The 113932-nt window shown below is 37.3% G+C and overlaps 22 protein-coding genes across 22 annotated transcripts; 11 read left to right on the top strand and 11 right to left on the bottom strand.

Annotated features, from left to right (window-relative positions):
- Positions 1-46208: 46208 nt before the first annotated feature.
- EAF02_011957 (uncharacterized protein) lies at positions 46209-47163 on the top strand (the record flags this gene model as incomplete). Its single annotated transcript, XM_038908005.1, has 2 exons — positions 46209-46957; positions 47010-47163. 2 exons carry the CDS (start codon positions 46209-46211, stop codon positions 47161-47163), a joined length of 903 nt encoding a protein of 300 aa, XP_038752180.1.
- Positions 47164-47508: 345 nt separating this feature from the next.
- On the bottom strand, positions 47509-49819 carry EAF02_011956 (uncharacterized protein; the record flags this gene model as incomplete). The annotated part of the gene is made up of 2 exons (XM_038908004.1): positions 47509-47936; positions 47986-49819. The coding sequence occupies 2 exons, from the start codon at positions 49817-49819 to the stop codon at positions 47509-47511; spliced, it is 2262 nt and encodes a 753-aa protein (XP_038752179.1).
- Positions 49820-50933: 1114 nt separating this feature from the next.
- On the bottom strand, positions 50934-52851 carry EAF02_011955 (uncharacterized protein; the record flags this gene model as incomplete). Its single annotated transcript, XM_038908003.1, has 4 exons — positions 50934-51080; positions 51142-51215; positions 51279-52438; positions 52490-52851. 4 exons carry the CDS (start codon positions 52849-52851, stop codon positions 50934-50936), a joined length of 1743 nt encoding a protein of 580 aa, XP_038752178.1.
- Positions 52852-56254: 3403 nt separating this feature from the next.
- Positions 56255-56779, bottom strand: EAF02_011954 (uncharacterized protein; the record flags this gene model as incomplete). Its single annotated transcript, XM_038908002.1, has 1 exon — positions 56255-56779. The coding sequence occupies one exon, from the start codon at positions 56777-56779 to the stop codon at positions 56255-56257; it is 525 nt and encodes a 174-aa protein (XP_038752177.1).
- Positions 56780-57415: 636 nt separating this feature from the next.
- On the top strand, positions 57416-60631 carry EAF02_011953 (uncharacterized protein; the record flags this gene model as incomplete). The annotated part of the gene is made up of 4 exons (XM_038908001.1): positions 57416-57545; positions 57671-57795; positions 57884-58059; positions 58189-60631. The coding sequence occupies 4 exons, from the start codon at positions 57416-57418 to the stop codon at positions 60629-60631; spliced, it is 2874 nt and encodes a 957-aa protein (XP_038752176.1).
- Positions 60632-62409: 1778 nt separating this feature from the next.
- Positions 62410-63587, top strand: EAF02_011952 (uncharacterized protein; the record flags this gene model as incomplete). Its single annotated transcript, XM_038908000.1, has 2 exons — positions 62410-62870; positions 62933-63587. The coding sequence occupies 2 exons, from the start codon at positions 62410-62412 to the stop codon at positions 63585-63587; spliced, it is 1116 nt and encodes a 371-aa protein (XP_038752175.1).
- Positions 63588-64663: 1076 nt separating this feature from the next.
- Positions 64664-65356, top strand: EAF02_011951 (uncharacterized protein; the record flags this gene model as incomplete). The annotated part of the gene is made up of 1 exon (XM_038907999.1): positions 64664-65356. The coding sequence occupies one exon, from the start codon at positions 64664-64666 to the stop codon at positions 65354-65356; it is 693 nt and encodes a 230-aa protein (XP_038752174.1).
- Positions 65357-66558: 1202 nt separating this feature from the next.
- On the bottom strand, positions 66559-67173 carry EAF02_011950 (uncharacterized protein; the record flags this gene model as incomplete). Its single annotated transcript, XM_038907998.1, has 1 exon — positions 66559-67173. One exon carries the CDS (start codon positions 67171-67173, stop codon positions 66559-66561), a length of 615 nt encoding a protein of 204 aa, XP_038752173.1.
- A 1814-nt stretch (positions 67174-68987) lies between these two features.
- EAF02_011949 (uncharacterized protein) lies at positions 68988-70113 on the bottom strand (the record flags this gene model as incomplete). Its single annotated transcript, XM_038907997.1, is given in 6 exon segments — positions 68988-69386; positions 69441-69589; positions 69651-69783; positions 69823-69989; positions 70006-70031; positions 70067-70113. The coding sequence occupies 6 exon segments, from the start codon at positions 70111-70113 to the stop codon at positions 68988-68990; spliced, it is 921 nt and encodes a 306-aa protein (XP_038752172.1).
- A 54-nt stretch (positions 70114-70167) lies between these two features.
- EAF02_011948 (uncharacterized protein) lies at positions 70168-70801 on the bottom strand (the record flags this gene model as incomplete). Its single annotated transcript, XM_038907996.1, has 3 exons — positions 70168-70212; positions 70262-70396; positions 70448-70801. The coding sequence occupies 3 exons, from the start codon at positions 70799-70801 to the stop codon at positions 70168-70170; spliced, it is 534 nt and encodes a 177-aa protein (XP_038752171.1).
- Positions 70802-72308: 1507 nt separating this feature from the next.
- EAF02_011947 (uncharacterized protein) lies at positions 72309-74116 on the bottom strand (the record flags this gene model as incomplete). The annotated part of the gene is made up of 3 exons (XM_038907995.1): positions 72309-72425; positions 72480-73515; positions 73569-74116. 3 exons carry the CDS (start codon positions 74114-74116, stop codon positions 72309-72311), a joined length of 1701 nt encoding a protein of 566 aa, XP_038752170.1.
- Positions 74117-74371: 255 nt separating this feature from the next.
- On the top strand, positions 74372-75664 carry EAF02_011946 (uncharacterized protein; the record flags this gene model as incomplete). The annotated part of the gene is made up of 1 exon (XM_038907994.1): positions 74372-75664. One exon carries the CDS (start codon positions 74372-74374, stop codon positions 75662-75664), a length of 1293 nt encoding a protein of 430 aa, XP_038752169.1.
- A 263-nt stretch (positions 75665-75927) lies between these two features.
- On the bottom strand, positions 75928-77245 carry EAF02_011945 (uncharacterized protein; the record flags this gene model as incomplete). The annotated part of the gene is made up of 4 exons (XM_038907993.1): positions 75928-76029; positions 76187-76324; positions 76454-77121; positions 77182-77245. 4 exons carry the CDS (start codon positions 77243-77245, stop codon positions 75928-75930), a joined length of 972 nt encoding a protein of 323 aa, XP_038752168.1.
- Positions 77246-77886: 641 nt separating this feature from the next.
- Positions 77887-79994, bottom strand: EAF02_011944 (uncharacterized protein; the record flags this gene model as incomplete). The annotated part of the gene is made up of 4 exons (XM_038907992.1): positions 77887-78536; positions 78588-78853; positions 78905-79201; positions 79393-79994. The coding sequence occupies 4 exons, from the start codon at positions 79992-79994 to the stop codon at positions 77887-77889; spliced, it is 1815 nt and encodes a 604-aa protein (XP_038752167.1).
- A 2406-nt stretch (positions 79995-82400) lies between these two features.
- On the top strand, positions 82401-84302 carry EAF02_011943 (uncharacterized protein; the record flags this gene model as incomplete). The annotated part of the gene is made up of 3 exons (XM_038907991.1): positions 82401-82428; positions 82598-83368; positions 83434-84302. The coding sequence occupies 3 exons, from the start codon at positions 82401-82403 to the stop codon at positions 84300-84302; spliced, it is 1668 nt and encodes a 555-aa protein (XP_038752166.1).
- Positions 84303-85225: 923 nt separating this feature from the next.
- EAF02_011942 (uncharacterized protein) lies at positions 85226-86392 on the top strand (the record flags this gene model as incomplete). The annotated part of the gene is made up of 2 exons (XM_038907990.1): positions 85226-85970; positions 86043-86392. The coding sequence occupies 2 exons, from the start codon at positions 85226-85228 to the stop codon at positions 86390-86392; spliced, it is 1095 nt and encodes a 364-aa protein (XP_038752165.1).
- Positions 86393-87455: 1063 nt separating this feature from the next.
- EAF02_011941 (uncharacterized protein) lies at positions 87456-89829 on the top strand (the record flags this gene model as incomplete). Its single annotated transcript, XM_038907989.1, has 5 exons — positions 87456-88359; positions 88410-89490; positions 89549-89627; positions 89716-89757; positions 89818-89829. The coding sequence occupies 5 exons, from the start codon at positions 87456-87458 to the stop codon at positions 89827-89829; spliced, it is 2118 nt and encodes a 705-aa protein (XP_038752164.1).
- Positions 89830-89954: 125 nt separating this feature from the next.
- On the bottom strand, positions 89955-91934 carry EAF02_011940 (uncharacterized protein). The gene is made up of 7 exons (XM_038907988.1): positions 91635-91934; positions 91472-91580; positions 91027-91092; positions 90813-90907; positions 90574-90670; positions 90251-90479; positions 89955-90116 (listed from the first exon to the last, which is right to left on the bottom strand). The coding sequence occupies exons 1-7, from the start codon at positions 91644-91646 to the stop codon at positions 90011-90013; spliced, it is 714 nt and encodes a 237-aa protein (XP_038752163.1). The 5' UTR covers positions 91647-91934; the 3' UTR covers positions 89955-90010.
- A 330-nt stretch (positions 91935-92264) lies between these two features.
- On the top strand, positions 92265-92824 carry EAF02_011939 (uncharacterized protein; the record flags this gene model as incomplete). Its single annotated transcript, XM_038907987.1, has 3 exons — positions 92265-92341; positions 92391-92568; positions 92735-92824. 3 exons carry the CDS (start codon positions 92265-92267, stop codon positions 92822-92824), a joined length of 345 nt encoding a protein of 114 aa, XP_038752162.1.
- A 754-nt stretch (positions 92825-93578) lies between these two features.
- On the bottom strand, positions 93579-95862 carry EAF02_011938 (uncharacterized protein). Its single transcript, XM_038907986.1, has 6 exons — positions 95527-95862; positions 95376-95464; positions 94969-95323; positions 94691-94919; positions 94483-94642; positions 93579-94435 (listed from the first exon to the last, which is right to left on the bottom strand). Exons 1-6 carry the CDS (start codon positions 95589-95591, stop codon positions 93825-93827), a joined length of 1509 nt encoding a protein of 502 aa, XP_038752161.1. The 5' UTR covers positions 95592-95862; the 3' UTR covers positions 93579-93824.
- Positions 95863-97271: 1409 nt separating this feature from the next.
- EAF02_011937 (uncharacterized protein) lies at positions 97272-98100 on the top strand (the record flags this gene model as incomplete). The annotated part of the gene is made up of 3 exons (XM_038907985.1): positions 97272-97294; positions 97357-97631; positions 97688-98100. The coding sequence occupies 3 exons, from the start codon at positions 97272-97274 to the stop codon at positions 98098-98100; spliced, it is 711 nt and encodes a 236-aa protein (XP_038752160.1).
- Positions 98101-101685: 3585 nt separating this feature from the next.
- EAF02_011936 (uncharacterized protein) lies at positions 101686-105200 on the top strand. Its single transcript, XM_038907984.1, has 3 exons — positions 101686-103122; positions 103202-103492; positions 103545-105200. The coding sequence occupies exons 1-3, from the start codon at positions 103015-103017 to the stop codon at positions 104082-104084; spliced, it is 939 nt and encodes a 312-aa protein (XP_038752159.1). The 5' UTR covers positions 101686-103014; the 3' UTR covers positions 104085-105200.
- Positions 105201-113932: the final 8732 nt, after the last annotated feature.

Here is a 113932-nt window from a genome sequence, read left to right as displayed (position 1 = left end):
AATATAACTAAGTCTGATTAAAGTCTGTATTAGGAGTAGAGCCGATATCCTTAACTTGACAAACGAAAATCGATAGAATACCTCTGGAGCACTAGCGTATAGAGTTTTCACAACTTAATAATATATACAATCTATGGGTATACTGGATTGGATATTTATAAATAGTAAAGGGAGTAATAGAAAGTATATAAAGGCTAGGATAGTGTTTATTAGGACTGGCGGGAGTATATATAGAGTAGGAGAAGGGATGTTTTTAGTATCTTATCTTTAAGTGTATAGGAGCGGTATGGCAGTAAAGAAGCTTTGGTATAGAAAGAATGCTTTTAGCAAGTTACACTCGACAATGCTTGATCGGTATTACAATGGTAAAGGATCTCAGGCAAAAACCAATCCTATAATATACATATACAATACACTTCTAGTACTCTACTTTCGATTACAAACTATATATTAGAAAAATGGATTTTATAAGCAGAGCTTTGGTTAATGGATTGGAAATATTATAGAAAAGCTGTTTGGCTAGGGGTTTGAAATAACAAGTCTATAAAATATAGTCGGTCTTGTTATATAGAAGAGATCCAGTAAGATAATACGAAAACGGTTATTAGTCATAAGGTATAACATATAATAATAGCAACAGCAATACTAGCTATATAGCTTGAGAGGATGGATGCGTGTATCGGTCTATAATCAGATATTATAGAGCAGAGGGTATAATGAAAATATTAGATAGACTTAAGAAGCAAACAGGAATGGAGGCGTAAAGGAATGGTTTTGGTCCTGACTAGAACTTCTAAAGATAATTATATAATAAATGGTTTAACATAATCAGAAGATTTTATAGAAACCTAGTACTAATGGCTTTATTACAAGTGAGCCGGGAAAGCATCTGTAGGTGTAGCGAACCTACTTTGTATTATAATATATTCTAGAAAGTAGTTATAATATAATTCATTTCTGCTCGGCACCGCGGCGCCAGCCGCCAGACAGCCGCAGCCCGATCCATACGGATCGGCTGGGCAAATGTACAAAAAAAGACAGGAGCATATATCGCAATATTGTAAATAGTATACGAACAAGATTTGGAGATCCTATACGTACAGGAACTCTCCATATACCCTGAAACTCGGATCTAGAATTATCTGGGGTATAATCTCTTTATATCAACAGATAGTTAGAACAATCTGAATAACTCCGAAAAAGAAAGAAAGAGATCAAGAACAATAATGTATATGTACAAAAGCAAACTACTATATATTCAACAAAAACGCATTCAATTATACCGGGATTTTTTTTGAATAAAAGTAAACAATATGCAGATTATTAATATATATTGATAGCTGGGCATTAGGGAGATAGTAAATCTAGTAATCTCTATGATGTTTTTCGATTGTATAATAATAAACAGCAACTTCAATACCAAGCATAATCTATTCGAACCTAGCATAGCCTCAGCCAACCAAGGAGCTCTCCTTACAGAATGGTTTATTTCGAATAAAATGGATTTTTATTGGGATCCTAGGAGTCCCTATTTATAAAGCAGGTTACACGATTGATCTGACCTTTTCTAATATCCTATTTGCTAACACTATTGTTAATACTAATCTGAAAGCGCTCCGATTACGAAATATAAGTAATTATAATTCCGAATCTTATTTTACCTATTGCTAAGCTTTTTGGTTGTATAATCAGTGAGAAGGCCTTTTAGTCTTTCAGGGGATTATAAAGAATAAAGTTCCTTACTTTCTAAGCTCAGTGAATATACCTATCAAGCAAATCAATAAATTAGTAGGAATACTAAATTCTTTATTTGAATCAGCGATTCGCTTAGCAGAAAAAGAAAAAAGCACTTTCGGACACTCTACCCCCTAATAAACGAGCAAATACAAAATAGTATATTAAAACTATAAAACAACTAAAACTGAAAATATCAATCAGGCAGAATAACAATAACAGGAATTGATGATTATAATCAGAAAAGCAAAACGCTAATACTAGTATGAAATCATTGACAGAGTTAATTATAACAAAGATCTATATAAAATGATAGATTAACACAAACTCGCTATCAATCTTAAAGTATTGCCCTGATTATTGATGATATAACGATTGAAGATATCACGAAAAAAGTCTGGGTTTTATAAAAGGAGATTCTTGAATACTTTAATAATAATAACAATCTTATAACAAACCCATTTCAGTTAGACTGTATACCCAACAAATTCTTATGGAGTACAGAAGTATTCCTTGAAGAAGTGGAAAAGAGTATTATAGGAATCTCGAGCATTTCATTAAGATCTAATCAGATTACTGTTTATTTTCTGAAGATTTATTAGAACTTTATTGGATTAATAATTACTAGGATCTTTAATAGATATTTGTAATTTAGCTATTTCCTAAATAAATAGAAATAGGTAAAGGTAATAATAATTCCTAAGATTAAAAAGAAAGACAAATCGTTAGTAATAATCCTAACAATCAATAGTTCTACTTTATATATCTTGAAGGATCTGAAATATATAATTATTCAATATATCTTATAAATCACAATAATAATAGGTATATTCAGCCCTTAGTATAATAAAGTACTTCTCAAGCGAATAGTAATAGATCTAGTTACTTTATTTATATATGATATCGAAAAGGCCTTTATTTATAAATAAGAAGTTATAATGATTATATTGAATATATAAGACACATTCGATATACTCTTGCTAAATAGGCTATTAGAATATATATGCCAGTAAGGGTAGCCCTACTTATTCCTGTAACTAATCAAGCCTTTCTGAGTAATTATTTAATAAGAGTTCAGCTAAAAATACAATTACAGAATATAGTTATATTAAGTATAGCACCTTGTAGAGCTCCTTACTTTTATTTATACTATATATTCTATATCTTACTGAACTTTTGAATTAAGATATTAAGCTATATTTTGGGTATACTAACAATATCTATATCTACTATGTATTCAAAATATTTACAAGAATGTTAATCTCTTCAAATATAATCTCTACCAGATTTTCCAATGGAGTGAACAAAACCGCATAATATTTGTATCGGAAAAGCTAGAGATAATACACCTCTCCCAAAAGAGAAAGGCATACACCCTGTATTTGGAGATGAATAATGAGATAACGATTTGCCCAATCAACGAGACAGGCAACAAAACTGTTCAACCAGCCCTACACTGACTAAAAGTCTGATTTGATTGAAAGCTCTCCTTTAAAAAACATATAGCAAAACAAAAAGCAAAAGTCTATAAGATTGTGAGATATATCAAAGAGCTTGTATAGATACAATATAGCTCATTAGCTGCGGTATTATATAAGGCAGTAATTACCTGTATCCTTTCTATTGCCCTTTATAAATCCAAGGTATGATATATAAACCGAACAAAGTTAAATCAAATAGAAGAAGCTGCTCATAGTATAATAGTAAGTATAAGGCTAAGCAATTACATTATTAAGGTTAATCAAGTGATCATCCTAATAGCAAAAGGAGTTCTATCTACTTAGCATACAACTCTGACTATTACAATCCTGAGAGACTCTGGATTATTATTCAGTGAGCTAGCATTCGAATAAATATAAATAAGATTTGCACTTCGATTTTGCAAGATAAATGAAAATCATTTATTAGTAATTTGTTTAATGTAAATATCTCAATACAAAATAAACAATATTAATCTCTGTAGATTAATCGAATTGATCCTGAAAATATTGAGATCAATACTCTCCCTACTATATTTCTTTACAGGGAGCTATAAAAACCTTATAGAAAGTATAAAGAAAGAAATAGCTGTATTTGAATTCATATAATAATAAAACTGTCTGCCTAATAGCCATATCACAGTTTTCTCGAATAGTATTGAACAATATCATTAAGGGCAAAAGATAATCGGCTATAGCTATGCGATCTATCAGGAACAATTTCCAATAGTATTCGGTTATAAAACAATCAATCCATTCTTATATATCTTCGATACTAAGGTAATAGGCATTCTAAAAGGTTTAGAGCGTACTATCTGATTAAAGCCAGCTGGATAGATCACTATGTATATCAATAGTACCTCAGTCATCTAGTATATCAGGAATAATATCTTCAATTTATTCCAATAAGTGTTTCTGTATTGTTATAAGATTATAAAGAATAAGTAAATAGCAATCCGATAATCGCCTAGATATATTGGAATCCTTGAAAACGAAAAGGCCAATCAACTCACCGATCTGAGTACTTACAATAATTGTATTGAGAATAACAACTTATCGCTCCCCATTATCAATAGAATAAGCTTAACAGCCAGAACCCTTAGACAAAAGGCAGAACAGAAATGGTGGAAGCGAAATGAGGTTACCTTTGCTAGCCAATATCGTTGCTAGCATTTCAGCTATCAAATTAAGAAATTTAAGGAACTTGCCTTTCCCTGCTCTATTCTTTAGCAACTAGTAATATTCAGAATCGAATACAGGGATTTCGTATCCTATCACCAACGCTTTTAGCACAACAATATTACCTCAGAATGCTCCTATGAATACAGCAAAGAGTTTGAATACCTAATACTCTACCAATACTCTCGCATCCAATTCAACAATTAGCCAAACAAATCCGGCTTAATCCTGCAAAATACAAAAAGTGCAATCGATTATCTCTCTCTTTTTCTAAAAACTCCAACAGACTTTGCAACCTTTTTAATAATCACCAATCACTTCAAGCAATTACATTTAGTTTCTCCGGAGATTCTCTGATCTCCTATTTTCATATTGCCAACCAGGGCTGCACCCTTTCTGAAGCCGCTTTCCTCTTTCCACCACTGTATACAAACTATACCAAACAAAAACTAATAATATAGAGCCTTCTGGCCAGCCATAAATCTGAGCTACTCAGTATGAAGTGGATTGAATAGCACCGATATTATAAACAGAAGACAAGCAACAGGAGCATGCACAATGCTCCTGACTGCTTCTCCCCCAGCCTGCATCACAGCCATAGAAAAACGGAACGCGTGGCTATACCGGCACTCCCGCTAGTATAGTCCATCCCTAGTACCCCCTGGGAGATTGTGGCGAGCCCCTGCAGCTTGCCCCCTGGATGTAAATTAAAATAAATAAATAAATAAATAAATAATATCACAGAACAGACAGACAGAATAGAGTTCTAATAACTTTGCCCTAATCTGGTAAGGTATACTGATTCGAGTAATAGGTTTAGATTAAGAATTAAGATATAACTCAAAAAACTATAATACAGAATCTTCCAAGTTGAAGATATACAGGATTTTGATAAGCGAGCTAGCCCGATCGGGCCTAGCTTACTTGCGCTCCGACGCGAGCGCCCAATTCGGTCCCCTCCGAGGGACCAATATGTCACGTGATCTCACACCGTGACAGTAGTATAAGTATAATAAATCAAATAGATATCAATACTCTCCAAATAATATTAGAAATAAAACCCAAAAAATATAAACAAATATTCTAAAAATTAGAACTCTTATAAACAATTCTCTATTACATACTAACAATCCACTCAATACATAACAACTTCAAAAGCTATCACCGATAATTTAAATATAAGAAATAACAATCTACTATTTATACAAAACATTCAAATCCCCTAAGCATATTATACATTACTACAAAATCCTTGTAACCTATAAAACCTGACCCCCAGATTGTCACGGCGCCAACTATATGATCTATAGTTGCCTTCGTGCCTCAGGCACAGCATACTAGCGTGCCCTACTTCCTATAAGTAGGGCTCACTTTTCCATAGCTCTTCTACCCTTATAGTATAATATAAGTCTTTATCTGTATCTTGATAGTTTATATTATTTTCAAATAAATTATCATAGCTTTATTTCTTATTTTATTTCCAAAGCCCTACTAATGTTTTATTTCGATTATACTAATTATATTTATGTTGATTTATTATATATTCTGCTACTAATATTTTGAACTTCAAAAAGTACTGAAGATGAGTAAATAAGTATTTGTACTAGAAGTGTTTGTATCTGATTTATTTCCGCAATTCCTTTTTTTGAATTATATTTTCAATTCTATTGAAGCCGATATCTCTTTCTTTACAGATCTATTCAATAATCCAAACACTACACACTTTGCTACTACTCAAGCTGTATTTAAATCGATCGAATCGATTACAGGCTCATTACAAGCCCAAACTATTATTGCTCAGGCTCAAGTCATTAATGCTTAATCAAAGATTGTTGAATTGAAAAATATAATTGAGATATTAAAGATTGCTATTTATAATAATTCGTAAGCTTTACTTTATCGCAAGTATCTCACTACCCCCGAAAAGTTTAGTAATAATAAATAAGATATCACAAAGCATTAAGATTAGTATACGACTTTTTGTAATATAATTAATCACTACTTGACCACGGATTACAAAAATAAATCAGAGTTTCAGAAAATCATATTTCTTGTTAATCTATTTTCTGGCCCCTACTTATATAAACAATTAGATATACTTTAATATAATCACAGATAATACACATAATTCCAATCTTTAGCCCTTTAAATAGTATATTGTAACAGATATCTAATATAAATTAAACAAGTAATATCAGATTCTAGATCTCTTATATAAAGCTTTTATAGATTATAATAAATATAAAATAAAGAAAATCCCATTTAGTAACTTTATTATCGAATTCAAGCAGCTCGTTATAAATACAAAAAGACTATCAAATAACAAGTTACTAATCTTAAACTCAAAGTCTTATAAGAACTAATCGATATTTCAATTAATTACTTTAATAAACCTCTGTATTGATATCGATATATAGGTAATCTAATAGCAAGGTATTTATAATAACTTAAAGAAAAAGATTTATCTTAACAATCAATACAAGAATTAAGGCATTAACTTTAGTAATTAGAAAAAACCAATAAAAAAAAGCCTGTTATTACTGTTGTAATATCTATATTTAATCCCTTTGGAGATTCTATGTAACTGAATACTGCTCGCCTAAGGCCAGAAGTAACCTTATTATGTTATAATAGAGAATAATATCTAGATCTTAGCCTCTATCTTTATTACAAAAAGCTTAATTATATTAAATTCATTATAAGAAAAGCAATACAATAATACAAAATATAATATTAACTCAGAAACTATACAATATCCCGATCATCCTCTTGCTATAAACCAATATACTCCAAATATCCACCGTTTTCCCATTATTGATTATTATCACAATCCTGGACTCTATACAATGTTTATAGCTTTATTTACTAGAATATATTCCTATCTACTAATCGTTTCCTGACTGCTGTGGTACCATTTCAATACATCTCTCCAGTCCCTATTAGTAGTAAAAATCTAGGCGGATTTGTTAAAGACTTTGTATATTTGAATGATAATAGAAATTCAATTCCTTAACTAAATATATTAAAAGATTAATCTTGATTTATAATTGCAAATCAAGATTCATTATAAAAAGTTTGCCTTTATGGATTAAGAGATTGATTATATTTAGGGATCCTTTGTATTTAGAATAATGAATAACAAATCTCTTAAATCTCAATGGAAATTTTCCTTATATTTAATATATTATTCTATTTATTAGCTTAATAGATAATAGAGTTGTGGGATATGGGTTTATAGATAGAATCCTTATATTCAAGCTTAGTATTTTTTATATATTCCCTTTCTATTATCTGCAATCTGTTATTTGTAGATGGAAGGACTTTTGATATTCTATTTTAGTATATATTATTAAATCTATGGATTAACAATTATAAAGAAATTAGCTTATTTTATATTATTAATCTTTTGATACGGACTTATAATCCTTGGTTTTTTATGGTTTTAGTGCTATAACCCTATCATTAATTAGACAACAATAACTCTTAAGTTTATGTTTATATACTACTCAGATATTGCTGCTTAGTTAATTCTATTATAACTATTATCCCCGATTATAATAATATGCTAATCCAATAGATATAGTACTCAATCCAATAACTATATATATCCATTAGAAAGTCTATTTTGAAATCTACTTTAAAGAAATCTATCTCAATTCTATATCATACCTTTACTAAAGAAAATTATTAACAAAAGTCTTTAGACTCCCTTCTTCTTATTTCAAGACCAGTTAATACTTTTGGAATATAATCCTCCGACTCTAGTTATAAGAAAAATACTGATAGAAATCTTTATAATATAAATCCTGCTGATTCAATACTACCCAACTCAAATCACCACTACACTTACTGAATCAATGGAAAAAACAGAGACCTATACTAAGATAATATCAAACCAGCCGATCCTGAAACTAGCCCCAATATAGATTATCGCAGGCTCTAGGATATACAAAAGACCGTTACGAAATCAAAACATTTTACCTCTATTAAACCCCCTTTTGCTATAAAAGCCCTTTAAGGAATTGATTAACACTTTACAAAATATTTAATAGAAAATAAACAATATAAAGTTCCTTACAGTTAATAGTTTTATTCAATTCTATAAAGATTAGAAAACTTATATTACAAAAGTAATCTAGAATAAATTAGATAAAGCTTGTGAATTATACTATATAATAACAAACGATTTTATTCAATTATATTGCAATATTATGAAAAGCAATATCAAGAAGTTTATAGAAAAGACTAATCGATTTATACTATCTATAATAGAGATTCAGAGCAAACTATTATTTTAGCTTTGTAATCTATTTACTGGGTTCTTATTTTTTCTTATTAATAAACTTTTATTATAATACTTTTGGAATTACAAGATCAAAATTATACTAGGTAAAGAGTCCTTATACAATAAAGATTGCTTAATATTCTTAGTCAAACTTCAAGTTATTTACAAATAGCTCAATAATAACCTAAATAAAAGATTCATTCACAAATCTTATTCCCGATCAACTACCCCACTTCTTCTAACTACAAAGCCTAGGGAAAGCATTCGAATTTGCTAGGACTATTGTGGATTGAACAATATTATTATTAAGAATTGTTATCTGTTGTTATTAATCAAAGAAATCCTTGATACCTTATATTATACTAAAGTTTATATTAAATTGGATATTATTGTTATATTCAATAAACTACGGATTACAGAAAATTACAAATAGAAAACCGCTTTTACAATTCATTTCAGTTTATTCAAATCCTTGGTAATGCTTTTCGGTTTTTGCAATACTTCTGTTTTATTTTAGAACTATATTAATCATATTCTTTTGATTTCCTGAATAAGAATTGTACAATATATCTAAACAATATCTTAATCTACTTTAAAAATATTATAGATTATTGAAAGCAAGTTTACAAAGTTATATAGAAATTTATTAATATTAAATTACAAATTGATATTGATAAATACAAATTCGAAATAAGGAGAATAAAGTATTTTGGCCTAATCATTATTCTTGATAATATCGAGATGGATTTCGATAAAATTAAAATTATTCTCGAATAGAAATCGTTAATTTGTCACGGATCGCACCCAATCGCAGCTGCGATCGCTCACGTGCGCGCTTGCGCACGTGCACGATCACGTGTACATAGCTAGTATATAGGAGCGCTCTACGAGCGCTTTGCTCCCGATTCTGTAGTTGTAGATTCTAAGGATAAATTGTACCCTGCTCTCGCAGTTCTTCTAAGGCAAAGTGTCACATTATCTACAACTCACTATACGATCGCACGGCCATCTGGTGGCCGATCAAATAATACCTTATAACCATAATACCTTCTTGGGTATATCGAGGACGTTCGATATTACTTATAGGAAGAGGGCTGATTCCGAGTAAATCTACTCGACGGAAGACAACAAACCCCCAACATACAGAGTTACAAGTACCGCTATCATGTCCGACCCATTTACCTCAAAGGGACTCCATCGCTCTCCCCCTCTCGCCGGCCGAGCGCCCCCAGCCGACGACAGTCAATCTCAACGGAGCGACGGTTACAGTCCTTACGGTTCTAATGTAAATACTGATAGACGTGGAAAGGGTAAACAGCCTGGAAACGACTCCTCGATCGAGGCATTAACTCTCGAGGGTAGCATGCCGACGCACACTCTCCCGTCACAGGAAGAACAAGTGCCGACCCTTAAAGACTTTGAGGACTTGCGGAACGAAATCGCAAGACTCAAAGACGAATTGTTACAGCGTAGTCTTAGTACCGCTCACCCATCTCAACCTCCAAGACACCGACAGCAACATCACGCAGATTCCCTTGCGAATCGCGGAGTCCGGACTCCTGATGTTCCAGTCGATTCTATTGAGAGGGATCTCCTACTACCGGGAAAAGGAAGAACAAGAAAAACCCCCGCTCGCGAAGTCAGTCTTCGCGACGATCCCTTCCGAGTACCGATAGCAGACCCTCTCAAACCCGGTCGCCCTGCCGAGCGACCCACAAATTCACCGAACACCCCACTCTCGTTCACCTACCACTGCAGTAGAGCGTCCGTACATTCCGAAGCCCACCAATCTTTCATCCAAACTCAAAGATGGTGTGGAGCCGAAAGCAAGCCTCTGGCAGCTATTGGTCACCGAGCGACTCGAACTTTACGAAAATTCGCTCATCTCGGAAGCGCAACGGCGATCTTATGTAGTAGATCAGACGGAAGGAGAGGCACAAGAACACGTGTTCTCGCTGTACACTCAAGTCCCCCGCTTGACAGGACAGCAATTGATCGATCAGCTCGCAGCCATTTACAAGAACCCGGCCGAAGCCGATCACGCACGAACTGAGTACGAACACTGGGTTATGCCTAATAACACCCAACGAGGAAACTTCCTAGTATGGTATCGCAGGTTTAGACTATTAGCTACACAGGCGGAAATCACCGATCCGACAACTCTCCTCCGCGATCTGGAAAGAAAAATATCCGATTTCCTCCGACGAGCTATTGGCCTCCACATCAACGAATGCTACACTGTTGAGGACCTGGCTACCAAGCTTACTGAGATCGACGAACTCGAAGTTACGCTTCGAGAACGCAATCGTCACAGAACGACTAAAGAGACACCTCTTAGAAAGCCATCTAGTAACACCGATTCGTCGACTACCCCTAGAAGCACTCTCCGCTCATCGGGTAATTCGAACCCATCTACTCAGTTTCACACCCAATATCCTCCTCGCACTCCTACTGGCTATACAGGAACCTTCAAGCCAAACAACACTCCATCTCCAGGAAACAATTTCAATCGTAGTACTACCGCCCCTGCATCGGGAGTGAATCGCAGTTTCACGCCACGCACAGGTAATGTAAGCGCTATGGCCGAGATCCAAGAGATTGGAGAAGACGAAGAGTTCTACGATGTAGAAGAGAATGCCGAGGAGGATGTAAACCAAGAAGTGCAAGCGGAAGCTGTCGAGTCCGCTCGCACTGCCGAAGACCAACGTTTAAATCAACACGCTTAGGTAGAAGTTCCCTCCTAAGCGCGATCCGGGACATGAGATTCCTCGATTGACAAAACTAATGGGAGGTGATTCCATGAACCTACCATGCACACTTTCGAAGAACGGATATTCATACAATACTCAATCTCTCATAGATTCCGGAGCGAATGGCTTCGCTTTTATCGACAAGACACTCCTTTCATTATTATTCCCTATGTTCAAACCCCGCTTCATACTACTCGAACCACCGATTGAAGTCAAAAGCTACAATGGTGTACGAGGTGAAGCTATCACTCATTTCACATTTCTTAATTTCACGATTGATGCTCGACAACAGTCTTATTTGCCATTTCTCATCACCGATTTGGGTTCACATAGTGTAATCCTAGGTCGCAAATGGTTGGCAGAGACCCGAGTTAAAGTCGATTGTTTTAACCGACGCCTCGAATGGCCTCCCGAGCATCCTCCTACTGTTTCCTTATCAAAAAATATACTTTTAACCAGAGACAGTCTTCAACAACCCAGAATCAGTCACTTGAGACAGAAAGATGCTGACGATCGGAACGCCCGATTGGAAGAGATGTACCACCGACTTGACAATGGACAACCGACCATAGCACCGATTGTACCTGAGATACTTATTACCCCTCCCCAAGAGACTAATACAGTAATCTCAGATGCGATCGAAGCTCAGGTTCCAGTCAATCTGAAGAAGAAACCTACTCTCGGTCAAATCTCTATTCAGTCTGTTTACGAATCCCTCCCGCTTCGTATCTCCGACACGTTCGACATCTATGCACTCAAGCCGACTCAATTTCAACTCACCTGCAAGAGAAGCAAGGATCATGAGATCTTTACAGTCACATGTACAGAGATTGACGATGTCATCTCGATTCACAAATCTAGTCAAGACAACAACCATCGAATCTCAACCGCAGTTGCTGCCTTAAACAGTTCTAAACCAGAAACTATCGCTGCTCTCAATCGCGTCATCGCAGACGTCGAGACGGAGCCTCCGATCCCCGAAGCTTACCAGCAATATCACCGAGCGTTCTCCAAGCGCGAGTCCGACATCCTACCTCTCTCCCGGTCGTACGATCACAAGATCATACTTGAAGGAGAAGGTGAAAAAGCTCTCAAATACAGTCCCCTGTATAAGATGTCGCTCGAACAGCTTGAGGTCGTTAAAGAATACATCACAGAGAACCTTGCCAAAGGATTTATAGAACCCAGCCAAGCACCGTTCGCAGCGCCGATTCTCTTCGTGAGAAAGCCGAATGGAAGCTTAAGGTTCTGTATAGACTTCCGACTACTCAATTCTTTAACACGCAAAGACAGGTACCCTCTACCTCTCATTGACGAGACACTCGCACGACTCGCTGGTGCGAAGGTGTATACCAAATTAGACATTCGACAAGCGTTCCATCGCATCCGCATGGATCCAGCTTCCGAAGAATACACTACCTTCCGCACTCGATATGGTTCCTACAAATGCAAAGTTTTACCTTTTGGACTGACAAACGGCCCTGCGACTTATCAACGATATATGAACGATGTCCTATTTGACTATTTAGATGACTTCTGTACTGCTTACCTCGATGATATTCTTATATATTCTGAAAACGAAGATGAACACGAGGAACACGTCAAGCGCGTCCTCGAACGACTTGAGTCCGCTGGCCTCCAGGCAGACCTCAAGAAGTGTGAATTCAACGTCAAACGTACAAAGTATTTAGGTTTTATCATCTCTACAGACGGCGTACAAGTCGATCCAGAAAAGATTGAAGTGGTCGCTACTTGGACTTACCCCACTACCGTAAAAGGTGTCCAATCGTTCTTAGGTTTTTGTAACTTTTACCGCCGATTCATCAAGGATTACGGTATAATAGCAAAACCTCTTCATGAACTCACAAAAGCGAACGTCAAATTCCACTTCGACGAAATCTGTCAAATTGCATTTGATATACTCAAAGATAGACTCATCTCCGCTCCTCTCCTGCAGCATTACGACTATACACTACCCTGTATGCTGGAAACCGATGCATCCGATGGTGTAGTCGCTAGCGTGCTATCTCAGAAGCACGGCGACGAATGGTTACCAATTGCCTACTTTTCGAAAACGATGGTCGCCGCCGAGCTGAACTACGAAGTTCATGATAAAGAAATGCTCGCGATCATCAAATCCCTAGGCCACTGGAAAACCGAACTTGCCGGATCCTCGTACTAGATCAAAGTGTACACCGATTATAAAGCGCTCGAGTACTTTATATCTACCAAACAGCTAAACGCTCGACAAGCGCGTTGGGCAGAACTACTCGCTGATTATAACTTCATCATCATGTACCATGCTGGAAAGAACAATCCACTCGCAGATGCGCTTATACACTGCACTGATGAGTTGGATCAATAAAACAGTATTAAGAAGAAGAATTGTTTTTAGCAGTTTATAAAAGATGATCAAGTGGACACAAAGATTATGCACGAATCTCTGTGGCAAGACCTGGATGTAGTCGCAAATATCGATATACACACAATCATACCGCTTTTCGATATTGTAAATTGCATCATTGAAGCAAATAGATCCCATCCGAGTTTAGAAGCTTTGTGCGTTCAGATTACCAAATCGTACAAACATCTTATGCTCGAGAAAGGACTTTTACTTTATAACGATCGATTTTATGTACTGGATACCGAAAATCTGCAAACCTATTTGATTCGCGAAGTTCACGATTCAGTTTCCACTGTATACCCTGGTGTCAAAAAGACCTACGTTCTTTTGGCTAATCAATACTATTAGAAGAATATGAACAATACAATCGACCAATATATATGGAATTGCTACAAATGCAAATGCAGCTCTGTACTAAGAGATCGCACTCTCGGTCTCCTCCACCCACTCCCGATCTCTACGCGAGTATGGCAATACGTTATTATGGATTACTGTAGTTTCAATAAGGATAAATATGGTTACGACAATGTATTCGTTATTATTGACCGATTGACCAAACAAGCTATTTCGATATTCTGTCATAAATCAATCGATTCGAGAGATTAGGTCTGCTTGTACCTATATTATGTATATAGATACTACGGTGCTCCGGAGACTATAATCTTTAATCGTGGTTCTCAATTCATATCCAAATTCTGGTAAGAATTCAATAATATCTTAGGAACGCAAGTCAAATTATCTATCGCTCATTACCCGCAAACTGACGGTCAAACTGAGATTTATAATCAATATCTCCAACAACGCTTGTGATCCTTTATAAGCTATTATCAAGATGATTGGTCTGAATTCCTACCAATGATGGACTACGCTCAATTCACGCTTCCCTATGAATCACTAAGTGGTCAAACCCCGTATGAGACCTTGTATGGCTACCTACCCCGCAATCCCTGGGATTGGAAACTCGACTCCACTGCGCTTGTCGACGATTTGAATATAACCGATGCTAGAGAGTATGCCAAACGCAATAAATTAGTACTCGATCGAGCAAAAGAAAATATCTTGCGTGCGCAAGAAAAGATGTCTCGATCGGCCAACTCGCATCGCTGCTCAGTCGACTTCGATGTGGGAGACTATGTATGGCTCAGTATGAGGGACTTTCCGATACAACGACCATCCAAAAAACTGGATTACCCTATTCAAGGTAGATTCAAGATCATTGGTCGGGCCGGAGATTCCTTCCGATTGGACTTACTGCCTACTATGAAAGTCTATCCCGTGTTTCCACCTAGCAAGCTCCGCAAAGCGGTAGACGACCCACTTCCCGGACAAATCCTCGAACCACTGCTCCCAATAAATATCACCGGTGATACCGAATGGGAAGTGGAGCGTATTCTAGCTGTAAAGAAAGTACGCCGACAGCTTAAGTACAGAGTATCGTGGCTGAACGCCGATGACGATCTCACCTGGTACCCCGCCTCTGACTTAAAAACTGCCCCGCACCACCTCCGTGACTTCCACCTACGAAATCCCACTCTGCCAGGACCCCCTACGCACCTACCGGAGTGGATTCGTCTCTACGAGAGTGGAAAGGATGATTACGATTTCACAGACAACAATCAATGTATGAATGAAAAAGACAGAAAGAACTTCTTTAATTCATTATTGTGACAAAGAAAATCCTAATCGCACGAGAGGCTGAAAGCGACCGGACAAAGATGAAATGTCAACAAAGAAAGTCTTTTCCCCTGCCCGGCAGACTTAAACCAAGCCAGAAAGAAAGCCTCTACGGGCATCAACGGTTACGGTCGGGCGAGGTACGACAGCAAAGACTGGATGGTTTAAACCGAAATACCAGCCGAGTCCCCAGCCAACAGCGACGACAAGCACACACAGGACAACCACAAGCCGAAAGACAAGACGACCCTTAGTCGCAGCACGCGCGACAACAAGACCGAGCTGGCGCTCAGTCGCACCCAACCGCTCGCGAGCTGCCGAAAGCTCTGCTTCCATCTGAGTTACGACGAGCTGGTGCTGCTGCTCCAATTCGTCTCCCCGCGCTGCAACCTCCGCCACGCGACGCTCCGCGGCTTCTCGAGCAAGGGTAAGAGGAAGCATTTCTTTCGAAACGCGACTCTTTAGCTCCTCCCGCATGTCAAGCTATCTCAAGAGTTAACTTTGCTAAAAGCTGGCAAAGTTGTAACTTACCTCTGCCATGTTGCCGTACTCAGCAACAGCCGATCGGTATTGGAGAAACATCTTGCGCGTATCCCCGTCAGGCAAGCGCTCACACTTATGCTTGCCAGCCAGACAAAGCAGACAGCGAGATTGACCAGACGATTGTCCAGGAAGTCGATAGCAGACGCCATCTCCCTTGCCGGAAACACAACTGCGTACGCAGCCAGCACAAACCCAGCCGTCCTCCCGAACGCATTGTTCCCGCTGTGGTACCGTCTTTTTTGGTGACCTCTTGCTTGGAGATCCCCACTCGTCGACGTCAACGAAGCCAACGCTTCTGCGACGGGGCGTATCGAATTTGCGACCAGGTTGACTTTGACGCAAGGCCTCCAGGATGTCTTCCTCAACTATCTCGCCATCATTTTCGAGATCACGAAAATGACGTACCGCTGCGGTCAACTTGTCAGCGAACTTCTTTTCGTAATCGTCAACACGATCGATCAAGGGATCGTATTCTTCCTCCGAATTCTGCCTCGGAAGACGATGGAACGGATACATCCAATGAGCATATCGAAGATCGACCCCACCCTCAGGCACGTTGCCTTCGGCATCTGTAATCGCACTTGTTAGACAAGCCGACCGCAAGCCGGAGACACCAAAAGAAAGTCTCACTTACGTGCATCTTCGTCGTCCAACCCATCTTCCTCATCATCCTCCTCCTCGCCGACAGGATCACTGCCACTCCCGCTGCGGCTCGACTCCTCCTCTTCCTCAACAGGACGCTTGCCTCGCGCAACAGAAGAGGCAGACGCTCTCTTCGCCGCAAGCTGTAAAGAAGCATATCAGCAAAGCAAACGCAAAAGAAAAATAAACAACTCACCGCCGCACGCGCGTCCTCCCGCTGCTTCAGCTGCGCTGGCGACAACTTGCTCTTGCTGCTGCGTTTTCTTGATGGTGTGGAAGGCATATTGATTATTGATCGAGGGATACGAAGAAGGTGAGTGACCGGAAAAGATTTGGAAGAGAGAGGGAAATTCGGGCGATCTATATGCTTCGAAGGTTTCGCGCTGTTGCTAGGCTACAGGACGGTTTCCTCCGTTTCCCATGCGCCTTCCCGTCGCGAAAAAAGCAAAATTTGCGCACACGCCCGTTTACCACGCCATGCTACAACGTAAACAACGACGCCTCATTGGGATCGCCGATGCGTCTACGGATTAGGTAATTGTGAAGCTTGAGGGCAAGCTTTTTCGAAAGGGGGGGTAGTGTCACGGATCGCACCCAATCGCAGCTGCGATCGCTCACGTGCGCGCTTGCGCACGTGCACGATCACGTGTACATAGCTAGTATATAGGAGCGCTCTACGAGCGCTTTGCTCCCGATTCTGTAGTTGTAGATTCTAAGGATAAATTGTACCCTGCTCTCGCAGTTCTTCTAAGGCAAAGTGTCACATAATTAAGCTAAAAGATTTTCAATGCTTTTTAGAATTCATTAACTTTTATTAATACTTTATTTACAACTTTTCTAAAATTATAGAATCTTTAAATTGTTTATTGAAAAAAAAGAATATATAAAATTGAATTATTAATCAAAAAAATATCTTTAAAAACCTAAAGTATACTTTTGTTTCCACTTTAGTCCTTATAATATTTGATTATTATTGTTATACAATTATTGAGATAGATACTTTTGATTAAGCTGTGAGCGAAGTATTCTCTCAATATAACAATAAGGGCCAACTATACCTAATTGTATACTTCTCCTCAAAACACAATACTATCAAATACAATTACAAGATTTATAATAAGGAACTACTAACTATTATCAAGTTCTTAGAAGAATGGAAACCTGAATTATATAAAACTCAAAAGCTATTCAAGATTATTATTAATTATAAGAATCTAGAATATTTTATATCAATAAAGATATTAAATTAAAGATAAGTTAGATAAACTGAATTCCTAGCTGATTTCAATTTTTGTATTATATACAGACCGGGTCTTAAAGCAGTTTATCTCAATATATTAAATAGGAAAACAGAAGATCGCTTTGTATACATCAACCCTAATAACAATCGAATCAAGAATCGCTTATAAATAGTTTTTCCGAAAAGAGTATTCAATATTACTGTATTCAAGAATTTCATTTGATAAACAAATAACAATATCGACCTCATTGTGGCGTTTATAGATATGATTATTCTTGATATTAAGAAGCCGATTGATAATCTTATTGATAAAGTATATAAATCATCCGAATTGGTTATTATTATATATAAAACACTTCAGAACCTAACTATTCACTATTAGCCACTATCAATCTGAAAAGATCTTTGAATCGCTTTTCAAAACTATAAATTAATTAATAATAAAATTTTCTATTACAATTATCTCTTTATTTCCCTCTCCGCTGAGCTTCACACCCAGATCATATATCGAATACACTCCACTGGTCCGGTAGGACATTCTGGTCGAATTAAAACTATTGATCTTGTCTCCTATATATACTAGTGACCTAATATATCGAGGGAAATCGAAACTTATATATAAGCCTATCAACTCTGCTTCTGAACCAAAGCCTCCCGTCTTGTTGCATCTGGATTCCTAGAACCCTTATCAATATCATTCTGCTTTTAATCCGATATCTCTATTGACTATATTACACTATTACCAATCAGCAAATATTATAGCAAAAAGCATTAACATATCATTATAGTTATTTATTGTCTAATGAAAATATATCATTTCATCCCGGTTATAGGACTATCCGCAAAGAAGCTTGTTAATCGGTTTATCGAAAAAGTCTACTGTTTATATAGTGCATCTAATAATATAATATTCGATAAAGATTCACAATTTATATTAGAATTCTGAAAGCATTTATCTGAATGTTTATTGATTACTTTGAAATGATTCTTCTTATTCTATTTCAAGTTTGATGAATAAATAAAAAGAATCAATATTATAATAGAATAATATCTTCAGACTTTTATAAATTTTTATTAAAATAATTAATATAATTAGCTTCCATTTGTAGAATTTGTATTTAATAATATTATCTCAAAGACTATTAGCATATCCCCATTCTTTGCTAATTACAGTTTTCATCTACGCTTCGACGTTGAGCCCTTTTCATTTATTCCCCTAAACCTATTATATTAATATAAATACGAATTCCTAAAGGCCAACGAGATTATAAATCGATTTGATATTATCCTAACAAAATTGAAAGTCTTAGCTATTCAATCTATTCAGAAATATAAAGATTATATTAATAAGACTTATATCGATATCCCTTTATACAAAGAAGATAATAAAGTATAGGTTAGTATTAAGAATATAAAAACCAATTGCTTGATAAAAAAAGATAATGATAAATAGAATAGTTTTTATAAGATTCTAAAAGTTTATAAATAAGCCTGTTTACTCCAGCTCCCTATTAGTTTTAAGATCTTTTTAATATTCTATAATTCATTACTTTAATCACTCCATCATTCATTTGAATTAGCTGGTCAAAAAGCAATCAATAAAATCGAATCTCATTAAAATCAAGACTATATTTTAAAAAGAGATAACAAAACGAATAAGGAAACCAGTAATAGGAATTCGATAAACTACTTGATTATTATAACGAGAATGGATTTTATTATTAAGTTAAATGGAAATATCATCTAGTATCTTGGTAATCTGTTGAAGATCTTTGCGGCCAAAAAGATACAATTATTGCTTTTTATTTAGCAAATCCAGATAAACCAGAACCATCTGCTTGAATAGATTTCAAAAGATCTACTACTCCTGATTCTCTGCTAGTATTTATATCAAGCATATCTTCGAATCAAGGCCAAAGCAGATCTAAAAAGCTTTGGTAATTAATTATTATTTTCAAGAAAGTTTATTTTAATTTAATAATAGAAATTAGAGTATTTTAATATTATTTTGTTTTCTAAAAGATCAATTGATATTATAATTATGGACTGATTGTTTTAAACGGGGGGTACTGTCATAGTGCCAATTATATGATTTGTAATTGCCTTTGTGTCTCAAGTATAGTATACTAATACACCCTACTTTCTATAAGTAGGGCTTCACTCTTCCATAGCTCTTCTACCCTTATGATACAATATAAGTCTTTACCCGTACCTTGACACAGATATCAAGCCTAAATACCTATCCTACAATCAAACAGGTCAAAAATGACTATTGAAATAGCTAATATATACACCAATCAAATTCACTAAATTTATTACTATAGCAAACTTTTATAGAAATATATACCCTAAAATACTATTAAAAAAAAAAAAAAAAAAAAGAGATTGATTGATCTAGACGAATATAAATAGAGAATAAAAGAGAATAGATCTAGAAAAACTATATAAAAGAAAATTGAAATATACAGCATACCATATTTATTTATTTATTTATTTATAGTGATTAACGTCTAATATCTAACCTCCCGAAGGGTATTCTAGACGTACTAAGGAACGGGCCTATGAGCCGCTGGCGTTCCAGCCGCTTATAGTAGTATAATATTAGCTAATCAGAGGCTTATTGTCTCTGGTGTTTCCTTATTCAGTATTGCTTGTAGCAATCCTACAGCTGTTCTGTCTAAGGGTTTGTGGTCCTGTTTTAAAGGGCCTTGTTTTGTATACTATTCGAATATCAGTAAATGATCAGGTCGATCGCTATCGATTGGGAGAATGTTTGGAATGCTTATAGCTGGTCGGTACGGGTTTTAGGTTGATTGGAGTGGAGAGTTCATCCTTAGGGTATTGGAGCAGGTTGGAATTCGTGTAGTTTTGTGTAGTTTGAGTATATTCTAATATAGAATCTGGATCTAATGAAAAGGTTAGTAAAGCTATATTGTATTTATAGAATACAGTTGATATATACTATCGTGTTCTATTTGGATCGAAGTCGATTTGGTGTAAGCGGTTAATTGCTGTGTATTTGATTATTAATTGAACATTGAAAGAAGTGTAGTAGGCTTTTCTCAATCCTATATATACAAATATTTATACTATTTTTGTAATTGAATTTAATATGATAGACTATAAAATCATTATATTTGGTTTATATCGTTATAAGTTTGTATAGTATTCTGTAAGGAAGCTTGAGGTTTTTCGGCTTTGAGATATTATATATTAGTTTTTATATGTTGTATATTTCGAAAATCAAATCTCTTTTTTTTTTCTATTATTTGCTTTCAGAATGTCAACATTTGGTATATAGAATAGAGTAGGAATTACTAATTGTGGGGAGGCAGGATGGGTCAGGGTTAAGTAGCCCAGTTGTGTCCTGATTAATAAAACGATTGACTATCTCATTGCCCTTAATTTTAGTATACCCAAGGAATTACTTGATTATAATATTGTAGTGTTGTATTGTTTGATGGTATTTGTGATATACCTATTGAGAGGAAGCAATAATACTTTTTTGTATTCCTTAGATTATTGAGGTACTATCAATATAATTATATTTGTTCCTAATAAGGGTAATCAATAATATTCAGAAGGTATTTTAGTTCCCACTATATATTGATTGCTTTAATATCAAAAACATATGATTATTTATATATACAGCTATAGCTGCTATCGATCTATTACTTGTTATAATAGATTACAAAGCTATACTCTATACAGTAATTATATTTATTATATTGTTCAGATCTATCTGAAAATATAGAATAGTCTTTTTGGGGGATTAAATCCTACTATTCCTTAAATGCTTTTGTGATATTCTCTTTGTCTATATCATTTGTTGGATTGATATGATATTCGGAAAAGAAATGAGGTTGTAAGAATCTGGGGCACTTGGTGATAAGAATCGCTTATTCTATTCTTTATAGTAATTGATTGATTGATTTCATTTACGTCCATCTTCAGTCTAAGACTATATAGGACGGCTAGACCTCTAGAGGCTTTAGCGAATAACTTTTTATTCTATAAAAATGGATATATACAATTTAGGGAAATAAAAACAAATACTAAAGAATAGTGCTTGCTTATTATATATATTATATATAATAAGAAAATTATGAAAATTAAGAAATTATAAGAAAATCAAAACCCTCTCTTATTTCTCTAATTACTTCTTTTTTATTTTCTTCTCCTCTCTCCTCTTTTATTATTATTCCTTCCTTTATCTCGTTTTGTATAAGAACCCTAACCAAATACCATACTCTTATAGCGATTTTGATGATATTGATGAATTTAATGGTTAATTCAATACCTACTTTTGTATAGAGTAGAAATTGTATAATAATCTTAAATAGTGATATATTCTTGAATATTTCTTTTCTCTTTACTTTATATATAAAACAACTAATAAAAAGATATTGTGGAGCCTCAATATTACCATATATACATTTGTTATCAAAAAATTTAAATCAATATAAATAAGATTTGATATATCCATAACCTAATTTGAATTGAAAATATGTACTAGTAGTATTTCGCTTAGTTTCACTTGATAGCTTGATTTTCAATCCTATCTTCTATAAAAATAGTTTTAAATAGATCAAAAAGAATTGATTTGATCTGAATTTATATTAATTGAAAATAAAAAGTTATTGATTTGAATCGTATTTTTTGATTATTATATCTAAAAGTTCAAAACTTGTTTTGTTTGAGATAGAATATATTGTGGTTGTTTTCTTTACTAGTTTATCTATTAGCTCATTTCCTTTTACTAAAGTATGTCCTGAAATCTAATTTAGAGATACTTCAGTTCCTTTTGTTTTGATGATTTCTACTACTTTGATTGCTCGAATCTGATAGGTTTGTCCAAGGTGGTCTGATAGTGTTTTTAAGCAATATAAACTAGTTTGGTTATCCAAATATATCTTGAATTTGTTGTCAATATAGGCAATTGTACTAGTATATTCAATAACTCTAATAATCCTATAAAGCTTTTTATTATATACTAATTGATTACTATCAATATTCAATTATTATTGATATAAAATTCAATTATTTGATTATATTGCAATTATACTTATACCTATATTTATTCCTTTTTTAATAAAAGAGATATTAGTATAAATATAGATAATATTCTTATCTTTGTAATTAAAAACAATATTATAAAGAATAGTAATATTTTCTTTTAATGAATTGCTAATATTAATTCTGAAGAGAATTTCCTTTTTCTATAGAGGGAAGTTGAAATGAATAATCTTTTTAAATAAAATAGGATTGAGATCCTGATTTATTAATTCTCTAATTCTATCAAATTGGATTGATTTATATTATTTTCTTTAAGAAATAGGGATTATTTCCAAATCGGTTTGATATTGAGCTAATATTTCTTTTTCGATATTGATTGAATAATTTAATAAGAGTTTAGTTAGATGAAATATATATTACCTAATATTTGAATTTAATCGAATTTTTGGGGACTTTAAGCCTGCTTTTATTTCTATTGAAAGAATTGGGACTGTTTTGAAGATTTCTAATATCTTTCAAAAAACTAGATTTTGAAGCGATTATATTATATTCTTGAAATAAATTTAACCTTTTTATTAAATCATTGATTTGTAATCAGTTATATTGGTTATATATGCTATATATAATTATCTAAGAGCTTTAGAATTAAGGCTCTTTTTGATATTAGCTAATTGAGTTATTCAATAAAAGGCACTTTTTGCTTGTATGATTTGAATATTAATATATTAATCGAATTTGAGATTCGGATCAAATTATATTTTTAGCCATCTAATGAGAAATTGGGGTATAATTATTTCCGAATTGGGTAGTATAATTAAATATTTTTTTATTAATTTGAATAATAAAAAGTACATTAACTCTGTTTTTGCCAAATCGAATTAAATTGTATTTCTAGAATTAAGTTTATAGATTTGTTTTGTAATTCTTTTTAAGATTTTGATATTCTTTTTTTATGTAGATGAATGTATAATTAAAGTAATATCGATTGATTAATTGATTGATTGATTTCATTTACGTCCATCTTCAGTCTAAGACTATATAGGACGGCTAGGCCTCTAGAGGCTCTAGCGGATAACTTTTTATTCTACAAAAATAGATATATACGATTTAGGGAAGTAAAAACAAATGCTAGGGAATAGTGCCTGCTCATTATACACATTGTATATAATAAGAAAATTGTGAAAATTAAGAAATTGTAAGGAAATCAAAGTCCTCTCTTATTTCTCTAATTATTTCTTCTTTATTCTCTTCTCCTCTTTTCTCTTTTACTACTATTCCTTTTTTTATCTCGTTTTGTATAAAAGCCCTGGCCAGGTGCTATGCTCTTATAGCGATTTTGGTGATATTGATGAATTTAATGGTTAATTTAATACCTATTTTTGTATAGAATAGGAATTGTATAATGATTTTAGATAGTAGTATATTCTTAAATATTTCTTTTCTCTCTGCTTTGTATATAGAATAATTAATAAGGAGGTATTGTAGAGCCTTAATATTACTATATATATATTTGTTATCAGAAAGTTTGAATTGATATAAATAAGATTTGATATATCCATAACCTAATTTGAATTGAAAATATGTGCTAACAATGTTTCGCTTGGTTTTGTTTGGTAGTTTGATTTTTGATTCTATTTTCCATAAAAATAGTTTTGAATAGATCAAAGGGAATTGATTTGATTTGAGTTTGTATTAATTGAGAATAGAAAGCTATTGATCTGAATTGTATTCTTTAATCATTATATCTAAAAATCCAAAACTTGTTTTATTTGAGATAGAATATATTATAATTGTTTTTTTTGTTAGTTTATCTGCTAGCTCATTTTCTTTTATTAAAGTATATCCTAAAACCTAATTTAGAGATACTTCAGCTCCTTTTGCTTTGATGATTTTTGCTATTTTGATTGCTCGAATCTGATAGGCCTATCCAGAATGGTTTGATAATATTTTTAAGCGATATAGATTAACTTAGTTATCCGAATATATCTTGAATTTGTTGTTAATACAAACAATTGTGCTAGTATATTCAATAGTTTTAATAACCCTGTAAAGCTCTCTATTATATATTAGTTGATTGCTATTAATATTCAATTGTTGTTGATATGAAATTCGATTGTTTGGTTGTATTACAATTATACCTACATCTATACCTATTCCTTTTTCAGTAGAAAAGGTATCAATATAAATATAGGTAATATTCTTATCTCTATGATTAAAAACGATATTGTGAAGAATAGTAGTATTTTTTTTTAATGAATTACTAATATTAACTTTAAAGGGAATTTCCTTTTTCCATGAAGAGAAATTGAAATGAATAATCTTTTCAAGTGAAATAGAATTAAGATCCTGATTTATTGATTCTCTAATTCTATCAAGTTGAATTGATTTATATCGTTTTCTTTGAGGAATAAGGATTACTTTTAAATCGATTTGATATTGAGCTAATATTTCTTTTTCGATATTGATTGAATAGTTTAGCGAGAGTTTAGTTAGACAAAACACGTATTATCTAATATTTGAATCTAATTAAATTTTTAGAAGCTTTAGGCCTGCTTCTATTTCTATTAAAAGGATTGGGGCTGTTTTGAAGATTCCTAATATTTTTCAAAAAGCTAGGTTTTGAAGCAATTACATTATATTCTTGAAATAAGTTTGACCTTTTTATTAAATCATTGATTTGTAATTAGTTATACTGGTTACACATACTATATATAATTATTTAAGAGCTTTAGGATTAAGACCCTTTTTGGTATTAGTTAATCGAGTTATTTGATAGAAGGCACCTTTTGCTTATATAATTTGAATATTAATATGTTGATTGAATTTGAGGTTTGGGTTGAATTATATTCCCAGTTATCTAATAAGAGATTGGGATACAATTATTTCCGAATTGGATAGCATAATTAGATATTTTTTTATCAATTTGGATAATAAAAAATGCATTAACTCTATTTTTGCTAAATCGAATTGGATTACATTTCTAGAACTGAGTTCATAAATTTATTTTATAACTCTTTTTAAGGTTTTGATATTTTTTTTTCATATAGATAAATATGTGATTAAAGCAATATCATTTATATAAAAAAGAAACTTAATTGAATTGAATAAAAAGAGCTCTTTGATATATATAAGGAAAAGAATTAGAGAAATTGGGCTGCCTTATGATATTTTGGTTGAAATTGGCTTAAAAGATTCGATTTGATTATTAAAAGATAATTTCAATTATCTTTGTTAAAGAAATGAGATTATTCAGGCTATCAGATTTGTAAACAGTTTTAGCTTCTTATAAATATCTAATAGTCGATTTCTCGAAATATAATCGAATACTCTCTTTATATCTATAAATAATATTGAGATCTTTTTATTAGCTTACTTGTTTCTTTCAATTTCTGTAATTAATAAAAGTACAGTATCGATTACTGATTTCTTTTAGCATCCTCCTATTTAATTCTTATAAAGGAAATGGGTTGTTTCTGCTAAATATCCTAATCGTTGAGCTAGAATCCTTTCGCTTATTTTATCCAGGCAATTTAAGAATACAATTACTCTATATGCTTTTGGAAGGGAATAATCTGGTTTGGAAGCTTTCTTCAGAATAGTTCCTATAGCTTGTTTCCAATATTTCAAATAATATCCTAAATTAATAAGTTTATTAAAAAGAATAAAAAAGGTTTGTGGGATTACTTTGTAAGCCTTTATAATAATCTCTTGAGTGATTCTATTTGGGCTAGGGGTTTTTCCTTGAATTTTGATTGAACAGGTATTGCTTAATTCGATTTGAGTAAGATTAGACTATTCCTATTGCTTGGATTGTTTATACCCTTCCCATTATGGTTTTGGAATAATAAGAGGGGGTGGGAACAGAGTTGATCTGAAAAGCAGAGCATTTTCCTTCGAAAGAGCTTTTTATTGCAATATTCAATATCCTTTGATTTTGAAAGTCTTTAGTATAGATTATTGCTTTGAAAATTGTTTTTGTATTCTCCTTTTCTAGAAACTTATTTTAATAATCTTTCTTTGTTGTTTTAATAGCTTGAAAGTACTTGTTTCTAGCAATTCGATATTCTTTCTTAAAACTATAATTCTTCAAATCTGATTCAATTCTTTACTTTGCTTTTTTTAGCTTTTTTCGGAAATCTTTCAATTCAGATATCCACCATAGTTTGGCTTTTTTGATTGAAATAATTTTAGATATACATTTTTCTATTACTTTTTGAATGATTCTAATAAGTTTGCTTACTGCTTGATTTAGAATTAGATAATAATTATCTTTGTTTTTCAAAAGGTTTAAAGAATCCTTTTTGATTAAAAGGATTAATTTTAAATTTGATAGAATAGGGGAATATAAGGATTCTGATTTGAGTATTGATTCGAACTTTTCTTAATTCGCTAGTTTAGTATTATATCTAATTATCGATTTAATATTAGAAATACTTAGATCTTCTTTTCCTTTTAATTCGAATAGTATTCCTATATAATCAGATTCTATATCTGAAAGTATTTGCCAATTATAAATTTGAGGAGAGATTCCCTCTAATACTAATGTTAAATCAAGAATACTTGGATTAAGAAGATTAGTTCGATAGAAAGTACTGATTCCGGGCTTGTTTAAAAAAATGAGATTCTAATCTTCAAACCATTCAGCTAATTAATCAGTATTTCTACTTTTCTTCAAAAAAGAATCCCACCATGAGTGATGGGCATTGAAGTCGCCTAAAAGAATGGTTTCTTGTATAATAGATATATTATATAAATACTTTTCGATTGTAAAACCTTTTTTTTTAACTTAATCAGCTTTATTATATATATTGATAATTTGAAAGGTTTTGTTTTTATTTTGATAATTGAAAATCTGTATATCAAAATCTATTGGAGAATCGGAAACTAGATTGATTGTAGCTTGAAGAGTTTTTGATGTATATAATAATATACATAGCCGGTAATTAGGATTGAGTCTTGATAATATTTGTATGAAATTGGAATGTATAATAAATCTTGAATTTGAGTAATCAATTCCGTTTTTAATAATCCAAGGTTCTTGAATCATAATAAAATCGATATTAAGTTCTATTACAAGCTATAAAACATTCTCTGTAACTTATAAACTCCAATTGAGATTTATTTAAAGAATTCGAATATTAATATGATTCATTAATAAATAGTATTCGATTTTTATTGAATAACCTGATAGATTTCGCATATTTTCGAATTTGCTACATGATTCCCTTAGCAATTCGAGCATTTTACTTTTAAGTATTAATAAAACTTTCCTCTAATATTATATACCATATATAAATATACTAATATAATATACTTGTCTCCATATAATCCATAGAAAGGGTTCCTTCTACAATAGGCATTCTGATACCCAAATCCTTGACATTTCTGATATTATATAGTTGGTTTTGATTTGTAGAATTGTTCTATTCTTATACTACTTTCAGTAATATATAATTGCTTTTGAATAATTAATTCTGCTTCTGATTTTATAGTAAAAACAATAATAATAGTATTTTCTTATTAATAGGCTCTTTTGGAGGTGGGTATAAATTAAAAGGGGGTTTTTATAGGCTTGAAATCTGAATTAAAGGTTTTGATTTTATTAAATATAAAATCCATTTCTTTTATATCTAAGAATTCTTTAATTAGGATTTTATAAATAATGACTTTGTACTATTCTTGATCCTTTTGGATTCTTTCGAATTTGATAATATTACTCCAAATCGCTTTCTTTTTCAATAAGAATTGTAATATAAAGAGATTATTTATTGTAATAATAATATTATTATTAAAGAATATAGTTACTATTATAATAATTAGCTTTTTGATTCTAATCTTTTGAAAAACTTTATTTATTTTGTTTTGGATAATTAAAAGGGAAAAGGAGATAGGGTTTGGAAAATCTGATTTGATTAAGATAATTTGTTTTTGGATGAGGTTAGATTTCTTTTCTATATTAATAGATGTAATGTTTTTCTCTTTAAAAACTAAATTCCATTTTCCTTTTTTTGAAATATCAGTATATGTTGGTTTCAATGTAATGGTAGTAGTAGTAATAGACAGAAAAGGTTTAGTTAATGCTTTCGCTTGTAATTCGATTTTGTGTGTAACGGTTTCTAAATAAATAATTTGAAAGATAATGATATTCGAAGTTGTAGTAAGCTTCCCCTTTTCAGTATATTTTCTAAAGATCTCTAGGAGATTTAAAAGCTTGGATTGTTTTTCGTGTGATTGAAAGAGAGAGGAAGCTAGCACTATAAGGTCTCTAGCTTTCAAAATAGTTTTTTTTAAATGTATTTGGGTTATTTTAGATTCTAAATTATTTGTTCTAATTGTTAAGGGGTATTATAAAGCCCTGTTTTTTATTCTGATTGAATATATAAATAGTATTGGTTATATCTTGAATAATAAAGGGGTTACTAAATAGATTGAATTCTTCAAATCTTTTTCAGAACTGATTAGCTAATTGATTAATAGGATAAAGCTAAAGATTTCGAATTAAAGGTTTTTAAAAGGTGGGGGAGGGCTTGAAGATATTAGGGTATCTAGGATAACAATAGGATAAGTGTTTGGTATAATGGAGATTTCAAAAGGAGTCTTTATTATAGCTATATCTCTAAATGTTAATAGATTATTAAGAGAGTTTATATTAAGGATCTAGTTCTTATTCTAATAATTCGGAATAAGAAAATTTTATACGAATTTTTGTATATATTTTATATTCAAAGTGCTAATAATAATAGCACAATAATTATTGATCAGAATCACTAAGGGGCAATTGCAATCAATTTGGTTTAATAACTATAATCTAAATCGATCGCGAACGGGTTGTATTTCGAAGAAAAAGTTTTCTTTGAAATTTGTTGTGTAATCTTAAAGTAATATCATTTATATAAAAAAGAAATTTAATCGAATTGGGTAAAAAGAGCTTTTTGATATATATAAAGAAAAGAATTGGAGAAATCGGGCTGCCTTGTGGTATTCCAATCGAAATTGGTTTGAAAGATTTGATTTGATTATTAAAAGATAATTTCAATTGTTTTTATTAAAGAAATAAGGCTATCCAAACTATCAGATTTATAGGTAGTTTTAGTTTCTTATAAATATCTAATAATCGATTTCTCGAAATATAATCGAATACTCCCTTTATATTTATAAATAATATTGAGGTCTTTTTATTAGCTTACTTATTTCTTTTAATTTTTGTAGTTAGTAAAAATACAGCATTGATTGTTAATTTCTTTTGATGTTTTCCTATTTGATTTTTATAAAAAAGATAAATTGTTTTTGCTAAATATCCTAATTATTAAGCTAAAATCCTTTTGCTTATTTTATCTAGGCAATTTAAGAATACAATTACTCTATATATTTTTGGAAAGGAATAATCTGGTTTGAAGCTTTCTTTAAAATAGCTTCTATAACTTATTTCCAACATTTCGAATAATATTCTAAATTAATAAGTTTACTAAAAAGAATAAAAAAAATTTATGGGATTGCTTTATAAATCTTTATAATAATCTTTTAAATGATTTTATCTGGATTAAGGATTTTTTCTTGGATTTTGACTAAATAAATATTACTTAATTCGATTTAAGTAAGATTAAGCTATTCCTATTGCTTGGATTGTTTATACCTTTCTTATTATGATTTTGGGATAATAGGAGAGGATAGAAATAGAATTGATCTGAAAGTAGAGTATTTTTCTTCAAAAAAGCTTTCTATTATAATATCCGGTATCCTTTGATTTTGAAAATCTTTAGTATAGGCTATTACTTTGAAAATTGTTTTTGTATCCTCCTTTTTTAAAAACTTATTTTAATGATTTTTCTTTACTATTTTAATAATTTGAAAATACTTATTTTTAGTGATTTGATATCCTTTCTTAGAGCTATAATTCTTTAAATCTGATTCAATTCTTTACTTTATTTCTTTTAGCTTTTTTTGGAAATCTTTTAATTTAAATATTCATTATAATTTGGCTCTTTTGATTAAAACAATTTTAGATATATATTTTTCTATTGTTTTTTAAATGATTTTAGTAAATTCGCTTACTGCTTGATTTAGAGTTAGATAGTGATTGTTTTTGTTTTTCAAAAGATTTAAGGAATTCTTTTTAATTGAAAGAATTAATTCTAAATTCGATAAAATAAAGAAATATAAGGATTTCGATTTAAATATTGATTTAAACTTTTTCTAATTTGTTAGTTTAATATTATATCTAGTTATCGATCTAATATTAAAAGTATTTAAATCTTTTTTTCTTTTTAATTCGAATAATATTCCTGTATAATCAAATTCTGTATTTGAAAGTATTTGTTAATTATGAATTTGAGGAGAGATTCTTTTTGATACTAGTATTAGATCAAGAATACTTGGATTAAGAAGATTAGTTTGATAGAAAGTGCTGATTCCGGGCTTGTTTAAAAAAATGAGATTCTAATCTTTAAATTATTCAGCTAATTGATTAGCGTTTTCGCTTTTTTTCGAAAAAGGATTTCATTATGGGTAATGGGTATTGAAGTTGTCTAAAAGAATGGTTTTTTGTGTGATAGATATATTATATAAGTATTTTTCGATTATAAAACCTTTCTTTTTAGTTTGATTAGTTTTATTGTATATATTAATAATTTAAAAGGTTTTGTTTTTATTTTGATAATTGAAAATCTATATATTAAAATCTATTGGAGAATCGGAAGCTAGATTGATTGTAGCTTGAAGAGTTTTTGATATGTATAGTAATATATGTGGTTGGTAATTAGGATTGAGTTTTAATAATATTTGTATGAAATTGAAGTGTATAATAGATTTTGAATTTAAATAATCGATTTTGTTTTTAATAATTTAAGGTTTTTGAATTATAATGAGGTTGATATTAAGTTTTATTATAAGCTGTAGAATATTCTCTATAGTTTGTGAATTTTGATTGAGATTTATTTGAAGGATTCGAATATTAGTATAATTCATTAATGAATAATATTCGATTTTTGTTGAATAACTTGATAGGTTTTGTATGTTTTCGAATTTGTTGTATAATTCCCTTGGCAATTCGAGCATTTTACTTTTAAGTGTTGATAGAACTTTTCTTTGATATTATATATTATATATAAGTATATTGATGTAATGTGTTTGTCTTTATATAATCTATAGGAAGGGTTTCTTTTATAATAAATATCCTGATGTCCAAATCCTTAACATTTCTGATATTGTGTAGTTAATTTTGATTTATAGAATTGTTCTATTCTTATATTATTTTTAGTAATATATAATTGCTTTCAAATAGCTAATTCTACTTTTGATTTTATAGTAAAAGCAATAATAATAGTATCCTCTCATTAATAGACTCTTTTAAAAATGGGTGTAAGCCAAAGAGGATTCCTATAAGCTTGAAGTCTGAATTAAAGATTTTGATTTTGTTGAGTATAAAATCCATTCCTTTTGTGCCTGAGAATTCTTTAATTAGGATTTTATAAATAATAACTTTATGCCATTTTTAATCCTTTTAGATTCTTTCGAATTTGATAATATTATTCCAAATCGCTTTCTTTTCCAATAAGAATTGTAATATAAAGGGATTATTTGTTATAATAATAATATTATTATTGAAGAATATAATTACTGCTATAATAACTAGCCCTTTGATTCCAATCTTTTGAAAAACTTTATTTATTTTATTTCGAATAATTAAAAAGAAAAAGGAGATAGGGTTTAGAAAATCTGGCTTAATTAAGATAATTTGTTTTTGAATAAAATTAAATTTCTTTTTTATATTAATAGATATAATATTTTTCCCTTTAGGAACTAAATTCCATTCTTCTTTTTTGAAATATCAGCATATATTGATTTCAATATAATAATAGTAGTAGTAATAAACAAAAGAAGTTTAGCTAATACTTTCGCTTGTGATTCGATTTTGTGTGTAACGGTTTCTAAATGGGTGATTTGAGAGATAATAATATTCAAAGCTGTAATAAGCTTTCCCTTTTCAATATATTCTCTAAAGATCTCTAAAAAATCTAAAAGCTTGAATTGTTCTTTGTATAATTAGAAGAAAAAGGAAGCTAGTATTATAAAGTCTCTAGCTTTCAAAATAGCTTCCTTGGGTATATTTGGATTGTTTTGGATTCTAGATTGTTTGTTCTAATTGCTAAAAGATATTATAGAGCCCCATTTCTTATTCTGATTGAATATATAAATAATATTGATTATATCTTGAGTAATAAAGGGATCACTAAATAAATTGAATTCTTTAAATCTTTTTTCAGAACTAACTGACTGATTGGTTGATAAATAGGGCTAGAGATTTCGAATTGAGGGTTTTTAGAAGGCAAAGAAGGGCTTGAAGATATTGGGGTATTTAGAACAATAATAGGATAAGTATTTGATATAATGAAAACTTCAAAAGGAGTCTCCATTATAACTATATCCCTAAATATTAATAGATTGTTAAGAGAACTTATATTAAGGATCTAGTTCTTATTCTGGTAATTCAAAGTGAGAAAATTTTACACGAATTTTCGTGTATATTTCGTGTTTGGAGCGCCAACGACAATAGTATAACAACTATTGGTCAGAATTATTGGGGGGCAATTGCAATCAATTTGATTTAATAACTATAATCTAAATCGATCGCGAATAGGTTATATTTCGAAGAAAAAGTTTCCTTCGAAATTTGTTGTGTGTATTCTTTATAGTTTTGTATTGAGATTTTTCAGAATATCTATACCTTATCCTTTCTTTCTGATGTATAGCTTCAATTGATTTATAAGTAGATATTATATATTTACTATCTAAAGCCAAAACATGAATTTTAGTTTGATTTGCTTTAATATAACAATTCTAACTGGAAGACTAGTTTTTACAAGAAATATGATTATCGGGGTTGTTTTGTAAACAGGTAAAGCTCTTTGTACTGTATTGTGAATCGTCTTATTGATTAGATTAATATATTTCTTGATCCTAGTATTGATTGGAATATAATCTGCATTTAGGTATTATTTGTATAGCCTATCAAACCATACTTTGGAACTGAAAAGAGCAATAGGGAATATATAGGTAATAATTGCTTTTCGCAGGTAGACTATAGATAGTCTGTGGGCTGTATAAGCTATTGATTGAATGTGGGATACAACATACATAGCTTTCGCAATATACATTTTGATATACTATAGGAATATTAAATGCCGATCAAAAAGACACTAAGCTAGTGTAAGGTTGGTTGTGCTCTGTTGATAAGCTCTAAAGGGATCGGCGTGATAACTAGATCCCGATTTATTCTTATAGCTGGGTTTGCAATTTCATGTTTCCTCAATATATGAAATAGCTCAAACTTTTCCGGAGCGAAAAAGACTTTATTCTGATCTCCCTATTGTAGGATGCGTCGAACAGTTCGGCAGAGCATACGTGTATTTATGGATAGGTCCTTAGATATGTGATATATAGCTATATCGTTAGTATATTCGACAGAAATGAATTATATTATAACTACTTTCTAGAATATATTATAATACAAAGTAGGTTCGCTATACCTACAGACACTTTCCCGACTCACTTATGATAAAGCCACTAATACTAGGCTTCTGTAGAATCTTCTGACTATATTAAACTATTTATTATATAATTATCTTCAAAAGTTCTAGTTAGAATTAAAACCATTTCTTTATGCCTTTATTCCTGTTTGTTCCTTAAGCCTATCTAATATCTTCATTATATTTTCTACCCTATAGTATCCGATTATAGATTAATATATGTATTTGTTCTTTTGAGTTATATAAATAATATTACTATCGCTATTATTATATACTATACCTCGCGACTAGTAACTATTTTGTATTACCTTATCAGATCTCTTTTATATAATAAGGCTGATTATATCTCGCAGACTTGCTATTTTAGATTTCTAGTTAGGCAGTCCTTTTATAATATTTCCAATCCATTAATCAAAGTTCTATTTGTAAAATCCACTTTCCTAATGTATAGTTTGTAATCGAAAGTAAAGCATTAAAAGCGTATTGTATATATATATTGTAGGATTAGCCTTTGCCTGAGATCCTTTGCTGCTGTAATACCGATCGAGTATTATCAAGTATAACTTGCTAAAAACATTCTTCCTATATTGGAGCTCCTCTGCCACCATACTGTTTCCATGTATTCAGAGATAAGATACTAAAAACATTCTTTTTCCTATTCTATATATACTCCTGCTAATCCTAATAAATATTATTTTAGCCTTTATATACTTTCTATTACTCCTTTTATCATTTATAAATATCCAATTCAGTATATCTACAGATTGTACATATTATTGGATTATAAAAACTCTGCACGCTAACACTCTAAAGATATTCTATTGATTTTTGTTTATCAAGTTAAGAATATCGGCCCTACTCTTAATACAGATTTCAGTTAGATTTAGCTATATTATAGAAACTTTATTATTTATTATTTCAAAGGCTAATTCTGTTTTGCAAATATTTTATTATAATATACTTTGGTGTCACGGGATCACCTCTGGGAGTATTCAGAAGCTTTACCGCTGAGCTAAACGCCCAAAAGACTAGGAGGTAGAACTGGAAGTTCTACCTTACTCTCACATATATAGCAGGACAGGACAGGACAGGACAGAAAGGGCTTAGTGTCACCCCGTGACATTTGGTTCTGCTTTTTATATAAATTTGTAAAGGCATAATTTCACATTAATTCCACTTTCATCTCCCTTTTACTATTAAATGGTTTTTATCTCCGTTTTACTGATAATCCTCTGTTCCAAATATCTTTACAATCACCCTCTAATAATTAACTATACATATCTTTATTCTCAATACAACCTCCAATTAGTATACAACCATCACCCGGCTCCAGCTAACTCTACTTAGCTCTCCGATCGCACGATCGAAGGTTTGTAGGATACACCACGTACAGGTGAGAGTCATCGTATCCCTACAGCATACCATATTACAATAGAATATATACAAAAAACTACTCTTATAGGATAAAGCAGCTTTCAAACAAATATTATATAGAAGATTGAAAAGCATATACAGAAATGCTCAAAGGATCAAAAACAAAAACACAAGTATACTAATTATTACTTGAAAGGCTATTAAGGGTATTAAGATCCCATCCTTAGAAAAAGGGGATTATATAAATTAGAAGATTATCCTACAGTTGATTGATTGATTGATTGATTTAATTAACGTCCTTTTCTCAGTCCAAGACTATTTAGGACGGCTAGGCTTTAAGAACCTAACAACTGCTAGTGGATATCTATAATAGATATATTCAATTTAGAGGAGTAAAAACGAATACTGAGATACTATACCTGATCTCTATTCGGAGTACAAATAGAGATTAAATAGTCTTCATCCTCTAAGATATTTCCTTCCTTACTCTTTCCTTACTCCTAATCCAATTAAAGCATTCCAATATCCAATTTCTCTTTTTAAAATCCTAAATCCAATTTGCTATCCCTCCCTTTCTATAAAAGACAAGAGTTATCCCCTTCCGAGTTGCCTCTAATATAATAAAGAGTCCTCTTACTAATAAAGTAGCAAAAGAAGGTACCACTTTTCTCTATCTTTATCTCTTTTAAACTAGCTCCTTGTATATCTTCATAAGCTTGATATCCTCCAGTTCTTATTAGATGTATATAATCGAAACTATTGAAAATAGTGAGGCAGGGCTGAATCCTAAGCCCTATTGCCCACACACAAATCAATTCGGAAAATTCGAAAATTCAAAAATTAAAAGAAAAACATTGTATTATATCGATACCCAGAGCATGGTATTAATGTGAAGGTGATGGCATTCTCTGTATTGTATCATCATAGTATTCGAGTAACTGAAAGCCAAAGGGTATAAAAAAGGATTGTAGTATGAATAAAGCAACAACAAGTTTTATATCAAAAAGATTCTTCTAAAAAAAGAGATCTACTACATATCATATTTCTGTATTGAAATAATAATCGATAATAGATATTAAATCTAACCGGAACTTCCATAACCTTCGTATCCGCATCTAAAACTAATATTCAACTCTTTGTAGATATTGTTATCGTAAAATCGTAATATAATCCTTCACTATATCTCTAAATCTCTCTCCTTCCAATTCTTCCAATTCCATTTGCAACTCAATCTTAGCTCTGCAGACTCTCAAGAGAGAGCTGGAGGTTTGTAGGATGCACTGCGTACAGGTGTTGAGTCTTCGCATCCCATTATCCTACAGTTAGTCCAACCATAATGCCCTCTGGGAGGCTCGCCTATACGGCCCGGTTGAAAATTACTACTAATAATAATAATAATACTATATATGTGAGAGCAAGGTAGAACTTCTAGTTCTATCTTTTAGTCTTTTATGCTTTTGTAGTATAACAATAAAGCTTCTGAATGCTCTCAGAAGTAATCTCGTGATATTAGGTAGAATTATCTTTGATTATAAGTGGAGCTGTGTGGGGGGCCCACTTATAGCTTACAAGTGTCACGGTGTGGATACACGTGACCGATAAGCGATAAGCTAGGCCCTGTTAGGCTAGCTTATAAGTGAAAATTCTGTATATCTTCACGTTGGAAGATTCTGTATTGTAGCTCTTCGAGCTATGTCTTAGTTTATACCTTGTATCTACTATTCTTAACACCATTGAATATAGATTCCTGATCCTACCTGCCTGTTCCATGATATTACGTAGCTCCTACTAATATCATTACAATAGTAATACCAGCTTTGCACTCGTTCAATTATCTGGAGGATATCTTTGAGCTCAATATAGCTATAATAGAGGATCCTTAAGTTTGATATTAGTATCTTCAATTAGTAGTTGTGTATACTGCCGGATTGGAAAAAGCTAATCTATTCTTCGAATACGAGGTTTGAGAAGTATTTATTGAGAGATATATTGAGGCCTCCCTATACAAACAAATTGCTATATAGAATATCCGCTTACTCAATCGCTTTGTCGAATCTATACCTATTCTTATTACACCCTCTAAAACAATACCTACTAAACCTGTCCTCAAATTATCTAATATTACTATATCCGTTCTATCTGCTATTATTTGTTTGAGTGAATGTATTCCCAACCCTAAAGAATTTGATGGTTTCCAATTCGATCTGTAAAGATTCGTCTAACAGATATATGCAAAGATAAGCTCGAATTCCGATTGTTTTCTTATTGCCTTTACTCGCCTAACTTATATCATTAAAAGACTTACTGGAAAAACTTATAAACTAATTCTTCCCAAGATTATCCGCAATATCCCGTAATTCACTGATTATAGCCTGCTTTGGAATATTTAGAGAACATTTTGGGAATTTCGATTGTAAACAGAATGCTCAGAATTAATTATACCTATTAAATAAAAACATTTCGATTTCAGTACCTACTTTGTCGAATTTTAGAGATTAGCTTTGAAAGATAAAATGCTTAATGATATTCTGATCCTATTACTATTCCAAGAAATCTCTTAAGAATTATAAGATATACTGCTTTACAATCTATCCCTATTCTATAATTTCCAGAAATATTCTGTTTATCTATAATAATTTAATAATCGGTTTTGTTAATATTAATAACAAATCTTTTAGAATTGTTCTATCACTTCTATCTTTATTGAGAGAAAGACTTTTGCTTTATTATCCGAATCTATTGTAATCCTGTAATCCAACTTTTTTATATAAATAAGATCACTTTTCCATCTGTTTAGGGAGGAAATCCTATGGATTTCAGCTTCCAATGTTATATTACTAGTAATAATTTATTCCGAAAGGAATGAGAAGAATATTACTACTGTAGCTCTGCTAATTACTTGATTCGAGATTGCCTATATTCTGATACCCACCCTATTCAGTTCAGAATTGAGACTTCCAGTTTATCTAGATATAATCCTGTTTTAAGAAGCCTATTAAAAGGCAGAATATCTGTTCAATCCCTGCTTTACTCTTTGCTACAATTACTGTTCCGCTCTCCAGCCAGCTTGTTCGAATCGGGAAACGGGATTTGTTTGATTTAAATTGTTATTAGAACAACCCTTTATATAAACTCTATTTGTCTGCTATTATCACTCAAGGATTATTCTTGGAAAATGAATTGAATAATTGTATGAATCTAATAATTCTATCTATTATCCTATTTCTGAAAAGAGAGATTCTTTTAATCTATATTATAATGGATAATGATTGTGAAGGGATTGTTTTCGCTAATCGAAGTTGAATATTATCCTAAAAGATCTCTGAATACAAACTATTTGTTGCTTTCGAAGTCATTGGATTTGATAGCAAAATTCTATTTGGAAATCAGATTATATTCTATATCTATATTAGACTTAGGATTAATGATTATATCGAAAAAAGAGTTATTCTATATATGATTAAACTAGTTTATTACTCTATAGTATTGGGTATAGCCTGATTTAAGAAGTACAACCCCTATATCGACTTTGCAACAAACTCCTTTCAATTCAATAGTCTGTATTGCTACGAATTCTATAACACTCTGTTCCGCTTGTCCCGAATAAAAGCTCTTCCCAATGTTTCCCTGAAAGCCCAACCTGTATATCTGCCTGATCGCTCTGAAAGCCTCAAGGATCGAGATATAGCTGCAATCTCCCTGAGGATCTATTCTGTATATACCTGCTGGAAGTATAAAATATTCCAGATCTCTGTTGAATAAATTGATAACATTCTGAAAAAGAAGAAAGAGTTCGATCTGAATGATTTTCTGTTCGAATTCTGAAATTGGAAAGATGTATTTTTCTTATAGAATATTGACAAGCTGTTACCGCATTGACTATATGATTATGAAATCTGATTCCAAAAGGAATCTGTATTGCCCTTTGGAGCCTTATATACTATATCCCAAACCAAACTCGAAGCTCTAAAAGAATAGCTGGAGGAAAACCTGAAGAAAGGGTTTATTTGTTCTAATTCCTTTTCTGTCATATCCCTTATACTATTTATTAAGAAAGCTAATAGAGATCTTTATTTCTATATCGATTATAAAGCCTTGAATAACCTATTTGTAAAGAATCGATATCTATTATTACTAACTAAAAAATCCCTAAACAACTTGAAAGGAATAAAGTATTTTAATAAAATCGATATTATCTTTACCTTTAATAATATCAAAATTAAAGAAGGATAAAAGTATCTGATTGCATTCTGTATCTGATTCGATTTATTCGAATCCCTAGTTATACTATTTGAGCTAATAGAGGCATCTATTACATTCCAAAGATTCATCAATAATTCTCTATATGAATATCTGAATATATTCTATATTATATATCTAAATAATATATTGATATATAGTTATATTTAAAAGGAATATATTCGCTATATTTAAAAAGTCCTATAAGTATTAAGAGAAGCCAGTCTGTTTGCAAAATTCGAAAAATGCAAATTCCTGAAATCTGAAATCACTTTTCTTAGTCTAATTATAGAAAAGAATAATATCCGAATGAATTCAGAAAAGATATAAATTATTATAAATTGGAAACTACCTGAAACCATAATCGATATACAAATATTTATTAAATTCGCAAACTTTTATTATTGATTTATTAAGGACTTTTCGAAAATAATTAGTCTAATAATAAAGCTAATCAAAAAGAATATCCTGTTTCTATAGAATAATATCTATTAAGACACTTTTAATCAATTAAAGAAAATGTTTATTGAAATCCCTATTCTAACCTCCTTTGATTAGGAAAAAGAAGTAATTCTAGAAACCGATACATCGGATTATATTTCCGCGGGAATTCTTTTTCAATACAATAAAAAGGGGATTCTGAAATCTATTACATTTTTTTCAAAAAAGCACTCTATTGCTAAATATAATTACAAAATCTATAATAAAGAACTCCTGACTATTATTTACTACTTTGAAGAATGGTATCCCAAATTTAAAGGCGCATCATCTCCGATCCAGGTAATTATAGATTATAAGAATCTGGAATACTTTATAATAATAAAACTACTAAATTATTATTAAGCTTACTAATTCAAATTCCTATCCCAATTTAACTTTCAAATCATTTATTACTTTGAAAAGCTAAATGCTAAATCTGATACTCTAACCAGAAGATTAGAGAATCTTCTTAAAGAAAGGGATGAATACCTTCTATATTAAAATCGAATTATTCTAAAAAAAGAAAATTTAAATTTTGATTTATTTTCTAATATCGATATACCAAAAAAAGCTAAGATTATTAAAAAAGTATAATTCGTTATTATCATGCAAAATCAGAGAAACTCTGATATTGTCAATTCTTTTGATTTTATTATACCCGAATCTGAATTTCTGCTCGCTATATTAAAACCCGATTTTATAATATCTTTAAAGGATCGAGAAATACTTTTAGATCTGTTTGCTGACCTGTTATCTTTATTCCAAGAAGACTATCAAGCCAATCCTGTTTCTAAATCCATTCTGAAATCCCTATAAAAAGAATTCCCGAAATATTCGAGAATTACTTTTACTAAATGCTTTGAAAACAATAGCTTGCTATATTATTAAGAGAAGCTGTATATTCCCAATTATAATCCTCTGAAATCTCATTTGCTCTGCCTATATCACGAGTCCCCTGTTACTGGTTATTTGTATTGTATTCGAACTTTTGAATTGTTATTCTGAGATTATTACTGGTCTAGCTATTATGATTATGTTATGTAGTGGGTTTGTAATTATTATAGTTATTATTATATTGCCTTCAATTGTAAAGATCAGGAAGGAGTTTTTCGCCTGTTTCTGATTTTGTAAAGAGTTTGGTAAGATATCTTTATAGATTTCATTATATATCTGTCTGAAAGTACTAATTTCGATGTTATTATAATGATAATCGATTGTCTAACCAAGATGAAGCATTTTCTGTCCTGTTACGGTATCTATAACTTTGAAGAAATCGTTTATTTATTCCAAAAGAATATCTGAAAGCTTTATGGCTTGCTTTTAATGATTATTTCCGATTATAGAATTCAATTTGTATTTGAATTCTAAAAGTATATTTATAAGTATTTGGGAGTATTCGTTAGATTCTTTATTATTTATTATTCTGAAACTGATGAATAAACTAAAAGAATTAATACAATGCTGGAGTAATATTTCAGATTGTATATAATTTATCTATAAGACGATTAGACAAAGTGGCTTTCATTTGCTAAGTTCTTTATTAATAATATCTGATTCGAGAATACCCGAATAACCCTGTTTTTCTCCAATTACAGTTTTTATCCCTGTTTAGGCTTTGAGTCTGCTCTATCCGAAAGCAATTGTTTTGCTATAAGAAATGCCAAGGAATTTGTTTTCAAAATGGAGACAATCTCCTCATACCTGAAAACAGAATTGATTATTAGTCAAATCTGATATTCGAAGAATATTGACTTCTGCTATTCCTTTATTTATTAATATATTCCTAGTGATTTAGTCTAACTAAATATTAGAAATGTTAAAACTCTATATCTATAGAAAAAGCTTAATTAGAAGAATCTTAGTTTATTCAAGATTCTAAGCCTGATAGACCTTTATACTTATAAACTGGAATTCCTTGCTTTTATAAGGATTCATCAAGCGATCATTACCTGTGTACTCCCTGTCGCCCTCTTCGGCTCCGAAAGTATGGTTCGATGGGCTATACAAACAACGCCCAAATGCAGGCCATATTCCAATCGGCACCGGGATCAAGAAACACGTCGATCTAGTCAGCAAAACGATTTATAATGCAGTATAGGGAGCTTTACCTGTTTACAAAACAATCCCGATAACTATATTCCTTATAAAAGCTAGTCTCCCAGCTAGAATTGTTGTATTAGAGTAAGCCAGATTGAGATTCGTATTTCAGCTTCAGATAATGAATATATAATATCTATTTGTAAATCAATTAAAACTGTGCATTAGGAAAAGAGGATAAGGTATAAATATTCTAAAAGATCCCAATACAAAACTATAAAGAATAGGATAGGTAATCCCTATTACTAAACGCCCCAGACTCTTACAATCTTACTTCTTTCCTGAATACTATACCGATCCAATAAATGATATGAACAAAAAGGATGCTGTGAAAGTATTCAAGGAATAATGAGATCTAATCCCTCAAGAAAACTATTCTGTGTTTTCAGATGGGTTTGAACAATACGACGAACACGATCACCACATAGGGTACGGCTTTGCAATCTATTGCGGCAAGCAACAAATCAATACTGGCTACAGCTGTATATATAAACAATTGTATATTTTTGATATTAAAACAATCAGCATATAGCGGGGACTAGAATGTCTCCTGAATATCATTGATTGTTCTTATTAGGGACAAATATGGTTATATATTGATAATATCTTAATAATCTAGGGAATGCAAGGAAGTACTACTATCTTTTCTCAATAAGCATACTACAAGTGTTATCAAGCGATACAATATTATGATATTATAATTAAATAGTCCCCTAAGCATACTAAAATTAAGGACAACAAGGCAGCCGATCATTTTACTGATTAGGGTATGGCTGGGCTGCTTGACCTTAGCCTATCCTGTTTCCCTATAGTCAGCAGCTCTTGCTTTGTTCTATATATTAAATATCGATATTCTAAAAGTAAATAGTAAAAAGAAAAAAGGAGCCTGATTTTCGAAATATATAATATATAGAAATCGGTATATAATATTTCGAAATCGGAAAGCTTCAAATTCTTTTGCAAAGTATTATACAGACTTATAGCGATATGAATTGAATACAATGACTTTGCAGTTTATTATATCAGATTCAATTACAAAAATAGCACAAACATTTATATATATAGGATTGAAAAAAGCCCATTGCATTTCTTTCAATATTCAATCAATAATCAGACGTATAATAACTGACTACTTACACTAAATCAATTTTGATCCGAATAGAATGCAATAGTATATATCAATTGCATCCTGTAAATACAATATAGCTTTACTGATCTTCTTACTAAATCCAGATTCTATACTAGAATATACTCAAACTATACGAAATTATACAAATTCCAATCTATTCCAATACCCCGAAAATAAGCTTTTCATTCCAATCAATCTAAAACCTATACTGAATAGCCATAAACACTCCAAGCACTCTCCCGATCGATAACAATTGACCTAATCATCCACTAACACCCGGATAATATATAAAACAAAGCCTTTTAAAATAGGATTACAAATCTTTAGACAGAATAGTTATAGAATCGCTATAAACAATATTAAATAAAGGAATACTAAAGACAACAAGTTTCTAATTAGCTAACATTACACTACTATAAACAGCTAGAACGCTAGCGGCCTATAGGCCCGCTCCTTAGTACATCTAGAATACCCCTTGGGAGATCAGATAATAGACATTAATCACTATAAATAAATAATAAATATAAGGATTCATCTTGTTTTTCATATCAATCTACTATACCCCACATATAATAATCCTGTCCCTAAATAATATAACCTATTATCACTATTTATAAAAATCAATAGCTTAGAGTATTTCGAAGCCACCGAGATTCTGAATTCCCATTGGAAAAAAAGAGATTGTGAAGAATTGTGTGAACAAGGGAATTCACTTCAAAAGAATGACTTCAATATAATGGCTACTGTATCAAAGGTATTTAGGCGAATGCGAAGGAGACTAGCTCTTTCAGTAGTGCCTATATAAGGCCTACTACTTCCCCTCATTAGCTAGCTCTTTAGACAGAATACAATACAGACATTTAGGGGCCTACTAATGATAGTGGGAACCACGTCTCCCGTATTCCTGATCTCATTATTGAACCAACAAGAATCTTGCCTGAAGTATATCGTTCGTTAGATTAGCTATAATAAGCCAATCGAAAAACCTGCTAGCTATTTGAAAGATATATAGAAACTGATCTGTAACTTCTATTATAGATATCCTAATAAGCCTAGACCTACCTGACCTGAATTACCTATTTATGAAATTGTAAATTGTAACATACCGCCTTATTAAAGCTCGACCTAAAGAAGAGGAGTAATGTTACAATATAGATACATATAACCGATAAGCAATAAGCTAGATTCTATTAGACTAGCTTATAAATGAAAATTCTGTATATCTTTATATTGAAAGATTCTATATCATAGCTCTTCAAGCTATATCTTAGTCTACACCCTGTACCTACTATTCTTAGCATTATCGAATATAGATTCCTGATCCTGCCTGCCTGCCCCGTGACAACAAGTCTTCATTGGTTTGGGGGCTAGCATATATAGATCCTGTTTGCCTGAATGCCTGAGGCATTAGTTCTGAAACCTTCTAGTTAGGTAATGGTATGGAGATTATATCTTAAGGAGGGGGGTAATGTTATGAAGTGATATTAGTCCTTTCTGTTCTGTTCTGTTCTGTTCTGTTATATATGTGAAAGCAGGTAGAACTTCTAGTTTTATCTTTTAGTCTTTTATGTTTTTGTAGTATAGTAGTAAAGCTTCTGAATGCTTCCAGAGGTAGTCTCATGATACCTACGATAATTATAAAATCAAGATTTATTTAAAGAATTTCTTTCAATTGATTTAAATTTTATATATTTTAATATTCAATATAAAATTTAAATTTGTTTTAAAATTCATTTTCAATTTTTTTTTAAAATAATAAAAATAATTAGAAAATCTAATAATCTATATTAAAATCAATTCTTATTACTTTTTAAATTTTTTTGATTTCTTTATAAGAATATTAATATCAAAAAATCTATTAAAATATCTTCTAATTCTATAAATAGACTTTAATATATTCTTTTTTGAAAATTTATATATTAAATTTATATATTTATTTTATTTTATTATTCAATCAGTTTTTATTTTAATAATTTGAAATTCTAAAGAATCAAAATAAATAATATTATTCAATTCTATAACTAAATTCTAACTTATTTTAATGATTTTTGAATTTTAAATTGACTTTTATTTTGATTAAAAAAACGTGCATATAGTAGGGGGCGTGCACGTAGCAGGGATATCGGTTAGAGCTAGACGAGAATTTACCATACGAGCCTACCAATGAATGAGAGTTGGCTTACAAAGGGTGCGGGGTACGATGAGCCACAATAATATCAGGCTGCTATCTTTATTAGACTCACTACAAACAGAGGCTGAAAATGCGTGCGTCAGCATATTATATATCCATCATTTCAATTTCCCTTGTTTCTCAAGATTAATCTTACATCATTTTATCTACATCTGTTCGCATAGTCATATTTCCAACACCAACTTTCAATTTCATCACGCAGCACTCTCAACACCCACCACAATCAGAATGGTTTTCATCCCTGGTGATAACAAAGTTCAAATCCCCGAACTAGCCGATACAGAGGGCCCTCCCGCCTACACCCCCTACGACACCCCCTACGACACCCCCTACGACACCCCCTACGACACCCCCGCGCCGTCCACAATTTCAGGCTCCAGCTACCCACCAGATTTCTCCTCCCTCCCTCCCACTCCCTCCTCCCCTAATCCCTCAACATCCATACCAAACATCCCCATTTCCAACGCCGTATCCTCATCTCGCTCAGTATCCCTATCTGGCCCTCTTAAAATCCTCGAGTCAGTATCTGGTTCCTCATCCGTGACATTGTATCACCATGTGACGGTTTGCGGCCCCGTAAAAGCGAGTGCTAAAATTGTTCTCTACGATTATGTCACGGTATCCGACGATGTGAGATCGAGTTCGTCTGTTTCGTTAGATGGAGGAGCAGGGAAAGGGGGGGTTGTAATTATGGGGACTGTGAAGAGTAGTTCGAGCATAGAGATGAGAGGAAATGTGTATGTGCAGGGAGATGTGAAGAGTAGCTCTAAGGTGTTACTAGAGGGAATAGGAGGATTGGTGAGGGTTGGAGGAAAGGTGGATACGAGTGGACAGGTTACTATCAGGGGAGCGGTAGAGGTAGGAAATGTGGAGAGTAGTGGCAAGATTATCGTTGAGTCGTTAGAGAAGCAGAGGATTGTTTTGGGAGATTTACAATCGAGAGGTGGAATGGAGATTGAGGGGGATGTGGAAATTCGGTGAGTCATTTCCCTGAGTATATCATAACGTATAGACTGACTTTGATTCTAGCAACGAGCTGAAAGCTAGCGGTAATGTGAAGATTAACGGAAAGCTGCATGTTCATGGAAATTTTACGGTCCATGGCAATGTCAAAGTTCAGGCTGGTTCGGAACTCATTGTAAATGGCAGGAGAACTATACATGGGAAGATGGAGAATGCTTAAAGCCGAAGTACTTTTTCTCCAACTTAACGCCACACTTTTGCCAACGGGTCTTCTAAAAGGCAAAGAAATGCACCTCCTGGTTTTAGCGTCCAGTAATGCAAGCGAATTCCTCTAGCTGTTAGGATTTAACAAAGCCCGGACTAGCAAGTCAATCACTTTCCTAGTCTAGGAATAAAATCATAGTCAAAGAAGTCATCATTCCCCCCAAAACCTATTGTACATTGAAATTCCCGCATATGGTATCTAATTTAGGCGCCTTGATAAATTCCAACCCAGACATTTCGTGTTTAATACCACAACTCCTAGCACATCGAATATTAGCGAAAATAGTGGTAAATTCTACCCCTAAGTCCGAGTTCCGTTGGTCCCATTCTTATGGGTTAAATCAGAGATCCAGCCTTTGAAGTCATCTAGTTCTCCCTTGAACCATGCCCACCAATTTTTCTCATCATCTGTCTTACTACTCTCGTCTTCTACTACCGGCCTATCCACATTTGGATCTTCCAAGTCTTCTGGTGCATCTACACCCACCATTTGTGGAGGAACTACATTGGGATCTGCTGCAGAGCTAGCTTCAATTGGTGATATAGATAGTGTTGCGTTTGTTTGAGGCTCCAGCTTTGAAGGACTTGGCTCGGGATCAGCAGGTTCGGGGGGAGATGTACCAGACGAGTGAAGCCCAACAGGCTTGAGTGGAAGACGTAATGTGCCGTTGTTGGGGTTAGGTGTAAGTCCCAGAGAGTCACAGATTATATTATACACTTCGATATTTTCTGAGTCATGTTAGTTAACTTTAGCTGAGAAAGACTGCTGTGAACTTACGAAAGGGCTCAACGCGACTATTCGGCTCATGTTGGAAAGCAGGGCCTCTAGCGATGAAAATAGCTCTCATGAGCGGATGCTCATGATCGTAGCCATGCAGTCCTCGCGGGTGATAGGCAATTCCTTTTGCTTTTCCTTCAACTACATCAAATTCGTCCTTCATGACAATCGCCCAACCAGTCTTTGGAACAATCCATAAAGGTGCAATTCGCTCATTTTTGGAGAAATGATAACGTTCGGGCATATTAACATCTCGTAGATAAACCTCAAAATTGGGATTGATAGCGGCTTCTGCAGCTAAAGTATCGTAAAGATCTTGAAGGTGTGAGAGATCTTTTGGCCGAAGTCCATATAAAGGCCAGCCATCGGTGTGTTCGATTAGACTGGTGTCAATGATATCTTCTAGTTGAATAAGACGGTTTGTGTCTGTAGTAGCCATTCCATGATCTGAAACAATGACAACGTTAACAATATTTGTTAAATTTCTTGCCTCAAGTCCTTGGAACAATTGATCAAGCATAGTGTCAACCTCTGTTATAGTTACCCGAATTTCAGTACTATTTGGCCCGTAAAGATGACCATGCTGATCAACGTTGGGCACGTATGCTGCAATTAGTTGAGGTCTCATATCAGCCAAAGCTGCTTGACTATCTTCTCGGCCAGGCTTATCCAGAAGCTCAAGTACTCGGCTGACCTTGTTGGGAAGCGGTTCTTGTCCGTTGTATTTATCCAAGTATGCAGGCTCCACGTCCATGATATGTGCTTCACTTCCTGGCCACATGTGAATGGCAGTTCTGATTCCTTGGTTTTCAGCAGTGACCCATAGAGGCTCACCGCCCCACCATTTCTTGTGCATCGCTTCAGATTTGGTATAGTAGAATTCTTCTTGTAATTTCTCGTCCCAAAATGTATTTCCCACAACGCCGTGTGATTCTGGGTAGAGACCAGTAACCAATGTATAATGGTTTGGAAAGGTGACAGAAGGGAAGCTAGGATTCATATAGACAGGCGAAATTCCCTCTTCGACGAAAGTATTCAATCTAGGTGTGATACCCCGTTTCAAGAAGTCGGCTCGAAATCCGTCCAAGCTTATCAAGATAGTCGTTGGCGCGAATAAAGCTGTGCCATTGCTCAGGAAAATCTGATGTTCTTTCGTGAAACGTGCTTTCTTCGACAGCTTCCATGCCACTAACAATAGAGCCGTAAACCCCAATGCTATCAGAAGATATATAGCACACCAAGCCCATCTCGAGTTTTTCCGTTGCGTCGCCTGGTCCCGCACATTTAGCAAGCCACGTCTGTCGGCATCGTCGCTCTCGTCAGTTTCGCTGCTTGACCCTGTCGCACTGCCTTCTTTCATGCGCCCTCCTTCCATCTCGAACATCAACTCTCCATCTTCACCATAACTTGCATCTTCCATCAATTTCTCCCTCTTCTTCTGCCGTCTATTTCTCCTTTGGCGTCGTTTTTCTTCCACTTCGGTTTCATCGTCTTGATTTGAGGAACCTTCATTGCGAGCTCCAGGTAAGAGAACATGGCTCTTACTCCATAGACCTCTAAGTCCCGAGCTTATTCCTTCCAATGCGCTTCCTCTTCTCCCGCGCTTCAAATTTCTTTCTAAAAGCTCGTCCCTTTCTTCTTCCTCTTCTAATATACCTCGATCATATTTCCTAATATCTGCGGACGTACGCGCCCCCTGAATTATCTTGTCATCATCACTGTCTTCGTCTTGATCACTGTTTTCTGGATGAATAGACGGAGCGTCCTCGTCATAATTCGAAGGAGATAATAGGGAAGCGTTTCCAGCGGCAGATTTCCGAACATTGGATGACATCGTGCCTAGAATTTGCTACTCATTTAGAACTATGATTGCATGCCATTCATTTCATCATTCGTTGAGAACACACCGCAAAAGGCTATAGAGGACGGAAACAGTTCAGTGTTTTTAGGAGTTTGAGAGATTCGAATTGACAAGGAGAGCCTGGCGATAGCCATTGTTCAACTGAGGCCTGAGAATTAAGGCACATTGGTGACATCTTCTCTCTCGGATTTCTGTCTTGCACTGCCTTGAGTTACCTTGATTATTACGTGAAAGTTTTCTACCTCAACGCTTATGGAAATGAGTAATTGAGATGATTTCAGTCAACTGTGGAGTGTGGGATGTGGGGGAGATAGTGTGAGTATCCTGGTGCTTGGAAACGGTGAGGGAGGGGCAGTTGGAAGAAGTAGTATATCCTCCAAGTCTGGTGGAACTGCAAGATATCTATCATCAGATTCCTCAAATATTGGGGTTTACAATATTTGCTCTAAGTGGGGGTTTCTACACACAATACGCTCTACTCAGGTTGCTCAACATTATCTTCATTCCCGTCATTTCCTCTTTGTATTCCCATCCTTTTCATGTTGTCCTATCATTTTTGAATTATTTCCAAGTTTCTTCTGAGACCAAGTGGTAGAATTCATACTTTCTATTGACAAAAGCGTCATGACAAGCTGTGTCATTTCTGCGCGAATTCATGGGCAAATTGAGGGGGTTCAACCATGATGAGGGATTTTATGTCCAATTTGCATAGCAAAAATCGCGCAAGCTTTGCTTACGGATCGCCGCTGTAGGTGACTGTTGTTTTTTTTCACAGTGGGAGAAGGAGAGTATATCTTCCTTCTCAATCCAGCCTTTCCATCTGAATGCACACGTTGTTCAAATCTCCATCAGAAAGTTCTCCCTCGATAAGATTTTCTCATACTTTACACCTTGAAACCCAGCCTACAACTGACATGGAGCCAGTCTCCTGTATGGTATTCGGAATTGGTGTATACGTTACTATGATTGTTTTGCAACTAATGCAAGAGAAGAACAATTAATTATTGGTTAAGATATCGATGTACATTCACCGTTCCTGCTGTCTCAACAAATTTCAATACTGATATGCTTGTAGACCCAGGAGCTTTCACTGAGTTACTGCCGAAGTTCCAAGAGCCCGATCCCCTCCCAGCTCGGCTTTCTTTTCGAAAGGACTTTGCTTGGTCTTTCCATCATCTGAACTATCTTCAACTCCTTCCATAATTTCTTCCGGGTCTCTACCCATCATATGATGCTGGGATTACCAGTGTTAGCCTTCGTGGCTGGAATGTTAGTGTGGGATGTATGTAACCTACCTCGACATTGATCACAGGTCCTTTGAACCATTTATGTGCTGATACGAACCACCAGATCATTACTATACTCATCGCTGAATCTATCATTAGCCGCCGAAGATGGATTTAAGAGAGTCTCAAAATCTAAGAGTACTTACGTCCGAAATAAACAACCACGGTCCAGTTCATCAAAGAGGCAGTGAGATCGTTTCCTTTATACGCTGGAAAGCAGAGGATTGGCATCATAACAAGGATAAAAGAAGAGGCGGCCATTCCAATCGGCTTGCTGAATTTGCCAAGATGCCATGGTCCACGTCGGAATCTATCGCCAACGAAGAATACGCGAATAAAGATAGGGATGGTAAAGGCAACATAGGCTGCGATGGCACCAACGGAAAAGATGGCGCCAATGGCTACGCTTCCGCCAAAGATCAACAACAGGAGAAGGCAACCTATGACAGTATTGAACCATACGGCATTGACTGGAGTGTATGTAGACTTATTAATTCTCTTGATCCACCAAGAACATGGGAAACAATCGTCTCGGGCATAGGCGAAAGTTACTCGAGAAGCGGCCACCATACATCCTTGACCCATAAAAAATCCGCACATAATAGTGAGGGCAAGGATAGCGAGCGCGATCTTCTGTGGCATCACTTGAACGAGATACGATGCCCATGGTTGTCCAAGCGGGGAGTCAATGACCTCGGTGATATCGATGACAGTGTAAGCAACCACAAGTTGCAAAGCCCACCCCATAAGACCTCCAATTCCACTGGTCAGAACGATGGCGCGTGGGGCTGCGATACTGGCATTACTGCACTCCTCCGAGAGATGGAACGGGGCATCATATCCAGACATCGTCCAAATAATGGCGATAAACGACATGAGTACTGCGACTCCATCTGGCCAATCGGTACCATTCTGGATAGACCAGACCTCCTTCGAAGGAAAGAATTTTGGCGTTGTGGCAGTTCCGGTGACCGAAGCTGGAATCATAATGATTACCACCAACAAAGCTATCATATTCAACGTCGATCCAAAGGAATTGAACTTCGCAATCCATAATGTTGGCATACTTGATATAACTCCATGGATGATCATGATCAAGACGGTCAATAAGAACGTCTGGTAATTTGTTGGCTCGTACTCGGGGTGAGTGATTGATGCGGCAGCTAGAATCATGGCAGCGAGCGCATAGTCCACACTGGGTGCTCCTGTGATCTGGACCATCCAATTCGACCATCCAGTTATCCAAGCTGCGAATGGACCCCATCCTGGAGGAGCGAGTACTGCTGCAGCATAATACAATCCACCACTTGAAAATATTTAGCGCTTGCATTTTTGAACAATATCGAAGAACACTCACCTAGTTGGCATACTCGAACACAACTCTGCCATTCCCATAGCAACACATTGGATGAAGAACCAACTTACCAACCACCCCCAAACCATTCCTCCAGTACCTGCATAGCCCATTCCATAATACAAGGTACTCGCGAAACTGGGCAACAATCCAAGCACAGCAAAAGAAACACAAAAAGTTGTCCACAAGGAGAATTCTCGCTTGAACTCTTGTTTATAACCCAGAGCCGTCAGTGCAGCTTCATCCGCACTCAAGCCTTCAAGATTTGGGCTATCCCCAGCCGGCAACGCCGTCGTGACAGAAGGACGACGTATCAAGTCATTGTGAGCCGATGTATTGCTCTTCGACTGTGTCAAAGTAGCCATCTTCGATATGAGGATGATTGTTGTAGGTTTGGAGAAGATATCGCGGACGTGGCATATCTATGTAGTACACGGAGGTTTATCAAATACCCGCAAGGCATGACAGAATTCCATTTGAAGCACGTTTGCTCACAGGGCGGAAGGGGTTGTACATCAGCTATCAGATCTTATACTTGATCAGGAAGGTTTAGCCTGAACCCCTGCTATCAAGAGGTGGCTTCGGGAATCGGGTGAACTTCTCTTGGTGGCTTCGTTTTCAATTTCTTTATCTTGATATAAATTTCACTTTATCGTTTTTATGGTTTCCTTCTACTTTGGTAGTTAGTTTCTTCGTCATTTACATCTATGTATACACAAGTCCATCGTTGGGTATTTCTTAGGACCTTCTTGAATTTATCTGAAATGATCATCAACACAGAACAACAAAACATAAGTCATATGAAGAAACATCATGTATTGTGACAATACCAGGCCAATGGTAAAACTGCCCGCATCTACTAGATATGAAAAGATACACCAGAAATTGCTTATCTTTTATCTTGCACCAATTAATATTCCTTGTCATCCTTATCGCGCACCATGAAGTATGCAGCATCGAGGTTTAGTTCCGGCAAGATGCTTGGAAGAGCTCTTGTCCTATCTTTAATGCGTAATCAAACATGAATATCTTTTCCCATGCGTTTTTATACACCCTTGCCAAGATATGGTGATATTTACTCATTACAAGTTATTATATCACTTCTAACCATAGTGTTTCTGCATCACCTGTTGAAGAACCTCCATATCTGTCACACAGAGTATATAAATAAACTTCACTCCCGAGCCAGGCCTAGTTTCAATATCATGGCCAAAGCTAACTCCACTTCCCACGAAAATGTGGGGAAAGATAACCACCCTCACTTTACGTAACCCTTCACTATCAAACATCGATATCGAGCCGTTCAATTAACCAACGTTTATCCTCCTGGAGCCCTCGTCCTTTCAGATACACTTATGCCAAAATGAAACAGAACGTCAGCTTTGGACCCTGCACACGAAGATGACGAAAGCGTAATCTGTGGAGATCCGTTGGTATTCGTAACGGCCTGGCCGATATTAATCCCTGCATTCTTTCCAACTGATATCGATACTTTGATGACTTGATAATGTACGGCATGAGACGGCTAGTTGAGTAAGAATATAGAGAGCGAAGCTGAGGATGGTGTTGCAAATCTATGTTCTAATTGTATCTGATATGGAACAGATATATATATCTCGTCTCCAACAAGAAAACCGTTTGCTAAGAGTTCAAGACCACGCTCACTCCCAGTACTCCAATTTGCAACCACATATTTCCCTTCTTTCCTCAACCAACTACGAAATTTTGGAACACCTTCATGCTCCCCCATCGATCCCCTCACCTCCTTCCCATCATCTTTTTTAACTGTCGCGAAGCAACAAATCCTACCTCGTCTACTTTCCCAAGCGCAAGCCACAAGTCTCAACTTCAACGTGACATTCCCCAACACTAGAACTAGATTGATGTCGTAAATGTGTTGGACTTGTTGATACACATCCCATGTTGCAATTTGTTTGTATATCGCACCCAAATATGTGACCTTGCTCCTCTTTCCTCGTATAATTGGTGAGTACGATGGGGTTAGTTGCGAAGCTTGGGCTCCATACCCAAGAATATTTGTGATACTATGTCGAATTTGCATTGTCGGCGTTATATTGAAATAAATCGTAGCTGAGAGCGAGAGATGGTTTGAGCTCTTAAGTTCTTGCAGCAATTCATAAATATCTGGCATGGAAAGGTAAGTCGATTGTTGGATCTCTTCTCGTCTTCCCCGCTTGTCGAGACTGAACAGACTAGATGGATACACATAATAGATACACGGAAGATAGATACCAAATAAACTTGATCCTCCTTGAATCAAATCACCAGTAGGAACCTGGTATATTCACCTGAAAAGTTTGAATGTGCTCCTTTGATTGGCTAGCTTTCGGCAGAAAGGATTTGTTGCACATCTTAATTCTTATCATGTTTAGATTTGCCTTGCTCTCTCGTAATGAAATTAAAAATGAAACTGAACCTGAAAACCAGATATGCAACAAAAGTCTTTTTGCATGCTTTTATCACGTGTTGCTAGGTAAAGGTTTGGGATGTTGAATGAGAGGGTGGGAAACAAGATTAGGTTGACTCAAGTGGAAACATGCAAGAAAAATGAGCAAGGAGAATGAAAGGTCCCTGATCTTCCCTCAGCGCAATCACCTCTACTAGTGGCGACTACAATCATCTCCGTAGACAATGCACCAGCTAACAAAAAGTATACACCAGAAGGGAGACCAAGGCCAGAAGAACACTCCAAGCAGCTCAAGAATAGCAACATATTGCATAGGTGCATATGTGCATAGAAAGTATGGCCAAAAACTAATTTGACAGTTGTCCCAATGAGACTATGGAGACGAGTCTAATATTTGGGTTCCTGATCGCGGAGCCCAATAATAAATTGTTGATACTCAGAGAACCCAAAAGCTTTCCAGCATATCGAGGTTTCTCTACGAACACCTGTTATATAGGAATATATCGTCCATGCATTGAGAAAGTCATATGCCCCAAAACAAATCCTCGATCATCCTCGATCTCCACAAAAATATTCACTTCACTTCCGCTCCATAAAAATCACAAAAGTTTGTAAGAGCGCGACGCTCTTTAACCCCAATGAGCCATTATCGCATATGTTATACTTTCTATAATTCATATACCCGACAATGTCACTGTCCGATCGTAGCAGTCGCAATGCTAAGTAGAAAGGCGGACAACATTCTCGAGAATGCTGAATTCTACCGCTGCGCCATCGAGGCGTGTGATGCATAGGTTCGAGGAGGTTTTGAGGTTATATAGTAAGGCGAAGCGAGAGAGCAGAATATTATAGCTACTTATATCCAGTGTGATAGAAAACATCCACGAGATATTTGTCGCTGGCGAGCCAACCCTGAAAACGACCTCCCGCTCCTGGATACGGCGAGACCAATAATACAGCAACTCTTACTTCAATACAGTTATGCATGATTGATATAACTGATCGCATCAAGCATGTGGGTTTCAAACAGTGCTCTTAGCAGATGGTATCACAAACTTGCCTACCTTTCTGGAAGTATCACTCTGGATATGAGCCTTGCATGATCCTCGTGAAAATTGCAAATACATTGCTTGACCTTGAAGAAGTTGGAGGAGATTGACCATCTAGAATAGAAATCAGGCGTGGTATTATCGATGGGCTAATGCACCTGATCTCGAAGGAAGCGAATTACTCCATTCAAACCATACATTCGTCCAATTCACGGGTAACCTCAAGGTATACGATATCCGACTCGGAAAAACTGGTGTGCTATTTCCATATCAAACGCGGAGCATGACTGTTCATCCATCAGATGCCGGAATATGGCCTGCTGTAGCAACCTTCAATATTTCTTCCTCTAGTCCCTCAACCAGTAATACCCCAACGCCCGATTCTTCCAATCTTCTCCTCCCTTCGTTTTCGCCCACAAATTTCTCTGGCTCTTTCACACCGACCACTACCTTACGAATGCCTTTTCCACCTTCACCCAACTTCAGGATTCTGTCTAGACAACTCACATTCCCGCTCAATCTCTTTGCACATGGTTCCATTGTAGTATATAATATCGTGTTTTCCGGCAAAACTTCCGCAAGTCGTTCTTCAGGTATATTGTGAGCTTGAGAGAGCTTTATGAAGCAGCATTGTTCTGCGTGTGTATTGCCAGGACACTCCAATGTGTAGCCTGTTGCGATAATAGTATTTGTTGAAGCATTGAGAAGTACTGCGCCAACACAGAAATTGGTAGGTTTGGGTGGAGACAGCCGGGCAAGGTCGAGGGCTTGACGGAGGTAAATAAGATGATCTGCAGTTTTCCTTTCTGTTTCCATTATCAACTAATATTTTCAAATGTTATAGTTTTTTGGACTGAGTGGGATATCCATAAAGTCTCGACGTCTGTTCTTTAATTCTGCCATTCTAGCTCGACACCGCTTTCTTAGGCATCTCAATTATCAATTATTACTACGAGTATCTACCTAGGTAGGTAGCCTCGTTACTTAGAAAAGAACGACGTTGAACCCTGAAACCCCCCAAGGTCTCAAGCGCCTAGATGAGTTTGTGTTAAAACCACTGTGATCGTTGGGCCATCGATGATTACGTCAAGAAAGCGAATAATAGGGCCAGAAGCCAATAGGATTTCTTTGGTACATTTTGTCTACATCCCCAATGATCCCTTGACGACTTGCCGTAGTCATTCATTCATTAATTTAGATGCAATTCAAATCAATTCAAAATGTCCAGAAAATCATAAAGTTTTCACCCCAAACACTCATTGTGTGCTCGTGCTCGAACATCTGTTTCCATCGCGACAAGCCTAACTTTTTGGATAAACCCCCCGGAAGAGAGTGGAATCTCAGCAATCGGGCAAACAAGAGGAAGTGGCCACGCATACAAATCTACATCGCCTTATCTAATCGACTTACACAAGATTTCAAAATCACTGGATTCATGGACTTGGAGGCACAATGTCTGACGCAGAATTGCCGAGTATCAAAGTGACAGATGAACAGTTGAAGGGCAGCAAGGAGCAACAACATATTGTTGGATCACCAACGACCGAAGGAGGGAGACCACACTCTGCAACTTCATCCGAAGGTATGTCGGCCATTTCACATGTTGTGAGGTTCATGCTTGTTTATAGACTACTTTGATGGGGTCTTCCCAATTTTGAGGGGTTTATCGCTTCCCAAATACAATGTGCTGATAGGTTTTATTTCCAGACAATGGGCATTCCACAACTCCAAGGAAGTCTGCGATAAAACTCATTCGAAATGGAGTGGCCAAAGAGAACGGAAGCGACACAGCATCTGCCCGAACCTCTACTGCTATTGACCCTCTATCACATGTATGCGACCCCGGATATTCTCATTTGATCACTCTCTACGGACAACCACATTAGCTTGAAAGGCACACGTTTGCTGACGGATATGTAGCACATTCTGAAGCGTACGAATACCGAGAATACAATACCCCAAAAACTTCGAAATGCTTCTGTCTCAGGAAGCGTTCTTCCAGAGGTTCCAGAGCCAGGGAGTCCTGGCACAGGTTCTCCTGGTAGGCAACTGACCCCGGAGATTCGCAGCGACAGTAACCTGGCAAAAGACAAGAAGTAAGTCAATACTTGGCACGATCGGATGTGTAGGGATCTACTTGCGAATGTACTCATTATGTTCTCTTGGCTACTTATATTGGCGGAAGTTGGCTCTGGATTATCTATATAAAAGCTAATCAATTGCAGGAAAGGAGTCTCATTTTTGAATCGGTTCAATATACTAGGGGGGAAGAAGAATGAAGAACCAGAGATTGATGATGATGAATCAGAACTGGGCGATCCACGCACTGAGGGCATGAATGCCCATGTCTTTTCTTCATCGATAGGGGCAAACGGCTACATTCCGAGACACAAGGAGCCCCCACGATATATCAAAGTTCGAGCTCATCACAAGAAGACTACGGAGTTTAATCGCATGTTTCTTGCCCAGGAATTGAGCGGCACGAAAAATCCGTCCATGAATGAGAACGTACAAACTCCGACAAATTCGGAACATCCTAACAAGTTGTCGAAACCACCAAGGTCAAGCGGTGCAGTCTGGGCAGCTGAGTTTAGTAAAGATGGAAAATATTTCGCCGCGGCAGGGAAGGATCGAGTGGTTCGAATTTGGGCAGTGATATCGACCGCAGAGGAGCGGCGAGCGCATGAATTTGATGAGGATGGTGAAAAATTGAGCGCACCTGTTTTCAAATCTAAGCCGGTACAGGAATTTGAAGGTCATACTCTGGATGTTCTGGATCTTAGTTGGAGCAAGAACAATTTCTTGCTATCTTCTTCAATGGACAAGACTGTTAGATTGTGGCACATAAGCAGACCGGAGTGTTTGTGCACTTTTAACCACAAGGACTTTGTTACATCGATAGCCTTTCACCCCCGAGACGATCGCTTCTTCTTGGCTGGGTCACTAGATTCAATTCTTCGGCTTTGGAGTATTCCCGACAAAAGTGTCGCCTTTTGGAATCAATTGCCAGGTCTTATAACGGCGGTAGCTTTCAGTCCAGATGGAAAGACCGCCATAGCTGGTGTTCTCAGTGGGATCTGCTTGTTCTACGAGACCGAGGGCTTAAAGTACCACACTCAAATCCATGTCCGATCATCAAGGGGGAAGAACGCAAAGGGAAGCAAAATCACTGGTATTCGCACGATTGTTTATCCTCCAAATGACCCGGAAGGCGAAACTAAAGTTTTGATTACTTCAAATGATTCTCGAGTTCGTATGTACAATCTTCGAGACAAAGCTTTAGAGATGAAGTTCAGAAGTCACGAAAATGCCTACAGTCAAATCACTGCCCAATTCAGTGATGATGCAAAGTATGTTATATGTGGTAGTGAAGATCACAAAGCTTACATCTGGTCTCTTGGAGTAACGGATAATGAGAGTAAGGACAAAAGACCATGCGAATTCTTTGAGGCTCATTCTGAGGTTGTCACAGCAGCTGTGATGGCCCCGATGAAGTCTAGAATACTTCTCAGTGGTTCCGGAGATCCCCTCTACGATTTATGCAACCCGCCCCCTGTGACTCTACTTAGTAGAGAAGAATCGATTCTTCCCTCGACATCTCGTGCAACAAGTGAAGCAGGGAATCGCGATTCTGCTGCTATCTCTGTTGAAGACATTCAGGAACCTCAAATCAAAAAGCCTGAACAGTCCTCTGCATACCTTGCTAGGTCCAATCACAATGATGGCAATATCATTGTAACCGCGGATTACCTTGGTCGCATAAAGGTCTTTCGACAAGATTGCGCTTATCAGAAAAGACGTAATGACCAATGGGAAACTTCATCTCAATTTTCCAAAAAGATGCTCGCTCGAAGCAGCAGCATTATGACACGTCAAAGTGGTGGTTCCCAGTCTCGCCGAACCTCGATCTCCCAGAGTTCTATTTCAGGGCCAGTTACGCAATTTGACAATCACATCCTCGACTGGCGCAAGTCAATTTCCAACGATAGACCTAAGACCTCCAATTCTCACACCAAACCTCCTCCCTTTAGCAATCGCAGTGACCGTAGCATATCACCTGGTAAATTCACTCGCGCTCCTTACTCGCCATCTTCCCCGGCAAATCTTGCAAGCGCAACTCGTCAACTGCAATACGGTATTGTTGTGCCCACAACAACAACAACGATAAGTGGCGGTCATCGGCCACCTTCCATTGCTACAAGTAGCCCTCCTCAATCAATCTTTAAAACTCAATCGCACCAAGCTCTCCCAAGTCAACCGCCCACTCCGTCCTTCACACTCAATCCTGCATCACCTCCTCCCAACGGAGATTGCAATTCTAGTGTCTATAAAATGGACCCTACAGGAAGATCCTACCAATTTTGGAACCCAGCAAATTGGAAGAACAACTCAAATGCGGACCAAAATGGGAACAAATTTGGTCCCGAGCTTCTTCGACCAGGCACCTCATCTCGTGGAAACAGCATCATCTCTAGATTAAGCAGTGATGCAAATTCTGATCTGACAGATGGGGATCAAGAGGTAGAAGGAGAAGCTAGTGATGGCAGTGATCAGATGATTGCATGTAGAAAATGTGGAGGGAAGGACTTCAGGGCTAAGAAGGTTGGGGTGGGTGTGAGCAGAGCTCAAAAGTTGGTGTGTACAAAGTGTGGGACAGTTGGTGGGTGAAGGAAGAATCGAGTTTCAGACATTGCAAGTTTTTGAACAAGAGAAGAGGGCAGCAAACACGCAAGGAAGAGAAAATGAAACGAATGTAGAACATTGGAAGTGAGAAGATGTCCGCAGGCGTTGGATTAAAAGCTGGTCGGGTTCATCGGGTTGTCAAGCGAGCAATTGATTGTAAAGCATTTTGAGCATAGCATAGCATTTGGTGTTGGATTCGGGATTTGGATACCTTTGGTATATCTTTAGTCAGCGTAGATCAGGTAGAAAGTGCAAACATGAATAATTTTATCCTGATCATGGCTTTTCTAATCGGATAAACCTACAAAACCGAAGACCATAAAAGCAGGAGGCCGGGCCGATTATTGGCCAGAGTTCATCCCTTGTCCGTCCACTACCAAGTATGTCACTATTCTTCGTCTCCATATAATTAAGAATTTCTCCAGTTACTGTACGGAGTAGCTTTCGGATCTTGGGTATATCCACTCGTCCACTACTGGGGCCAGATCTACTCCAGTTTTGGAGTCTGGTTGGGACACTACCTCGAGGCTACCTAGTCGGACGGACTTTTGGTGCTTAGGTTGTCCTTCCGTCCACTTGATCGTTGAAGAATTATTGATGAATGGGATGATTGATTAATAAACTTGTTTTCAATTTGCTTCTTTGTTTCTATCCGAGCTGCATGCACTGATGAATTGAACACTTATGCAGGTACTGGAGGTACTGGTACGAAGATATCTTCCCATTTCTAAGTTGACATGTCTCTGTTTCGTCACCAATTAGATCATTCTGTCCAGACAAGTTGTTTCTTGCTATCTCGAACGGTGAGACAAAGTTTATTCATCTACTCCGTACCTCCGTTCAAAAACGTGCTTCGACTCGCGCGTACAATTATTACTGGACGGATGTTTCAGTTCCCCGCCCGTCCACCACTCTGTTTCCTCATTTTCCCCATTCGATCTGCATGTGCAATTACGGCTACCACCTTTCCACCTTCAGCCTGACCAGAATGCTACCAACGTACGTGCTACAGTTTGAATACCGGACGCCCACAAACCTGGACTCTCGATGTACCGGTACTGCTGCCGTCACGGAAAAACAGAGTGAGCATTCGTATCTTCACGGGGTGGCCCTGTTAGTGCGAAAGTTGTGTGGACTAGTTGGGACGTGTTTGCAGTTTCGACATGCTTGTAATGGAAGGTAGTATCTAAGATCCGACCCTTTTCGTAATCTAATCGATCTGAGGTGGACGGATGGCGAGCACTGGGGAGACAAATTTCATGCTTGCTAAGTAAATTGCACAGAAATTCAGTGACATAGGTGACCGATAAAATGCTATACCGTCGAGATTCAAACTCACATTCGAAAGATGTGAGAGGGCAAACACTGTAAACACATTATGATACGGAACAACGAAAGAGTCGGAGTGAGTTGAATCATCTCATTGTTTGACCAGACATTACAATAACGTTATCACTACGGTACCTACAGTCCTATTTACATCATTCAATGCCACGTTATGTACAAAGTGGACGATGTAGGGGTCAACCCCATCTGAGTCGTGACAGTACCGGTACCCTTGAAGATCCTTCCACTGCTTTTCTAGTTATATGCGCCGTTGCAGTTATCTGCATCGGCAATATCTCTTAGATGGGTATATGAGGACCGAGTAATAGTGGAAGGGTGGATCTGGTTCTTTTCCTATATATATATCATGCAAGTTCCTGAGAGACCTTCCTCTTTTTCCTTCACCTCAAATCTACATTCTTTTTATCATCTTCATCATGCGCACCTCTACTTTGGCCTCTTCAGTTCTTACTGCTGGACTCGTGTCCGCTCGCATTACTGCCCGCGATAATAGTTCAGTCTGGGTAACAGAGGTGCCTAACTACGTCCGCCCCTACGCAATTGCACATTATGATGCATCTGGCTGTCAGGTTGGAAGCCAACTCTATCGATTCCCAGTTACTGGACCATCGTCTGGAGGTGCTTTCTCCCTTCTCGCAACAAACGCACCACCTTCGACTGATTTAGGAGTTTTTCCTCACATTCATCAGAAGCATTATGAGAATTTCTTCAACCTCAAAGGTCGCTTCCAGCTTTGGACTGAAAAGGATGGTGATTCCGAGACAAGACTCTTGACACAAGGAGATTACGGAAGTGTACCAATCAACACAACCCATACTTTCCAAATTTTGGATCCCGACACTGAGATGGTCGGAATTATCTCACCTGGAGGATTTGAGTAGGTTGCCCAGGCATAACAAGCTATAGTTGCAACTGGACAGGAGACTAATAATATTTTAGGGACTTGTTTTATGCCCTTGCCGATTCCAACTGGACCTCAGCCTCTTCGGAGACCCAACCTCCTTACGATCCTCTCCTCGTCGTCAATGGCAGTAGCTCTCCTCCCGCCTCAGTCATTAGCTCTCTTGAACATTTCGATGTCTATACCCAGCTTGACTTCGTTCCTCGTACAGATGCGATTAACGGTACTGCTCCATTGAACAGTACCTGGCACACTGGAGCCAACGCTCTTGGCGCTCAAGGTTCTCCATACTACGTCGCCAAGGACTTTGGACCACAATACATTAACGATGCCGCTGGATACCAAATCATTCAGCCATTCGTTACTCCAGTACAATCCGAGGACGCATTCTCTTTGTCGACCATTACCCTTGCCCGCAAGTTATCCAACGTCACCATCCCAACATCATCATATACCGGCCATGCGGCTTTCGAGGTTCTTGAGGGTATGTTGACTGTTGAGATGGAAGGTGAGACATTATCGCTTATTCAAGGCGATGTTGTCTTCATTCCTGGAAACACAACATACAAGTACTACAGTACCGTGCACTTCTCCAAATTTTTGTTCATCGGTGCTGGAGCCGAAGCAATGGACACTCAGCTCATCGCTGCTGGTGCTTCATGGTCTTCCCCAGTTTGGCCTGCGTATGCTTAATCTCTCTAGCTAGCTAAGCTTAGGTAGCTGTATAAAAAACAATTAATAATAAACAATACAAAACACTTGACACTCGGATTTCATTCGTCCAAAATTTACTTTTCAATGATTGGACCGTTCAGGAACGCACATCTACTCAGCCTATTTTTCTGCAAAAAGATTGATAAATTCTGAAGAGCCTCGTTCCCAAAATATCTCCCTGCGGACCATTCTAGAATTGTACCCGTCTTGGCCTTGATTTCACTTCATTAGGTACTTGATCTGCAAAACGAGTGCACCAGTGCTAAAAAGTACGGGGTATGAAAAAGCCTCGTCCCTAGAATACCCTCTAATGAAATCTAGCTCAGCCTCAACATCACTCACTACTCGGTCTTTACGGTGTATTCTGTAGAAAGCTGGATGTTACATCAAAGCCTACCTAAACTATTGGAGGAAAAAAATCTTGGGACTGACAACAATGAAGATATTTATAGATGACGCGCAAGATACTTCCTGATCTTGGTGACAGCACATATTTTCAAGAGGAAAACCTTGGATTAACCTCGGAATGTCACCGAACCTCGAAGTGAATCAAGGTTAACAAAAAAATTGGTATCCAATTTCGCCCCATGACTGCCGAGCCACAGTGAAACGAAAGAAAATTGGTTAGTTGCCGCGAATCTCAATTACCTAAGCGAGCCGAGCCACAGTATCCATGCAAGTGCTAGTCTCTTTAAAGTTAGCATACCCCTTTTTCAACGTCATGTAAGTTTATGCATGGAATATCAGAGACGAACTACCGCATGTTTCCAGGAAATTCGCATTTTCTTTTGCAATTATACGAGATTTTGATCATCTCTTCTGCATGGGGATCCTATAGGTGACAATGCTTTACTAGGTAGAAACAGAGCACCGACATGTATATAAGCTTCACCGCGTTCACTCTCTTTTCTTAATTTGCTCTTTTTCTCCTAATTGCTAACGAATAATTCACGAATCGATATATTTAAACGTCTCTTCTTCTCGATATTCACTACATCTACCTACTATCCTCTCAACTTTTCGATCTTCGATATATCAAAATCAATACCTTCATCATGCGTGTTCAAGTTCTTCCAGTTATCGCCCTCCTTTCCCTTGGTGTTTCGGCACAAGATCTCGGTAGCATCGTCAACTCAATAACCTCAGATGTCGGCGGAGCAGTAAGCACAGCTACATCTGCCATTGGTGGAGCCGCTGATACTGTCACTTCTGGAGCCGCTGGAGTCTTTTCGACCGTCACCTCAGGAGCAGCAGGCGCTTTCTCAACTGTAACTTCAGGGGCTGCCGGCGTTGTTTCAACTATCACCTCAGGTGCCGGTGGAGTCGCTTCTACTGTTACATCAGGAGCTGCTGGCGCATTCAGCACCGCAACTTCTGGAGCCGCTGGAGCCTTCTCTACAGCAACCTCCGACGCCGTTGGCGCATTTTCCACAGTTACCTCTGCTGCCGCCTCCCGATACTCGAGCATCAAGAGTGAAGCCAGTAGCGAAATCTCTAGCTTGAGCTCCGTCGCCCAGACTGCCACCGACAGTGCCGTTAAGAGTTCGATCAGCGCGGCCATGAGCAGTATCAGCAGCGACGTCGCCAGCGCCAGTTCCGAAGTGAGAAGTGCCACTAGCAAAGCTAGCGGTGCTCTTAGTTCCGCCACTAAGAGTGCCGCCAGCGCTACTTCTAGCTCGGGAGCTATGAGAACACAAGTGCCAATGGCTGGAGGAGCTATTTTGGGTGCGGCTTTATACTTGTTGTAGATTGATGGCGGATATAATGAGCGAGAGGAATTGAATGTGTTATGTTCGGAAATGCTAAGGGTGTTTTGATACGGCGTTGATTAATTGTATAACATCTCTTTTCACGAATAAAATATATATCTTTGGGGCTTCATCCCTTTTATGAACTTTTTTCCTAATTGTTGATTGCAATCTATGTTCTAATTTTCATATTCTCAGGCTTCTTTTTGAAGGATGTTAAGGCCAAATTTCAAATTACACCAAAATTTATTATGGGAGTTCGTATACCAAAGATAATCTTCGATAAATGTTGAATAAATTTGATCAAAGGTAATTGTGTAATCCTGAAGTTGATTATCTATTGATCATTATATAGAATATCTTCGAATGTATCTCTAATTGAAATGATATTTAATATTGAAAATAGTGAGGTTTGAATAATTTTGGTGAGCAAATTCGGTAATAAACGTCAAGCCTGCCTGAGTATATGCTACTTCAATACTGAGAACTGCTAAACCGTGCCCCGTTTATACAATGGAGTGTAAATAAATTGTAATCCTACATAGAAGAACTTAAATGCTGGAGGCAGATTTATGAAGCTTTCTCGTTGTGGTTCTCGATGCTCAGGCTCTAGGTCTGGGATGCATGTAAATTCAGATATCCGAGTCCATTTAGATATTCAAAACAATCCCGATGTTCAATTCAATATTGGGCATATGCGTCGCATTGTTCTAGAAACTTGATTGCTTTTGATATCTCTTGGTGAGCTCTTTTCTAGACCTATGTGATTTTCCGGTGACCTACAATTCTTCCTCGGGCTTACGAAAACCCGCAGTCCTGAATCAGCTACTTTGAATTCCTTCCATAATCTCTAACAAGCTGCTAGTTCTAGAATGCTTCGGCATAATTTCGATATGATTGTCAAAGGTACAATTGTTTATATTATTATGTATTGTGTGTAGCTAATGGTCTATGGAAAGTGAGCGAGGTTAAGAGGGTTAGCTCACCAAGTCAGTACTAGCGCAACATATGTTTCTAACAACATCCATATAACCAAAAAGCCGAAACAAAACAGAAGGACAAATAATTAAGGAATGATTCACTTGATATGAACCTTCAAACGGGACTTCGCATATATTTGAGCTTTTTCTTTACAAACTCCAGAGTATATTGCAACCACACTGTCTAAAACACCCGCAACATTTCACAGAAAATTTGAAACCTTAAATCAATAATCCCATAGCTCCAACAACCATAGCTCCCCAAACCGGAACATACTTCTCTGGAGAATCTCCAGAAGCCGCAGTAGCACTAGCCGCGGCACTAGCAACACTACTGGCGCTTGCAAATTTCGAGCTTAAGCTACTAGCGCTCTCCAAAGCCTCGGTTTGTGCCTTTCCTGTAGCCGTACTTGCCATGCTTTCCAAACTACTGATCTCAGCACTGATGCTCGTAGCTTGTGCTTGAGCAGACGTCGCAATCTTAGATTGGGAGCTCAATGATGCGGCGTTGGATGTAGAAGCTTGAGAGATGGATTTGGAAAGGGATTTGGAGATTGAAGAGACGGCTTCAGAGAGTGAGGATGCTTCAGATGAGAGGGAGGATAGTGCGGAGCCGGTGGCGGTGGCTTCCATGGAAGTGACAGAGGATAGAGAGGATATTGCTGTAGAAAGGGCGTCTTGAGTAGCCTGGGCTTGGGCATAGTCTGATGTGATAGTATTTACGGCGCCAGAAGCCTTTTCCCCGATGGATGTTCCATCAGCGATGACTGATCCGAGATCAGCAAATGCTGTGGCGGCGAGGAGTGAGAGGAGTGTGATGGTGTTTGGAAATTGCATGGTTGGTTTTATATTGGGTTTGTGGAATGTGAAGTTTTGTTCATGGAAAGTGATTCGATTGAAACTAGTTAATACTATTCTTTAATAGCTGTGGATTTTATAGGGAAAGGCTTTATCGCATGTATGGGGATCTCCAGATTTATAGATTTCTAATTCGAGAACGATGATAGCACGAAAGCAGGAGGATCAAACGACTGAGCCACGAAGCTTGTAACAGCAACACTTGTACCTGCATCTGAACCGTACTGTTACTCTGTGAAAAGAAGCTTTCCTCCCTAACACCCATGTCAAAGAAATTGCTACGCCATTGATGGAATCCTATTCCAACAATTGCTAGGCGCCCTCTGCGGTCACGATTTAAGGCGGGCCCGCCCCCATTATGACATAGCATAAACTTTCTCTTGATTGACACATCTAAAACCCTAGAAAGCAATGTTGAAACATGTTTGTTCACTTGAAATCCTTCACTAAAAAGGAAGTTGCAAACCGACAAAGGATCTCTCTACTCCTCGAGGAGTGTTGTTTCATTGTTCTGTTCATTTATTTCTAGAACAAATTATGTCTCGCGCGGCTATTAAACTTTCCTAGCCACGGTCGCCATCGAAGCCTATGAGGTATTTGATTCTGCATTGATTATCTTTCACAAGCATATGTTCATGCTTTTCTGATGTCTCGTCGTTAGGATACCATGTCCCATGAGCCATTCAAACACTGTCGCTTTCTTATCTAAATTTCATGGAGAAACTCCTTTAGATTCTGATTGGATTCTATCAGTAATCGAATTCATGTCTAATGAATTTGAGTGCACTTTCTCCAGGACATTATTTGAGTTCGATCGACCCGGGTACTTTGAATAGTCTAGCATAAAATGAGACGCTTGGAGACAATCATGGCCAGTTAATAAATGGCCAGTGTCAATAAATAGATTCGGGATAGTATTGCGACGACATAATTCGGGCTTAAACTTAAGTTTACTCTGAATTTCTTCCTGTGGGCGCAACCGAAGGATTTAGGTCTCTAAACACCAACACAACACAGAATGAAACGCACCGACGGGTACACCGAAGGCAATATCAGGTCACCAAAAATATCGAATTATTTTCCTAGTAGACAGTAGGCGATAATGATATTGGAACTTGGAAGGATGAAGGAAGTTGTAACTTCGAGACGATTTGCTGGAAAGGTAACGCGGGGTCGATAATTATTTGATGATAGAAATCCTTCATTGATGCTTCGAAATCATCACACCATACTATATGGCCGTTTACCCAGATAAAGTCTCGAATACTTTCCATATTATTACTCATGAGTGCCAGTATAGCCTTCTGTCTTACTCACTTAAGTTTTTAAAGGAAGACGTCTGTGTATCTTTGAATAGTTACCAAGAGTACAAGAAGCTCCTTTATCTTACCCGTGGAAAGTTTGTCGCGAGATAGATTGTTCACCTCCATTACGGTAGCGAAGTATCTGCTATCACAGCTTTCAAAAAAAATGCATGAGAACATACTCCGCGGAGGCTAGTTGCCATTTATTGTTCATCGGCCGGCTTACCGGCTGAATGCTTAACAAGACATTCAACATTAAACTTTTTCATTAGACATGCCCTATAAATGCCCATAATCGTATTGGCGACACCTATAGGCTTATCATCTCAGTGAGAAAGAGAATGAGAACGAGAATGTTGCCTGCGACACCCGTCTAGAGGGTGGATGGGCGTACGACACTGACAAAGCAAGGTTGGGAAAAGTAAGTCCTGTAAGATTATTGAGAAAATATCTTAACATCGATGGTGAATAGATATACTAATATGTTTATCAATTCGCCTTATGTATTCGATCTTCTTGATAATTCCATTGTACGCGATCGTACATAGCGTTGAATTCCCAAGTGATTTCTGATACTCTTCGCTTATGCAATTGTGTATTTGATACATCATAAGCAATTTGTACAATCTCGGGTCTCAACTCCATCCTCCTTTGATTTTTGGCGATTGTTATCTTTTTGACTTGTGATAGCTCATGACTCCACCCTGCGAACACACATGATTTGATTGTAATAATTTCCAAGTCGATGATCCATTCATCCACTTCGAAATGATACGTTTGGCCCATTTCAGTCAATTGCCCGAGTAGCTCAGGATAGCTGCCATCCAATGAAAGAAAAGAAGACCGGTGACTTCTTGGGGGTGACAGTATCTTGTCGAAACTGTGGTCCTAGAAACATGAATTGATTGAAGCCTCTTGTCTAGCAGCAATCGACGTCCAAACTCGCCATGATTCTCGCCACCTCCGAGAGTCTCTTCCAGAGACAGGTATCCAAAGCCATCTCAACCCGCTGAGGAGATCCAAATTGATTTCGAAGACGCCACAGTTGTGGATGATATAATACCGAAACATTTTAACTGCTGCTCGGATTTCTGCAACCAGAATTAGCTAATGGTTTATATTCTTTGGATGACCAAGATACTACAAAACAACCACAAAGACCAACTATATATCCGTTGTCCAAAGGACTGTATTCAACGCAATCGAAAGAAACTCCTGACTTCGTTGGTGCTGGGGGCATAAATTCGCTTGTCCGATTCAGATCTGTGATGAACCAAATTTCCTGCTAAGCATGTACCCAATACACAATTTTAGATATACTTACTTGCAAATGGTAGACTACAGAGTTAATATTATAGACCATAATTCTGCCAAGATATTCAAATTCCTGAAGGAAAAACGATAGTGAAGCAGTATCATAATCAGAGCCCCATGTGCTTCGTATACCTGTATTGTAGATAAATTCGATACCCCTGATACCAGCGCAGAACCCTAGCGGAGAATATACTCAAATTGCGACAAGATTGCCATTCTCTGGTTTAATATATAGGTCTGATGCTGGGGCAAACGAATTGTTTTGTAAATCGTGCAGAGCAATAATGTCATCGTCCAGCATCGAAGGTATAATTGACGGGTATGGGTGTTTCCAGAGAATGCTAACGAGAACAGTTTAGTTTTTTTTTAAGTTTGGCCAGATTTTAACAATTCGAAGAGCCTATGGATATTATTGAATGGTCTGTATTAGGATAGTGTACTCATCTTACATCAAGACCAACAAAAATGCGCGTAAGGTGTTCTAGACTCCACTTGCTCACGCCAAGCTCGTCTATGCTATCGAGAAATGAATGCGGATAAATATCGATTCCAACTGGTTCAATACCCAACGAACTAGCAACCAGCTATGGAGTTTTAGGCGAAGTTGAAGCTATCATGTGATTATATTGTCTTACAATGTAGTCTATGTTCATAGGCTGGCTGTGGCTAAATGTAAATGTGAGGCCCGAGACCACCCGCCGCTCCAGAATATCCACATACAATGGTGTCACAGTACAAAGTTGTGATTCAACATGCATCTTCCCCCAATGCATAGACCTCTGTGTGACTTGTTTACAACCCTTTAGGTCTCTTTTCAACGCCAAACAACTTACAATAGAGCAGAGCCGTTGACTTGGGACATCTGTGACAATGTCACCATGTAAGAATCGTCCAGGCTCTTGAATGGCTTGCATCCGGCTGACCATCTCAATCCCTAGTTTCCAAATTCGCTCGCGGTTTATGAGCCCCATCCCATGATCAGAGCTCATCTCAGATTTGACTTCGAAAAACCGTTCTTTCCAGGTACAATCAGGCAAACACAGCGCTCATTTAAAGCTCAATTCGCTATGGACTCGAAATTTAGACTCCCAAAATGTTGATGGTTAAGAACGAATATCTCGTTTATAAGCTTGTAGCAAATTTAAGGTGTTGCTAAATGAGAGTTTGTACATAACAGAATGAATTGTTTTAGTCAGTAACGATGAAAGTCTAGAACAAGGAGGGAATGTTGCGTCTTTTTGGAATTCAAGAGGTAAACTTTCTACTGGGATAGACGAGTTTTCTGTATGATATTCAACTAAGTTTGACTGATAATGCGCTTGATGTTCATCTTCTGACCGTGTATCCAAGACGGAGGGGGTATATTCAAGATATTCGAAGTTGAGAGATGCCGGATCCTGTGAGAGCCGTGAAGTGTAACAACTAACTAAACGGAAGCGTAGACTGACGATATCAGTTTCCTGGTATGGATTTGGTTGAGGGAAAGGGATAGCACGCGACCACCCTTGATTCACACGCGGGTAGTCAATTATCATGTGTTGGATTAGACTTAGTTCCTGTTTGTCTAAAGCCCCCAAGATATCTCGGATAGTAAAGGAAACGAAGTTGATTCTCATGACCAGTATGTAAGTCTTGAATGTTTTTCGCTTCCGGTTCTGTCAAATCCAGACTCATTATAAGGGCATTAAGAATGGCGTTAGCTGTCTCATTCGGCTTCCAGAAAAGATCCGTAGTATCTTTATGGAATCCAGGGAGAACTTTCTCTGGGAGTAAAATATTGTACTGAACTCTATTCTCCTCATTATCTATTTCGTAGCTTTCCTATAGTTTCGAACCAATCGACATCATTAGTATGACTATTGATTAACAATCACAACGAACAAGTGCCTTGTACTCCGACGGACATAAATACTCTTCCTTTTCCAATCAATTATCTGTCTCTGTCGCAATCTTAGCTGGAAAGAACTAAACAAAATCTTCTAGATGATCTAGACGTCAAGTTCGATTCAAGGGTATTTCAATAGGAACCATGGACTGATTCCATTGTTTAGTTCTGGAGATTTGCTCCACTTCATAAGCCTACAGCCCTGTGCCTCATATTGTGACAAAGTTAGTACTAACACTGTTATGCAGTTATATCCAAGTAGGCAGGTGAACTGGGCTAAACTTAAAAAGCCTCGAATCAAAAATTTCCTGCGCTGATAGACTGCTACCAGATTCAGAACACTGCATGAGCATGTATCGATACCATTTATTAGAGTGAAAGCCTGTACACGGGTTGAATCCTGTCCAGAAGCTAATCGTAGGGTGAGGAGATAGGCATACCTGAGATTGTTGACAAGTAGGTATTTATGATATCCACAAGTAGTCAGTCTTTGTCCTTTTGAGAATAGAAACTATGCGTGTAGTTGTAGTATATATTCTGGACCCTAAAGCATAGTCTAACCCAGAATAAGAACATATAAGTCATATAATTTATCATCCCGAAGTACTATTTTACATTCTGAAGACGCCGAATTTGGTATCTACCGGTTCATTCTTCCCGCCCAATGCAGCCATCAAACTCAAACCTAAAACTCTTCTCGTATGACTTGGTGGAATAACTCCATCGTCCTAGATTATTTGTTAGTCACCTCAATTCCATTTCGTTCATGGAAGAGAACATACCCATAATCTAGCACTTGAGAAAACCGCCTCACTCTCTCTATCAATTCTATCTCTGAGCTCTGGATCAACAGCCTTTCCAACAGTCTCCATGACAGCCGTCAATTGTTCACTTCCCATTACTCCAATCCGTGCATTAGGCCACATCCATAAGAATCGAGGACTATATGCCCGACCACACATACCATAATTACCAGCACCATTACTGGCACCAACTACAACGGTAAACTTGGGTACATTGGCGCAGGCAACTGCAGTAACTAATTTTGCTCCATTTTTTGCAATACCCTCGCGTTCAGCATCAGTACCTACCATGAATCCGCTTATATTTTGCAGGAAAATGAGAGGGATTTTGCGTTGAGTGCAAAGCTCAATGAAATGGGCGCCTTTGAGGGAGGAGGCAGAGAAGAGAATACCGTTGTTCGCTATGATACCGACTTTGTGACCGTAGATATGTGCAAAACCTGTCACGAGGGTGGAGCCATAGTCGCGTTTAAATTCGGAAAAGACACTCCCATCTACAATGCGAGCGATAACCTCATGGATGGGGAGAGGTTTGCGGTGATTAGTTGTAGCAATTCCAGTCAGTTCTTCGGGAGAATAGAGGGGTTCAGTGTAGGATTCTGAGGATGGAAATGGTTTCGTGGGCCAATTGAGATTGCTAACGGATCGGCGGGCAAGAACTATGGCGTGAGCATCATCGACGGCGAGATAATCTGTTACTCCAGATACGGAGCTGTGCATATTTCCACCTCCCAGTTCTTCAGCTGTTACAACTTCTCCAGTTGCGGCTTTTACTAGAGGTGGACCAGCTAGGAAAATGTGGCCTTGTTCACCTACGATGATACTCTCATCAGACATGGCGGGAACATAGGCACCCCCTGCTGTGCAAGGACCCATGACCACAGCTATTTGTGGAATTCCCATTGAACTCATTCTTGCTTGATTGAAGAAAATTCGACCAAAATGCTCTCGATCTGGGAAGACATCTGCCTGATGTGGAAGATTGGCTCCACCCGAATCTACCAGATAGACACAACTGTAAAATATCAGTATCTAAAAAGCGTGTACATCAATTGAACGGAAACTCACGGTAAATTGTTTTCCTTCGCAATCTCTTGTGCTCTCAAATGTTTCTTCACAGTAATTGGATAATATGTTCCTCCTTTCACGGTACTATCATTTGCAACCACCATGCACGTTACTCCCTCAATGACACCTACCCCCGTAATAATCCCACCAGCAGGTACATCCGCCTCAGGATAAAGCTCATGACCTGCCAATGCACTCAATTCTAAGAATGAAGTACCTGGATCTATGAGTGCAGTGATACGATCTCTAGGAAGCATCTTTTTGCGTGCAATATGCTTTTCACGTGCTTTGGGAGGGCCACCTTGATGTATTTTGGCGGTGAGAGTAGAGAGGTGATCAAGAAGAGGTTTCATTTGAGACTCATTCTGAGTATATTCCTCTGAAGAGGTATCGACATTTGTCGGAAGAACGGAGATGGCTTTTGCTTGGGTTGGAGGACAATAAGTAGCAATTGTTCGAGAAGGAATGGAGCTTGCTTTGTGATATATTGGTCGTAAGGATTTCCTAGAGAGATTGGCCAGAATTCTGGATGCTCTGAGTGAAGCCATTGTCATAGAAGTTGTGCTGTAGTGACAGCAAAAAAGTGAGATATTCACATGGACATTTAAACATTTGTTTCGAGACAAGATCTCAAAAGCCGAAGCGGGAATAGGCTCGTCGGCTAGATGCGGCCCCGCGTTTCCCCGGAAAACCACGGTCCAAGCTAGCTAGGAAGGGTTTACAATTATTGTGTACATCTACAAAACCTAAACAGTGTAGGAAACATACTCTCTCAATTCTTACAACATTTTCACAGAACAAAAATGGCTTCCTCAATAAAATGTCTTCGATCGCTCACTACTCGACCTATATCTCATCTCCACATCAAACCTTCCATCCCCATATCCACAATCCGTCGACGTAATGCATCATCCAAGCACCCCGCTGGTTTCGAGCCACCAACCTCCTCTGATCTGATTGAGCTCCGCGAACGAGTCCAAGAATTCACACGACGGGAAATCCCTGAAACGCTCGCAGCTGAAACCGATAAATCGAATGCATTTCCCAATGCCATGTGGCAAAAATTCGGCGATGCAGGGTTCCTTGGTATAACTGCTTCTGAAGATGTGGGTGGACTGGCTATGGGTTACCAAGCACATTGTATTGTGATGGAAGAAATATCTCGTGCCTCGGGTAGTATTGGATTGAGTTATGCTGCACATTCACAATTGTGTGTGAATCAATTACAATTGAATGGTAATCAGGACCAGAAGATGAAGTATATGCCGGGGTTGATTGATGGGAGTAAGATTGGTGCATTGGCTATGAGCGAGAGTGGCGCAGGGAGTGATGTTGTCAGTATGAGGACGACAGCAAAGAAAGTAGATGGTGGCTATGTGTTGGATGGGACGAAGATGTGGATTACCAATGGACCAGATGCAGATGTTATTGTGGTTTATGCGAAGACTGAGCCTGAGAAGGGCTCGAAGGGAATTACGGCCTTCTTAGTCGAAAAAGGATTTAAGGGATTCAGTTGTGCGAGAAAATTAGACAAGATGGGTATGAGAGGAAGTAATACTGGAGAATTAGTTTTCGAGGGGGTATTTGTGCCCGAAGAAAATATCTTGGGCGAGGTCAACAGAGGAGTCAAGGTACTGATGGAAGGACTTGACATTGAGAGATTAGTGTTAAGTGCTGGACCATTAGGTATCATGCAAGCTGCTTTGGATGTTGCACTTCCATTCACACATCAACGCAAGCAATTCGGTCAACCTATCGCACACAATCAACTCGTCCAAGGAAAACTTGCAGATATGTATACAAAGCTACAAGCTTCGAGAGCTTATACATATGATACAGCAAGGACTGTTGATGAAACAGGCAATATCAGGACACAAGACTGCGCTGGAGCCATTATGTATGCTGCTGAGCGAGCCACGGAAGTCTCATTAGATTGTATACAATTGTTGGGTGGCATGGGTTATGTTGAGGAAATGCCTGCTTCGAGATTACTGCGTGATGCAAAGCTCTATGAAATTGGTGCTGGAACTACCGAAGTCAGAAAAGTGGTGATAGGCAGAGCTTTCAACAAAGAATATAGTGGGTTTAGTGCATAAAGAGGGAGCGTGTTTGTTAGATTGAGCATAGCGATGGGCTTCGTGTCACATGTAGTATACCGCAGCAATGATTAGAGTTCTTTTTTCTTCATCGATCGACCCCACGTGAATTTACTCGATACGAAATCTTGTCTAGTGCAGTAACAGGAGCCAGCTGTTGAAGCCAGTCTCAATTTCCACAAATGCAACATCCTCAATTTGCTTCCTGGATCCCATCGTAGTCATCTCCATTCTCTAGCTTAAAACCTTGAAATCACAAACCTTCACATCCCCATCTTCCCCTCTCTCAATTTCTTATAAATCTCCTCCTTATACCCCTCCAAATTCCCAATCATATACCCCGGCTTAAACGTCGGTCCTTCATCCTACATGCACACACATCAGTTTCAATCTTCACACACACATACATGACAGTTTCTCTTCGCACTCCTCCCACCACCCCTCTACATCCCAAAACACAACACGAACAGAGATAATACTAACCCCAATCATCTTCACAACCCTCGTCCCACACCCACTCACTTCCAAAATCGTCCCACCTACATATTCCGCACGAGTAAGTAGTTCTAACATAGCTTCTGCGACGGTTTCAGCGGGAATCCATCTTTGATCCGAGGTTAACATGGTCATTTTGTCGGGTTGATGAGACCAGATTGGTGTCTTTGAAAAGGTCAATAATTAAAGTCTCCTCATCTGCATCTGCATCCGCATCTGCAACTCCATTTAAAAAGACCCTCCCTCCCTTCCAACAAACCACAAACCACAAAGAAAAAGAAAGAGAAACCTCACCTGCACAAGCGCCGGCGCAATCGCCGTGACCCTAATCCCCAGCTCCTCCAACCCCGCCACACTCCTCACAAACCCCGTAATCGCAAATTTGCTCGCGTGATACAGCGGAGTTTCCATGACTCCTATTTGACCCGCTACACTCCCCACACAAATTACTCTTCCGCTTCTGCGGGACGAAGTCCAATACTCGATGCCCATTTGCGTGAGACGGATTGGATGCGTGATGTTTACGTTGAGGGTGTGGAAGGAGCCGGGGAAGGGGTTGACGTTGGGAGATGTGGTGTCTGATTGATTTCCTTGGAGGGGTTGCTCGAGAGAGGGAGGGGGGTGGAGATGGTGGGTATCTTGGGAGAGGGAGGTACCAGGGGGATTGTAGAAGTTGGAGAAGAGGGGATCGAAGAGTCCGGCGCCGGGGACGAGGATGTCTATTCCTGCTGGGAAATGGGAGAGGGTGGATTCGAAGAGGGAGGTGAGCGCAGGCCAAGATGTGACGTCGGTGGAGTGGTACAGACATTGTGGGGGTGTGGGGGTACCGGGGGATGAGGAATCTGGGGAAGTGAAGGTGTAGGTGGTGAGGAGTTGGGTTGCGGCGGGTTGGAGGGAGAGATCGGCTATAACCACATTGCAACCTTTTGAGAGGAGGAGAGTCGCGAATGCAAGATTTATTCCTGGAGATAGTATGTGAGAGGGTGGAAATAAGGTGGGGGTTAAGAGAGAGAGGAGAGTACCTGAACCCGCGCCGGTGACGATGGCTACTTTTCCCTCGACTTCAAGATCCATCTTAAGATCCATTTTAAATAGAGAACCTAAAAAGCTATAAGATATTGACGATTTACCAGAGTAATATCTACCAAAGTACAATATAGAAGAGACGATAAGACGACAAGATGCTGAAAAAGGTGCAGCTAAAATACAGGATGGCCATACATATATAAAGGATTCCCTTTGTGTTTGTACACAATCTGTTCGTACACAATCTATTCACACTTGCTCATATGGTATGTACCATATCCTATCCTATCCATTTGCATATTTTGCGGCGCCATCCGCGCATGGTTGTACAAGAGCCGGGATTTCATAGGTGAATCTTGCTTTTTCTTCAGTCCAGCCGCAACTTGTCACATGTACGATCGGATACGACGCTTCTAGATAACAATACCACATAAAAAGCCCTGAGTCGTGCAGCAATAAGTCACTGTCCTTAGACGACTGGTTGATCAGCTGAACCACTCGCATCTCATCACAATTTGTAATCAGCTTACAGAGTCCAAGTTGAGAATATGCCAATGCCATTAACTAACGTAGCCGTGAAGTAGGGTATAGAATCAATATGCCTCTGGGCGCCGTATAGCCATTCGAAACCCATGATATACATACAAACTCCAACCCCAAAACCAGTAATATAAAACCCACATTCGTTGACCCGCCAGATTTCATGCATACTCCTTTTGCCATTTGACTAATTGCCTAGTAAGAATGTCCATCATTTCCAGACACGTTAAATCCTTAAATTCCTTTGGTGTTTCACTTTCGCCTCGAGCCACCTGTTTTCCATTTGCGCCATTAAGTTGTATCATAGGGAGAGTCTCCTCGACCAGTCCCCGAAGAGATTTCTCTGCTCCACTGCCACTTGGAAGTATTGACGGGTCTGCAGCCAATTCAATTTGAGTTCGTGATATGAAATCGAGGATATTTGTAGCACGTTTCCTCATCTCAGCCATACTAATTTTGCTTCCTACGCTGGTCTTTGCCTTACTAGTCTTGCTCTCGTTATGTGAAGCTCTGCTAGTTGTTGTCTGTACGTTATCGTCCGTACGTGGAATATCTCTAGATTGAGATCGGTTGGGAGATAGAGCGTTGTTATCGTCCTTTTCCCTAGTGTACTGGTTTTTGCCCGATTTACCCTTTCGAAGATTGGGAGGTCTGCCACCTTTCTTATGCGAAACTGGCGGCAGAACTGGAGGAGGTGTATCTGGCGCTATCGTTTGTGACACTGGGGGCGGATCTGGCGGTTGGGCAGATACCTCGGGGTTCTTGCTTGGAGGTTTTATCGCCGGCGGAGTCTCTTCAACAGGCTCTGAATCTAGGCGACTGTGAGTTGTTGCTACATCATAACGTATTTGAGTGTACTGACCTTCAATTCTTCGCCGTTCAGCTCGACCTTTCCTTTTATTTGCGGCTTCCAGCCTCGACCTTTCTCGTTCTTCCCTTAATTCCTTTTCTCTATGGTTTTTAGCTGCTGCTCCCCTTATCTTCTTAGCTGCTCCAAATCGACCATTTCCCACGATTGTGCTGTCCTCAGATTCTGCTTGAGAGTGGGGTGCCTCTTGTGGTTTCTCGTCGTCTTCAGGAGTAGGAGAAGCCGAGTCCGTCCGTTGTCTTTTGGGTCCATCGTGTTTGCTACTAAGAGTAATTAGAGTAATTTGCGCGAATAGAATGACAATTACTTACTCTTCGCTGTCACTCCGGCTTCTTTTTGCTTTGCGACTCCGGCCATCAATACTTTCTGGGATATCTGCGACGCTAGCTGCTATGGCTTTTCGAAGTGCTTCTTCTTCAGCAGCTTCAAAGTAAGCAGCATCTCTACTATTCATTGTTGAGCGCCTCTTTGTGCTTGCGGAGCTGGAGCTTGGTCGACCATTCTTGCCACCTTTCGGTGATCTTGTGCCGTCTTTGGAAAATGAAGCCGCTCGAGAGGTTGTTCTGGAGAGATTCGGGTGAAGGGGTAGGTACAAAGAGTAGCGTTGTCTGCGATCCATCATGTCAGAATTATCATCGATTTTTTCTTGAGTTGGGATTATTTGTTTAAGGTTCTTGCGCAATTAAGAAATCAATCTTGTGAGACTTCGATCTGCGCCACGGTCTCGCGTGGATGCTGACAATTCGAGTGAATCTCTTGAATGGGGGTATATGTGATTGATGCGAAAAAAAGGACTCACCCATTTGACGCCGAACGGATTCTGTGAAGTTCTTTACGACATTGTTCGCAAAAGTATTCTTCGGGACTTGTATCTTCGTTCATGATTCCAACGCATCCGCCGTGTTGCCAGACTTTGCAAACGTCGCATTGTAAGAAAAATCCAGCCAAATCTTCTGTGAAATCCGCTGCTGTTATGACTGGCTCCTCAATTCCATCTTTTATATTATTCTTGTTATCGTCGTCCTCGAGTTGTGGCGGTCCGGGATATTCATCGTAACCGCAGATGCATCGAACAGCTTCATCGTCATCGCCTCCCTCATCTGCACCAATGACTATGTCTTCATCAACTAATTGTCCTTTTTGTAACTTATCACCTCCATCAACTCGGCCTCGCTTTCGACGTGTCGAGGAACTATCTTCGGCCGTGACTGTGTCGTCAGGAGAGTCCGAGGAAAGTGAGGCGGCTGGAGTCGACTTTCGTGGAGATTCGACTTTATTATTTGAGCGAGTAGATCTCTCTGCGCGACTAGAAGAATTCGAGGAAGCTGAAGAATGATGAGAATTAGTTTGAGAAGGATGACTGCCTCGAGCAGCCCTTGACGAACGCCTAGTAGTATCCATCCCCAACGATTATAATAGTACAAAGGTAATGTTGAATTCGAGATTCGGTATGTGCGAAATAGATTAAAATTCTGGTAAATCTCGAGCGTGTATGTAATGTGTAATTTGTAATTTGTGAATTGAGATTGTAATTGAAGTCCTCCTCCTACTTCGACGAGAAGCTTTTAATTCCAGTCTTCCCAAACCAAAACCAAGAGTCGAATGAAAAGAGAAGGAAGGCAACGTGAGTTTTGGAAAACGATTGAGTATGGATTAGAGCTTAGAGAACCAAATTGGAACCCGAAGATATGCGATCTGATAAATAGGAAGGTGGATAAAGTTTCCTGGTGTAATCATGACTGCGGGTGTGAAGAGAGTGAGGAGTGAGGAAAGAGCGAAAGGAAATAATTTACTAAATTCCAAGCTGCCCTTTCGTCCCCGCCAAATTCCCTAGTGAGTAAGTATTGTGCTTAGGCATAGGTAGGCATAGGCCAAATTCCGTTCGGAATATGTGAAGAGCGAAGGGAAACTTTGGAGTGACTAATGGAAAAATACTGACCAATGAGAATATTGCCTTCACATTTCCTTGTTAATATTGAAGAGCTACTAAACGCAATTGGATCTTCTCTCCTCTTTTTTCTTTTATATGGAAGGTTGTGTGAACCAATGACAACTTACATGAACCTACCGCATCATCCACAAAACGACCAGCTGGTGAGCACAATACTTATTATTACCTACTCGTGGTAGTAGGTACAATTGCCTCATATCGCCTACTGTACGATTTATACGTTTGATAGATCGGGTCTTCTGGTATTCAGCCCGGACGTGGTTGAAGAAAGTGTTAGGGATGGGAAATATCAATATCTCAGAAGAGTGTTCTGCCATCAATTGATTGAATGACGCTCCGCTGGCCCTCTGGGAGCCACTGCCGTGGAGGCAGACTATATGGAAAGGAAAAAGAGAGATACCTTCGAGCGCAGCGAGCTATGGGGGTTTGGGGACTTGCCCCATCAATAAATACCTAGCTAGTAATAAGTATATATTGTATATATTATATACATATACCACCAATCAATGAGATTTTCCAGTGACGCCTGATGGATTGAAATTGACAATAAACATCGATATGGCAAGGCGATGGTCAATCTAGTAATCATTGAACTTTTTCTATCGATATACTTATCACAAGCGAAGTCCTTAATTAGTATCTACTAGGTAGATCTACAGAGTCATACAACCCAAGTATCTACGAGCTCATTCATAGGTGGTAGATATATGCTACCTATCTGGGTATGCATTATTAATAATAAGTGATCTAGATGACATCAATCAAAAGTCGTTCAGCAGTGCTAGTATATCCACGGCGTGCATAAGTACCTAGATAGGTTATACAGTATTTCTAGCAATTGACTTTTTTCCATCAATACCGTTGAGTATTGGTGACCTAGTGCTTGCTGTCATTCATCAAGGAAGTACTGTGAGACTGTCTAATAAGTAGATAGATACCGTTTCTATGAGTCCCTAGTAGTCCACGGGTATCTCAGTAGGTGGATAGATACAGATAGATGAATGATTAATGCACCTGCCTCGATACTGCTGTGCCAATTAAATCTTCCATAAAGCATGGCGGGCATCCAGGTACCAGCATTATAATTTCTGCCCCCTTCACTTTCCCACATTCATCAACGTGATTTCAAAATCATTTGGTACTTTGATCCACGCCTTCCCTATTTAGTTTAGCTATCTAATCTTAGCTAACGCACTTGGAGGGCATCAACATCTTCGGTTCAATGAACGTAACCAATTTGTGAGAAAGGAAACGACTAAATAATTAAGGTCTTTATTGACAAATTAATTTCTATCTCGCCCCAAGATCACTTCATACCAGTGAATTCGAACTTCGGCATTCGAACTTCCCTCCTCCGATTTTGAATACTCATTGTTCTTACCATCGCTCGCTTTTTCAAAAGGGTTATATTGGATAAGAGAGATAAACACAGACTCTCATACTATTCTGTTGTCCGTGGGGTTCAAAGTCGTCAATAAATCTTCCTAGGGCTTCCCCCCCTCTCGAAATCATTGCTGAGTATTCGCAATTAAAACAATCAAAGTATGCAACTCTATACGCATTTCTTCCTCAGACATTCAAAAAAGGAGGCAAAATTATGTTCAGTCTCTTAAGATGGTTGGCATTTCAGGGTTTTGGTTTGGGAATAGGGATGACAAATTACATGTCATTACTTCCCTATTCTGTATGCGAGATTTCTGGCTGATGTGTTTGTTGTTTATTGTAGGAAAGGAAAGCTCAAGGAAAATCAACCAAAACTTAATTCTGTCCCTCAAATCGAAGAGAACAAATACATTGCTGCCGTACGCGAACCTTCAGAAGAGCGCAAATTTAGTCTTAGAGGTAGTTGGCATGTCATGTCCTCTTTCTCGTTGATGAACACAAGTATGAAATTCTCATAGCGTGGCACCTCTCATTATTGATTCCGCCACTCTTAACTACCAATTTGGCAGCGGCAAACAACCACAAATTCTTTTCATGACAACAGGAATCATGGTGGGCTTTGTCTCATGTATATTACATTGGCTGATCTCTGTATTTGAATGCTTGTTAGGCTACTCCCCGTCCGAATCATCACGAGCTATGTCTCCAGAAGTTGTATCGCCGGCACATCCAGAACGTCCCATCAGACCTCTGCCCAAAAGAAGTCTCCGTGAACGTCTCTCTCCTAATGTCGCCGAATCGATCAAATACCCGCCCGCACCTAAAACTCAAACTCCCTTATTCTACTATCCATATACTGTCCGAGACGAGGTTGCGGCAAGCACCATGGTAGAGGCTTCACATCCAAGTGAACGCCCGCAGGTAGATAATGTCGATCAAAATTACATCCCGCGGCGGAATGGAGAAGATCCAGAAAGTGAAGAGGAGGAGGTTTTTCGTTCTACGCGACTCTACCCAAGACAGTCAGTTGATAACTCTGGTCGTTCCTACCGCTATGTCCAAAAGCCCGACTCCAAACATCCAAATCCTCACCCTCCAGGCTCAACTGCTTCTTCTGCAGATGGTTATGACTCATTCGAGAATACAAATAATAAGAAGAAACGCAAGATTCCTACACCCGGAGACTCAAATATCAATGGAGTTCATCTCTCCAACGATTTAGCAGGAATGGGAATATCTGGTCAAGATGAGGAGGATGTCAATGGTGCAGGATACTATCATGCCGGTGGCTCGGTATCTCAAGGTTTGTCGGGTCCCGGAAGAGGTAGATATGGCCGAAATCGCAATGGTAGAAGTCCCTTGAGAACTTTATCCGACGTTTCGGGTAACTGGGGCAATGGCCGCAATTCAAAACAACGACAACCCCAGTGGCCCACACCTAGTAAGTTTTTCCCCTCTCGAAAATTCAGACTGTGCCAAACTTTTTTACTGATGACGATTGCAAAGACGAAAATGCAGGGATCATCTCAACTGCAATTGCAAACGCCGAGAAAGAACCTCCCATAACTCCATCGAGGGGTCAAGAGAATATTAGTTTGTTGCAACAACAGGCATCGAAGAAACCGACCCCCACTTCTACTCAATTCACTTTTACTTTTGATTCTCAAGTACCGGCACCAGGACCTTGGCCTGGATCAACAAATACAAATATGCATCAAAGTCCTGCTGCGAGGTCAATGATGACACATGGAACACAGATGGGCTCGAACATGCAGACAAAATCCCAACAATCGGCGCATGCGCAGAAGCAAAGTGTGCCTCAAACGGCACCCCCAAAAAGAACCCGTCGTCGAGCGAGCAAAGAGTACCAAATCGCCGCTCGCCAACGTCGTCAACAACAAGAATATCAGAACATAACTCATCCTCCTAATCCTGAAGATATTTGGATTTGCGAGTTTTGCGAATATGAGAGTATCTTTGGCGAATTACCCATGGCATTGATTAGGCAGTATGAAAGAAAGGACAGGCGTATTAGGAAGCAGGAAGCAGAAAGGAAAAGATTACTGGAGAAGGCAAAGACGAAAGGACGGAAAGGAAAAAAGGGTAGCAAGGCTGCAGCAAAGTCAATTCCCCAGGATCGCCAAAATCAACATCAAAACTCTCAGCAAGGTAATCCAGCAGATCAAAACCACAGTCAAGGAACTCAAAGTGAAGATTATCCAGACGATGAGTATGATCATGAGTACGCCCAAGATCAACCCGCCTCTCCCACGACCTCTTCATCTTTTCGTCCAACTGAGGTCTTACAGACTGATCAAGGCAGGCGCATCGATGGAAATCCCGGAAGAAGTAGTGATGGTCGAATTGTGACCTGATGACGGTGTACATGGGATTCTATCTACATGACGATCATCCTATTATTCATCGGTCCAAATTATTCACTATTTTACCTAACGATATCCCCCACATCTTCTTTGCGCGGCCTGGTGTGAGGCAAAGCCAAAATCCCCATTCATCTTCTCTTTTACATCAGCATAAGCCTTCAATTTCAGATAAAACGCTCCATCGGCGATCCTTACGAATTAGCATTAAGCATCAGATACCTTTGAGTGTTTCGTCTTCGTTGCATCACTCCTCTCCAGCGAAAAATTTCAAGGGATGGATCAATGGGTGGAAGAGGCAGACAAGATGTTATTAATCAACGTACCACAGTTTTAGAACCTACTTTATTGTACATGCACAGTATAGCTAGACCTGGGTTGATAATATATCTCTTCCTCCCAATTTTTCATCTCACTGAAATTCTACATTATTCTGAGAGCGAGTGCTAGTGCTAGTGACATAACAGATAAGTGATTTTTCTTTCAGTATCAGCAATCAATTTATTGTTGCTTCTCATGTCTTCTCTCCAAATACTAGAAAAATAATAATAATTCTCTCAATTATACACTGTTCGTTCATATGTGTTCTCTGAATGATGATGTCAATGTATCCCCGCTTAACAGGGGTCGCTTGGGCATGGAGTCAGCCTTGGGACGCTAAGCCTTGTATAGATGGTGGCTGTGTTCTCATAGTAGGATGCTACTGGTAGGCAACAACTTCCTGGATGACTCGATTACAGCCATCACAAAAATATAATACAGCCTTATGGAAAGCTTATGTACTTTCCAATTTCTTGATCTACTTCGATTATAACCTTTACCATTGTACCCTTCTTGACCTCTATTTATAAAAGGTGCCTCTCTTTACTAACAATAAATAATATATCGTACATGCAAATATCACAACTAAATTCACAATGTCATTTCTCTCTGAATTAAAAGGCACAGCCTCGCGACTTACAGGCTCTTTCCAAAACAGCAACCCGAAAGAAGAAACGATCAAGGAACGGAAAGCGAAAGGTGGGAGTGGGAGAAGAGGTTACGACGTGGTCAAGACGAATTATACATCTCTTCCGGTTGAGATACCGGAGGAATTTTTGCAACCGCTGGAGAATCCGGAGGAGAAAATTACGGTTCAGAGAATTGAGTTTGAGAAGACGGTGTTGAGCGAGTATAGGGGTGCGTATGCGGTGGTGCTGGATGGGGTGTTGAGTAGAGAGGAGTGTGGGGAGTTGATTCGGTTGGCGGAGATGAGTAAGGGGGCGCATGGGAATTTGGTGGGGGGTGGGGGCGCTGATGGGGTTAATGGAGATGGAGATGGGGATGAGGGTGTGAATGAGAATGAGAATGGACTCAAAGGACCAGAAAATAATGGATGGACTCCCGCAATGGTAAATGCAGGTGTGGGATATGAATTCCTCTCTACGGAATATAGGAATTCGGATCGAATTATCTGGGATGAGAAGGAGGTGGTGTCGCGTCTCTGGAAAAGAGTTCTTCAAGGAAAGGGCATCAAAGAAGATATCGGAGTACTTGAGGGGAAGAGATGGGAAGGATTGGCTAGTTTGGGACTTCGGAGTGGTGAGAGATGGGTGGGCACTGAACAAGGAATCAATGAGCGCATGAGATTTTTAAGATATGGTGCTGGACAGTACTTCAGAGGTTTGTTTATCTTTTCTATTTGCTTCCCTGTTACTGGAGATTAAGGTCTGTATGTCTAACGCAAAAATAAAGAACATGTCGATGGCGCCTACGGAAATCCAGATGGTAGCGAACGTTCTTTCTTTACAATTCATCTCTATCTCAATGATTCAGCGCAAGAACTCGAGAAAGATCCTAACACGCCTAAATTCCCGAAAGATTCGGAGATGCTCAGAGGAGGGGCTACGACCTTTCATTCGAAGGATATGAAGGAGAGGTTGGATGTTGATCCGAAGGTGGGGAGGGTGTTGATTTTTCAACATAGGAGATTGTTGCATAGTGGGGATGATGTGGTGAGTGGGATTAAGTACACGATGAGGAGTGATTTGATGTTTAGATTTGAGGATGGTTTGGAGGGGGAGGATGATGTGGTTTTCGGATAGGTTTGTGAGTGATGCTGGGGAGGTATACCCTCGGGGGAATGAAGTGGGATTATGGAAGCATTTTATTTGGATCTTGAGCGAGTGTATGTGGTATAGAAATAGGGAACAAAACAACAATTAAACTTGCATAATAGGCGCTCTTTCAGTCATGTTCAAGTCTATGCCCATACGCAAAGAAACCGTTTCACCTTGTCCATTCAACCCCTCCAAAGATTGATATATGGGCAAAGAAATTGAATACTTACTACCTAGTATATAGTATTCATGCTATACACAAATTATTCTATAAGGTCATGATAGATCAACATATAGTTACCGCAGTCCATACGACCCAATTGATTTCTTTCCCACCAAGTATACATACAAAATGGCAAAAAGCCCAGTTAGAGGCAAACCCCACCGGTATCAAGTTAAATTCCAGTTGCACTCCTCGATATGAGTGCATTGACTGCGCTTCTCGAACAATTTACCGTTTCTTCCGAATAGTGATTCGAACAACTGCGTCAAGGCGGCTCAGATGTGGTGTTTTATAGATGAGAGGGGGAATGGTATAGATAGCATAGCTCTTCTTTCGAGGTTACCTAGGTACTAAGATGAAATGAACAATAATAAGACAAAGTGACTCCTTGGCTAGGTTGAAACTTCAATATAGCTGACCAGACTTGTTAGTCATTATCGCTCTACATCCGCTTTACCCCTAGAGTAATAAGTAAGTTTAGTTGCTGAGCTACTATTGCGGAGTGAGGTTAGGAAAAGGATGGTTTCGCTCGGCACGGCACGAGTTTGATAAAGTTTTTATGGAGATTCTAGCTTGGGTTTAGCTGGTTTTCCTCTCCAGCTACCCCAGATATATTTCGGCCGATGCTCAGCCCCGCATTAGAACGCTTTCCGTCGGCCATCAATTCAATAAATTAAGTTACTTCGTAAATAAATCTTAAGGAATTAAACAAACAATTTTCTTCTTACAATCAGCATTTTTTCCTTCCATCTCGACTTTCATAACCCAAAAGCCCAAGCTACAATTGATAGAATCTAGAGATTACTCTTTGAAATTGATGTTCAAATGCATTCAGCAACCAGATCTCGAGTTCTAGCTCGAGCTCTCCTCCCTTCCTTTTCCCGACGATATGCCACCGCTCCTGCGATCACTCCCATTACTTCCGTTCTCATAGCTAATCGTGGAGAAATTGCTCTACGAGTCGGACGCACAGCTTCGGATCTCGGTGTCCGATGTACAACAATTTATACGGATCCTGACGCCAATTCACAACACGCACTCTCCAGTCCTTTCGCGGTGAATCTGGGTGCTGCGAATGCGTATCTTGATGGTGAACGAATTATATCTGTGGCAAAGGAACAAGGTTGTGAGGCTTTACATCCCGGATATGGATTTTTGAGTGAGAATTCGGCGTTTGCGAAACGGTGTGTAGAGGAGGGGTTGGTGTTTATTGGACCACCTTGGAAAGCTATTGAAGCTATGGGAAATAAATCTAGGAGTAAGGATATTATGATCAAGGCGGGTGTACCTTGTATACCTGGATATCACGGGGAGAATCAAGAACCTGAACATCTACTCAATGAGGCGAGGAAGATTGGCTTTCCAGTTATGGTAAAGGCTGTGAAGGGCGGTGGTGGAAAGGGTATGCGTATTGCTCAGACTGAAGGGGAGTTCCTTGAGAAGCTGGAGAGTGCGAAGAGTGAAGGGAGAAATTCTTTTGGTGACGATGTTATGCTGGTTGAGAAATATATTGCTACGCCAAGACATATTGAGGTACAAGTTTTTGCCGATAAACATGGCAATGCTGTTGCTTTGGGCGAGAGAGATTGCAGTTTACAAAGACGCCATCAAAAGATTTTGGAAGAAGCGCCAGCACCCAACTTAGCGGAAAACATTAGACAGGATCTTTGGGAGAAAGCTCGTGCTGCTGCACTTGCTGTAGGATATGAGGGTGCTGGGACAGTAGAATGTGAGAAACATTCCTTTTATTTTTTGTCTCAAAGCTAACTGAAATTATAGTTATATTCGACAACGATACTAATGAATTTTTCTTCATGGAAATGAACACTAGATTACAGGTCGAACATCCCGTGACTGAAGAAATCACTGGAGAAGATCTCGTATCATGGCAATTCAAAGTTGCAGCTGGGGAGCCATTACCACTTAATCAAGATACGATAGCTCAAAGAATATCTGAACGTGGATGGGCCCTTGAGGCACGAATTTACGCAGAGAACCCAAATCAAAATTTCATGCCTGATTCTGGAAAGCTTGTCCATTTACGAACACCTAAACTATCGGAAAGTGTTCGAATAGATGCGGGTTTTGTTCAGGGAGATACAGTCTCATCAAACTACGATGGTATGATTGCAAAGCTTATCGTGAGTGGTCCGACAAGAGAAGTAGCCATACGAAAACTTCACGCAGCTTTACAAGATTATGAGGTGGTTGGCCTAAGTACCAATATTGAGTTTCTCAAAAAGATTTGCAAAAGTCCTGCATTCATTCGAGGTGATGTTGAGACAGGATACATACAAAAACATCACGATGAGCTCTTCATAAATGGGACTATTGAGCCTGAAGCATTTGCCCAAGCTGCTCTTGGTATCTTGTCCCAAGAACTTTCTGCCGCGAGTTCCAAATCGATCCAAGGTCCTCATGGCGAGGCAATTGGTTTCAACTCTCACGTCCAACGCGAATTTAGTTTCACAAAACCTGTCATTCAACCATCAAGCGAAAAGCCGGAAATCTACCACGTAACCATTGACCAATCTGACCGCAATTTATACAACATCACAGTAAAGGGACCCAATGTCGAAAAATCATACGCAAACATCGTCAGCGAGCCAAAATCCCCTACTATCTCAACTTTCTTCCCCCACACTCGAATTGAAAGCACATTGATCAGACAAGATGATAAAATCACTCTCTTCCAACAGGGAAAACAAATACAATTACAATTGGCAACGCCGGGATGGTATGAAAAAGCATTGGGATTGAAGGATGTGAGAAATAGTGTGGTGGCACCGATGCCATGTAAGGTATTGAGAAATGAGGTTGGAGAGGGAGAGGAGGTGGAGGAGGGACAGGCGTTGGTCGTGTGAGTATTTCCTTGCATTGGTAATTTGTGAAATGATGCTAATGTGTTGAATGTGTAGGATTGAGAGTATGAAGATGGAAACGGTGATTCGAAGTCCACAGAAGGGAGTCGTGGCTAAGTTGGTACATAAGGAAGGGGTGAGTAGATTTTCTTGGGTTTCAGTCTATTGATCTCGAGGTCAGGGAAGGGTTTTAAGGAGTATATGCTAATGAATCGTGCGAATAGGATATCTGCAAAGCAGGCACTGTGCTTGTGCTATTCGAAGAGGTATGTTGGAATCTTCGCTTGCCTTTTGTTGGATCTTCAGACTAATCATGTGTCACGCAGCACGAAGAATGATTCAACACACATGTCAAATCATGCGTTTGAGATGATCCTTATGAATTGATGTATATTATGATTAGTAGATGAATTTTACAATGCATATAAGAATAAACAAACAAAAAACACATTGCATTTTATCAGATTTGTAGTCTTGCTACTATTGCTCCTAATTGTGCTGTCATATTTTAGTAATTCGTCATAACTTCTCCTCCTCCTGAACCGGCATCTCAACAATTTGATCTACCCCCTCGTATTCTGGGAGTTGAAGATTATATTTTTGAGAAATTTCTGGGGTCACGAATCTAGATATTGATGTTAGCTTTCTCAATCCCCTGGCGTATGTATACATATATACATATAACTCTAGCTAATCAAACCAACGAAAGCAGCTAAAGGGCAAGGAAAAAGGAAGGAAAAAGAATGGAAAAAATCATACCTCCCACCCAAAAAATGTCTTCCCTTAAAAAACCTGACTAAAGGTTTTGGCGCCGTCAAACTAATCAGATACTGAGGCATGAAGTTTGCGCCAGGACCGGAAGACGGAGGACCAGTGGCGATGTCCCAGGATGAGGGCGCGTCGATGGATGTTATGGGAAGGGAAGTGGTTTCTAGAGCACGGATTGTGGAGGGGAAGGGCTCGCGGATGCTGCCGGAGAAGGAGAAGCCTGGAAGGGGGGAGGGTTAGTGAGGTGGGGTTGAGGGGGAGAAGGAAGGGAAGGGGAAGGGAGGAGAAGAGGAGAGAGGAGAGGTGAGAAATACCGAATATAGCATCGACGATGTGATCAGATTCTTTCAGAGCTTCTGAAAAATCATCGGTAAACGGAATCGAGAGATTACGGAGCTGGGTAGAGAGCCGCTACAACAAATTAGTATATTCATATCTCACGGCTAAAGTATTCATAAGTCTGTAGATAGATATATGTGTCCTACATTACATAGGAAGAAGAAATTGAGGCGAGAGGCGAGAGCAGAGAAAGATATAGAAGAGTATTTCATACTTGATAGAGTTCATTTTTTCCCTGTTTGGGATAATAGATGGTGGGTTTGTAACCGTAGTGCCAGAGATGACGAGCTGCTACGAGACCATCGCCTCCTGATTTTGGGGGCGTTAGTTTTTGTGATGTTTTGGACGACGGGAATTGGGTGGAGAGGGATAGGGAGATGTAGATGTAGATTTAGATTGGGATTTAGATGGGATTTAATTTTACGTACCGTTGTTTCCGGGTCCGCATGCGACGAGAATTCTTCGGCCTTTGGAGGGAGGATGAACTTTATATACTGATTTAAAAAGGGCTGTGGTTAGTCGTTTTGTTGTGCTGTGTTTTGTTGTGAGTAATGTGATGAAAGGAATGGGATGGTAAGACGTATTTGACTTGGAGATACGTCTTTCGACGAGAATTTGAATGGTCCAATACAATAGATGGCCGAAGCAACAGAGTCTCGAGATGATATACTTCATACACTAATATGAATACATATCCCCATCCCTTTGTATTTTCTTCGCCTCTCCATCCTCTCCCCTTTATTTTCTCCCCGACTATCCTCTCACGTAGCTATATTTCCTCACAAATCACAAGAAACCCTCATAAAAAATACCCCTAGCATACATCACCCCTCCCGAGCACGAACCGCACAAAAAACAGTAAATCATACATACCCACTTGCGAAACACTCAATCCTGCCAATTCCATCAATTGATCGAGAGAAAATGCCCCGAGAGACATGAGATCTTTATCTAAAGCTGCTGCGTTGGCGGCGGAGAGGTACTATGGGGTGTGAGATTTGTGTTAGATTTGTGGTGAGAGGGTAGGGAGATTTACTTTGGCTGCCATGATGGATGGATGGTGATTGTATGAGTAAGATATTTAGTTGTAGTTGTATCTGTAGTTGTAGTCTGTAATTTGATAGCGTAGTTTAATACATCAGACGGATAGTTGATTTTAATATTGATAAACTGGAGGTACCTAAACGAAGTTAAGCTTTAATCAATTGAAACGACAATCATTCAGTGATCGATGGAACGCCAACTGATCCGTTAGATAAATACCTCGTACTTATCCCGAAAGAAAGAAAAGTATAAATAAATAAATAATCCTCTATTTATTTTCTCAAACAACTTTCATAACCCAAGATGGAGAAATAGACATCTGCAAAGATAGTTCACCCACCTCATCAATTCGTAACAAAGCACAATTACATCACTACCCCTCCTCTCCTCTTTCCACTCCCCACCCCTGTCCTCCGCCCCATGTCCGCCACTTCCACTTTCACCCAAACAAATCCCGCTACCCGAAGAACCTCCGAATCGCAAATAATTTCCCCCATCTCACATCTAACATCTCCCATACCATCCATATCACATCACATCCACATCATCTACGCGTACCACCTCATTACCCCTCTCTCCCATTTCCCTACCTCACCAAGACCCCCCCTCTCTATACAGAAAAATGGTCGTACGCATCCGACTCGCGCGCTTCGGCCGCAAAAGAGAACCCTTCTACAACATCGTCGTAGCACAAGCCCGGTAAGATTTTCCCCCTCCCATCAAACACCACCACTAACACCACCCGCAGCTCAGCTCGCAACTCCCTCCCGCTCGAAGTCCTCGGCACCTACGATCCAATCCCCAAACTGCCCGCGGACGGCGAGGGACAAAAATTCAAAGATATTCGTCTGGATACGCTGCGCGCAAAGTATTGGTTGGGAGTTGGGGCGCAGCCGTCGAAGACGGCGTGGAGATTGTTGAGTATGGTATGTTTTGTTTTTATTTTGTGTGGATGTCATCTCTTTCTATACTATATCCTGAGATCAGATATCACGAGATGGGAATTGGGAATTAGAAGAAACTCCCAAACCCCCATCCCCATCTCCCTCCCTCCCTCAAAAACCAATAACTAACCAACCACACTCCCCACAGGCCGGCCTCCTCGAACCCCAATACACACCCCAATCCAAAACCCCCACGCCCCCCAGGTCCAACAAACCCATTCTCAAAAGCGATTCTTAGCTTGAATTCCATATCCCATCCCTCTATTTGCATGCATACTACTACTACTGCACCCCAACAAAACCTCATCTATCTATCCGTCTCCCTATCCATTTTCCCCAATCAAGAATAATCGTTTGAAAATACAATTCCAATTCCAATTTCACCCCTAAAAAAGCCCGAGCAAGAAGGAAGATAAAGTAAACGACAAACGACAAACGACAAACTCGCAGGACAAAGCAAAATCAAACCCAAAACCATACATCTCAAGCGCATTTAGAATTAGAATTAAAATTCGAAGGGACGGACGAGTCTATATCCACCTATCTCTCTCTCTCTCTCTATGTATGGTATGCTATGGTATGATAATACGATAAACAGAGAAGTGTGATGCAATGAAGAAAGGAAAGGGAAGGAGGATATATGGCGCGATTCACATCTTACACATTACACATTACACATTACACATACCACAATGTGTGCGAAAATGCTACGAGGGAGGGAGGGACTCAAGGGACTTTATTTTAACGAGGAGACGAATGTTCATATTCATGGACGATAGATCGATCGATCAGTGGATGATGGATGAATTGTAGTGAGAATATGGAATCAAATCACACCGGACTCGCATGGACTGGGCGTTCATTTGTAAAACAAAATAAAATAAAATAAAATAAAGCAGGAGTTAGGAATTACAAAAAAGCAAATCAAATCACATAACATAACATAACATAAAATACCTATATCTGCATCATTGAATCAGTTTCAAATTTGATCAAAAAATAATATCTTGTATTATGACGAAAGGCCGTTATATATAATCCTCATGTCCGAATCCTATATACATCCAAATAGGTCCCAAAAAAATTATGGCATTAATGAATGACTAAACATCACCATGTTTGACTTTTTTGATCCATACTGTTTCCAAAATGCCATGACAAACTCCCGGCGCCTTGCCAATTTATGATTTCAAAATGCGATACAAACTTCAGAGGTTAATCTCCCCTATCAATCAACTTCAATGCCCCTGGGCTGTGAAGAATAGATTGGTCGTTAAGCAAATGACCAATACACAAAGACCATAAATAGCCAATGCCAAAGAAAGCTTTCGTAAGATGGTTTTACGCCAAGTAATCTTCTTGATGGATTGACCAAGTAAACCTTGACCTTCCTCCTCATCTTCATCGGAATCTGTTTCGTCATCTTCTTTTGCTAATCGTTGGTGGTGGATCGAATCTGGTGAAGAAATCTTGTAGTAAAATAATCCTGGTAAAATGAAACTAATACTTGTACTTCCTGTACTTCCAACATATGCGAGGACTTTATCGAGTGACGATACAGTAACTGCGGTAAAATAGCTCAGAGCGATGATAATCGTGGTAATAATTGCAAATCGTGTTTCACCAATAGTATCATTCCTTGCGGCAGGTCGTACACGACCACCTGAAAGTAAAGGAGCAGAGCGTGCAGGCGAACCAGTAGGTGAATGACTTCTCTTCCAGGAGTTTGGACGCCACTTCAAGACTGCATCGACTGATGCTCTACAAGGATGTACTTGAAGTGGATAGGAGAACATGACAAGAATGACAATAGCTGCTTTAGCGATTGTTGAAGCGGTAGATGGTATATCTATACTTGTTAGTGTTATGAAATTGTAATTTTAGTAGAGTACTTACACATTCCAACAATGTTTCCCTTCACAGCGTTACCAAAAGATAGGTATCCAGTGATAGCGACTAAAACGTATATAGAAGCAGCACTTCCAATACTTGCTGCAACAACACCTGTGGTTCGCTTGGGCGAGTTATCTTTGATCTCATTCAGAATAGAGAACATCTATGACTGTCAGTATACCAACGGAAAACTAAGGTGTTCACAACTTACATTTTGGTGACAAGTATAAGCAAAGACAATAACGGGGAAACTTTGTAAAGTTGGGACTATTCCTGCCCACTCGACCCCTCTAATTGGACCCCGTTCTGCCATGGTATCTCCTTTAACAAAGTGATATACCACGAGAATGACAAGATATCCAATAGAAACCAGAGCAACGATACTAGTATACTTCAAGGAATCTAAACGTCTTAAATATGAGAGGGGAATAACAACAAACCTAGAGACAAGTCAGTATAATCAGATCCAAGGTAAAACGCCAAACTCACATGAAAACTGTTATCCAAAACTTTCGATCCATAAGAATGGGCATCGATTCTGCTCCCTGACTAAAACCAGTCGCGACTCCTGGCATCAGATCACCAATAATGATCAAATAACTAACGCCCACACCAAAGCATTTGATGGCAATCGCCGCATCGAAAATGACTGCTGCATTTGGGTAGGTAATTTGGGATAAAGCGAAGAAAGAAGCCGTTCCTCTATCAAGATATCTAGCACATCGAGATTGCAAATATAACCCGAAAGCCGCCATCATGCCCGACCATATTATAACGAATGTTCCGAGTAGGATTCCCATATGTGACATTGCGAGGGGCATAGCAAGCGTACCAGCGCCAACGACTAGAAGGTTCAATGTTAGCATCACCCCCCGAAAGATCAAGGTAGAACATACTGGTATTGAGGAGATTGACATTGCTACTGATCCACGATGCTTGACCATGAGGCAAGTTCTGTTCTTTAATTGTTCGACTTGATTTCCTTCTGCACGCGACCATCAGTTGATATCCTTCTTCCCATCTTCTCCTCCAGAATGATCTGCTTACCGTGGACCACGGTTCGATTCTGAGCTACTGCCGCTTGGCCCGCCGACAGTCAAATATGAAGCCATGTTTTAGTTGTGTTCCTCTCTCGTCGTTCTCCTCTGAGGTGTCGGTGAGAGCGTGCCAGTATGGGGAATGATTGACGTAGGTACTTGTGCGGAGCTTTCGAAGAGCTGTCCTGATCCTACAATTTTCTAAGCGCCACCATAACCGTTTGCATACGGCTGTGAGTTTTTTGTGAATATCGTCTGAAGTTGTGATCAGAGGATAGATTGATGTAATCGTCAAGGGAGGTGGATGTCGCGCAATTAATTGATAATCGCATGTAATGAGTGAGGACCAATAATAAAAAAAGTGCCCCGTCAGAATAGTGATGAAGCGGAATCAATCGGCAATCTTCAAGATTGCGAGTGAATGCCAAGCCAAGCCACTGATTAGACTTATTAAACTTCCTACCCTAGGTTATCAGCCTTGCTGTAAGAGTTGAGGCCCCGGCTTATCGCACACTGCCCATTTTTCGATCTAATTTTTTAAAATTTAATAATAAATCAACCATATAATATAATTATATAAAAATTGAATATAATATTAATGAATAATAGTTAATCCTTGCACTTCAATTATATTTTCAAGCTTACAGGTCAATCTCTCAATATATGGCCTGAAATCTAAGGGATCTATTTTTTCCTAAAGAACTTGTAGTTTATATTTCAATTCTTTTATAAAAGTAAATACAAATGGTAGCTTTTTTAATTTCTTTTTCATTCACCATTATATCTTTTCAATTAAATTGAGATTCGAAAAAGAGAATAGTTAATCAAAGTCTTATATATTATACTTGAATCAAGTTTTATGAGTATATTCTAAATATACCTTAGAACTGTTTTTTATAAATATATATTTAGATTCTAGTTTATTGAATAATAGAAATATAATAAGCTCAAGGACTTATTATATATATACTTTGGAAATAATACTTTTGTTATTTTTAAATCTTTCTAGAAAGATTAATAGAGATTTATAATTCCAGTTAATTATATTCTATATTATTATTTATACCCTTTCTAATTGATATATTGATTTAATATAATTAGTATATCTCTTTTTATTAATTTACTTAATAACCTATATTTATTTGTTTTTTTTCAGCTTGAAAGAGCTTTTATTCGATTATATAATTAGTCTCCAATCCCTCCTTCCTAGTCTAGCAGTAATAATATTACTAATCCTTTACCATCGATATCTATATAAAATCTAGTCTTTTTTTATTTATATCTTTAAAATAAAAGATCTAGGATATACTATATACCTCTTATATCTATATCAATACAATTCCTTTCGAATTGTATATATCGAAATAGTAATATTAAGTACATTTTTCATTTATACAAAGGTTATTCTTCTTCCATTTTAATCTTTCACAATTGTTTTTATAATTTGATAAATCTATTTAATAATTATTTTAGGTTTTTAATAAGCTTTCTTTTTTTGAATTCTTCAAATCGAATTGGATTTAAATATACTTCTTACAGTAAATCATAATATACCCAAATTTGAAGTAATCCAATTCTAGGATTTTCTATCAATTCAAGTTTGAATAACTTTAGAGCATTAAGGAGTATATCAATTTTAATGAATTTATAATTATCATCTTTATAATCATACTCAATATCCATTATAAATTTGAATAGAAAATAATAAAGATTAAAATAGTAATCGAATTTTTAATATAAGATATGAAAAATTAGATGGCTGGACTAATCTCGCTAAAGTGTGCGATAAGCCGGGGCCTCAACTTTTACATTTTTGGCGGCAGCCCTCTCCTTTCCCCAGATTATTGAGGAACATTAAATTACAATTGTTCCAAACATCCAATTTCAATCCTTCACCATGGATAAACACATTCGATAAGACAGCCTCGGAAACTATTGATCTATTAGAAGCCCGACTACGGAGGATAGAACATGCTGTGTGTGGTCATATTGACACTACATCTGTCACAAGCTCCGATGTATCTATATCTGCATATGAACGACTTGCAGATTTAGAACATATTCTACATGGACTTGCTTCGAAATCAAGGGTCATTCAGGATTTATTGCAGTTACGTGAGTTTATCGTAGTTTATGGGGGCGCTTCAGTAATAGTCACTAATACCTTCTAGATGCCAAATATCCCGACCTCTTTCAATCCATTGACCCAGATATACTACCTACCACTCTCGATACGTCCAGTATTTTATCTATCGTGTTAGCATCCGCCAGCGCATATCCATCTACTGCTTCTCGATTAACCTCTATTCTTGACATGCCAATCCCATCAGCAGAATCGTCCGCTCAACTGATCGAGTTACAACCTCGAATCGCGAAGATTGAAGCTCTCCAGATGGCACAAAATGCGGAGTTATCAGCGTTGAGGCAAAGAACCGCGGCGGTAATTCAACGTTGGTATACTGTTGATATATTGCGAACAGGTGAAAGTTGGGCAGAGTTGGAAGAAAGAGTACAACATGTAGAGCAAAAAGTTCGAAGAGCCACAACGCTGAAACAATTGGATGATGGAATAGCTCAGGAGTGAGATTCACATTTCTCAAGGCCAACACGTTTTCAGAAGCTTGACATCCCAGTGGGAACATACCAAAGAAATACACGTCATAGTGAAGTTAGTGAAGTGAGATGGAAGAGAAACGTCTCTGGGTCAGAGCACCATCGACATCTCGATGTGATGATGAGTCTGTTCTAGCAGTGTTTGAGTAATTGCGGAGAGATACGTCCTAATATCTTGGACAAGGCGATGATACTACAGCTGAGAAATGAAAGACTCCGGGGGTTGTATGATCCGCGTTTCAGGAATTGGCCACAAAGATATTAACGGTCTGAGCTATGACATACCAGCTATCACATGTATCAGTCAGATATGTCTCTAGTAATCGTTGTATTACCGTTGCCGCTTGCGAAGGGATGAACAGCCATCATCGGTGGAAATGGTTGATAAGGTAGAGGCTGCACGAGCTTAGGGGCGAAGAAACCGCGTAGTTAGGAACCAGCATTCACACGTGTAGTTGAGTACATTCTTAACGTGTTTCAATATCTAGAGAACACTTTTCCATTCAAATCTGTGACGTTAGAGTATCACGAATCGTGATCTTAGCAGTCATGATATTGTAAGGCGCCAACGAGTCTGAATAATGAAATACATGCATGATGAGGATGATGAGGCCAAGCATTATCACATAGCAAGCACAGCACGAGCCATTGTGATAAATGTGGGGGAGAAGGCGCTCACTGGTAGGGGTAGGTAGCAGAAGATCTTTTCTTCGCCGTTCGGAGTTCTCACATCGATTGTCTTTTATTTATTGGTGGGTGGTAAGTACTCGTAATAAGTAGTAAGTACCTACTTGTACTTCATCGTAATGTTCCAAATTCCACAACTCCAGTTTTCAATCAACATCAACATCAACATACTAGGTAGTAGGGTAGATAGACAAGATCTAGATACTCTGTATAGAATACATCAATAACAAGATAACGAGATAGCTTGAGAAATACCGGTACTTGATCGGATCGATCCATGGTTCCTAACGGTTCAAAGTACTGTATAGCATGAGAGTACCTATCATAGGAGTCTAGTACCGGTATTAGTAAGTAGATGCTCGTTTCGGTGTGGGACGTGTGGATCGTCATTCTTTTTTTTTTTTTTTTTTTTTTTTTTTTTTGAAGAGGGAAGATGAGGGGAGATGAGGGGTGAGGAAGATCTTGAAACTTCTTCTTCTTTTTCTTTGAGTGGAAGGGTCTGTCGGTTGATGTTATGGTTTGGTTTGGTATGGTTTGTTGGGTAAATGGGTTTACTGGGTAGGTAGGTAGGTAGGTGTTTGATGTATTGTAAGATGTATTTATATTTATGTGTACGTATATGGATATGTATATTTATATGTATATATACACATAGGCTATCTATTATATTATATGCTCTTGCTTGCTTGCTTGCTTGTTTGCTTGCTTGTGGTAGAATAGATACCTAGATACAGTACTTGAGAAATGGAATAATGTCTACCTACTCTGTAGTCATTAATGGCGGCTTGGTGGTGTGAGGATAAGGTATGAGGTATGAGGTATGATAGAATGGGGGATTGATTATGGTATGGTATGGTATGGTATGGGGTGTTGGAGTTGGAGTTGGGTTTGTAGATACTAATATGTATGTACTAAATGGTAATTATGGATATGGAAGCACAGTTCCTTTTCTTGGGAGGTGGGAGGTGGGAGATGGGAGATTGGAGATTAGAGGTTGGAGGTTGGAGGTTGGACTTTATGTGGTTTGTATCTGTATCTGACAAGTACGTATGTATGTATGTACGTAGAGAAGGGTAGAGGAGACTAGGGAACCTATTATTAACACTGCACTGCACTGCACTGCACTGCACATCACCGCTGCCAGGAACCAGCACGAGCACACGAGCTTGAGGTCCGTGTTGTGCAGGTAGGTGTGCTGTGCGTGCTGTGGACTCCGTAGCGGTGCGGAATCTCGGAGTGCAGAAGAAGGCTGTGCTGAGGAGATGGGAGATGGTGATTTGTTTGTTGTTTTTGTGTGGTTTGATGTGGTATGATGTGGTATGATATGATGTGAAATGATATGAAATAGAAGTATCTACCTAGGTAGTGAGTAGATAGGTAATCGGTATGTAGTAATAAGGGTAAGATAGAGAGAGATATTTAGGTGTGGTTAGATCGCATATATATATACATAACATAGACCGAATCGATTATGAATTTACTACTACTACTATATATACATACATACAGATGAATTCGTTATACTCGTAAAACACTCGTAAAGTAGAAGAAATACCAAGCAGAAGTAGAGTGGAGTGAGCACCGTACCTACATAGTCTCCATATTCCTACTTCTCAGAACTCAAGAAATCCCCAAAAAATAGAATTGGCGAGAAAAAGAAGAAAGAACCTTGTGCGTGAGTGAGGGTTTGGACTTGACCCCTGAAATTTGAAACGTGTGTGGATGGATGATCCTAAAGTCTAGAATTGATTTTTGTGATGAAGAATGAAGATTAAAAAATGGATCGGAGACCCTGGGAGGGGGGAGAGAAAAGTATAAATTTATTTATTTAGCTACTAGGGAGGTAGTTGGTTACTTTAGTAGGTAGTAGTTAGTAGTTAGTCGTAGGTAGGTACTGAATTGTTTATTAATTTGAGGGAATATGTATATACGGAGCTTATGGAGGGAGAATGATTGATGAGTGATTATTGATGATGTCGATGGGATTTGAATGATCAGGTTTGTGATATTGTAGGGATTGAGATTGTGTTTGTGTGTTCTGTTGTCCTATTGTTCTAGAGAGGGCTTGAGGAGATGTATATATATCAATGAAGGTATGTATATAAATGGAGATATGTGTATAGATGGAGGTATGTATATATACTACCTTGGTAACAGATCAATATCAGGAACCAAATGAATTCCCACACCACAACATCCGGTACCTGACTAATAAAAACACATCGCAAGCTAAGGAAGCTCGGAAGCGAGCACACTGGAGCATGGTAAGCAGGTAAGCAGGTAAGCAGGTAAGCAGGTAAGCATGGGATTGAAACAACTCGGACCTGCAAATCTAGAACGTGTAAGCCAGCCCAGGATGGAAAAGGTGTTGAGTCTTGACCTAGACACACTAAACTAAAGCAAAGAATTTCCCTAAAGCGTGCGTCGTGCTAGAGGGCCCCATAGGTTTTTCGTCTTTTTCAACCAATACGATGCGATGGTTTGGGGAGTCAAATCTTATGGGAATGTGATACGATGGAGGGAGGAGAGGAGGGGAGAGGATAATGATGAAATGTTGTGTTATATTGGAGATTGGAGATTGGATGTTGGATATTAGATATTAGATATTAGATAGGTATAGGAATAGGTATGATAGATATGGGTAAATGTTTAAAACAATCGAGGAACAGGAGACCAAGTCGAGGTAGAGGTGTGCGAGATACAAGTAATGAATATCATAATGAATGCAGCATAGAGAATCAATTAGGCGACTAGCATAAATCCTAAGCCTCACTCCAATCTACCGAAGAATCGGTTCCCTTGCTTCTTGCTCGAGCCTTGCAAATAATAATAAGATGCCATTCTTCCTTGCGGAGGACTAGGGAGATGGTGTAAAAGGTTAATCATTTAAATCATTGATTCGTATCTATTTCTTATTACCAAGTGCACCTAGTACCTACACCTAGTCCTCTGGCTAGATCCAGACACTCTAGATTCTTTGCTCTGCTCTGCTCTGCTCTGCTTTGCTTTCCGTGATCCGTTTTTCGTTTATTTTCATCTAGGAATTCCATCCCATTACCGTTACCATTACCATTACCATTGAATCAATCATCACATCCATCCATCCAATCAATCTTATACATTTGGATTTCCGAGACCAACTCTCATTCAGCCTAAACACACTTAACCTGCACTCTTCACTCTTCACTCTGCCCTACCCCATACATACCTACATCCATCCTTCGTTCATATCATTCTTCTCTCTCTCGCCAAAGGAGCATCCGTCTCACCATTTATTCATTCATTCATCCACTCATCCACTCATCCACTCATTCACTCATTCACTCTTGACCCCAAATCCTACTCGAATCTGGTCGCTTTTCTGTAACCTCCCCGTTAGCCACATCCACTCATTATTTCCCTTTCTATTCATTAAGGTTCATCCATCCATCCATCCATCCATCCATCACATCACATCACATCACATCACATCATACAGCAATCTGGGAACTTGCATATCCCGTACACTTACATACACTCATACATACACATTGTTCACTCTTCACCCATCCCTGGTACATATAGGTACAGACATACACATACGATATACCTTGTTAAACCTTTTTAACCTTTTTCCCTCAATTCTCGTGCCATTGCGCGTATCATCACACCCATCGATCCCCTTTTTCTAAACCACGCACGCAACAACCCTCCACACACACACACATTACCTTGGATCTTATTTTACACCACAACCACACTCTTTCAACTTTATCACTCAATACTCGTGATATCGTTTTTAATTTTCAAACACAAATTAAGGTCGCTGCTACTGCTGGGCTGTGGTTAGCTTTCAAAATTACGATACCCCAAATAACGAGCGTTGCGTTGAATTGATTCATCGGGATTTTTGTCATTTGCTTGCTTCAATCTATTGAAGTAGATTCCTTAATTCAGTCACTGCAGCTGAAACATCACTTCAACCACCCACCAACCTATTCTACGAACCTCTTCAATATTGGATTTACTTATTTCCTCGATTTTCTTCATCCTCGATTGACAATTCGTTCGATTGAATCGAATGCTCTTATTTGCGACGATAATACCTGAGTCGACAATAATAATTACGTTCAACAATAACAACAACCCTCTCCCTCTCTCGATCTTGTAGATCTTACTTAGACCCAACAAAACATTAACCTCGCCTTCACCACACACAATGAATCAATCGGATTATAAAGGTCGGAGGACAGCGGGAATGCGTGGAATGAGTATGGATACTATTCTAGGAGATCCATTCGCGCTGGCGACCATCTCGATTGCCATGGTATGTTATTTGGAAGTCGTGGATATCTACTGCGCCTCATTCTCTACATGCAATGGTTACTGACATGAACGATTGATAGCTTGCATGGCTTATTGCTTTCATTGGATCGATATTGGCGACTGCATCACACGCATCTAATGACGGATTTCCAAATTATTCATGGTTTACGATTGCATATATGCTGTGTTGCATTCTAGGTATATTTGTCGTGATAGCATCGGATACAACTCAAACCTATCATGTTGCTATCGTTGGTTTCTTGGCTACCGGTCTCGTGTTAACAAGTTCATCGGTTAATTCATTAATTTATTCTTCAAATGGAGCAAAAGAAGCAGCTGCTGCCGGACACATCCTTCTCTCTATGGTTGCGGTAAGATTGTTTGGTCTGAACGGTCTAGATCCCTTACTAATGTTGAATCTAGATTATTTGGATGTTCTACTTTGGATCAACACCTTCAGCGGTACCTCGAGCATACCTTGACTCGTTCGCACTTCATAAAGACCACAGAGTATCGTCAGGAAGAGGAATGTCGACTGCTTATGGAAATGGTTATGGAATTGGTCGACCGGATACTTCAATCTCGTCAAACGTTCCACCCCAAATGTATACATCAGCGCAATTAGGTGGTTTCGAAACATCTTCACCAGTAGCAGGATTCCCAGGAGGTGCCGCAGGAGCCGAGCGCAACTCATCACAACCAAGATTTGGAGCCAGCAATCTTGGTCCAAATGGTGGAATGGGTTCAGAACCTACACCAGGAGAAGTCATCCAACCTACAGAATACCCATATCGAGCAAAGGCCATTTACTCTTACGATGCCAATCCAGATGATGCAAACGAGATTAGTTTCGCCAAACACGAAATATTAGAAGTCTCAGACGTAAGTGGGAGATGGTGGCAAGCCAAGAAAGAAAACGGAGACACTGGAATAGCACCTTCGAATTACCTAATCTTATTATAAGGATGAATAAGGTTCTTGGGGATGTCATGGTGAAAATACCAATATACAACAGCACACCTTCGTTGATAGGAATTGGGAATTGGGAATATATCAAAGGTGCGGGGATGGGAATAGTTTTCTCCAAAGATATATGGAATCACTGGAGTGCCATTATGGGGTTCAAAGGTTTTGGTTGGGAGTTTATGTAATAAAGTCAATGTGTTACGATTGGGAACTTTTTTCTTTCTTTACTCTTTTTTTTTATACCTCATTTTACTTTTCATTCTTTTTCTGCCTTTCTTACTTCTAGCTCTTGCTTCATTTTTTGTTTCCCTTATGGGTTTTTGATTTACAATGCCCTTTTGTGTTAATCAAAAATGCTAGGTGAACTATGCAAATGCGATGGGCTTCGGAGTTGGGGAATAAGTACACTACCCGGCTAATTTGTGATGACCTACATAGCTGAGTGGATCAGAACGTGAGAGAGGGATTTGAGAGAATGGAGTTGATTATTTGGGGGTGAATTCGGTTGATGGATGAGGGATGCTGATTGGGCTACCTGGCTGAATTTGTTCAGACCTGTCTTTTGGTTCCTGGCTACCGGCTCTTGGCTCTCATAGTGATAATTGGGAATTGAGGATATGGAGGAGTGAAATTGTATGGCGCGTGGAGATAATGATACGGGCATTGAGATGCCAGGCTAGACTGAACAGGGCCGAGGATGAGGGTTGAGTTGGTGAAATAGTCCGGGGGATGGGAAGATACAAGTGCATGATTTGGGAAGTGTGGGCGAGGACTTGATTATAAGATAAGATAAATAAGGTACAAGGTAGAAATGGAATACAAATGGTAAAGAAATACAAGTGGAAACTTTGTTTGGTGAGATGTGATGTGATGTGGTTGGTGATTATCTAGGGTATATGTTGCGTATGTCTAGGGATCTTGAAGAATTAGAATTTTTCTTTGGTTGAGTTGGGATTGTGGTTGGGGTTATGGTAGAGAGAAGTAGAGGTAGAGGTAGAGGTAGAGGTAGAGATCAAAGTTGAAGTTGAGTTTTGAGGTATTAAGAAAATGGACGGAAAGGAAAGGAATTAGACTACTCTGTTCTTGGGTGGATAGGAAGTAGATTACTCTTGAAGTGGGCAGGAGAGGGGAAAGGAAGTAGGAATAGGGGAAAAGATAAACGAAGGGGGGAAAGAGGAAAAAGGAGAGGAAGGAGGGGAGGAAAGAGGAGAGGAAAGAGGGGAGGAAAGTAAAGAAATGAATGATGTTTGTGAGAATTTTGTTTGTTTGTTTGTTTGTTTGTTTATATGGGGTTCTTGATTTTTTGATTTTGTGGAGTTGGGAGTTGGGGGGAGGGTGAAAGAGGGGGGGAGAAAAGAAGGAGATTTGGGGAGGGAGGAGAGGAGAAAACGAAAGATAAAAAAAAGGAATATAAAAAACTATAGGGATTTTGAAAGAAAAAAAGGAATTTAAGGTGGGAGATAAATGAATAGGAGATATTTGATATTTGAAATTTGAAATTATAAGGATTTAGATTGGAGTTTGGTTGGGATGGGATGGGATGGGATTTGGGGAGGGGGTAGGGTGAGAAGGGATGGGATGAGGAATAGGAAGGAATGGGGTAGGAGAGAGGGTAGGAGAGAGGGTAGGAGAAAGGGAAAAGTATAGAAGGAAATGAGATATAAAAAGGAGGAGAAGGAGAATAGATGAGATGAGTAATAAGTAAGATGAGTAATAAGTAATAAGTAATTATATAAATATAAACTTAAATCAAAGGCCTTTATAGTTCACTTTAAGCTTAAAGCGAAGACTCGTCCTTTCAGATGTCACGGTCAATCCGCGTAAGGGCTGGCGAGGACACGTGAGTAGCCCTGCGGGCCTACCCCGGGCCGACACCAACCTGCACACAATTATAAATTGTAGAATTTTCATAGTTTAGAGAAATTAATGAAAAGTCTTTGTGCTATATTATATCTAGTTGATTTATTGCTATTATTTATTTTAACAATTCTTTTTATTTTATATATAGAGCAATCTGTTAATTATTTCTTAGTCGAGTAATTATCGATATACTATAATTTCAATAAGAAGAATATCTATCCTAAAAGGAGAGCGGGGATGTCCGTAGTGCGATTCAAGATCAATCCGGTGAAATTGTTGATCAATTTCTGTAGGGTATTGGTAGTAATGTTTATTTGATTTTATTATGCTTTTTTAGTAATAGTGAGGATGTATTATTGACTTAACAATTTTGAGAAATGAAAGAAGAAATGGTAGTTATAAGAAAAGCTTATAGAATAGCTATGGACTACATCTTATATACAATTATCTCGATTGAGTATAACCAACCTGTAATTGTACTGAATACAATCCACCAGATTGTTAACCTTAATTTGGGAAAACTACTGAAATTGTAGAGATTAAAATAATATAAAGAAAAGAATATCGAGAAAGCTAAGAACTTCTTTTTCCAGATAGAAATTATATTTCGAAGTGATAATAGATACCATTTCCCTATCGATATAAAGAAAATAGAATATATCATCCAATATTTCGAAAAACAGTTTTTGACAATTTGGTGTTGATATATAAGTGAGTCGAGTTACAAAGAAATAAACTGAAAAAACTTTAGGGAATATATATATAATGTTATTATAAACAAAGAGATTAAATAGTAACAAGTAATCCAAAAGATTATATATACAAAACAAAGGGAAGGAGAAATTGTAAATATATTTATAATTTATCTAGAAGACCTTGAAAAAGATATCGAGCAGGAAATGAAGAGTGTTTGAATCGAGAGACTTTTAGTAAGTCTATTATCCAATATAATTAGAAAAATCTCGGAATTTTTATAATAATCTGAATTGTATAATAAGCTTATAAGATAAGTTTGTAGATTAAAAAATATAGAGAAATTGTTCTGAGGAAAAGATATAAGGGAGCCACAGCAACCCCGCAAACATAATCAATTATTCTTTCGATATCGAAACCCTTTTAAATATTTTCCATTTAGAAAACAATCCAACCCTAACTATTAAACTAGAGGCCCAAGAATCCAACCAACTCTTTTGAAGAAAACTCTCTAAGGCTCTGAAATATTTTGTTGAGATACTATATACGGATTGTATTTGAAACGCTATATACTATAGATATCAACAAAAGGGGCATTATACTACAATCTGTCAAAACAATATTGTATGCAAATATTATGGAGGGAGGTATAGAGATCCGATTGTTAAATAACCTATCTAAAACTATTCGTATAGGAAATATCTAGATCTAATAATTATAATAAGCATTCTATTAACATTAGATTTATACAAGGAAAGACAAACAATCTTCACAATTATAGCGATCTTTAATAACAATAGCAAATCAATAATACTTTGGTGCTTTATTAATTTAAAAGTGTAAACTAATATTATACAGCAAAGCAAATATATTAAGTGGGACTAAATCCTTACCAAGAAAAGCACTTCCTTTATATCAGCAAATAGTACTGCAATTGCATTATATAGGGACTACAAATTCCTTATCAAAATAAAAGATAAAAAAGGGAAAGGAAAACCCATACCCATAATTTCACATCAACAGTACTAGATCTATTACAAATAAATGCTATCCTAGATCTTCCATAATTATAAACAGTCAATCTCGATATTGATTGAAAATCAATATTACTTCAATATCATTATACCTTAAACAAGCTTGAAATTATTTCTACAAAAGAATTTTATTGAAAAATAAAAGAAAGCAAAACAGTCTTCATAATCTTCCTGAATAAAATAATATCGTATTTAAAGATAAAAGGGGGCTATTTGATACTCGTATTAATTTTATATAAAATATTAGAGGAATTCCAAGAATATAAGAAAGCTTTTTTTGAAAAAGAAAGTAGCCTTTTGCTCGAATACTATTCTATAAAGTATCGCATTAATCTCAAACCCGATTCAACCCCCCTGTAAGGCTCAATCTATTTCTTATCAGAAGAAGAGTTAGTAATACTACAAGACTATTTAGATAAGTATCAAAAGAAAGAATAAATAAGAAAATCCATTAGCTTAATAAAAACTCTTATCATATTCGTTCCAAAGAAAAAGAAAGGTTATTGATTATATATCGATTATTGAGAGCTTAATTGAATTACAAAAAAGAATCGAACTCCCTTACCCCTTATTAGTGAATCCCTAGACCGATTCCGATAAGATATTATATTCACTAAATTAGATCTGAGAATACATACTATTGTATCCGTATAAGAATGGGTGATAAATGAAAGATAATGTTTCGCATACGATATAGTTAGTATAAGTATAAGGTAATATCTTTCAGTCTTACTAATACCCTTACAACATTTCAGACATATATCAATCAAGTACTAACAGGGTTAGTGAATAATATATATATAATATACCTCAACAATATTCTAATCTATTCCAAAGATAGAACTATATATACAGCGAATATCCGATAAATACTCGTATATCTTATTGAATATAAGCTTTTCGCAAAGTTAAAGAAATATATCTTCTATATCAACGAAATCGAATTTTTAGGATTCGTTATCTCAGCTAAAAAGATTATAATAGAACCCGGGCGTATTCAAACTATTACGAAATAGCTAACACCTAATAGCCTAAGGGATATACAAGTGTTTTTTGGCTTTGCGAACTTTTATCAACGGTTTATCAGGGCCTATTCAATAGTGACCCATAGTATGACTGCATTAATGAAAGGAATATAGAAAGAGAAAACGGTAATCGAATTCAAATAAACTAACAAAGTATAAAAGGCATTCGAAGTATTGAAAAAGTTTTCACATCAGCATCTATTCTCCAGTATTTCAATCCCTTACTCTATATGATAATCGAAACCGATACTTCGATCTTTGCATTGGGTTGTATATTATTACAATTTTTCTTGGAAAGAATTAAAGATGCATTGGTCTAATAGTAATACTTTATTGTGTTTTATTCGAGGAAACTAAATCTAGTGGAATAGCGATATTTCATTTATGATTAAGAATTATTAGCGATATATATCGTTTTTGTATAGTAGTGTTACTATGCGATAGGGAGTCGATATACTATTGTAGTTAAGTTGGATCACAATAGTTTCTAGTACTTTATAATAAAGAAAAGCCTAAATAATCGATAAACAAGATAAACGGAGGTTTTGGTTACATACGATTTTGAGATAGTATATAGAGCAAGAAAATTGAATCCTGTAGATAGGCCATCGCACCACCCCGATTACACTATCGATATAGAGGATATTAATAATATACTTCCGATTCTTCAGAATAAATTGAGAAATAAATCGATAATTATAAAATTGTTTTAAAATTCCCCTGTCAAGAAAACGGAGCCCCTATATAACATTATAAATCTTTTATAAAGGAAAGGGTATAATCTATCGTTCTGTGGACAATCGAGTTCACTGATTGAAGCTGATTGTAAATAATCAATACCACATCGAATAGCTTGTATTTTAATAGAAGATAAAATAGTATTTAAATCAATATTGGAAACAATAAGAAATGCTTTATTGCGACTTCAAGTGAATAATGATTTTATAAAGAATAAAGAATATCTAAATCAAAGATTATACTCTACTAGAATTGTTTTACCTTAGCAGGTAAATGCTAATAGGCTTTTTAAACACAATGAGAATACCTACATACCGCCAGATTCTGCTTTGAGAGTAAAGATCCTAGAAGCCCATCACAATAATCCTATAGATAAACATTGGAGTATTTCTAAAACTCTAGAAATCTTGAGATCTAAATACTTCTAGCTTTCAATAAGGAAAGATATAAAAATATATATTAAAATATACACAATATATCAGTAGATTGCTATCAAAAGGCATAAACCCTATAGCAAGTTGCAAACCCTTTCTATACCCTATAGATCTTGGAAAAAGATAACTATAGATTTTATTACAAATCTACCTCTATCGAAATTAAATAAGAATATTTATAATATGGTTTTAGTAATTATTAATAAATTCATGAAAATTGCTTGATATATATTTATTAACAAAGCAATCATTTCGCTAAAGTTTGTATAAACACTGATATAAAGTGTATTCAAAGATTTCGGAGTATTAAAGAGTATTGTTTTGAATAGGGAATTACAATTCGCAAGTAAGTTCTAGAGTAGCTTTCTATTTTACTTTAGAATACAATACAAGCTCTCTACCACGTTCCATTTTCAGACCGATGGGCAAATAGAGCGGCAAAACCAGAATCTGATTTACTATATCAATTATTATTCTAATTACCGGCAGAATGATTAAGCTTCACTACTATCACTTGCAGAGTTCATTTATAATGCTATATGGTATAGTATAATAAATATAAGTCCATTCTAAGTAATGTACAGATTCCTATCAATATTTCATTATATCGACAAGAATGCTGATGCCACAGGGAGGGCACCAGCTGCACATGAGCAAATCGCTTTCCTCAATGAAAAAAGGGATAAATTGAGAGAATTGTAATAAGCAGTTATAGACCGAAAATCGAAGAATATAGAGAACACAGTACCCCAGCAATATAATATCAGGGATAAAGTAATATTAAGCATTCGAAATATCAAGCAACTTTAATTCAAGAAGAAGTTTTCGGATAGATTTATAAATCTCTTTTGAGTAATAGATATAAAAACCAGTGATCAAGTATATAAACTCAAGCTATTATTTATCTATAAGATTTACAATATCTTTCACATTTCCTTACTGGAATTATAGTATAAACAACAGGGTATCACTGATCCATTATTATTAGAGGAGATAGATAATTACTTGGAATATGAAGTAAAGAAAATCATAGTATATAGAAAAAGAATAGAGGTATTCAATATCTAGTTCGATAAAAGAGCTACTAGCTAATAGAAGATATATAAGAAGCCTCTCATAATCTGGATAATATAAAAAAAGTATTAAAGAAATATAATAAAAAGGGGAAACTATTAATATAGAATTTGAAAGAAAAAAAGAAAAAAAGCTATAAAACAATAGGGTTACACTATATACCCATAAGCGAATTATCAGTAAGTCGAAGCTGTTTATAATATTTCTCTCTTTATTGTTTCCTACTCTAATAAAAACGAAAATGCAATCTTTTATTTATCAGTATATTGTATGTTATTGCTAAGTGTATCAACTTATTCTGATATCTCTTGAATATTTTAGGCTTCAACTTATAGGTATCAAAGTCAATATTAACTGAATTCTTGTTAGTACTCGGTATATGGGATTATTGCTATTCCTTTTATAAAGCCTTATCCCTTACAAAAGTATGCCTTTGATTAGTATAGAAACGCTATTGTAAAGATATTATTACATTAATATATTAAGAGGGTTCTATAACAAGAATAATCTTTTCACTCTATATATCAAAAGGATTTGATATAAGAAGAAGAGTATTAAAGATAATATTATCTATATCACTATTATTATACTTACTCTTTTCTGCTAAAGGTATATCAACTTCATTCTTATTCTCATTTTCCTTCTCCTTTACTTTTATAGGGATTTCGCTGGGCAATCGACTCTCTATCGATTAGTCATTAACAATCCGCTAGCGTTTACAGGATCGAATACTTTCAGAAGAATCCGTATAAATATCAAACTCTTTAATATAAATATTACAATTTATAAAAGGAACCTTAGACTTTTGTGGAATACTATAACTCCGATATCAAGAATCAAATAGAAAATCGGTAATAGCTAATACCGTCTTTTGCTTTGAAACTATTTGAAAAGCTTTACAAAAAGGGAGGATAGCTTGAGAGATCAACCTTCCAATTATAGATCGATAAATGGAAGTTATCGAATTCCTAGAAACACATTTTTTTATCTGAAGGGTAATAATATTAATATTGCCTTAGGAAATATAGGGAATATCGGAGTGTCAAGGGGTATTAATGGTTTGGTAAAGAAAAGCAATATTATTATTACTATCGATATTATCCTTATTATTCTTACTAGAATCAAAAAGGGAATTCTCGGGGTACCTAATTCGATCTTTCTTGTATATCAAGAAATGAATACGGGAATAGGAACGAAATAATAATTTAATATCAGTACAAGAGGATTGACGACTTTTCGAACTAACTATTATATTCACAGTATCTAAAGCCTTACCCCTTGTGGGAGCAGGGGGCGGGATGGGAGTGATAAGAGTATAGGGGTGAACAATTGGGGTAAGGAATTCGTCCTTATTATTCGAATCTATTGTGAATATCAGTTTCAGAATGAAATCCGGAATAACAATATTCAATATAGGCAAATTATTCTAGAGTCCAGAATATTAGCAAAAAACAATTCCATAAAAAAACAAAGGATAATCGATAATAGTTTGATAGAAGTCTATAAAACACTTTATGAGATTATCTATTCAATTTAGCTTCTTTACAACAAATAAAGATAGTATTTCCACTGACTTTAGCTTTTTAGTACTACCCTGCTTATTTTCTTTCCACAAAAAGGCCTTCATACTCTTGATATAGTATTCACTCCGGTGCCTTAGCATATTTTCAGTATTCTGTTTCTTTTAACTATCAGTAGAAATAGTTAGCCAAAAAGCTTGAATCTGATATATAAGATTGATATTGGGAATATATCGCGGAAATACCAGCTAGCAGACTTTTTTTTGAATACAGTAATAATTACAAAGAAGTTAGGATCCTTATTATAATAACAAAAATCTTAAGGGTAAAGGTTGTAATATATTTAGAGTAACAAAGATATATAGGAATAATTAGACTAGCAGGGTTTGCTGCAAACCGAACTGTAATCGCCTGGGGATTAACAGATTAAGGAGCGGTTATAATAAAACAAAAACTAAAAAGATAATGAATAAAGAATAACCTATTGAAAAGGAAAATATATTCAGGAAAGTAAAGGGAACTTATAGGGCTTTTAATGATCTATTAATAAAAGCAATAAATGTATTGGAATATTATTTATTGATTATTTGTGATTTTATAGCGTTTTTATTTTCTTTTGAAATACATCCCGGATATAATCACACAATACCTCATTTTCTTGTATTACATAAACCGATTTCGGGAAGTAAATATACATATCTCGAGGCATGATATGCAAAATAAGGAGCTCTATCACGATCAATCCGCGTAAAAGCTGGCGAGGATATATGAGTAGCCCTGCGGGCCTACCCCGGGCCGACGCCAACCCGCACACAATTATAAATTGTAGAATTTTCATAGTTTAGAGAAATTAATGAAAAGTCTTTGTGCTACATTATACCTAGTTGATTCATTGCTATTATCTACTCTAACATCAGAAGCCCTTATATAGGAGCTATTCTCTTTATAGGTAGCTAGCGGATGAGACTGAATATATATTAATAATTAGATTCTATATTTAGATTAATAGTAATAGGTGTATATGATAGATATATAGAAAGTAAATAGAAAGATAGATAGAAGATAGATAAAAGATAAATAAAAAAGATAGATAGAAAATAAATAGAAAGAATAGATAGAAAGGATAGATGAAAGAATATAGATAGAAAGATAGATAGGAAAGATAGATAGAAAATAACAGATATAATATAAAAAATAGAAAGATATATATAAACTGTTCAAAAGTAAAAAATAAGTAAAAATCAAATCTAGAAAGAGTTCAAAATCCAATAGAAAGTCTAATAGGAAATCTATAGGAAATCCAAGTAGAAAGTCAATAGAAAGTCCTAGAATGAAAAAAACAAAAAAACAAATATAAGCAAGGAGCATCGAATATAAATTTACTCATTCTTTATTACTCATTCTTTCCATTCTTTCCCTACTCTAACCTAGCAGCTACTTGTCACGGTGACACTAAGCCCTTTCTGT

The sequence above is a fragment of the Botrytis sinoallii genome, assembly GCF_014898435.1.
Source record: "Botrytis sinoallii strain Bc 23 chromosome Unknown BSIN_038, whole genome shotgun sequence".
In the NCBI taxonomy this organism is placed as follows: Eukaryota; Fungi; Ascomycota; class Leotiomycetes; order Helotiales; family Sclerotiniaceae; genus Botrytis; species Botrytis sinoallii.
Note: the sequence above shows the minus strand (reverse complement) of the source record. Positions and strands in the feature narration are given on the sequence as shown.

What these genes read in the sequence shown, in the direction of transcription:
- EAF02_011936 (XM_038907984.1), top strand. Translation starts at nt 103,015, where the DNA reads ATGAATCAATCGGATTATAAAGGTCGGAGGACAGCGGGAATGCGTGGA. An exon ending in CGACCATCTCGATTGCCATG is followed by an intron (nt 103,123 to 103,201) that starts GTATGTTATTTG and finishes AACGATTGATAG; the next exon opens with CTTGCATGGCTTATTGCTTT. An exon ending in TCCTTCTCTCTATGGTTGCG is followed by an intron (nt 103,493 to 103,544) that starts GTAAGATTGTTT and finishes TGTTGAATCTAG; the next exon opens with ATTATTTGGATGTTCTACTT.
- EAF02_011938 (XM_038907986.1), bottom strand. Translation starts at nt 95,591, where the DNA reads ATGGCTTCATATTTGACTGTCGGCGGGCCAAGCGGCAGTAGCTCAGAA. An exon ending in TTTTGGATAACAGTTTTCAT is followed by an intron (nt 94,920 to 94,968) that starts GTGAGTTTGGCG and finishes ACTTGTCTCTAG; the next exon opens with GTTTGTTGTTATTCCCCTCT. An exon ending in GGGAAACATTGTTGGAATGT is followed by an intron (nt 94,436 to 94,482) that starts GTAAGTACTCTA and finishes TAACAAGTATAG; the next exon opens with ATATACCATCTACCGCTTCA.
- EAF02_011940 (XM_038907988.1), bottom strand. An exon ending in ATGCGGACCCGGAAACAACG is followed by an intron (nt 90,908 to 91,026) that starts GTACGTAAAATT and finishes CCCCAAAATCAG; the next exon opens with GAGGCGATGGTCTCGTAGCA. An exon ending in GAAAAAATGAACTCTATCAA is followed by an intron (nt 90,671 to 90,812) that starts GTATGAAATACT and finishes AATTTGTTGTAG; the next exon opens with CGGCTCTCTACCCAGCTCCG.